Source organism: Cervus canadensis, chromosome X (genome assembly GCF_019320065.1).
Source record: "Cervus canadensis isolate Bull #8, Minnesota chromosome X, ASM1932006v1, whole genome shotgun sequence".
Lineage (NCBI taxonomy): Eukaryota > Metazoa > Chordata > Mammalia > Artiodactyla > Cervidae > Cervus > Cervus canadensis.
In genome coordinates this window covers 49,442,280-49,586,458 of record NC_057419.1, presented here as the reverse complement: position 1 = coordinate 49,586,458, position 144,179 = coordinate 49,442,280, and the positions used below count along the sequence as shown (strand labels likewise).

The window sequence follows — 144,179 nt, the reverse complement described above, 5'->3', positions numbered from 1 at the left end:
TTCACCTCTGATCAGAGATATACTAAAGGCCAAAGAGTAGTCAGACAGGGAAGTTAACATACAAGGGAAAGGATCAGCACTGACTTTGAGGACAACAAAAAGTGAGAAAATGAAACGGCTACAAATTTTTCTCAGGAGAAATGAAAAGTGGCTGGGCCATAGATGCCAACACAGGTTAAACCCTGAGAAAATTATCTGGCCTCCCCAGCAGAGATTCTCAATCCCTATTAAACATTTTCTGGGATTAAAAATCATCTGGGGAGATTGTAAAAATTCCACCGCCCAAACTGCACCCATTACCAATTTTCAAAGAGCCAACTTTTGGATTCATTGTTGTTCTCTGTTGTTTTTGTTTTCAATTATATTAACTATTCTTTATTATTTCCTTCCTCCAGCTTACTCTCGGTTTATTTTGCTCTTCTTTTTTCTATTTTCTCAAGGTGGAAGCTTATTCATTTGTGACTTTTCATCTACTCCTCATATAAGCACTTAGTGCTATGAATTTCCCACTCAGCATTGATTTTGTTACAAGCTACAAGTTTTTATATGCGGCATTTTCATTTTCACTCAGGTCAATGCATTTTATTTCCCTTGGAGACTTCCTCCTCGACCCATGGATTAATAAGTGTGTTGTTTAGTTTCCAAGTGTTTGAAGACTTTCCTGTAGTCTGTTTTTCATTTCTAGTGTGATTCCATTATGGTCAGATAATATACTCTGTATGATTTTAATTCTTTCATATTTGTTGGTTTTCTTTTTTTTTCATGACCTGGGATATAGCCTATCTTGGTGAATATTACATGTGCACTTGAAAAGTAAGTATATAATACTGCTGAAGTTCCCAACTATAACTGTGGATTTATATCTATTAATATTTCTCGTCTAGAGTTTTGCTTCATGTACTTTGAACTTCTGTTGTTTGGTGCATACACATTTAAGATTGTCCTGTCTTCTGGGTGGATTGACCCTCTGAATCATTATGTGGTGCACCTTTTGTTTTTTGTAATTTTTTTTGCTCTGATGTCTAATTTATCTGATATTAGTATAGCCACCCCAGCTTTCTTTTGATTGGCATGTCCATGGTATGTCTTTTTTCACCCATTTACTTTTAAACTACCTGTATTTTTGTATTTAGTTCGAATAGTGTGAAATGTGTCTACTCCATTTTGCTTGGAACAGGAAATTTGTTTTCTACATTATTTCTGCAATTCCTGTCTAAATTTAGACATATTATCTCAAAATCTCTTATTTCAAAATAAAAAATGTGACTGTTAAAAATGTAAGTATACAATTAAAGGGGCATTTTATTCATGTCCCTAATATGATGGGAGAGTATTAAGAAAGCAAAATCAACCTGAGAGATTTTCACTTACTGCACTCTCTCAGAACAAGGAAACAAAGAAAACAGGTAAAACTTATAGGCCTAGAAGTAACTGGGAGGCTGATCCCCTATCTGAGGGCCATAAGAAGGAAAGTCAGTTGGTAACAAGGATGCATCTATTTTTCCTTAAAAGATAAATAGCCACCACATCTGGTGCTCATTCTTGGATCAGGGGAGTTGTTTTTTCCCCCAATACTTGCATTTTCCAGTTTCTCTGTATGGATTTGTTGTTTTACTACATACTAGCATTTTCAAACGGTTAACAGAATTTAAAGTGTTCAACTTGAGAAGGAATAAAACTCTAAGTAATTAGTTATACCACTTGTTAGTTCTGTAAAAGAAGTGAGTGAGAAAGCTGGAAAGTACTGACTAAAATGTGGCTTTCTGAGAATTAGTTGAGTTCAGTAATTTATGCTGTTCATGCTTCAGTACCCCAGGAAGCCAGATTTGGATACAGATAAGTAGTCATTTGAAACTAACAGCAAAATTTACCCCTGAACTGTTTTAAACACGACCCAAAAGAACCACTAAAAAGATCTAAGACGAGGACTAGAGAGCATAGATGGAAACTATCTGCTCTTGGCCCTTAAAAAAAAAAAACAAAAAACCTCTATGTAAACTAAAAGCATTCATATAGGAATCCGAATCACAGAAAGAGAAAAGGAAACAGGTTTTTCTTCTCTATCCATCTCAGTGCAATTTTAATTATTATAAGTAACAGTGTTTTACGAAAACGATGGACAAATAAAAAAACTCTCAAAAATCTGAAATAAAGGCTTTGCTGTTGTGTGTAGAAAATGACTACTTTGTCAAAAATACCTGTGAACTCAGACCATGACTGACTGTCATAGTGATGAAACTTTCCTGGACACTGAGCCTCAATATTTTCTTATCTGAGAATCTGCACTTTAATTTCATCCTTCAAGATCAAAGGTATGTAAGTTAACTTGGTCCATTGATTTGATCAATCTATGGAGAGCTGCCAGGCAACACAAGTCCACAGAATAACTCATCAGTTTATAATGCTTAAAACAACTTTGGGCAAAGTGTCGAGAATTGAACAGAGACTAAAACACCCAAAGACACTCACCAACCAATATATCTTTCTACACATCTAAATCTAACCTCTATTTGACCACGCCAGTGATAGGGAGCAACTATCTAACAAGGCAATCCATTTCATTTTTAGACAGCTCTAAACAAAGAATAACTTTCTATGAATAGAATAAAAAGTCTGCCTTTATACTAAGACTTGTTTCTGTTAACAGATTCCAATCTCTCCCTACCTTTATTCCCAAATTATCTCTTGCCTTACATCATTTTTCTCTGTGTGCTGTGCTCAGTTGCTCAGTCGTGTCTGACTGTTTGCGACCACATAGACTGTAGCCCGCCAGGCTCCTCTATGGGTGTTCTTCAGGCAAGAATACTGGAGTGGGTTACCATGCCCTCCTCCTGGGGATCTTACCAACCCAAGGATCAAACCCAAGTCTCCCGCATTGCAGGCGGATTCTTTACCGTCTGAGCCACCAAGGAAGCCCAAGAATACTGGAGTGGGTAGCCTATCCCTTCTCCAAGGGAACTTCCCAACCCAGGAATTGAACTGGCGTCTCCTGCATTGCAGGTGGATTCTTTACAAGCATTCTTTACCCAGGAAGCACTCATTTTTCTCTATTTAATACCTAATCTCTTTCCCTTCTTTTGGAAACTTCTCAAAATGTAGTCTATGGTCTGTCTTCCCTTCCTTGCTCTCAGTCACTCCTCAATTGGCTTCTATAGAGTTCTTGGAAAAGTCACCAGTTTGTGCAGTCTCAACCCCCATCTCTTAAGTATCTGTATGTTGCATTTGACATATGATCGTTCAGTCCCTCCCTCCCACTTTCCCTCTTGAAACAGATTCCTTGGTTTCCAAAGGCTTTTTTCTGGGTTCCCTGTATTGCTCCCTCATATCCTTTTCTTCCTCTAACCATCTTATAAGTGGTGGTGTCTCCCCAAAGTGCCCTACTACACTAAATCCATGTTATGGCTCCCAGAATAGAAAGAGGCATAGGAGGACAGAGGAAGGAAAGGAAAAGATAAAAAAAAAATTGACCACCACCATCCTCCTATCCACAACCCCCACCAACCAGACACATCAACCTGAAAGATGATCAACACCAACACCATTATCTTTTCTCTACTGGTTTTCTCCTTTCTAGTGGTTTCAGTTGGCACCCTCCATGTAGCTACAAAATCTAGAAAAAATTCCTTAACTCTTCCTCTCTCTCATCCTAGAACATCCTCATCAAACCCTGCTAAGCTAACCTCTGAAATAATATTCTAAATTAATATTCCTATCCCATTTTAGCCTTCATTTTCCTAGCTTGGAACTTAACCATCTCCTGAAACTGCAACAGCAGCTTCCTAACTTGTCTTGGGGCTCCTGATCTTGTTGTCCTCAATTCACCCTCTACCCAAATGCCAGAGACTTACCTGAAACACAAATTGGACCATGTCCCCTCATTGTTGAAACTTTAATGGCTTCCCTTCGCTCCTAGATCTTTATTAATGTCCTCATCAAGGCCAACAAGATCCTCCAAAGTTGAGCTACACCTACTTCTGCAGCTTTATCCCTCAACACACTATGCTCCAGTTTTATGCTCAAACAATGCTGAACCTCTGTAGTTTCCACACTCACGTTGCACAGAAAGAGAAAAGGAAACAGGTTTTTCTCCTCTATCCATCTCAGTGCAATTTTAATTATTATAAGGAATATAATAAAATCATACCAGTTATCTACTGCTATGTAACCATTATAAAACACAGTGGCATAAAGAACCATCATTTTATCATCTTACAAATTCTGTTGCTGTATAAAATCATACTATTCCTTCTGCCTGGAAGGCTCTCTTCTAACTTCCTCACTTTGCAAACACTCATTCTCATAAGGCTTAGCAAACATGTCACCTCTTCTAAAAAGCCTCCCTTGTCTGACTCACCCCCTTGACAAGTGCCGCCAAAGCAGTATGCTCTCAGAGTGGGCTGTGTACAGCACCATCACTTACATAAGCTATTTTGTAGTCACCGATACATGTTTAAAAATCTCCAACTAGAATATGAGTTCCTACCAAGTATGGCTAGATTTCTTAAGAAATTTATAGCGGAAGTTACTGTTTCTTTAGCTCTTTTAAAATAAACTTTAAAATCACTCTAAAATGATTCTCATTGGGAGTAAATGTATTTGCTGGTGGCTACTTTGGACAACTGTTCTCACTTTGAAGTTTTAGTCTGTAAGCTAACTTTGGAGAAAGTTCATTTCCCTCCTTCTTCATTGACCTTTCCATTGAGAGTGGCTTCCTCCCAGCATTCTCAGTCCCATCCCACCAATAGGGATAAAAGTACAGCTGCAGACAGTAAACTTTACACACGGACACACACACGGACACACACACACACACACACCAGAGTTTCTCTCTGCTTGTCTGTCTGCCATTACAAACGTAAGTAACATCTTTTCCCGTCTCTGTTCATGAGCAACCCTTGACTTTGCACAGCCAGGGATCATTTCCTCCAATCACGGAGTGTTTTGATTTTCCATTATCTACAGAAAAACAATTCCCAGCCATCTCTACCTTCTTCTGGATCTAGAGTCCAGTAGTTCAGTAACTAGAAGCTCATGACTAATAATCTTCACTTACTATTTGATATATTTCTGGTCCAGAGATTTGTCTTTTCTTCATCACAGATTGTGTCTTTATAATTTTTTTATTTTATCTATTATCACTTTATTTAGACAGGAGAAATGAGTGTGAAGCATGAAAGCAGAGCCATCTTGATGAAAGCCCTTAGGTTTAAATGTTACAAGTACAACATAATCTTTTAGAGCAGGGGCCAGTAGACTCTGGCCTGTAGGCCATATCTATCTAGCTCACTGCTGATTTTTGGTATAGCCCATGAGGTAAGAATGGCCCTTACATTTTTTAATTGTTGAAAAAAAGAAGACTATTGTATGACATGAAAAATTCTTATTTCAGTGTTCATGAAACAAGTTTTACTGGAATACAGCCATGGCCATTCACTTCTTCTGTTCCAGTTATCTACTGCTATGTAACCATTATAAAACACAGTGGCATAAAGAACCATCATTTTATCATCTTACAAATTCCGTGAATCAGGAATTCAGGTGACACACAGCAGGGATGCTGCTTTTCTACTCTATGATGTCTGGGACCACAGCTGGAAAGACTCAAAGCAGCTGGAATGATCTAGAGGATTCTTCACTCAGCTAGCCCCTTTGACAGAGATGACTGGGCTTAGCAGAGACTACCTCTGAAGTGTCTACACAAGGCCTCTGCAGCATAGTTGCCTCAGGGTAAACAGACTTCTTACATGGCAGCTCAGAAGTCCCAGCATAAATGTTCTAATGCACAAAGCAGAAGCTACATGCTTTTTATAACTAGCCTCAGAATCACATACTCTATCACACTGGTTGAAGCATTCACAAGCCCACCCAGATTTAACTGGAAGGAGACGTAGGCTCTACCTCCTGATGAGAGTAATGTCAAAGAATCTGTGGCTACTTTTTTAAATTTCCATTTATGCTTGTCACATCACTTAGTAGCAAGGATCCAGAGTTAAAGGAATTCCCTGGTGGCTCAGATGGTAAAAAGTCTGCCTGCAATGCGGGAGACCTGGATTCAATCCCTGGGTCGGGAAGATCCCATGGAGAAGGAAATGGCAACCCACTCCAGTATTCTTGCCTGGAAAATCCCATGGATGGAGGAGCTTTGATTTAAAATGTGAGGCACATTCAGAGCATCCAAGTACCCCCCAGAAGCCAACTTCACAAAAGGACTATAATCACAGCCCTGACTTGTAAAAAACTTAATACTTTCTTATTTGTTTCTGATCAGTCTTTAATCCTGTGAATACAAATGATGTGAATATACAGAACACATGAGTTTTTAAATGTTACAGAAGTAACTGAAGCCTTTAAGAAGAGTAATCTGCATTTGTCTGATAGCACAAATGGTCTCAATTCTCCACCTTCTTCTTTATCTATGTTCTTTCAAGGTGATTTTGAAGCTCCCTCCCATTCCTTGAATCTGGACTGGCTTTGTGACTCGTCTAGGCCAGCAAAATGCAGCAGAGGTGATGCTATGCCAATTCTAAGCCTCAAGAGGCCTTGCTGCTTCTATTCAGTCTTAGAAACCTGCCCAGCTATTATGAAAACAAGCCTGGGTAGACTGCTGTAGGTTGAGAGATGTATAGCCCAATACTCTTACCCTCTTACCATTGTCCCAGTTGATAGTCACAGCCAACCTGAGAAGCAGAGCTCCCTGCTGACCTATAGTTGACCACAGGCATAAAGGAGACCGGCTAATAACAGAACTGGTCAGCTGAACCCAGCCCAAATGGCCAACTCACAGAATAAATAATTATTACTACTTTGAGCCACTAACTTTTTTTTTTTTTATTAGTTGGAGGCTAATTACTTCACATCATTTCAGTGGGTTTTGTCATACATTGATATGAATCAGCCATAGATTTACACGTATTCCCCATCCCGATCCCCGCTCCCCCCTCCCTCTCCACCCGATTCCTCTGGGTCTTCCCAGTGCACCAGGCCGGAGCACTTGTCTCATGCATCCCACCTGGGCTGGTGATCTGTTTCACCATAGATAGTATACATGCTGTTCTTTTGAAATATCCCACCCTCACATTCTCCCACAAAGTTCAAAAGTCTGTTCTGTACATCTGTGTCTCTTTTTCTGTTTTGCATATAGGGTTATCGTTACCATCTTTCTAAATTCCATATATATGTGTTAGTATGCTGTAATGTTCTTTATCTTTCTGGCTTACTTCACTCTGTATAAGGGGCTCCAGCTTCATCCACCTCATTAGGACTGATTCAAATGAATTCTTTTTAATGGCTGAGTAATATTCCATAGTGTATATGTACCACAGCTTCCTTATACATTCATCTGCTGATGGGCATCTAGGTTGCTTCCATGTCCCTGGCTATTATAAACAGTGCTGCGATGAACATTGGGGTGCACGTGTCTCTTTCAGATCTGGTTTCCTCAGTGTGTATGCCCAGAAGTGGGATTGCTGGGTCATATGGCAGTTCTATTTCCAGTTTTTTAAGAAATCTCCACACTGTTTTCCATAGCAAGCCACTAACTTTTGAAGTGGCAAGGTATACAGCACGAGTTAACTGACAGAATTTAGAAGTCAGTTTTTAATGATTAAATATAGAATGGAAATTTCATTACATACCACAACCCTACTATACTGACACTTTAGACAGTAAATACTTCTCCAAAGCAGGCACTACTGCTGGGCTCCACTAGAGAAGAGTACTCTAGAGGGGTACTCTAGCTAATGCCAAGATCACAGAGGGAGTCAACCATCTGACCCCAAAGAAGAAATTTGTAATAATGGCCCCACAAATAGCAAATGTCACTCTATATGTAAGTCTCTTATCCTACCTGATGCCAAGGCAGGTACCTCTTCAGACCAGAGGCAGTGGTATCTACAATAAGTACTTAAGTAGTTAACATGGCCCACACCCCTAATATCTCACCTGAAGAGAACTCAGCATTGCCATTAGAACCCCTATTCTTTTTTATTTATAATCCCCATCCTCTATCTGCACACTGTTACCCTTCAGGGTACTCCAATAAAGACACGGCAGATACTAACTCAAAAGGTTAATTATACAGATGTATGTAACTACGAAGTAATTAAAAACCCAAATATACAACAATTCACACATTCAATTATAGGCTGACTTCCAAAAGACCCTCTGAAGCAAACACAATTCTTCAAAACACTTAGGACATTTTTTATTTGAATTTGCTTTCTATCCCTTTGGTGTATCATATTTCTTTGAATAAGGTCAATGGAAGCAATTTTTCTTCCTTTGAGAGTGAATTTCACTTTTGGAAACAATCAAATATTATTCAAAATCTATTCAAATGGACATGCAATGGAGGTATGTAAAACCAGTAACAAGCTGGGAAAATGAATTGCAAGACTGATTTACAATTCCAATTCTACTGTCATTAGCAGCAGTTAAAAACTCTAAAAGCACAAAACCTTCAATGGCTCCCTACTGCTCACAGCACAAATTTCAGACTCCCAGGCTTAGTATCCAAGGTACTCCACAATGTGGCCGTGGGTCACCTTTCCAGTGTTATTTTCCTTGCACAGTCTCTTCTCTAGGGAAGATGCACCACTCATTGCTCCCCACTCACATGTCCTGGTGCTTTCCTGCACACATGCATCTGTTCACACTCCTTCCCTGGACCACCTTCTATGTCCATGTCATCTGCCTCTGTATCTGATATAGTGCCCAACCTTGTAAATGGGAGAGGGGAGGAGAGGTTGAGATGTATGGAAAGAATAACATGGAAACTTACATTACTATATGTAAAATAGATAGCCAATGGGAATTTGCTGTATGGCTCAGGAAACTCAAACAGGGGTTCTATATCAACCTAGAGGGGTGGGATGGGGTGGGAGATGGGAGGGAGGTTCAAAAGGGAGAGGATATATGTATACCTATGGCTGATTCATGTTGAGGTTTGACGGAAAACAAAATTCTGTAAAGCAATTATCCTTCAATAAAAAATAAACTTGAAAAAACTCAAATAAACACTTATTGAATGAATGAAGTGAATAATCAATTCCACATGTGACTTATCAAATGACTCCAAAGGTAATTCCGAAAAGGAGAGCCCCAAAAACATTATGAACGAGGGAGTGTCTCCAACATGCATTTTGAGAACAAAGTTATGAAATGTCAGAATAACAACTGATTTATAGTCAGGCCTAATGACTGCCTAAGAAAGCCTAGCGAATCAGGTACTGAGCCAGAAATGAACTAAAAATTCCAGGCTACCCCAGTCTATTTAGACCACTGATCACAATGCCATTGTATTTAAGACAGCAGGCCTTGGGGCTCTGGATTTCTTTGGGATTCTCTCTCAAGAATATCCAAGTTAAAAACAAACATTATCTTTGGAAGTGAGATTTATGGATCACATGGTAGCTGTTATTCTTAATTTTTGAAGAATCTGCATACTGTTTTTCATAGTAGCTGCACAATTTTACATTCCCACCAATAGTGTGGGAGTAAAGAGTTCTAATTTCTCTACATCTTCATCAACACTTAGCTTTTTTATATATAATAGCTATCCTAATAGGTGTGAGGTGATATTGTGGTTTTGATTTGCATTTCTCTGATGATTAGTGATGTTGAGCACCTTTACACACACACACACACACACACACACACACACACACACATACCTGTTAGCCACATATATCCAAAATAACTGAAGTCAGAATCTCAAAGAGATATTGGCTCTCCCATATTCAATGCAGCATTATTCACAGTAGTCAAGATATAGAAAAAATCCAAATGTCCATTTGACAGATGAATGGATAAGAAAATGTGGTATATACACACAATGGAATGTTACTTGGCCTTTAAAAAAGAATGGAATCCTTTCATTTATGACAACATGAATGAACCTGGAGGACATTATGCTAAGTGAAATAAGCCAGGAAAAATACTGTATGATTTCATTTATATGAGGTATCTAAAATAGTCAAACTCACAGAATCAGACAGTAGAATGATGGTTGCCAAGGACTGTGAGAAAGGGAAAATGGGGAATTATTGTTCTATCAGTGTAAAATTTCAAAACTGCAAGATGAATTCAGTTTCAGAGATCTACTAGGGTAAATCTCATGTTAAGTGTTCATGAATTATCACAAAAAAGAGGCATAGCACAAAAAAGAGGCATAAGGAAACTTCTGAAGGTTATGGATATGTCTATTACCTTGATTATAGTGATGGTTTTACAGGTATATGCAGAGTCTAAACTCATCAAATTGTATACAATGGAATGTGTGGTTTTTATATATCAGTTGTACTTCAATAGAACTGCTAAAAACACATTTGATAAGTGATGATTATGTCATAAAGTATTATAAATGACTTTGTAAGAATTTATGATCTCCTTCCCCCTCTGATGAAGTTATGCCCAATAAAATAAGCTGAGAATATTTTCAAAGCATTTGTGTGGTGAAATTAGTTTAGACATATCAAGTTAAATCATATAAAATTGCCACTGTTGAAGGTAAAAATGTTTGAGTATAAGCAATTTCATATCATTCAATCTAATACTGCAGGATTTTGCTCACGAACAACAACAAAAAAAGAAAAGGCCCTATCCTTTGCTTCTCCTTCCTTTGTCTCCAAAGCTCTCACACTGTGAAAAACCTTAATTTCTATGAACTTTTGAGGACTTATAATAAACAAAGAAAGAATGCAAGAAGCCTCACCTATACATATATTATTTCTTAGTTCAAAACACCTAGTTTCCTTTAGGAGTTGTATTCCAGTCACCAGACTCAAGGTAATTGGCCTGTGAGTCCCCAGTGGGGTGTTAGGTCTCTCCACCTACATCTCAAATTTCTAGGTCAGATCTGAGCATCCTCTTCCCATGTTCTATTTACACACTGCAAATAGGCCATCACACCCAGGATTCCTAAATGTTGTTTAACGTAAGATGAGGTTGTCAACAAAAAGGTGTCTAATCATTATTATCAGCATGGGCTTGGGGGTGGGGGGGAGATGATTTTATTCTCATTTTTGCTGCTCTTCCTGCCCCAGCATTGCAGCCAGCTGGCTAGACTATTGTTTATGGATCTCCTGTCAGTCAGAGCAGGAGAAGAAGCCTCACAGACAGGATTTCTAGCCTTGCATCTGTGGCTGGAATGCTGAGGCAGTTTTCCTCCATCTTCCTGGACAGCAGCAACAAGACCCTGTGAGGAGGCGCAGGTGCTGCGACTAACTGGCACATTCCCAAGCCACAGTCAACACCACGTGCTCAGAACAGAGGCTCAATTTTAATCCTTCTGAGACACTATTTCAGGAATCAGCCAATACATGGGACATGTAATCAATGTGATGCTTTTGTGTACTATTGTGGGTCTTGAACTTATGAATTTCCTGCATAGAAATTTACCCAAGACAAATATCAATGCAATCTCTTTTTAATGGTAAATGTTATTTCATGAGAAACAGTGAATACATAATTTCAGCTTCAATGGTCAGAAGATCCTGTGCTTTCAAGTTTACTGATAGAAATGCAAAACAGGGACAGCAGAACTCCATCATCCCACCTCTGTTCCCTCAGTACAGGATGTTTTATTCTTTCAAAGGTTTTTGAAGAAAGTAAGATCTTTCATCTAGTGTTTTAAATAACCAACTTTCTCTATTTCCCCAAGAAGATTATCGCATGGTCTAATTAAGTTTCCCCCAGGAAACATCAGCCCTGACATGCAAAGAAAGATAAAACAATGGTGGCAGATTGTAGAAATAGGAATATTTTTTACCAACTGAAAAACTATAAAACTCAAAAGTGCCAAAATTACTCCTAAGCTATTAGCACGAAGTGATGTGAAATATTAGCAATTTACAGGAGGGAGTAAAAGTTCAATATTTACTTATTATTTTCCCCATGTTCTGAATTTAGAACCCCACATTCCTACTTTGACAGTTGACAGCATCCCAACCACCTAAAAAGAAGTTCAGAGGGTTCCACTGCAGACAGTATAAATGATGTTTGCTTTTGCATAATCTGTCTCAGAAGTAAACCAGAGAAGGAACAGCGTTTCACATGTTCACTCTTAGAGAGTTCATCAAAGAACTCAATAAAGATTTGATGAAGGAACTTGGGCTGGAATTCAGGAAATCTAGCTGTTACATCAAATTTTTAGTCCATTATAACACTACTTTTATGACACTGGCTTTGTAATAAGTTTTATTCTGGTAAAGCAAACTCTCCTTACAATTCTCCTGACAATTCTTGGGCATTTGTTCTTCCCCAAATGTATATCTGATCATGACTCCTTAGTGTAAAACCTTTCCATTGACCCCCAGTCACAGGTTCCCTTGCAGGCCTCCACAGGCCTAAAGTTCAGTAGAGTGGAAAGTACAAGTTTAGGACCAACAAAAGGAGAGTAGAGTCAGTGCCACCACCAGAGAGCCTCTTTCTCTGCCCTAGTTCCTCACCAGACTCATTGACTCCTTCGAAAATAAGTGTTGAAAAATGCTTAACTATGGTTTTGTAGGGGTGCTGTGTCAGGAGTTCCCAAGACCACCCCAAGTTCTGTGATGCACTAGGAAGATTCACAGAGCTCAGCATATAACCACTCATCACCTATGATTTATTACAGTGAAGAGATACAAAGCAAAATCAGTGGAGGGGAAAGACATATGGACTGAAACACAGGGAGACCAGGCACAAACTTTCAAGAGTCCTCTCCCAGTGTAGTCATACAGGATACATTTAATTTCCCTAGCAACAAGCTGTGACAACACAGATGAAATGTTGTCCACTAAGGAAGCTCATTAGGGACTCAGTGCCCATAATTTTGATTGGCGGTTGACCACATAGGCACCCTCTGATTGGCAAATATAAAAATTCTAGACCTCAAGAAGGAAAGCAGGTGTTCAGCAGAAACCACATTGTTTGTATACACAGTTCAGGCACACTGGGCCACCCTTCTCAGTTCTGGGAATGGTACTGGTGCGAATCCCCCTGAAGATCAAGTTCCAGATGCCAGCAAAGGGACCTTTCTAAGTCAGGCCTGTTATGACAACACTTTTTCACAAAAGTGCCAATCATTAGCCTGGGTTGGCATCAACATGTCCTGTCCAGGAGTAGATGGGGTATAAAACCGTGAGAGTCTTCTGAGCAGTATGAATGGAGGAACACCTACCCTTTCCCACTGGCAGGAAGGACAGATTCCTGGGAGAGGCAATGCCTGAGCCAGGTCTAGACACGTGACAGATACTGTGGTGTGCCTAGATTTAAGTCCCAACCATGTGGGTAATCCTGGCTAGTTAATTATCTAGACTCAGCTGAAGGAAGTGAGTTACCCACATGAACTAGAGCTATTTGTATGGTTTCCAAATCTCTTGCCAAGCCCCGACGCCTTGTGAGAAGTGGCACCAACCTACTTCTCCAGCCCCACATGTGCCTCTCTGCCCCTCAGTCTCTATGATCCAAACATCCTGCCCTTCTTTCAGTGCCTGGAATGTTCTCCTTTCCACCTCCAAAGCCCTTTACATACTACCTTCCTCTACCAATTGCTTGCCATCAATCTTCCTACCTACTTCACACAGCTAACTCCTACTCATGTCAGATTTCAATCCATGAAGCACTTCCTCAGGGTCGCCTTCCCTTACCTGCCCCAGAGTAGGTCAGAACCCCTGTCATTTGCTTTCCAGCACCAGTAACTCCTCCTTTATTAGTGTGAGCAGATTAAAGTCCATTTTAAAAAACACTTATACACTTCAAGAAGGCAGAGATGGAGCTTCCCTGGTGGCCCAGTGGCTTGATCCCTGGTCAGGGAATTAGATCCTACATGCCACCAAAGTTCACCTACCACAACTAAAGATCCTGCCTGCCACAGCTAAGACCCAGCACAACCAAATAAATCAGAAAATATCTTTTGAAAAAATGAAGGCAGAGACTTTGTCTATGTTGTTCACTATAATAACCCCTGAGCCTAATATGACATCTATCACATAGTGGGCACTCAGCAAATGTACGAAAATGAAAGAGGAATGAATGAGGGCTCACTCTCAGTTCATGCAGTCTGGGTAAGAGCAATCTCTGCCTTGCTTCCCAACACATACATATCTCTTGGGTCTAAAGCACATGAACCAGGCTAGATCAACAAGTCATTCAAGGGTTTTGACAAAAGTATTGGAAAAGAAGTAATGCATCTTCTGCAGAGAGCCTGCCTGAGAGTGAGTGAAACTAGAGGAAAGCAAAGGTGAGAGAAGGAGGATCAGGGATGTGATGAGTGAGAGAATGCAGCCATTCCTAAAGGCAGCCAGCCATCCATGGGGTTATTCATAAACCAGTAAACTTTCTTTTCCTTTGTTAGGCTAATCTGAATTGGGATGCTGACACATGTAACTAAGAAACCTAATATAAAAATAGGAACAAGAATTAGACATGCAGTTGGTCCCAAAGAACAAGAGAAAGACCATCAACAAGCCTAACGTCAGCTACTGGCCGAGGGAATCCTTTTAGTTCCTGAACCATGAAAAGGTTTGGTTCTGGTGCTGGAAGAAAGACACTGGCTGGGGAAGAGAGCACAGGCATTCCGGCTGCTCATAATCCTAAAAACCTCCCTGTTCCTCTCCCCAGGGATAAAAAACTATTTGCAGCTATGACAGCAGAATCACTTCCTTTCATCTATGAAAACTCACAGAAACCAGACCTCTGAACAGACTGGAGAGAGGCAAAAATCTCCCTTATTTTCAAAGGGTATAATTATTACTAATAAAAAACTTGAATCTCACTCCAAATTAAATTCTATACCAGATTAATAAAGCACTAGTTGGATAAGTACTTGAAAAAGAAAAAATAATCACTAACACCCAGCACAGACTCTCTAAAATCATGACACACCCAATTTACCCCAGACTTCTTTCTGTTTCAGTCACTCAATTCATTTATTGGGATAATTCTTTTTAGGTAGAGTATATGTGGTGCAGCTGACAAAGGCCATCAGAATTTTCCAGTTGATAAGATGGAGAATCCTGAAGACAGGCAAAACTGAAAAGTGTCTCATGGTGGGACACAGAGCTATGCCCTTGGCCCTGGTTGATCCAAACTTTGATCAGTAATGTAGATGAACCTAGGATTACTGACGTAGGAGGGGTAACATCAGAGCAAAGGGGAAAAGTCAAAAGCTAATACAATAAACAAAAACTGGATGAAACTGAACTAGAACATATGTAAAGCCACTGAAAGTTTTAAAACTCTTAAATACAGGATATATTCTAAATACAGGATGATAGATGTTCAGTTTTCTATGTCAGCAAATACCCCGGGGTGATGCAGCTACTCAACTTGGGCTAGATTCAAAAATATATCATCTACCTCAGTTGGACAACAACAGGACAAGCAAGTTCCAGTATGAGTATCACAAAGAAACAAACAACAAAAGTGAATCCAGAGAGGGGAACCAAGATTAGGAAAAAGGTTTGGGAATCATGTCACACAAATGACAGTTGAAAAGGTGACAATGTAAATTGATATAGCCACTTTAGATAGCAAAGAGAAAATCCTGTAAAACTGAAAATATCCATACCCTGTGACCCAGCTACTCCTATTTCTAGATGATATATTCTGGAGAAACTCTCACAAATTTATACAATTACCAATACAAAATTGTTTATAACAGCAAAATTCAGTGAGTCTTTAGGCTTCTTCTGTCAATAGGAGAACGGCTAGATAGAATAAGGCCTATTCAAACTGCGAAGTATCCTTTGCAGCTGCTAAAAACAGTGATGTAGGTGTAATTATAAATCAGGATGGGATAAGTTTGCCAAATTAATGAAAGGAACCTAAAATCTCAGTGGCTTAATACAAGCAAGTCTATTTATTCCTTACACTACATGTTTAAAAAGTGAATTGGCAGGAAAATCCAAGACTTTCTCAGACCCAGGCTGACAGGGAGACCCCATCTCTATTTGCCAGGGTAATGAAATATGGTAATCTCATACTGGTTCTTAAAACTTCCATTTGGAAATGCACCCGTTACTTTTACTGACATTTTGCTGATGAAAGAAAGTCACACAGCCACATCATCTAATTTCAAAAGAGGCAGGACTACCGACCATATGCCCAGATGGCAGACAGCCAAATATTTTATGTTTTGTATATATAATGACTAATACAATACACAGTATGGGAAGATTAATACAAAACATATGAAAAGATCTAAGACATTTGCTGTATGGACAAAATATATAGACACATCCATAATAACACTATTTGTGTAAATTAAAACAAGTCTATATGTTGTTTATATATATATATATATATATATGTATGCATGAAACTGAGAGGGAGGATGAAGACACTAGAAGGGGTGATCAAAGGGGAAATAACCATTTCTGTAATGCTTCAATTCTTTTACTTAAGAAAAATATGATAAAATCGTGAAGTGAAGTCAAAGTTGCTCAGTCGTGTCCGACTCTTTGCAACCCCATGGATTATACAGTCCATGGAATTTTCCAGGCCAGAATAATGGAGTGGGTAGCCTTCTCCAGGGGATCTTCCCAACCCACATCTCCCGCATTGTGGGTGGATTCTTTACCAGCTGAATCACCAGGGAAACCCAACAATACTGGAGTGGGTAGCCTATCCCTTCTCCAGCGGATCTTCCCAACCCAGGAATCAAACTGGGGTCTCCTGCATTGCAGGCAGATTCTTTACCAACTGAGCTATCAGGGAAGCCCAATAAAATCTTAATTGTTGATAATTTTGGTTGGTTCATTATATTATTCTTTAAATTTTCCATTGCGTTAAAAATCCTTGGCATAAGCTGTTGAAAGAATCACTAACTTTTTTAGCCTGGGGTCACAGATGGGAGAAAGGGAAAGTAGGAAAATAGATGGCTTTAACTATGTTGGGTGAAGGAGATTTGATTTGTGCAGTAATGGAGAAGCTAGGAATAATGGTGAGAAACCCTAGAAGGCAGATATTGGCTTGGGAATAAAAAAATGACCTATCATGGAAAGATAAGCGAACAGCATCAAAAATGTATGGAGGAAAAATATATATATTCTTTGGGGAGGAAAGTGGTAAAGAGTCAAACAACTCCACAACAGAATATTGTGGAGAGGATTCTTGCACTTGGAAGGTACCTCGATTTGATGATCCCCAAAGCACTTCTAGTTTTCAGGTTCCATCAAGGTTAGGTAAGAATCTCACAGTTTAGAGCTCACAGACTCTGGAAAATTCAACAGTTATACCAAGACAACCTTCAAAAAATAATGCAACAATCCAAAATCAATATAGCCTTTAATGGTTTTACCTGGGAATATTTCACAATCAATGAGGAATAATTCACTTAATTGGGCCTGAAAATTATTACATGTCTGGGAGGGCAGGGGATGTTCAGGAACTATACTGGCCTTAAATAAAGCTCACTTTAATTCTCATGCCTTGGTTGACTTTATGTACATAATTAACTATTGCCTATTTAATCACTGTTTCTGCGACTTACTGTTTTTCTAGTACCAAAGTCAAATTGCTCCGATAGCGAAAGAGATCTCCACAGAAACATGCCACTGAAATGAGCATTACTGTGTAACATGAAAGAGTCAGAATAATGAGTGTGTTTTCTTTTTAACTAGTTGCTTTGGCTACTACCAAAAGAAAAAAAATAAAAATCTTAGCAGTGAAAAAGAGTTATCATTGACCTGAAAACATAAAAATTTAATCAGTGGAAAAGAGTATCATTGACCTGTCCTTGTGTAAGGAGGGCCAGTCTGGCATAAAAACAGTGGATCAGAACTCAGGCAGCTCCCTGCTGCTGCCCTGTTCTCAGACAAGAAGATAATGAATTTCAGTGGGAGTAAATGAGACAACATGCCGTATCTGATGATTTTCTTTCCAAAAGGTACCAGATCTTTTGTGTACCTACAAGTTTTATCCACACATAGTTAATATACATAGTTAATACAGGCCCTGAAGATTATGAGTTGAGCAGTCTTTGCATGCCTGGAACCTGATGGATCTGAAGAGACATCTGGGAAGCCCACTGTGGTTTTTAAGGAATGTTATGTTTCCACCATAAAAATATTGAAAGTGTGCTGCAACATAAAAACTTGTGCTTTGCCCATGTGTTTTTGCCCTTTTAGGATTTCCTTCCTGCAGTAATTCTGTACTACCATAACACACAATAGGAAATGCTTGCATAAAAGTAACTTATTTAATAGTTTCTTCCTATTAAATCTCACAATTAACAGCAAAACAAAATAGCTCAGAAGGCTCTGATTTATTCCCAAGTTAATGAGGTTAGTGTGGCTTGAGCACTACCTTCTTTTTGGACCATTATTTCTGGCTGTGTTGGAGCTCCACCTGACCTAGACCCACTCTCATCAGAAATACTGTATGAGAGGAAAAGCCTTAATATGCTGAAAGAGCAGCTGGCTAGACGACCACAATGCCTTGCAGGGATTCAGATCTGGCCCTAATCTATAAGCGAAAGCTGCTTACTTATTCTCCATCTCCCCAGCCTAGCTTCTCCACCCTTCAAGTGCAAGCACTTACATCCCAAAAGCAGTATATTTATCCTTGGAAGACAGGGTCTGGTGATAAAATGGAAGAATGTAATGTTCGGAATAAGAGAGTGTGGGGAAACTAGAGACAAATGGGGGAGGGAGTAGGAGGAGAAAGGAGTTGATGAATGAAGTCCTGAGGGGCAAAGGTTACTGAAAAACAGCAGGTCAGAAGTAAGAGAATGTGACAAAGAGGCAAGGCCAAGGAAAACAAGGAGGTCAATGATATGCTACATGAGGACAAAGAACTGTGCTTCCGGATGAGATTACCATATATGCCTTGCAGAAAAGTGGCTTTTTCAGGAGGTGATGGTTCTGCCAATAGTGCAGCTTCTCTGCTTACACTTAGAAACTTTGTCCATTTAACTACACCAAACACTGCATGTTTGAAACTATTATTTCAGAGAGATAAATACTTTGGGGAGTTGAGGAAGCCAAGTGAAAACATCATTTAAAATATCAGTTAAGACTTTTGGTTGCAAGTAAGATGGAATCACCATATTCATATTTTTGTCCACTGAAAGCAACTATAAAATCTGCACAGAATGCTTGGGCAGCTGTTACAGAATTCCTTAAAGTATATTATCAGCAGGTGAATCAGGAAAGAGTATCAGAGTGCCCAGTACAACTGAACTTCACTCCTTTTTTCCCTCCAGTATACCCTGGCCTGAAAACATACCAAAACCTGAAAGTGAGCACTATGTTTAGAACACATATTCTGGCTCAAGGAGCTGTTTTTGGAAAAGGGAACTTTTAAAACTCAGAGAGACTGGGGGGAAATCCCCTGGGGTTTTCTCTCCTTTTCCTCCTTTCTCTCGTGTCCAGAAAATCTCATGGTGGAGGTTGTGCCAATAGCAACAAAATTGACTGGCATAGTGAGACTGTAGGAGTTAAAACTCTTGAGGGAAAGAACGTTCCATTCCATTTGGTGGAGCTTATAGCTTAGCTCCAAAAGGGCAAAACCAAGTCCCACTGTTTTTTCTTACTTTCTTTCTGTCTGCCTGTCCCTTATGCCCTGGGGGCAGTACACTGTGAAAGCGGGTGGTTCCTGACTATAGAGGACTGAAAAGGAAACCTCTAAAAAACCAGAAAGTACCATGGTAAGGTAATAATGAATAGGGAAGACCTCAGGAAAGCTAACCCATAAAGCTGCTTATGAACAACTGTGATCACCACCCCATCTGTGTATGTGTGGATTTGATCCTAATTAATGTGTCAAAGACTTTGAGAACTCAGCTAAGAGACACTCAGGTCTCAGACTGACCAGTGAGCATCACACATGGGACAGATCTAAATAGCACTGCAAAGGCACTGAATACTGAACTCATATTGGAACTACAGCCCATTACAGAAAGTGAGCTGAAAATTGCAGTCTGAACCTGCTGCTGCTGCTGCTAAGTCACTTCAGTCATGTCCGACTCTGTGCAACCCCATAGACAGCAGCCCACCAGGCTCCCCAGTCCCTGCGATTCTCCAGGCAAGAATACTGGAGTGGGTTGCCATTTCCTTCTCCAATGCATGAAAGTGAAAAGTGAAAGTGAAGTTGCTCAGTCGTGTCCGACTCTTAGCGACCCCATGGACTGCAGCCTACCAGGCTCCTCCATCCATGGGATTTTCCAGGCAAGAGTACTGGAGTGGGGTGCCATTGCCTTCTCCGTAGTCTGAACCTAACCAGGTCAACTGACGGGTAAACAAACAATCAACATTCTCCATTAGACTGAAACAAGATCCAGAGTCTAATAATATTCAGAATGTCCAGGATAAAACCCCCAAAAACAAAAATGCCAACTAACATGGGAAAAGACAGTCAACAGATGCCAACAGTGAGATGGCCCAAACGCTGAAATTATCTAACAAGTAGGTAAAAGCAGCTATTATAAAAATGCTCAAATGAGCAATCACCAAACTTGAACACTCATGAAATAAAGGTAAACAGAAAGTTATTGGCAAAGTACAGAGAAGATATAAAGGATAACCAAATTAAAACTTTAGAATTGGAAAATAAAATAATTGAAATAAAAAACTGACTGGAAGAATGCAATAGCAGAATGCAAGAGGCAGTGCAACTGAAAACAGACTAACCAGTCAATTTAAATAACAAAGAAAAAAGACTGTTGGGGGGAGAATCAAAGTGTCAGAGACCTGTAGTATAGCAATAAACGATCTAACATTTGTGTTACTGGAATCCAATACAGAGAAGAAAGAGAGTGTGTTGTCGAAAAATATCTGAAGAAAAAAATGGCTGAAAACTTGCCAACAAGCTGAGAGAATATCAAACATAATAAATACAAAGAAATCTACACCCAGACACATCATAATTAAACTGCTGAAAACTAAAGACAAAGAACAGAAGAAACAGAGAATTCACACTAACAGAGAGTTCAACATCCCACTTTTGCTAACAGAACAACTAGATAAGGCAACAGAACTGGAAAGAAAATCAAGCAAGAATATAGAAAACTTACACAACACTACCACAAAATTGACCTAGTTGGCACTTACAAAACACACCTCTCATTTACAAAATACACATGCTTTTCAAGTGAATATGGAACATTCTCCGGGGATTGGTGGGTCTATAACTTGGTTCAGCCACCTTGGAAAACAGTTGGGCAGTTTCTTTAAGAAGTTAAGCATAGCCATTTGCATGTCTGCTTTGGAGAAATGTCTGTTACACACCAGTCAGGATGGCTGCTATCCAAAACTCTACAATCAATAAATGCTGGAGAGGGTGTGGAGAAAAGGGAACCCTCTTACACTGTTGGTGGGAATGCAAACTAGTACAGCCACTATGGAGAACAGTGTGGAGATTCCTTAAAAAACTGGAAATAGAACTGCCATGTGACCCAGCAATCCCACTCCTGGGCATACACACCAAGGAAACTAGATCTGAAAGAGACACGTGCACCCCATGTTCATCGCAGCACTGTTTATAATTGCCAGGACGTGGAAGCAACCTAGATGCCCATCAGCAGACGAATGGATAAGGAAGCTATGGTACACATACACAATGGAATATTACTCAGCCATTAAAAAGAATTCATTTGAATCAGTCCTAATGAGATGGATAAAACTGGAGCCCATTATACAGAGTGAAGTAAGCCAGAAAGATAAAGACCAATACAGTATGCTAACACATATATATGGAATTTAAAAAGATGGTAACGATAACCCAATATGCAAAACAGAAAAAGAGACACAGATGTACAGAACAGACTTTTAGACTCTGTGGGAGAAGGCGAGGGTGGGATGTTCTGAGAGAACAGCATTGAAACAAGTATACTATCAAGGGTGAAACAGACCACCAGCCCAGGTTGGATGCATGAGACAAGTGCTCAGGGCTGGTGCACTGGGAAGATCCAGAGGGATGGGGAACACATGTAAATCCATGGCTGATTCATGTCAATGTATGGCAAAAACCACTACAATACTGTAAAGTAATTAGCCTCCAACTAATAAAAATAAATGAAAAAAAAAGAAGTTAAGCATAAATTTACCACACAACCCAGCAATTCTACTCCTAGGAATCTGCTCAAGAGAAATGAAAACATATGCCCACATGAGGACATGGACATAAATGTTCACAGGAGCATTACTCATGAGAATCCCAAACTGGAAACACCCAAAATGTCCATCCACAGAGAATAATCATAATGTGGTATATCCATATAATGTAATACCATCCAACAATAAAAAGGAATGAATTACTGATACATAGCATATTCACAGATGAATCTCAAAAGCATTGTGACACATGAAAGAAGCCAGACACAAAAGAGCATATAGTGTATGAACCTATTTATACAAAATGCCCACAAAAGGCAAACCTGTAGAGACAGAAAGTAGGTTAGTGGTTGCTTAGGGCTTTCCCTGGTGGCCCAGGGGTAAAGAACCCGCCTGCCAATGCAGGAGATGCAGGTTCAATCTCTGGTTGGGAAGATTTCCTAGAGAAGGAAATGGCAACCCACTTCAGTATTCTTGCCTGGGGGGGCCTGGTGCATTACAGTCCATGGGATTTCAAAAGAGTTGGACATGACTTAGCAACTAAACAAGAACAACAACAAGGGCTCAGGGGAGGGAAACTGAGTGGTGGGTAAATGGGCACAAAGAATTGTATTGGAGTGATGGAAATATCCTAAAATTGAATTATGTAGATAGTTACATAACTTGGTAAATTTATCAAAAAGCATTAAATTGTACGTTTAAAATATGTGAATTTTGTTGTATGAAAATTATACCTCAATATAGTCATTTTAAGACTATTATATAAAAGAAATTATTCAGTATATAAACTTTCGAAATTGACTTTTTCCACTCAGCCTAATGCTCCTGAGATCCATCCAAGCTGTTCCATGTATCAATAGTTCATTCTTTTTATTCCATTACCTGGATATACCAGTTTAACTATTCACCTACTGAAGGACATTTGGATTGTTTTCAGTTTTTGGTTACTGCAAATAAAGCTGCTATGAACATTCCTGTATAAATGTATAAAAAGGATACTCTTCAGTCAGCTCAGTTACTCAGTCGTGTCCAACTCTGCGACTCCACGGACTGCAGCATGCCAGGCTTCCCTGTCCATCACCAATTCCCGGAGCTTACTCAAATTCACATCCATCCAGTCGGTGAAGCCATCCAACCATCTCATCCTCTGTTATCCCCTTCCCCTCCTCCCTTTAATCTTTCCCAGCATCAGGGTCTTTTCCAATGAGTCAGTTCTTTGCATCAGGTGGCCAAAGTATTGGAGCTTCAGTTTCAGCATCAATCCTTCCAATGAAGATTCAGGATTGATTTCCTTTAGGATCGACTGGTTTGACCACCTTACAGTCCAAGGGACTCTCAAGAGTCTTCTCCAACACCACAGTTCAAAAGCATCAATTCTCTCAAGAATGTGAAAAGACTCTCTCAGATTAGAATAGACTCATATCCAGGCTACATAATGAACTCCAATAAAGTAATAAGACAAATAACTCAAAAGAAAAATGACAACAGTCTTGAATAGGCTTTTCACAAGAGACTATCAAATGACAATAAATTATGAAAAGATTTTCAACAGTATTAGGCATCAGGGAAATACAAATCAAAACCACAGTAAGACCTTAAAAAAGAAGGCTGAGTGCCAAAGAATTGATTATTTTGAATGGTGGTGAAGAAAACTCTTGAGAGTCCCTTGAACTGCAAGAAGGTCAAACTAGTCAATCCTAAAGGAAATCAACCCTTAATATTCATTGGAAGGACTGAAGTTCCAATTCTTTGGCCACCTGATGCCAAGAGTCGACTCACTGGAAAAGACCCTGATGATGGGAAAGATTGAAGGCAGAAGGAGAAGGGGGCGGCAGAGGATGAGGTAGTTAGATAGCATCACCAACTCAATGGACATGAGTCTGACCAAACTCCAGGAGACTGTGAAGGATCAGCAAAGCCTGGTGTGCTGAAGTCCATGGAGTCACAAAGAGTCGAATACGACTTAGTGGCTGAACAAACAGCAACAAAAGACTTAAAAAAAAACCAAAAAAACCCAAAACGTCCATCAATAGGAGAACAGATAAACAAATTTTGGTACATTCATACAATGAAAACAGGATGTATTACTGATACATACAACATCATGGATATAATCTCAAAAACATTATATTGAACAAAATATTAATAAGCCAAATGTGAGCTTACATGCTGTATGATTTTATTTACATAAAGTTCAATAATAGGCAAAACTAATCTATGGTGACAGAAATTGGCATCATGGCTGCTGGCTGGAGAGGGTCAAATGAAAAGGTTCTTTCTGGGTGACAGAAAATCATCTATACCTTGACTGGGGTGTGAGTTACATGAGTATATATATTTGTTAAGAATCAAACTTTACACTTACAATCTTTGCAGTTTATTGTATGTAAATTATATCTCAATTAAAAAAGAAACAGTATATGTATGGCTGAGTCCCTTCGCTGTTCATCTGAAACTATCACAACATTGTTAATCAGCTATATCCCAATACAAAGTAAAAAGTTTAAAAATAAAATAAAAAATGGATTCATTTGAAGTATATTAAAAAAAGTAATAAAGCCACAATGAGATACCGCTACTGTCCATTAGAATGGCTACAATTCAAAAAATTAATAATACAAGTGTTATCGAAGATGTGAACAAATGGTACCTTTTGTATGCTGCTGGCAAGAGTGGAAATTAGTATAAATGCTTTGAAAAGCTGTCTGACAACTTCTACTAAAGCTTATCATAAGCACATCCTATGACTTCAACTCTTAAGTTATATATCCAACAGAAATGCACACATCTGTTCCTCAAAAGACGTTTGAGAATGTTCAGATGAGACATGTTCATCACAGTATAGATTTTTAAAAACCATATATTATATATACATATATATATTTTTTTCCATCTATACAAAGTGAAAAGATGGCATTAATCTATATTGATGGAATTCAAGATAGTGCTAACTTGGTAACCTTCAGGGTAGAGGGAAGGGATAAGTCAGTCAGGAAGAGGCCCTCTGAGGTGCTGGTGATGTTCTTTTTCTTGACCTGGGCACTGGTTAAATGGATGTGTTCACTTTGAGATTATGATAGAGTTGTGCACTTATGACCTATTCACTTTCTCTTCAGGTACATTCTACTTTCACTTATATTTTAGACTGTTGCTTATGCTATATGAACGTATAATTAAGGCTTTCTCTCTTTGCTCCCTACGGCCCCACTACTCCGTTTGCCCCCTTTATCCTTCTTTAGCATGTAAACTTCCCTTCCTTTGAATTCTTGTCTGCCTATCAATAACACTTGGTACTTAACCTGAATCTTCATTGGCAGTGACTAGGAACACGCAAAGTCAAAACTGCAGTGAGTAAAGTGAGCCCACAAAATAACTGCAGGGAGAACACAGGCATCCTTTAAACAGGCAGAATTTCATGAATCAGCATCAAAGAAGTCAGCCCTTGTGTATCCACAGAGAGGAAACCATCCTTTAAATAGTAGGATTAGTTTATTTGCCCACATAATTCTAGGACAAAGCTGCAGACCCAAGAGTGACATTCTTTTACATGTTACTTCCTGTATAGGGAATTTTCCCAAAGGCGATTTCACATACTTTAGCAATTATCAGAGTTGAAAAATATTATAAAGGAGGCAAAAAGGCTGTCTGGAATTGATTCTTAACCCACAATGTAAAATTTGGACTTAAGGAATCTTAATTTTAAAAACTCCCACAGGCTAACTTAACTTCCACAGTCCCTAATTTCAAAGAATGTTATTTGTTAATTTACCCACAATCCAAATTTACATACAAGATCCCACAGGCCTGACACCGTGCTCAATACTGCAGATACAGGGACAGATAAAACTGCAAGGCCTGTAATTTCAAGGAGCTCAGGGCTCTGGTGGAGTGATAAGGAGAGGAAAACAAATTACCAGGGTGATAGGGTTTCTAACAGAAAAAGAGGGGAAGGCTCTGAATTTCCTAGGAGCATGCAAGGATAGTGACTAAATCTACCCAGAGACAGCATGGAGATTCACTGTTGGAAGTGACCCATTATCAAGATGTGGACCAACCAAACAGCATGGGATCTCTCAGCATGAGACATCTCAAGAACCTAGAATTGCAAAATGCAGGTGTTTACTCTGATAAATGACTAGTAAAACCCACATTTGGATGTGACTGAACACCTATGGGGGCAAACCCTCATACTACCTATACAGGTGACCAAAAAGCTCAACACCTAAAATTCCCAACAAATTAATTTGGGAGTGGCCTGGATGCAAAAGAAAAAAGAGTTTGACTTCATTAGAGGGAAGCAGGACTGAAATATGACTGATTAGGAGCAAAAATAAAATTACATTTTATGTTCTACTTAGGATGGAAAAAGACAGAATAAAAAGTAGATCAGGACAGCAAACAGGAAAGTCACACAGTCAGAAGTTCCCATCAAAGCATGGCTCAGAGAAGACAGGGCTCATGTCCAAGTACCCACCCCTCTGGGCTGAAGAACTGGAACACCAGTTTCAGAAAAGGACTGAGAAAAGCTCTCATGCTGATAACATCAAATATGAGAATCACTGAAGTCCCTGGTCCAAGTCCACACTTACGTGTAAAAATCTTGTGAAGATGGTTTGGCTTCCCACACAACCTGCCCAAAGAGACAGATAGTATCAGTGGTATGCTGATAAATGTTTAACAGGCTCTCCAAGGGGGGTGGGGGAAAGCTCTGATTTGTAGTTCACTGATTTCTAAAATGTAGACACTCTCACCATGGTCAATTTCAAGCTATTAAGATGATGTTACTCATCATGGAGTTTGAAAGTGATGTACACAACTGGCTCTTGCAATCTGGTGTGAGGTGACTACCATACCAACATACAATCAGTTAAATTTCCACTATATGTCAATAAATTGGCATCTTGGCTTATAAAGATCAGATCTCAAGAGCTAAGTGACCTTAAGTCAATCCCTAAGTAGGGGTCCATCCTTATTGGAGTTCAGAGTCCACCAAGTGGAAGGCCAGCCCCGGACCAAGGTAAATTCTCCAAGGTGAAGAGCATAACACACATGATGGCATGGAAAGGCACATCATGCTGAAAACAAAATAAAATTAACAAGCTAACAGAAAAAGAAAGAAGTAATTCTGCATAGACTAGAATATTCACTCTTCATATTATAGAGTGGTATAAGAGATGGATGAGCAATGAATTTGGGGAGCCAAGCTAGGGACAGAATATAAAGAGGGGGGTTGAGGTATCATACTTATGGGGGTACCCTTTGCTGTGGTAAATACTTCATACACTTTAATTCTTTTAATCATACCTGTCACATGAGATTATCCATTTATACAAAAGAGCCTCAGTGAAGGGTTAGGGACCTGAGGTTTTTACCCATAGACTGATTCCCAAAACCGTATCTCCCCATTAGTTCATGCTACTTCTATGGGAAGGCTGGGTGATGATGTAAGAATGCCCCTTCCTAATCCTGCCCCACTGCCTCTTAAGTTCTCTACATTTACCTGAACTCCTAAAAGGGAGACTGAAATTTTTCTCTCAGGCCCAGATAGGAAATTCTAAGATATACTTTTGGAATCCATCTCAACAGTTGTTAGAAATACTTCCTTCTTTTCCTAAACCCATCATATCAATAAAGTTCCTATATTATTTTTAGCACTCATATTATAATTGGCCACTACCAAATTTTGTTTAAAATGTCCCCAAGTACTGAAGTAGTACCCTCAACCTTCTCTTTTGCAGAGTCAATAATCATAACGCTTACCAGCTACTCTAAAGTCTTGCTTTCCAACTCTTTATTATTCTCCATGTTTTCCCAAGCCAGATACTCTTCTAAAAGGCATGACCACTGGTGAACACCATAAGGAGGTTACCCCGTAGTTCCTGTATTTTGTATTACCATATATTCATCAATTATTAGAAAAACCATGGGAATTCTCAAAAAGGGAGTTAAGAATGATTAAGCTAGTTAAAGAACTTCTAAAAAATTTTATTAAATCCTTACTAATAAATACAAACATCATTTAGGAAGAGGGAAACAAATATTATAAAACTTACTTTTATACAAAGACACCATTAGGGTGAATATAGGAATTAGAAATGTGAAAAATATCAAACGTAAATTAACAGTCCTTTAAAGACTATGATTCCTCCCTTTCCCTACCATCTATCCTAAGCATCTACTGTACACATATTTTGCATAGAAGAAGACTGACTTTAGTTGATATTGACTTATGAAGACATGTAAGATACCCCACGAACACTTTGCTGGAGACTGAAAGTCCAGCAGGAGCCAGCAGAACCAAGAAGCACGCAATTTGGGTACAAACAGAGCCACAGGACGCCAAGGCCTGAGGATATCAAGATTACACGATATTAAATGTGTTTTCAGGGGGTGAGGAGCTGAATTTTTTTTTTTATTGGACTGCCAATCTCCTTGAACACAAGAAAATAAAAACTCAGAAATGTTCTAAATTTTCTTCCTCTGCTCCATTTTACCTCGTCAGTCTCTACCAGTCATTTAAAATTCAGCACAGTCATCACCTCTGTTGGAAGCCTTACCTAATCTCCCCTCCCACTACCAAGCTTTAAAATGCCCATGCTAAACTTTACCATAATATTCATCCCCTGTGATTTGATCATTTGTACATGTCTCCCAGTGGACTCTAAATTCCAGGAAGGTGGAGTGTGTCATGTCTTATCTTTATGTTTCTAGTACATAACCCAGTATTTAGCATCCCACAGATACTCAGTGAGCATTTTTAGATGGATCTGCTTAATATCATTTGTTCAAGGTCACAGAATTGCTGTATGGCAAAGGAAGGCCTATGTCCCAAGACATTTGGCTCCTCATCTAGTGAGCTTTTCATTATAATATATATTTAAGAGTAACTCATGAAGAAGTTAGACACAAATCTAGAAAATACATTCTACAGATAAGACATTTTATTGGTCTCTGAATGACCGGCAAATATAATGGTCCAAATAAGCCAATTAGAAGACAGAGAGAGACTGGCAAAGTGGGTTAAAAAACATGATCTATCTATATGTTGTCTGCCACAACTCACTTCAAATATAAGGATATAAGTAGGTTGAAAGTGAAAAAAAATGGAGGATATAAAATATAAATATTACACAAAAGAAAGCAGACGTGGCTATATTAATATCAATAAAAAGAAAATCTCCACAGATGGAGAAGAACATTAAATAATGATAGAAGGGTCAATCTACTAAGACGTAGCAATCCTAAATGTGTATGCTCTAAAAAAAACAGAACTGCAAAATATGTTAAACAAAAACTGATTGACTTGAAAGGAGAAACATAAATTCAGTCACAGTTGGAGATTTCAACATTTTTCTCTCAACAATTGACAGAACCAGTAGACAGAAAATCAGCAAGGATATACTGACAGAAGAACTCAACAAACACAGTCAGCCAACAGGATTTAACTCACATCTGTAGAACACTGCATCCAAAACAATAGATTACATTCTTTTCAAGCACCCACGGTTAATACACCAAGATAGATCATATCTTGGGCCATGAAACAAGCTTAAACAAATTTAATACGATTGATATCATGTGGAGTGCATTTGTGACTACAATGGAATCAAATCAGAAATCAATAGCAGAAGGACAACAGGAAAATCTCAGTAAATAACATAATTCTAAATAAGCCATGGGTCAAGGAGGAAATATCAAGGGACATTTAAAAAAAAGTTACACTTAACTGAATAAAAATGAAAATAGAACATATCAAAATTTGTGCAGCACAGCTAAAGTGGTGTTAGAAGGGAAGTTTATAGCACTAAATACATTAGGAAAGAAGAGTCTCAAGTCAATAATCAAAGCACCTGCCTCAGGAAACTAGAAAAAAAGAGGATAACAATTCTTGGAATAGGATACAAAAGTAGATGAAGATTTGGGAAGAATGACAGTCAACTTCTATGAAACAGCAACACTGGATAGGTAGGTCAATGACTCAGGCCTGAAATGGGCACCAGGTGGTACATGGCAGAATGTTTGGGCAGGGAGAAGGCCAAACTAATGCTAACATCTCAGATGAATGCAAGAGATGGCCTAGTTTAGGTAAAAACAGAAATTAAGCTCTGGGCTTCCTATAGTAGCTGTCCAGTTTTAAAATTTCTTCAAGGATATGTACCACAGGGCGTATATTATCAGTACCTACACATAGACTTACAGAGGGGCCTAACTTGAGTAGAAGATGATTAACACACCAGTGGATTCTCGCCTGTCAGGTGTGCAGTCTGTCTTACTAAGAATCTAGTTTCTTGAGGGTCCAAGAATTCCTTAGTAAAGAAGGGGTTCCCAAGGAAGATGGTAGCTCATCAACTGGATCTAGAGGCAATACCCCAAGGTATGAGAGAGGAATGACTCAGAAAATGGGAGGGAAGTGTGTTATGTAAAAGGTTTATGTGTTACAGGTTTATGTAAAAGCTTAGCTTTCAAGGACTTGGTTCAGAATCCAGTAAGAGATGGACTTACCACAGAAATCTAAACAAGCTGACACGCAGCCCCCACAGTCCCAGAAACTCCAATTACAGCAGGAGGATGAGAGTCAAGAGTCATAGCACAGACACCAGTACCCTTAACTGGGTACTGTATGACTGGGTCACCCACAAGGACAGAATTAGGCATGTCAGTGGTGTTTGCAGCACTGGAGGCTGTACAAACACAGGAGAACTTATAGTGGCTGAAAACACTAGAAGCCCATCAAGGACCCTGCCCCAGAGGTCACCAAAGGTGCTAAGAGGAAAGAGGAGAGGAGGGAGATAACACTTGGAGCTCTAGAATACCTATTCAGGAAAATACCAGATACCTCCAGGGTAAACTTGGAGAAGGAAATGGCAACCCACTCCAGTACTCTTGCCTGGAAAATCCCATGGACAGAGGAGCCTAGTAGGCTACAGTCCATGGGATCGCAGAGTCGGACACGACTGAGCAACTTCACTTCACTCAACAGGGTAAACTGGGTATGTTTGAAGAGTTCCCTGGAAGCTGTAGAACTATAACAGAGATAGCAAAAGTCTAAGGGACTGTTATTCAAACCCTGCTTTCACCTCCAGAATGGTGTGGCCAAGGACATTCAGAACAGCTATATTTCATGATAGTAATACATCCAAGAGTGGATATATAATTATGGAACACATATACATAGAAAATACATATGCATGCATAGTACAGAGAGATTTGTTTTCCTGTCACCTAAAAGGTAAGCTTCCAAATCAAGATAACATTCTTACCCTAAAAATTAATGTGTACTGTGCATTTAAAATTGACTGTTGCTAGGAACTCTATGATGGGCAACCCACCTGAGATGTTTAAATTTTAATGGGCAACAGAAGTTCACTCAGACTTTAAAAAGTCCTTAAATGTGTGCATAATTCAGATGTGGTTCATTTGGTCCTTGAGATGGAGGGTAGAGGTTACAGCAGAAACAGGCCATGGACATCTCACTGGACTTCCGATGCCAGCTGGCAAGGCAGGTCAGTAAGCCCAGAGGAAAGGCCCACCTATAGGGGTTGGGTTGAGTGGCAATGATTCCTGGTCTGAGCTGGGCTTTCCTCTTCATCTAAAAGTGATCAACCATTTCCTCTCATTAGTCCTAAAGAAAAAGACTCACAAAAGCCCAAACAGAGAAGCAGGAAAACAAAATTTCAATAATGACCTTTATCTCGTCCAGTTAAGAAAACCTCCCAAAGTCCCCCGCACTTGGGCCTCAAATACCTCCAACTGACAATCATCTTCAACCAGGTAGAAACAATTCTGGCTTTCCTTCTAATCAATTTCTCCTGATTTGAAAGGCTAATTTTACTTTTTTGCCCTTTATTTATTTAATTTCTCCCTCAGTTTTACTGAGGTATAATTGACAAATAAAATTATAATATATTTAAAGTATATGATGTGATGATTTGATTTGATATACCTATACATTGTGAAAGGATTCCCACCACCAAGTTAACACTTCACAGTTACCTTTTTATCTTTTTGTGGTGAGAACATTTAAGATCTACTCTCTTGTTGTTTAGTCACTAAGTGGCCTTCAACTCTTTTGCGACTCCATGGATTGTAGCCCTCCAGGCTCCTCTGTCAATGGGATTTCCCAGGCAAGGATACTTGAGTGGGTTGCCATTTCCTCCTCCAGGGGATCGTCCCGACCCAGGGATTGAACCAGTGTCTTTTACATCTCCTGAACTGCAGGCTAATTCTTTACCACTGAGAACATAGTAGCTAGCATTCTCTTAACAACTTTCGAGTATAAAATAGAGTATTGATAACTATAGTGACCACGCTGTACATTACATCCCCAGAACTTATTCATCTTATAACTGAAAATGTGTACCCTTTTATCAACCTCTCCCCATCTCCCCCACCTCTTAGTCCCTGGCAACCACCAGTCTAATCTGTTTCTATGAGTTTGACCCCCTGCCTTTTTAATTCCACATGTAAGTAATACCATGCAGTATTTGTCTTTCTCTGTCTGGCTTATTTTGCTGAGCATAATACCTTCCAGGTTTGTTCATGGTGCGCAAATGGCAAGATTTCCTGAAGGGCTACTTTTAAAAGAACAGAATATTGCAGAACTGAAAATATTTAATACATGTTAATAGACTAGTACTGCAATCGGTTAATAACTTATCTTCTACTTTTCTTATACCTAAGACACGTATTCAAAGAGCAAAGTTTGAATTCCAGCTACCCTTTTCACACAGTTCAGATCAATGACATCCTAACTCAATTCATTGGACATTGTTCTAAATAAGAAGTTAGCAAACTTTTTCTATGACGGACCTGACAGTATATATTTTTGGCTTTGCAGGCTACTCAGCCTCTGTCTTAACTATTCAACTCTGCCATTACAGTATAAGAGAAACCACAGACATTTATTTATGTAAATAAATGAACATGGCTTTGTTCCAATAAAACTTCACTTACAGACACTGAAATCTGAATTTCATATAATTGTCACATGTCATCAAATATTCTTCTTTTGATTTTTTCAACCGCTTAAAAACAGAAAAACCCATTCTTAGCTTATGGGTTATACAAAAACAGGTAGTGGGCCAGATTTAGCTGGCACACTAGTGTACCAGTCTTTGCTCAAACCAAGACTTGATGCCTCCCTGAAGGAATTTAAAATTTCAGACCTAAAATAAAATAAAATTTCAGACCTTCCCTGATTTTTTTTTAAAGTAGACATTTCAAACCAGCATCTCATCATAAACTTATGTTAAAATTTCAGCTTTGGAGGAGGGATAAATTCTGTAAGTGCATAAGAACATATTATAGTAACGTAAGCAGAACTTGAACACTAAATTAGAGACCTGCAAACTTACTAGGTGTGTGAAAGTACAAAACTCATTCCCTCTGAAGCTCAATTCTTTCCATTCTAGTCCATTTGCAATAATCTTCCACATCACTGAAAGGGAGTAGGAGTTACAACTATAATTCACTAATGTTAAATTCTATCTGGGATATACAGAAAAAATTCTTTTCTACTGTGTCAAGGTCCCTATGAAGCAAATATACTTTCATAAGAAGTATTCTGTCATTATTATTCCAACCTATTCTGGATCCACAGCCTGCTCATAGGACGACTTTGAATAGCCTGAGCAGTGAAAAATCCCAAACAGAATAAACCCAAAGAAACCTGTTTTCAGACATATCCAAATCACACTGCTGAACACAAAAACAAAGAAAAAAATCTTGAAAGCAGCTGGAGGAAAAACACATTATCTTATCAGGGTATAAAAATTTGAATTACAGTGGATTTCTTTTACCAGAAACCATGGAAGTCAGAAGGAAATGACACAACATGTTTGAAGTGTGGAGAAAAAAGAACTGTCAACATACAATTCTATATCTAGCAAAAATATCCTTCAGGAATGAGAATTTATAGCAGCAATCTACTCTAAAAGAATTGTTAGAGGAAGCTCTTCAGTCAGTTGGGAAATTACAACAGAAAGAAATTTAGCACATTAGGAATGAAGAAATGGCAATATAAATAGTAAAATTTGGGTAGATATAACAGACTGTTCTTCTCTTGAATTATTTAAAATGTGTTTGGCAGCTGATAGCAAAAATAATAAGAATGTGTGAAGGGATTTTCAAATGTGTAGATGCAATATGTAAGACAAATATAAAGGGGAGAGGATAAAGGAACCTACAGGGTGTAAGGTTTCTGCATTCCTCTTGAAGTGGTAAAGTATAGATTCTAAGTAGACTGTGCAAAGCTGTATATTATGATCCCTAGAGCAACCACAAAAGATATGCCAAGCGATAAACTAAAAAATCACAGTAGATGAATTAAAATAGAGCACTAAAAATGTTCAAATAACCCCAAAGGCAGGAAAGTAGAAGAGAGGAAATAATAATAAAGGTAACACAAATAAATAATAAAATGGTAGGTTTAAACCAAGCATATCAATAACATTAAGTGTAATAGTCTAAACATACAATTAGAAGACAGACTGTCAGAACAAATTAAAAAAAAAACACAACCTCACTACACAGATTATAAGAAGATAATTTTAAATATAATGATATGGGTAGATGACAGGTAAAAGATGAAAAAAAGATATGATGCAAATGCTAATCAAAAGAAAGAATTCAGAGGAAAGAAAATTACAGGGGTAAAGGTACAATACTCTCAAGTTCTACCATTACCATTAATGTAAGTAATGTTTGAATTTTTACCTAATAAATGTCTGCATAAAAGTGCTTTTTTAATTTGTCTGTTAAAACTAGTTTTCTGCAGATTGTTTCACTGAATGCAGTGTCAAATTATGAAAATTAAAGTGCAGTAATGTTTGAAGACTTTAAGTGATGGTGTATCTTGTTTCTAATATGGGAAATGCCTCTGTTTTTGCTTTATGAGAGAGTTGATATGTCTGTGTTTAAAATGCTCTTTGGTACAATTGGTGTAAAACAGATTCTGTAAAAGAAGAGTGCAGAAACTAGCCATGCAGATTTATTGGTGTATGTGATGAAACCTACAGCTTTTTGGGGGTGATGCAATGCTCCTGCTGGTTTACTCTAAAGTGGCTATTTTATGGAGTTTGGCAAGGACAAACTTTTTAAATTGGATTTTCCTTGGCAATGTGAAGGATGTCTTAATCCTTTATCATGATCATATACAGAAAAACAATGAAAGTTGATAGGGCCCACATTTTTGGACTTAATCTAATATTCAATTTATGTAATTGCTGCTTCTGAAAGGTGAAAGAAGGAATGCCACATTTTAAAGAGAATTGAATAAACCTGTTGCAAGAGGGTTTTACAAATGAAACATCCTGGCTAACCTAAATTAAAATGCTTTGGCCTTCATGGTACCACCAAAATTCACATAAAAGGTGGGAGTTCCTGGTTTAGTCACAAAACTGGGATCTGTAGAATACTGAACTTCATGCAAAATAATCATGCTATTTACACTGGTTACTGAAACGGATGGAAACTGCACACTAGGTAAATGAGAAGGGAGTTAATTAGCCCTAAGATTTGTAAACTAGTGATGCTGCTGCTAAGTCGCTTCAGTCGTGTCTGACTCTGTGCAACCCACCAGCCCATGGCAGCCCACCAGGCTCCTCTGTCCCTGGGATTCTTCAGGCAAGAATACTGCAGTGGGTTGCCATTGCCTTCTCCCTAGTGATGCTACGATTGGGAAATTGGTGTTCATCAAATACCTTTCAAGTGCGGGAGGACAGAAAAAGCTTGGACCAAAACTTTAATGTTTTATCCGCAGTATTACTTGGTGACCATTATGAAATCTCTAAGCCACCTTAGGGGGGAAATAGGGTTGGTTTTATTTAAAAATAACATTGCAAAGTCTAATCAGTGTTATTATGGGTCAAGTCACTTTATCCATTCCCATAAGGCTACTGAGAAAAGTCATGTAGTTGGTGTCAACACAATTTTATGTGTTGCCTACAGCTATCTTTCTCATCCCTGCTCAGACTATCCTCAAGAGTCTCATCATTCCACAAACTTGCCAGGCCACCAGTTGTGGCTGGGCATACCACCATATTCTGCTTGCATCATGTCTTCCCATTAGACTAGGCTTCTGTTTCCCAGGCTGTATTTGGGTATATAGGAAATATGGAAGAGGAACTGCCCCAGTTCTTTCCAATTCTTGATTTACTATCTTAACAGATAGTTTAATTTTGAAATCTAATTGCTGGTTTTCTTGAACCAATTTTTATCATATTTTATTCAAGGGGCTTTTAAACAACCCATTTAACTGACTGCCAGAAAACATGTAGCAGGCTCACAAAAACTTCTGAGACCCAAGTTCCTCCCCACTCAAAAAAAAAAAAAAAAAAACAAACTTAAACCATACAATTTTGTGTGTAGTGGCTGTTCAACTATATCTAATAATAGAATAAATGTATATTAAACTAAAGGATAAAGTGGGATACAAAGGGAGTATAATAATGCTAAAAGGGTTATTTAATTCACCTCAAAGACTTAACAATCCTACATGTGTAAACACCTAACAACAGTGCTTCAAAATAGGTGAAGCAAAAACTCTTAGATCTAAAAGCAGAAAAATCCACAATTATAGTTGGATGTTTCAATATTCCTCTCTAATTAATATACAGAACTAGTAGACAGAAAATCAGAAGAATATGTAAGAACTGAACACCATTATCAACCAAGTGGAATTAGCCAATATGTATAGAACACTCTATCCAACAATAGCAGAATATATATTCTTTCAACAAGAGATACCACATCCTGGGTCACAAAACAAACCTCAAATATAAAAGAATTGAAATCATAAAGAATATGTTCCCTGACTATAAAGGAAATAAAATAGAAATCAACAACAGAGAGATAAGAGGAAAAGCTCAAAATACTTGGCTATTGGATAGCATGCACCTAAATAATTCATTAATCAAAGATAAACTTTTAAGGGAAATTAGAAAATATTTTTAATCAAAGAAAAATGAAAATATAACATAACTCAATTTGTTGACTTGGAAACTCATAGCAATAAATAATCATTTAGATAAAAAAAAAAAGCTCTCATATAAATACAGTTGACCCTTGAACAATGCAGTGGCTAGGGATGGCACATCTAACTTATTGTCAGCCCTCCCTATCCATAACGTCAGTTCCTCTGTATTGGCAGTTCCACATCTGTGGATTTAACCAATTATGTAGTACTGTAGTATTTACTACTGAAAAAAAAATGCACATATAAGTGGGCCTATGCAGTTCAAATCCTTATTGTTCAAGGGTCAACTATAATCTACACTTCCACCTTAGGAAACTATAAAAAAAAATCAAAATAAACTCAAAGCAAGCAGAAAAAGGAAATAATCAAGATAAAGCAGAAATCAACGAAGCTGAAAACAGAAAAACAACAGAGAAAGATAAATGAAAACAAAAGCTGGTACTTTCAAAAGAGCAATAAAATTGATAAACCTCTAGTTTATCTGAGAAAGAAAAAACAGAACAAATTACCCAGTATGCAGAACAAAAGAGATTATCACTATAGACCCCACAGACATAAAATGATAATAAGGGGATACTATGATGAATACCTCTATGCATGTAAGTTAGCCAACTTAAATGAAATACACTGCTCAAAAATCCACAAACTACTAAAACTCATTGAAGATGAAATAGGTAACCTGAATAATGCTCCATCTATTAAGGAAATTAAATTCATAGCTAAAAATCTTTTTAGAAAGAAACGCCCAGGCGCAGATAGTTTTGCTGGCAAATCTGAACTAACATTTAAAGAAAAGATAACACCAATTTTATAAGATCTCTTCTAGAAAACAGGAGAGGATAGAATTTCTCCCAACTCACTTTATAAAGCCCTGATACTAAACCCAGACAAACATAATACGAAAAAGAAAACTATAGACCAATATTCCTCAGGAAAATACCCTCAACAAAATATTACCAAATCTAACAGCAAAAAAAAAAAAAAACAAAAAAAAAAAAAAAAAAAAAACTAACACCTTGCTTCACAGGTGGCACTAGTGTTAAAGAATCTGCCTGTGAATGCAGGAGCTGCAAAGAGATGCAGGTCGATCCCTGGGTTGGGAAGATCCCCTGGAAGAAGAAATGGCAACCCACTACAGTATTTTTGCCTGAAAAATTCCATGGACAGAGGAGCCTGGTGGGCTATACTCCATGGGGTCACAAAGAGTTGGACACAACTGAGCAACTGAACACACATATACAACCAAATGGGGTTTCTCCCAGGAATGCAAGGCAGGTTCAATATTTGAAAGTCGATCAGTGTAATCAACATATTGAGTCTAAGAAAGAAAAACCAAATGATCCTATCAGTTGATGAGGACAAAAGCATCTGACAAAATTCAAAATGCATTTGTAATAGAAACTCTTAGCATACTAGGAAAAGAAGGGAACTTCCTCAACTTGATAAAGAACTTAAAGGTGAAACAAGAAAAAGATGTGCTCTTTCATCACTCCTATTAAAGCTCATACTAGAAGTCTTGGCCTGTGCAATAAGACAAAAAATATATAAAAGGTATACAGATTGAAAGAAAATGAAAGTATCCCTACTCCTAAACAACATAATTGCTTGCTTAGAATATATCAGAGAATTTACTTTTTTAAGTCCTATAACTAACAGCTTAGCAAGGAAGCAGAATATAAGGTCAATACAGAAATCAATCATATTTCTATATGGTGGCAATAAACTAGAAACTGAATCTTTAAAAAATATATCATTTACAACAGCTTCAAAGAAATGAAACATTCAGGTGTAAATCTAACAAAACATGAGCATGACTTCCCTGGCATCCAACGGTTAAGACTCTACATTTCCAATGCAGGGGGTGTGGGTTTGATCCCTGATCAGGGAACTAAGATCCCACATGCTGCATAGTGCAGCCAAACAAAACAAAACAGAACAACAAACCCCCTGAAACTTTCAAAACACAACAGTAAGAAAACTACTAAATTTAAAAATGAGCAGAAATACTTGAACAAATATTCTTTTCAACAAATCCTTGAGTAAAATACTACTCTCTGATGGACTCGAAAAAGGTCATGAATTTTAATTTAGTTTGGCTAAATTGTAAGGGTAAGAGCAACACTACTTCCAGCTCCCTACATCCCAAGGCAAAAGCTGGCCCAAAATGATTATTTTCAAAAGCATTTTATTGTGAACTATTACAGAATTTTGTTTTAATAAAACAAAACAGAGAAAAAGTAGGTTGAAAAAATTTCTTCTACTCCTGTTCCATAGCCTCAACCCACTTCATCCCCTCCTCTCTGGTGTTTTAGAATTTTGATTCAGACTTCCTTTGCAGAGGATTCCCTACACTGCATGGAAACTTGGCACTTTGGTCTTTGTAAGAAAGGGCACATTTGGATTATTTGTGAGTTTGAGTATTTATTGGAAGATATTTGTTTCATACCTCTTTCAATAAAGTTGTCAAGCTGATTTCAGAATATTTATAAATACCAGTTTGTTTGTGAACCATGTTTTAACCCACCCTTCCTGTTTCTCAGGATGTTTCAAATCTGTATGCATTTAATATTCAATGGTGTTGCAGATCATTAAATTGTTTTAAAGTGAAAAAGATTCATTCTTTTGCTTGACTCCATTTTAAATCTTTTGGGTGACGACAGAGCAGACTGCAACCCTATATTTGGGTTCTAGTCTCTATTTTCATCCTGGACAAGTGAAAATCAATGATTGATACTGAGCACTAACTGAGCCTGCTTAGGGAAGCGGGTGAGGGCAGTCAGGGCTGAATAGTGCCTAGTACCTGGAACTCACTGAGCATTTGCTGAATTTGTTAATTTGATTATGCTATTCAGTGGTGTGAAAAAGAAAGTGTTAAAATAAAACCTGTTAGGGAAAAGGAGGCTCTATCACAACAAGCTGCAGTATATTTTGCCAAAGCTATTAGATTTTTCAGGCAGCTGCTAGTTTATCAATTTTTAGTGCCCCAATATAGTTATTTTATGGCCATTACTAGCAAAAGCAGATTATAGGATTAGTGTTTAACAGGAAAGAAGGACCCAGTGTGAGTCTGTTTGCTCTGGATCTCTAAAACAAAGGTTCTTAATGCCATCCTCTTGGTTTATAGATAGAGAACAGTAACATAATAGGAAAGAACATCAGTTTCGAATTTTGTGGGAGTAGTTCCAGGAAGTCTTTCTGCAGTTTTCTTGAGCACTTGCAGAGGTATTTAGTTTTTGTTGTTTTTTTTTTTCCCTGAGAAGACCTCTTTAGGTACCAGCATGATCAAAAATGTATCTCAAGGTGCTCACACAGCATTTAAACCAGCAATCAGTAGTAGATTTCAGTGACTTTGTATAGGATGGGGCATGGTCCACAGACAACATCGTAGGATGTTTGGAGTGTCAAAATGTTATTTTCAAAATTAAAAACATGACTCACATACAAATACAGAATGAACATGTCAAAGATTAATTTATTAGTGAGGGACCCAGAATTATGCAAGGCTGATTCAAAGAATGTTTGAGACTCAGTATATATAGATACTGAAAGTAAAAATACTAAAATAAGATAGCTAAATTAGATAGAAAGGTGGTTAATGCACTATAGGACAGTTAATCCATAGCCTTTGGGATTATTTCTTCTACCGAACAGAATTTTTTTTTCATCTCTACCAGACAAAAATCTCTAAGTTAACATGTCTCTTCAAAAGGTCTAGATCCTAATCATTAGTGAATAATAAGCCAAGCAAAGATGTAATTCCCTAGAGAACTAAATAATCCCAGGGTGGGCCTCTCAGACAATGCTCCAGGATGACAATGAAAGGACATTTGATGATTCTTTTGTATTACTTTTAAGTTTTAAAATAATCTCCATTAACAGAGGGTTAATAGTTTTATACATGAGTCTAAATCTTTGGAAATAAAATTAAGGTTCTAGGCGGCTCACCTTTAGAATAGTGTGGTAGCACTTCTGTATTTTACTTTACACCTGCATTCTAAAATAATAATTTATTTACCTTTCAAACCAATCACAGGATCTCAGAAGTCATCTGAGATCCAGGCATCTCCTAGGACAGGAATGCTTTCTTTCACAGTCTTGACAGGTAATCATGAAGCATTTGTGTACAGGAAGGAAACTAACATTACTGAGTGCCTATTATGTACAAGTTTATTTTCTCACAGTAATAATTACCTATACATTTAGCCACTTTCATCAAATAAATAGATCTCTTCAGCATAATTGCTTTGAATTATACCTTAATTGAAAAATTTACACACAGTATAATTTACCCTTTTTAATATACAGTTCAAGTTTTGACAAATACCTATGGTTGCAATTACCACCAGAAACAAAATACAAAACAGTTCCAAGCATAATTTCCTCTTAAATGTCAATTAATCAACAAGTATTTATTGACTACTGATGTGTCCAGTAGTTACTGGTTAGTCTTTGGGGATAGCAGGAGAGTATAAAAAAAGCAGAAGTTAGAGATATGATGTCTGTCTCCAAAGAACTTCCACAGTCTAAATCACAGGGCACAGCTGCACACATAGGAACCAAGAATAAATAAGCAATCTACTAGGTGATAATCTACATGACATGTGGGTTCTGGTATTGAGACTACTACCATGTGACCCTGAATAAGCCATTTGTTATTATTATTTCTTATCTGAGACCTTCTTTCCTCATTCATAACTAGAAGGGGTTGTCCTAGACAATCTCTTCGGTCTCTCCTAACTATAAGCACGTGAATCAGGTAGTGAGGGTTCAGAGTGATGATGGAAGGCTGGGAAGTTGAGAACAGCTTTATGGCACTGAGGCAATCCACGGGTTGGCCCCTCAGAGTTAGTGAATGGGGTAAGTAGTGAGGGATGCGGGGTAGAGCTGAGAGATACAACCTGTCACAGGGGTGTGAAGGGAGCAAGTGAATGGATGTTGGTCCAGTGGAGCAAAAAAGAACTACATGGTGTCATTCTGGAAGACAGTATTGAGCTCAAGCTTTGAATTGTTTGAGAGCCAGGGAGAGACATGAGGACTGGGAAGTTTGGTTGCTTACTGATTAAAGAGAGGCAAGACACCATGATGACAGTGATCCACAATCTCTTACTGAAAACCTATCATAGACATGCTCTCTAGAAGCCAGGAATACAGCAGAACAAAATTTGCCCTTTCAGTTATTTCTTGCTGCGTGAAACAATTCACCCCGAAACTTAGTGGCTTAAAATAACAACCATTTTATTTGCTCATAATTCTCTGTGTCAGCAATTTGGGCAAGAATCAGCTGAGTGGTTCTTCTGCTAGTCCTTCCTAGAGTCCCTTACGAGGTTAGTCATCTGGCAATATGATTAGGGCTGAATAAAGATGGCCTCACTCACATGTCTAATGGTTGGCTGTTGACTGGCCTTTCCACACCATCTCTCTTCCTTCATCAGACTAGTTGGGATTTCTTCACATGGCTGCTTCAGAGTTCCCAGGGAAAAGAGGAAAGCTACACAACTTCTTGAGATCTAGGCTCAGAAGTCACCCAGAGTTACTCATGCTGCATATATTGGCCAAAGCAAGTTACAAGAACAGCCCAGATTCAAGGAGTAGAGATTCCACCTCCTGATGGGAGGAGCTGGAAAGTCACACTGTAAAGTGGTATATATACAGAGATTTAAGATTGGGTGGGCACTATCCCATTTGGGAATATAAGTGTTGAGCACATAGTCCTTGGGCCTTGAGAGATGGTAGGAACCACTGAGGTGAAAAAAACATGAGCTTCTGAGTGGATCCTGAGAAACATGCAGATAGAATAAACACGGAGGAATGCGCAGAACTTCAGGCAGAGTCAGTACAGATGGAGTGGCAGGATGACTCATGGTATGTTTAGACTCTAGTGAATGTACACTTGGGTACAATGGGTAGAGGAGAGGATTTGAGACATTAAGTGGTAAGGATGATGGGAAAGGTTATACTTGGCTGTGGAGGACTTTAACTGCTAGGCTCTCAGGAGTACATACATACCTACTATGCAGTGAGCAGTGAGGGGTGCATGGTGGCCTAGTGGCACAAGTGGGTATACGGAAGAGGCCTTTAGAACCTGCATCTTTATGAACAGTCATTTGGAAGGAAGTTGAGTTGGACCTGGAGTGGTACAGAGATCATGGCAAGAAATCACCCTAGAGATGGCTTCCCTAAAGACAAGTGCTTACATGGATTCTGCTCAAGGGGTTAAAGGGCATAATTGGAGTTTTTACAGGTAGGCTTATTTAGAAGTATAAAAAATGTTTATTCTGGATTTAATTGGTTATCCTCAGTTAGTCAGTTCAGTTGCTCAGTCATGTCCGACTCTTTACAACCCCATGGACTGCAGCATGCCAGGCCTCCCTGTCCATCACCAACTCCCGGAGTTTACCCAAACTCATGTCCATTGAGTTGGTGATGCCACCAAACCATCTCATCCTCTGTCATCCCCTTCTCCTCCCACCTTCAATCTTTCTTTCCCAGCATCAGGGTCTTTTCCAATGAGTCAGCTCTTTGCATACAAAGTATTGGAGTTTCAGCTTTAACATCAGTCCTTCCAATGAATATTCAGGGCTGATTTCCTTTAGGATGGACTGGTTGGATCTCCTTGCTGTCCACGGGTCTCTCAAGAGTCTTCTCAAACACCACAGTTCAAAAGCATCAATTCTTCAGCGCTCAGCTTTCTTTATAGTCCAACTCTCACATCCATACATGACTACTGGAAAAACCACAGCCTTGACTAGATGGACATTTGTTGGCAAAGTAATGTCTCTGATTTTTAATATGCTGTCTAGGTTGGTCATAAGTTTCCTTCCAAGGAGTAAGTGTCTTAATTTCATGGCTGCATTCACCTTCTGCAGTGATTTTGGAGCCCCCAAAAATAAAGCGGCCACTGCTTCCACTTTTTCTCCATCTATTTGCCATGAATTGATGGGACTGAATGCTATGATTTTGTTTTCTGTATGTTGATTTTTAAGCCAACTTTTTCACTCTCCTCTTTCACTTTCATTAAGAGGCTCTTTAGGGTGGTATCATCTGGATATCTGAGGTTATTGATATTTCTCCCGGCAATCCTGATTCCAGCTTGCGCTTCATCCAGCCCAGCATTTCTCATGATGTACTCTGCATATAAGGTTATCCTAGAGCTAAATTTAGACTCATCACACACACACACACATATCCCTCTCTCTTGTGTAAGATGCAAGTTTCATGTGTGACAAGTAGGATACAACTGTTTACAGTCAAAGTTTTGTCTATATTTGAAAAGAAAAAATCCTAGTGCTCCTTAATATTATAAGTGGGCAAGGGGTCGTGGATAAGGCTGGAAACCATGATGGAGCTAGGTGAAAGCTGCCTGCAGTTTTGACTGTAATCTACACTGTGAAGCCATGCTCTGCCCAGGCAGACTATATAGCTACACTTTTCACATTGGGAGCATAGGAAAATACCAGTTTTCTTTTGACAGTCTGCAAAATGTGTATTTCTTTCCCCAAAATTACTGCTTTCCACGGGACTTATGTGGCCATTAGAATATGCTATGTGTAATTTTTTAACACAAAATGAGAAGTGATATTTGGTTTGTTAATTAAACAGCAGGCAGAAAATAACCAACAAGGACCTACTGTATAGCACAGAGAACTATATTAAATATTTTGTAATAATTTATAAGGGAAAATAATCTGAAAAAGAATATGTGTGTGTGTGTGTCTGTTAGTCACTCAGTTGTGTCTGACTCTTTGTGACCCCGTGGACTGTAGCCCATCAGGCTCCTCTGTCCATGGAATTCTCCAGGCAACAATACTGCAGGGGGTTGTCATTCCCTTCTCCAGGGGATCTTCCCAACTCAGGGATCCAACCCGGGTCTCCTGCATTGCAGGCAGATTCTGAGCCACCAGGGACTGAACCCACGTCTCTTATGTCTTCTGCATTGGTAGGCGGTTTCTTTACCATTAGTGCCACTTATATACATACATATATATGTATCTGAATAACTCTGCTGTACACCTAAAACTAACACTGGCTGATTCATGTCAATGTATGGCAAAAACCACTACAATATTGTAAAGTAATTAGCCTCCAACTAATAAAAATAACTGGGGGGAAAAAACACAACATTGTAAATCAACTATACTTCAATAGAAAATAAAAACATCAGCAGGCAACAATTCTGTTTCAGGTATTTCTGAGAGAGAAAATGTAGAGAATTTGAAGGCTTCCTAGCACCATGGGAGTGGCAGTCTAGTTGTAACCTTCAGGTCATGTGTATATGAAATAAGTCACAGAGTAAGGAAGCATGGCATTAGGTGCCAAAGTGAATATAAAAGACAGGACTTAAAATGAGACAATATGGTGTAGAGGATTACATCCAAATGAGCGGCCTTTGGGGAAGTGGGGAATCTCTTGCTAAGCTAGAATTTCCAAGAATCTGAATTGGCCCAGGGAGGACTGACTGGCAGGGCGAAGAGGACAGGATGATCCAGTTGTGAGAAAAGGCTCCAGGTAAACTGGATTGCTGGAGTGTTGGTGGTATTGGTAGAAGGGAGGCAGTGAGGAAACAATTCAGAAATAATTTCCCAAACTGTTCCACCTAGTTGCTCTGAAGTTCCAGGTGAAGAACAGTCCTCAGTTGATGGATTGTATCATGTGAAAACATTACAAACAACCCAACTAACAGACAGGAAAAGAAAGGATATTTAGGTTCCTTTTTGCATATACAGGGCTTCATCTACTATCTGGTAGGTGAATGGGTGAATACATCACAGGATAGGAAAAAGTTCTTCAAGGGAAAACACATCTCCTCTGCCCTTGGTGCTTGCTCAGACTGAGCCAGACCACAGTATACAGCAGTTATGCAAGAGAGGGACCTCCACTGCATTTTCCAATGACATAGTGTTCTAGGGAGAGAACTGAGTGGGCATGCTGAGTTTTTGCCAATTCTCTCCTCAATGTGCTCTTCAAAACTGGGGAGACTTCCTTTTAAAAGATGTGTTTTATTTTGGGATCTGAGAAATCATAAATGGTTCATATCATGGAGGTTCCAAGAAACCATGCCTCATTAGTGTCCTTAACAGTTAGCTTTTTTAAAAAGTATAAAAATAACATTTAGTGATTATCCAAATTATTTCATGGGGAAGATACTCAGGTTTATATATTTGAGGAGTGTCTGGACATGGGCATGGTATAGAGCAAGCACTCAAAGAGTTGATTCTGAACTACCTGATTCTGAGCTTTTTGCAGCTTCTTTATAAAATATATCAATACACTAAATTTTTGGTGAACTGATTCTTTAACATTGGGAGGACAAGGAAAACCATTAACAGTGGGCATCTGGGTTGTCCAAAAGTGAGTCCAAGCTTCAGATTATTATATAGGACTCCCATACATCTATATGTTCCTAAACTTTTTCACCACTAAGGACAACTTTTAAGATTTCACTCATAGACAACATGCTTTGAAGACATGCCTACCAAACATGCCACCCCTATGGATTATTTAATTTCTCCATTTTAACTAACTAAAGGTAAATGTTTCTGACAAGTAAAGGTTCTATTAAACATGAGATGATGATAATAATGTATTTGTTTGCCAGACATTGATCAACATTTTATTCTTAATATGCCATTAATTCCACACAATAATCCCGTGCATGCTAAATCACGTCAGTTTTGTCCGACTCTGTGACCCCATGGACTGTAGCCTGTCAGGCTTCTCTGTCCATGGGATTCTCTCAACAAGAATACTGGAGTGGGTTGCCATGTCCTCCTCCAGGGGATCTTCCCAACCCAGGGATCGAACCAGTGTCTCTTGTGTCTCCTGCATTGGCAGGTGTGTTCTTTGCCACCAGTGCCACCTGGGAAGCCGATACTAACTTCATTTTACAAACAAGGAAACTGGGGAGTTCCCCATCAGCCCAGTTGTTAAGACTCCACCTTCCAATGCAGAGGGTGTGAGTTCGATCCCTGGTCGAGGAACTAAGATCCCACAAGCCATGTGGTGTGGCCAGAAAAAACAAAACAAAACTCAATTAAAACTATAAAGAAACTGTGGCACAATGAGGTTAAACCCACTTGAGGTTGCATAGCTAGAAAAAGGCAAAAGCAAGATTTAAACAACTTGGCTCTTTGCTATTCTATCCATTCTAGCATTCAGACTTTAGCTAACTAGTTTTACCATGAATGGCAGTGTAATCTCACCCTCAGGTATTCACCCTAGAAAAAAATGCAAATTTATGTGCACACAAACACTTGCATGTGAACTTTTATAGCAGCTCTACTTATAATCACCCAGAACTGGAAACAACCAAAATGTGGTACATTCATATAATAGAAGATTACTCAATAATAAAAAGGAACAAGCCATTTGAAACACACAACTTGGATGACTCTCAAAAGCATTATGCTGAGTAAAAAAAAAAGACTCAAAGATTACATACAGTCTGACTCCATTTATGTGACATCAGAGTGATAAAACTAGCGTATGATAGAGCACAGATCAGTAGCTGCCAGGAGTTGGGGTGGGAACAGAATGTGACTGAAATAGGTAGCACAAAGGAATTTCCTGAAGTGATGGAATTGTTTTGTACCTTGATTTTGGCAGTGGTTACACTGATCTATATACATGTGTCAAAATCCACACAACTATACACATCCCCCCAAAAGTCATATATGCCATATGATAAAGAAAAAGGCAACAGGTCATCATCTTTTTGGTCAGTACTAATTTCTGTATTTCTCATTTATTCACAATAACCTTCTACAGTTCAACCTATCACCAACACTAGTTTTCAGGTTTAAAAATTAGAAGAGTTAAATTATAATGTGAAGCAAAGAACCATGATTAGGCCACACATCCAATCAGAATGATGACAGTTACCTCTAATAAACATTCCTTAAAAGTTAAATGAATTTGGGTGTTTATTTCCTTAAAAATAAAAGTATTTCACAGGACTTCCCTGAAGGAAGTCCAAGTTAAGATTCTGTGCTCCCACTGCAGGGGGCATGGGTTCAATCCCTGGTTGGGGAACTAAGATCCCACATGCTATGTGGTGCGGACAAAAAATATTAAAAGTATTTCAGTAAACTTATTAGATGTTATATTTCATATAGCAATTTGCAGACTAAAACAAAAGTATGTAATCAAAATTAACTCTGGGAAGGAGAACGTGATGGAATGAGAGTGTCATAAGGATGTCATGGACAATCACGGCTCTTTCTACCACTTTTCAGTTTTTACTAGAATGCATTCATGCATCACTAGTATAATTAAATACAAAAATAAAAAAAAATTAAAAAATCCTTCTCAATTAAAATGGACATGATTCCCAAGTTGCAATATACTTCCATCCATGGGGCTTCCATTGCCTTCAGGCACCCCTTGGTTACTCTATTTACCAGGTTAGGTTTGTATTCTACTTAACACTTAGTGCCTCACTCATAACACAGTGGGCATTCAAATATTAGCTGAACTGAAATGCACCTGGAAATGTGGAGAATAAAAATGACAAACACATGGTCACCAACAAACCCTATAATCTAGAAAGGCTAAATCATGCTCTAATCTTGAATGAAGCAAATTATTATTGAGTGCTAACAACATAGTCAATAATTACAAAGGCACACACAGAATTTTGGAAGAGAGCAAGACAAACATTTAACATACTGCCAGTGGTATAGAGGTTTTTGAAGTCTAAAATAGGCAGAAACCAAACCAGAATCAATTATTCCTGGCTCCCTAACCATACAACTATAAAATTCAAGGGTATGAGAAAAATAAAAATAAGGGGAAAAAACTAACCTGCACTAAGTTCTATGGGCTGCACACTAGACATTTATGTAGAGTAAAACTTACTTTGAGGACTTAAGTGTCAGTTTGGTCATGTAAAGTATTGGGAGGTCATCATTTCCACCTTTACAACAAGAAAGAAGCTAGATCCACTGAAAATCAATGACTCCTCTTGATATGTCCAATGGCCCTATCAGAGAAATGAAGTCACAGGGCAAACCACCATCCTACTATCTGAAGAGATTGGTGCCTGCAGGATCTGAACGTGTAAGCTGGTGGGAAGATTAAACTAGATATTCTGACAAATTACTGGAGACCAGAGTATGGAAACATCATGATAGTATGAAGTTCCTGGGCTCCACATTGTGGGGGTGGGATTTCCCATCCTCAAGTTTTACCAAAAGGAATCCCACAAGGTTCCTACAGGGAGGATTAGGAAAAATGTCAAAGCTTCCACCAAGGTGCTGGTTGGCTGAGGAAAACTGCACTCACTGTGAAATCCACTCAGATCCCTTTCCTTTATCACATAGAACAAAAGGCTTAATGTGCAGGGGCTTGAGGGGTGGACTTAAGATCTCTGGCTTGAGGATACTGGTGGATACTCAGTGCAGCTGGGAGAAGGAACAGAGGTAAAAGAAAAGGAAGCTCCACCCCTGGAAGAGGGGCAGGGAATCTTGTGAAAGACACACTCAAGACACACTAAAGGCAGTTCCAGCACCTGCCTGAGAGTTAATCAAATCATCAGAGAACTCCTCCTCCCACACCAACCAACAACTGGCAAACCAGCTACTGGGTTAGCAATGGCGGAATATAACTGGGAGGGCTATACGAAATAGCTCTTGGGAAACAGCACAAAGGAAAAACCCAAAGCTAAGCAGAAGTCAAAAAGAAGGTATCATTAGAAGAATCAGAAATCTCTGGTGCCCATAGCAAAAACAAACATGGAACACAGGCCAACTCCTGACTAGATTAATTTAAATCCCCACACTAAAAGCCTAGCAGAAGGAAACTTGTGTTCTCCTGCCCATGTTCAGTTTTCAGCTTATTTATGAGGTATAATAAAACACAGGAAGATATTTCAAATGCCAAAACAATCATCAGATCCAGACTCAGTATGACACAGAAGTTGGGGCTATCAGAAATGAAATATAAAAGAATTATGATTATCATGCTAAAGACTAACGGAAAAGGTAGACAATATGCAAGAGCAGATGGATAATTTCACCAAAGAGGTGTTAACTGTGATAAAGAATCAAATGGAAATGCTCAATAAAAAAACAGTAAAAACACACCATGCTCAACAGCAGAACTGACACAGACAAAGAAAGAATAAGTGAACATAAAGATCAAGTTTACTGATCAGGTCAATAAAAATAAAAACGAAAAGAAACAAAAGAGAAAAAAATAGAACACAGCATTCAAGAACTGGGGGGCAATATCAAACAGAATAACATACTTGTAATTGGAACCCCAGAAGGAAGAAAAAAAAGAGAACTGGGCACAATAATTATTTGAAGAAATAATGGCCGAGAACTTTCAAAATTAGTGACAGACAACAAACCACAGATACAAGAAGCTCAGAGAATATCAAGCAGCATAAATATGAAAAAAGAAAGCCACACCTAAGTAAATACAAAGTGACTGAAGGGAACCAGAGGCAAAAAGGCAAATTACTATGGAGGAACAAGATAAGAATTACAGCAGACTTATCAGAAACCATACAAGCAAGGCAACAGTGGAGAGAAGAAAAAAGTGTCAACATTCCATGAAAATTTCACATTCCATGAAAATGTCCTTCAAAAGTGAGGGAAAAAGAGACATTCTCAAACAGAAACAAAATATTTACTGACAGTATATCTGGCATAAAAGTTAATGTTAAAGGAAAATTCTTCAGGCAGAAAAATTATGAATGAGGTAGGAACTTGGATTAGCATAAAGAAATGAAAAGCACTGGGAAAGGAATAAATGAATGGAGAATATATTTTCTTTTCAAAATGTTTCAAAAATGAGGGACTTCCCTGGTGGTCCAGTGGCTCAGACTCCACACTGCCAACACAGGGGGCCTGGGTTTGATCCCTGGTCAGGGAACTAGATCCCACATGCTGCAACTAAAGAATTCACACACTGCAATGAAGATCAAAGACTGTGCTTGCAGCAACCAAGACCTGGTACAACCAAATAAATTTTTAAAAATGTTATTAAAAAATGTTTGAAAAGCCAATTTCCCAGATACCAGCCAAAGGTCAATCTTTCAAGCAGGCCTTCTAAAGATAGCAGCCTTAGGCCTGCTATATTAAATCTTTTCAGTGTGTGTGCATACTAAGTCTCTTCAGTCATGTCCAACTCTTTGTGACCCCAAGGACTATAGCCTGCCAGGCTCCTCTGTCCATGTGATTCTCCAGACAAGAACACTGGAGTGGGTTGCCATGCCTTCCTCCTGGGGATCTTCCCGACCTAGGGACTGAACCCACATCTCTTCCATCTCTGCATTGGCAGGTGGGTTCTTTACCACTAGTACCACCTGGGAAGTCCTTTTCAGCACAAGAGGGTTAAAAAAAAACCCTGAAGCTAACATCATACTTAATAGTGAGAGATGAAATACTTTCCAAGATTGGATCAAATTAAGGTTGTCCTCTCTCACCACTACAATTCTGATAAAGAAGAAAAAATAACAGTATTCATATTACCTGATTTCAAGAATCCTATGAAGCTATTGTAGTCAAGACAGTGTGGTAATGGCAAAGTGATAGACATACCGATCAATTCATCAGAATAGAGATCTCAGAAACAGACCCACAGAAGCACTGTCATATTTTTGACAGAAGTACAAAAGCAATTCAATGGAGAAACACAGTCGTTTCAACAAATGGTTCTGGAACTACTGGACATCCATACACAGGAAGATGAGCTTTGACATACACTCATTTTCATGGCTGGTGGGAATGCAAAATGATAAAGAACCATTTTGGAAGATAGTCTGGCAGCTTCTTATAAAAACTCTGCAATCCCACTCCTAGGTATTTACCCAAGTGAACTGAAAACTTATGTCCACACAACATGTTTATTCAGATTTACTCATAACTGCCTGGAAGCAACGAAATTGTGTCCTCAAACAGGTGAATGAACAAATTGTGGTACATCCATACAATGGAATGCAATTCAATGATAAAAAGGAAAAAGTATTATTAGATGAATCAAGTAAAAGAAGATCAAAAAAGGCTACATATTGCATCTATTCCATTCATATGACATTCTGGAAAAGGTAGGGCTATAGTTAAAAATTCAGAAGTATGCTATTCTGAGGCATTTCTAGGAAACAAAACTGGCTGGATATATTTTTTAACAAGGATAGTTCTGACCAGGTCAATGGAAGTTCATATCACCATAACCATATACCACTTCTTTTTAGATAAACGTCCTTAATTTTTAAAATAGGGTAATATATTCACATGGCTTAAAATTCCAAAAGTATACATAAAAGTTTATGCAATGAAGTCTCCTTCCCTCCCTCTACCCCGGCCATGTGTGCCCCAAAGCTCAGTGTCTTGAATATCCTTCCAGAAATGTTATGCTTATATAAGCAAAAATGCATGTATTACTGCCCCACTATTATACACAAATGGTAGTATACAATATACAGTGCTCTATTTCTTGCTTTATTTTTCATTTTGTACATCTTGAAGATCATGCAATATCAATGTAATATTCTACTGTATAAATCAAGCCTTGATTGATCCTTAGGCTATAACCACTCTTTTGCTATTATAAGCAATACTCCAAGTTATATGCAAGTATTTGTTGAATTCATTTCTACAAGTGTTTGCAGGGTCAAATGATATGTGCATTTATAATTTTGATGGCTATTTCCAAGTCACTGACTTTTAAAATATCAGGGATTTTTAATTTTTATCCTAAGAGGGAAAAAAAGAAACTGAGATTCTATCACCAGGCAATTTTCTGGAGCTCTAAGATGTACAAAACACAGTCTTCTACTCAGTTTTCCCCATGTGCTTACTAGGATCCAGTTGAATTTTCATGTAATATATTTCAGGCCACAAACTGGTTGCAAAGCCTATTTCAGGTATGTAAAAGGTGTTACTTCTAAAATCGTCACAAGCAAAGGCCAAAGGCTGATGCCCCAAATTACTAATCACTGGCTACTAACTCTATAGTACAACAGTGGATTCTTTTTTTTTTTTTTTTACAACGGTGGATTCTTCACTGCAACCACACAGAGATTTTAAAATTTTGACCAAATAAAACATACCTAACAGAATTCTCTGTCCTTACTATAATGCCCAAATAAGGATTTCTTCTCTTAGGTAAAACTGTAACTCACATAAAGGTTATGAAGAAAGGCTGCAAATGTTTCTCTCATCTTTCAGGTAGTGATGGATTCCCAATTAACTATCTTTTTGCGTGACCTCAAAACCTAGTGCAGTCTAGCACATTACAGTTTTTGTGCTAAAGCCTGAACTGGAGGTTGAGGAAACCCAGGGGCTCCTTTGACAATAGCCATATAAGATCAGTGAGCAACCAAGCCACTCATGAGAATATATCTTGAGCCACACTGTCACCCTTTGGCTTCCTTCCACAAAAACCATCACTCAGCTTCAAACTCGATAAAAGAGAGATGGCACAATCATATTATTTAGTCTCAAGAATACACCACATTGTGACTTCCCTCATGGTTCAGTGGTTAAGATTCTGTGCTTCTAATGCCAGGGGCACAGGTATGATCCCTGGTTGGGGAACTAAGATCCCACAATGTTGTGTGGTGTGGCAAAAAAAAAATACACTACATTTATAAGTAAGTGTTTAAAATGATTTATCAAAGGAAAAGAGATTATATTCATTAATAATTATTATGCATTACTGCAGTAATGGTCCTCAATTTTCTCACATCTCCTTGTGTCCACGCCTTGAAGGGTCCCCTCCCACAATGACTCTGGGCTTGGCCAAGGAACTTCTGTGGTTTGACTGATGGGACAATATCAAATGTGACACAGACAGACACTTGAGAAGTGCTTTTGCTTTGGTGCTTGCTCTCATCTGCTACTCTTTGTGCCTTTGAGACTATGATGTTAACAAGTCCAAACTAGCCAGCTGGATGAGGGACCACTTGGAGTGAGGATGAGCCATCCCAGCTTAGGGCTTCCTAGACCAACCAGCCTGGCAACTACCAGATGTATGAGCAAGGCCATCCTAAATCATGCAATTGCCAGCTAACCACCCTCCCTCCCCTTCTCCAAAAAAAGTTAACTGACACAGGCTACTCCAAAGTAAATATGTCTATGGTCCAATACATATGGAAAGGGGAAGAGAACACTGATCTTCCCCCATGAAGTTTACTCTGCACATAATAGTTCCAAACAGAAAAACCTGCAGTAGCTGGATGAGAGTAAATATATAAGTATCGAAAAAATTCCTGAGTCCTCCATGATTCTCACAAATTCGCTGTCTGCCATCACAGATGGCACACACTAACACACACACACAACACAAAAAATTTCCATTTAGTCAATGAAGCATCTTTATCATGATATATTTAAACCAAAGCCTTATAGTCAACAGTTCCACTTCTAACACGAACTCAGGTTTCCAGGAATTACTTTTTCTTTCAATTCTACTTGTTTCCCCATTTGACAGGGCTTGGTAAAAGCTGAAAGAGCACCCTCAATGCAGCAGCCTAAAAAGCATCAGGTAATACGAGCCCAATTAAACCTCCTTCTAGAAGCATTCCACAGGACCAGCTTCTTCCAGCATCACAGCAACTCTTTTTAGCCATGTTAATGGTGGGCAGTAAAAACTGTTTAAGATCTACACATTTGGGCCAGAAACATTGCCTCTATTGGATCACTAAGTGAGACACTAAAAGGGAAATGACTCTCTTAAGCCACTTTTGTTTAGGCCTCAGGAGATGACTTTCTGGATTCACACACACACACACACACACACACACACACACATACACGACTCTCTTAAGCCACTTTTGTAGGCCTCAGGAGATGACTTTCTGGATTCACACACACACACACACACACACACACACACGACTCTCTTAAGCCACTTTTGTAGGCCTCAGGAGATGACTTTCTGGATTCACACACACACACAAACACACACACACACGACTCTCAAGCCACTTTTGTTTAGGCCTCAGGAGATGACTTTCTGGATTCACACACACACACACACACACACACACACACACACACACACACACACACACACACACACAGAGAAACACCTTCTAGCAGCCTCCTACAGCCCTTGGAGTAAAACACAAGCTCCTTAACAAGGTCCCCTAAGACTCTGTCAATCTTCCCCAGCCTATCTCATCTCTTTCCCCAGGTCCAAGCCAAACCTCTTTGGATTCTTTCCACCTCTCTCCCACCTCAGTGCCCTTACAACACCTGCTGTTCCCTCTGCCTGGCAATCCCTTTTCTCTTTAACCCTGCTTTTTCCTGCTAAGCCTTCAGGATCCAAGGCACCATGCTGGTCTCCATCTCCCTCTCTGAAGCATTCTACCTCTTACTTGCTGTTTGACCTTAGGCAAGTTACCTTTGCTTCACCTCTTTGAGCCTTATATCTCAGAAGACACCCTGTGATAAGCACTTAGCACAATGCTTAGCACACAAGAAATGGTTAACAAATCATCACTGCTGTTATTGCTATTATCTCATAGTAATCTTCATTGCAATTTAGTACAATTAGTAATTAGATATTTATTTGTAGAAAAATAGAAACACCTCCTTGGATTTCACCTTAATACCTAATCCCTTTCATGCTATTACCCCCATAATGCAATTCTGGAAGGGAAGATGAATGTTTATAGAGCAATTATTACCTCAAAACTGTGTTTTGGCAGAGGAAGAAACTGAGGCACAGTGAAGTTAAGTAACTGGTCAAAATCAAGTGATGGATTAAAATCCAAGTTGGCATGACCCTACAGCCTGTGCTGTATATGACACCAAAGGTTTCTTTAACTCATGAACATGAGTTAAAGAGCAGCAAGCTAAGAAAGAAGAGCAGCAAGCATCAGAAAAAATGAATCTTCACATTTACATACTTCCCAAACGACTCCCAGGTATTTAACTCTTCAAATCCTTAACCAGCCTGATGTTCCAATCAGCCATGTAAATTCCTTCAGCAGAATACTCTTCCCCTTGATTGAGATGGTAGATTTCCTTACCTTTCCACTGGATGTTGAGCTTTCAAGGGGATGAATATCTTTCACCTCTTATACCCCTAGCAAACAGGTTTGCTAAATAAATTAAAATGTTGGAGAATATATAATAAGTACAAAGTTGGGGAGTGGTGGAATGAATTTTCATAAAAATATTCAAGTTTGGCACAGCTAAAAACAAACTAGACAAAATGACAACAAAAAGGGAGTTTATCTTAACCACTCTTACAATTGATAATGATTTCTATATCTAGCACCAGAGATTTCACGTTAGTTACAAATATGTATTTTACAACTTTAGGTAGACCACTCACCAATATTCTGCTATACCCAGCAGCTGCAGTCGAGCCACCCTCATGAGCAGATGCCTTTGACAAATATCTCAATGGTTACTTTCAAATGGGTCATAAAAAAAAACAGAGCAAATGATAAAGCAAATGGGAACGAACTGTTAGTAAATGGTAAGTTTGAGTAAAAGGAATACAGGAGTTCTTTGTACTATTTTTGCAACTTTTCTGTAATTATAATATTATATCAAGATAAAAAGTTCTATTATATCAAAAAATGTTCTGAAATTTTGAAATAAAAGATTTTTCCCAGGAGATTGAACACACAAGGTACTGGTCATGCTGGTACCATATTACCTTGTCACCTGTTCCAAAAAAACACACTTTTAGAGTTGTGTTTCCTGGCCTATCAGTCAATATCAAAGGACAAAAAACCCCATGGGCAACAGGGCTCAGCCACTGCTTCTGGGTTGGGACAGAGATTAAATTATTTATTGCTTGAAAAGTACTAATGAACGCACAGCTATCTCCTATTGGACAAAGCTCCAGTCCTATTTCCCACACCAGGCACCCTACTTTCTTCGGTCAGCTGCCCTCTGAGTCCTTACTTTCCTTTCCCCAAGCTCAGTTATGGGGCCAGGCAGATTCTCCTCAGGACACCTTCTTGCTCACTGTTCCACCCACACAAGAGAAGCACAGAGACAGATCTGATGGTAAGAGCTTTGCTGCTATTGTCTATGGAGAGACTTACAGGGAGGAAGAAAAAATAACCCTGGGGGAGTCACAAAGATTCCAGAAAACAGAAAACTCAAAGCAGTAGTTACTTGGTCTGTAACGACCACTTGCTAGCACCCTTTTATTCATTCATCACTTCTACCTACTCGTCCTAGACCTTCCCCACTCCCCAAACCAGAATGCTTCAGCTTTCCTAGCCACTGTAAGTGGGACAACAGGTAGAAATTTGTAATTCATTCAAGTGTCCCCATATTAGCCATTTCAGAAGAGTGCCACATGGGTGTCACCCAACACTCAACCCTCACCTATAAGGTGAGACAAATAAAGGTCATAGTAAGTTATCCTCTGATGAGATTTTCTTAATGTAAACCAGCATATGATCTCTACCTTCCTCAGCTCCTGTTTTGTGTTAAGCTCTATGAGAAGGTAGATGCATTATGTCCCACACAATGTTCAACCTCTGTATCCCTGATCAAGGCTTATTAGAGCCCTCTGTTTTGCCATGTCTTCAAAAACACCCAATGCCTTCTGCCTCTTGCCTCCCCCCAATATTTGCTTAGTTTCAGCCATACCTCAAAGTAGTATGCAGAAAGAAGAAATGGCTTTGTGTAGCTTAGGGGAGAAATGGGTTATTAAGAGTTGGTGGAACACAAAGGAGAAAAAAGACAAGCATTACCAAAGGAGATCATATTCAACCTATAACCTTCAACATCCTTTGTTCTTAAATATTTTAACTTTCACTAACCCATACAACTCAACTATGAGAGCCATGCACCATCATCTGTCCTGCTCCTGGGAACCTTCTCTACAGGCCAAAAGGTGGGTCACAGGTGCCCCTCAGGCTGCTTCCAAGTCACTCCTGGCGGCCAGCTGATCACAAACACTTCAGGAAGGACAAAGGACACTTCAGGGGAGGCCCTTCTTCACTCTCCCCTACCTGTGACCAAGATTCACCTACTCACAGCAACATGACTCAGAAAAGTGGGAGAACGCAAGTGTAGGTTCTAGAACCAGACAAGGACCCCTGAATATTTCAGAAATGACTCGACGAAGAATGCAAGAAACTCTGTCAAGGCACCAAGACTAGGTTACAAGCACTTCTCTAGCAAACAAAACTGTAGAGAAGAGCATAGTTGAAGAAAAGGTGTCAATGATGGTAGCTAACACTGAGAAGATCTCATGTAATTCTTTCACCCTTGGAGAGAGTTTTTACCCTCTTATAGTTCAAGTATTTAAATTCAGAGCTCACTTTAGATGAAAAAGAAAATGACGTGTTATAAAGGTAGATAGAATGCCTGCCTGCTAAGTCAAGTAGGACTCTGCGACCCTATGGATTATAGCCCGCCAGGCTCCTCTTGTCCATGGGATTCTCCAGGCAAGAATACTGGAATGGGTTGCCGTGCCCTCCTCCAGGGGATCTTCCCGACCCAAGGATCAAACCCAAGTCTCCTGCATTAGCAGGTGGGATCCTTACTCCTAGGCTAAACAGAAGAGGGGGAAAAAAAAACTACATCTATTTTCACTTATCCACGTGATGCTATAAAAGCATGAGAACTACACTATTCAAAGGGTACGGAGGCCTAGGATCCACATTCCCATTGTTTACAGATGTTATGAAAGTAGTAAATAAAAATGCAATGCTTTGTTCAGGCCGACTCCTTTCTCACCCCCACCCCCACCCCCCAGGCTGACAAGAAATGGCTGCAGGGAAGGTATTTAAGAGAACTACTCTGGGAAAGTGGATTCTGGGTTGCTTAAACTAAGCCAAGATATTGTGCAACCAGTCTTTACCTAAATTATTTTCCATTACTTTGCCAGTTTAGAGAGAAGCAGACAGTTATCTTTATCAGAGAATGAGGTCGCCTTTCCCTCCAGGCCACTGGAATCACCATCAACACGGTTTTGATTTCTTACACAATCAGGCGCGCGGGGGGTGGGGTGGGGGGCGAGGAGACCCGCGGGTGGGGGGGGGGCGGACACGGAGCGTCTCATCCTCAGTTTCACAGATCAACGGATCTCACATCGAAAACAACCCCATGAACATCTGAGAGCATGGATTTCCCTGCATCTCAGAAAGTCAGAGAAGCGGCCAAACAAGTTTCTTGCCAAATACTTAGGAGCTGCATATGTCCCAGGGCTACACAATAATACCAACTTTTAAACATGCCTTCACATACCACCATTATGGTCCCACACTCGAGGTCCCTCCCCCGCTTTCCCCCCTCACAAATAATAAACGCAGGTTGGTTACCGCGTGCAATTTAAAGCCGGACTTCACCGAAGCAGTAGCTCCGAAAAGCGAGAGGAAAAGATTGGAGGCAGACTTTTTTGTTTTTTAATCGATATCCCCACGAAGTGGGGAATAAAACCAACTCAATCGCTGGAGAAAAGTTAACTTTGCCGTGCCCAGCGGTGGGAAATTTTTCCCTTAAGATTCGGAAAGCCCTCCCGTTTTTCCCACCCCCGCCCCCCGGACCGCCCGGCACTCGCCGGTTGCGGCGGCCCAGGACCGGCAGCTCTGAAACAATAACGCGAGGGGGAGGGAAAGTTCGTCAGCCCGCGGGACGCCGGGGCTCACCAACGGCAGGACCACGCCGCCGCCCGCACCGCCCGGCCCCCAGTCTCTGGGTCTCGGTTCTTCCCGCCCCTCAACAGCGAAACAGTCAGGGTGCGCCCCCGCTCCCTGGAGCATCCGGCCCCAGGCAGCCCGCAGAGCGGGTCCTCCCGCCGCGGGTCGGACCCCGGGAGCCCCGAGAGCAGGCAGTGAACCGGGAGGGAGGGGGCGCCAGGAGGGGGCACCGGAGGAAACGGCCCCAACAGTTATGGCGCTCAATTTCTGCCCGAGTGTAGCCGCAGCCGAACACGGCCGGCCGCCCCCACCACCCACGCCCCCGGGCCGGCCACCCAGCGCTGCCCGGAGCCAGCCGAGGAGCCACTGGGCACTTTACCTCAGCCCACACACGCTCTCGGCCCCAAGGCTCTGGGGACGCCGGAGGCCACCGCCGTGTGGAGCCGGACGGACCCGGAGCGCGGCGAGGTTGGTCTGGGACGTTGCGCTCTGTGGCGCCCGTTTCCACCCCCTGAGGCCGCCACTCCCGCTACCCACCCGACGCGACGCCCCCCAAACCCGCTCGCCCCGCGTCCAGCGTCAGCGGCGCCTACCTTGGCGCAGCGCGACCGCTGCTCCTTCCCGGCTCCACACTAGGGCCCGGCAACGTGCCGGGCGAGTCCGGTAGAGGTGGTAACCGCCCCCTGAACCGCTCGCTTTCTTCTCTCCCCTCCCTCGCACCTGCCCCCTAATCTCCTCCCTTACCCCCCGCCCTCCGCCCCGCCGCCGGATCCGCCGGGGCCGCCCCCCGCGCCTCAGCTCCCGCCCTCGGCCCTCGCCCGCCCGCCCGGCCCGTCAGGCCTCAGCGCTGGGCAGGCGGTTGGGCGGCGGCGGCAGCGAAGGAGGCGGCAGCGGCAGCGGCTGAAGCGGCGCGGAACACTATTGTATTCCTGACACTGTGCGCTCCCACGCTCCGCCTCTTCCCCTTCCTTCCTTCTCCACCGTCTCCCCAACCTCCGCGTTCCACTCCAACCGCCCCCCCACCCGCAGCCAACCGCCGGCCGCGCTCGCCCTACCCGTCTCTGGCTCCCTGCTGTCCGACCGCCCTGACCGCCGCGCGCTCTTCTGGCGGGCCAGGCGCAGTTTGCCACCGCCGCGCGCCTTGAGGCTCCGCCCACTTAGTGCTCCCGCACGCGCCGCGCGGGGCTCCAGGTGGGTTCCTCTCAGCTCCTGCTGGGTGCGCTGCAGCCTGGAGGCGCCTCACCACCTCTGAGGGCTGGAGACGCCGACGACGGGGAGGTGCCTGGGTTGTGTTGAAATACTACCTAAGCTTTTCATGGCCCCTTTCAACTCTGAAGTTCTATAAGTGGACCCTCCTGTATGCAACTCGTTGTCGGTCACTATTGATTTAAGCCGTTTGCGCTTGAATTACACCTATAATAATATTCAAGCTGAAGTGGCTATTCACAGAATAAATTTATTCAGTTGCAGGCACAAGTGGTTTATGAGATGTGGCTTTTTGATGAGTCAGCTTGGTTAGGGAACAGCCCCCAGTTATTCAGTCAAACACTAACGAAGGTGTTGCTGTGAAGGTATTTTCGTGTAATTAAAGCTCCTGATCAGTTGACATAAAGTGAGGGAGATTATCCTGGATAATCTCGATGGGCCTGGTCATTCTTTTCGACTGCGTGCCCTATAGATTTTGGACTTGCTTAGCCGGCCCCACATTTGTAAGCCAATGTCTTCTAATCAATGAATGAATGAAAGTGTGACTGTGTGTGAGTCTTTGTGTGACTATCTCTGGTGGAAAACTGACTCATACAGATGTTTAAGCAGCAAACTCTTTACCATGAACTCATAATTGTCATTTTCATTCACATTTCTAGGCTAAACAAAAATGTGGGCTCTTTTTGTATTTTGTCTGTTTGCAATATTAAAGATGTAGTTCTATTTCGTAATGTGCAAATATGTGAATTCTAAAATATTTGTGGTCCTTCAGACTTACCTCATTTACTTATTATCCTCCTTTTATTTACCTCAATATTGCTGGACTGTGCTGTGCTTAGTCGCTCAGTCGTGCCCGACTTTTTGCGACCCCATGGACCCCATGGACCCCCACCAAGCTCCTTTGTCCATGGGGATTCTCCAGGCAGGAATACTGGAGTGGTTTGCCATGCCCTCCTCCCAGGATCTTCCCAACTCATGGATGGAACCCAGGTCTCCTGCATTGTTGGCAGATTCTTTACCAGCTGAGCTGCCAGGGAAGCCCTACATCAATATTATACTTAACTTATTTTGAAATAATTATAGATTCACAGGATCTGTAAAAAAGAAAAAAAGTATTACAGAACAGTTTCAAGTACTCTTCACCCGATTTTCCCCAATGGTAATATCTTACATAACCAAGATATTGACATTGGTACAAGCCACAGTCCTTACTCAGATTTCACCAGTTTTAAATGCACTCATTTCTGTGTTTGTGTGTATAGAACTGTGCAATTTTATCACATGTGAATGGAATCATACCTTTTGAAACTGACTTTTCCTCTTCACTCAGCATCATTTCCTTGTGATTCATCCAAGTAGTTGCACATATCAATAGATCATTCCTTTTTATTGCTGACTGGTAGTATTGCTATGGATGTACTACAGTTTAACTATTCACCCGTGCATGGGTATTAGGATTGTTTTCAATTTTTGTGTATAAGAATAAAACTTTGATGAATATTCATGTAGAGTTTCTTGTGTAAACATTAACTTCTCTGTGACAAATGCCCAGAAGTGCAATTGCTGGGTTGGATGGTATATTTAGTGTTATAAGAAACTGCCAAAAATTTCCAGACTGTCTATACCATTTTACATTCCCACCAGCAATGTAGAGATCCAGTTTCTCTACATCTTTGCCTGCATTTGATATTGTGACTATGTTTTTATTTTCATCGTTCTAATAGATGTGTCATGATACCTCTTTGTTTTAAATTGCATTTCCCCAATAGCTGATATTGTTAAACATCTTTTTATATGCTTATTTGCCATTTGTATATCCTCTTTAGTGAAATGTCTGCTCATGTATTTTGCCCATAACATTAATTTTTTTTTTTTTTGGCTCTGCTGGGTCTTTGTTGCTATGCAGTCTTTCCTCTAGTGGTGGCAAGCAGGGGCTTCTCATTGCCGCGACTTCTCTTGTTGTGGAGCACAGGCTCCAGGGCAGGCAGACTTCAGGAGTTGTGACACGTGGGCTCAGTAGTTGTGGCTCCTAGGCTCTAGAGCACAGGCTCAATAGTTGTGGCACAGGGGCTTAGTTGCTCCCTGGCATGTGGGATCTTCCTGGACCAGGGATTGAACCCGTGTTTCCTGCATTGGCAAGCGAATTCCTCACTACTGAGCCATCAGGGAAGCCCTACCCATTACATTTTGAGAATTCCTTATATACTCTAGATACAAGTTCTCTGTCAGATAAGTGATCTGCAAATATTTTTCCCAATCTGTAACTGGTCTTTTCATCCTCTTAAGAGATTTTGAAGGTCAAAAATTTTAATTTTGATGAAGTCCAACTTTTCAATGTTTGCATTTATATATCATGTATTGCTGTCATGTCTGAGAAAAATTTCACCTAGCCCTAGGTCCCACAAAATTTTCTCTTGTATTTCCTTGTAAAAGTATTATAGTTTTATATTTTACATATAAGGCCATGATTCATTTGAATTAATTTTTGTATAAAATGTGAACTTGAGGTCGAGGTTCATATTTTTGCCTATGAATGTCTGATGGCTGAAACAGTTTGTTAAAATAACTATTTTTTTCCTCCATTGAATTGCTTTTGCACCTGTGTCAAAATCAATTGGGCATATTGTATTTGGCTGTTTGGGGGCTATTTCTAGGTTCACCATTCTGTTTTACTCTTATACCTGTCTATCCCTCTGTGAATACCAAACAGTCTTTCTTAAAATTTATTTTTAATTGGAAGATAATCACTTTACAATGTTGAATTGGTTTCTGCTGTACAACACCAGTCTTGATTACTGTAGGTATATATTTCTTTATTCTTCTTCAAAATTGTTTTAACCATTCAAGGTTTTTGCCTTGCTATATAAATTTTGGAATGAGCCTGTCTCTATCTACAAGAAACTTGCTGGGATTTTGATAGGAATTGTGTTGAAACTATAGATCAATTTGGGGTGAATTGAAATCTATACTATACTGAGTCTTCTAACCCATAAACACAATATATATATCTCCATTTATTTAGATATTCTTTGATTTCTTTCATCGCGTTTTGGAAACTTCAGCATGCAGTTCGTGTACATGTTTTGTTAAGTGTATACCATATTTCATTTTCTTTGGAGTGACTGTAAATAATATTGTGTTTAGAATTTCAGCTTCTTTATTAATTATTAATATATAGAAATGCAGTTAATTTGGGGTGCTGATCTTGTATTCTTTTTTTTTTTTTTTTTTTGCAGCAAAGAGCTCAGCTTTTTATTGAATGTGTTACTAAAAAGGTTTAGTCAAAAAGACCAAAGCCCATGTCATCATTAGACTCTTCAGATTCTTCTTTCCTTGCTTTTACTTTCTTCTTAGCTGAGGCAGCAGTGGTGGAGGGGACAGGACCTCCTGCGGGATCAGCACCAGCTGCTGGGGCAAGTCCTCCAGCCCCCACATTGCAGATGAGGCTCCCGATGTTGACATTGGCCAAAGCCTTTCCAAACAAGCCTGATCAGAAAGGTTCAACATTTACACCGGCTGCTTTAATGAGGGCATTGATCTTACACTCTGTGTCCTGCAGGATGAGGGCCGAGTAGATGCAGGCGAGCTACGAGAAGGAGGCTATGGTGCTGGCGAGTGCCAGGTGAGGGCTGCCGGGCACGCTGCTAGTCGCCTGGATGAAGTGAGGGTCTCACCCCAATGGGGCCTTAGCTTCCTTGGAAGGACCGTGTACCTTAGCGGCAACTGAGGAAAGCCTTTGACTTTCTTGAATCCACTTATTAATTAGTCTCAGCAGTTTTTTGGGTAGATTCTTTGGGATTTTCTGCATAGACAATCATGTTGTCCATGAGTATGGACAGTTTTATTTCTTCCTTTCCAATCAGTATGCCTTTTATTTCCTTTTCTTGCCTTATTGTGCAGATGAGAACTTTCAGAGTGGCCTGAGCAGACATCCTTCCCTTGTTCCCTATATTAGGGGAGAACATTCCATCTTTCACCATTAAGAAAACTGTTAGTTGCTGTGTGTTTGTTTTTGTAGATGCTTTTTTTGTCAAGTTGAGCAGGTACCCTTCTATTCCTAATTTGCTGAGAGTTTTTATCATGAATGAATGGTGAATTTTGTCAGATGCTTTTTCTACATTACTTGATATGAACATATGATTTTTCTTCTATAGCCTGTGGATATCATAGTTTATATTGATTGAATATTGATTTTTTAACTAATCTTGCATAACTGGAATAAACCCTACCTGGTGATGGTATAATTATTTTTATACCTTTCTGGAGTCTATATCACTAATAATTTGTTGCAGATTTCTGTGTCAAAGTCCCTAAAAGAAGTCTGGAGAGTTTTTTTCATAGTGTGTTTGTCTGGTTTTTGTATTAGGTGAATACTGGCCTCATAATATGAGTTGAGAAGTTGTGCAGAAAAGAGTTAACATAGCAGGCCCTTGGTGGGCCTCTGGGAACTGGGATTTCAGGAGGATTTCCACCATCCCCAGAACTGATAAGAGTGACTCACTACGCCTAAACTGTTTGTACAAATGTGATTTATGCTGGGACTAAAATTCAAGTCTCCTGATTTCCAAGCTGTGTGGAAGAGTTAACATAGCAAGCTGACTGTTATCCTTTGAAAGGCCTGTTTGCAGAGTTGGTTCTTTGATGGCATCTGGAAACTTGGATTTGGGGTGAGTTCCTCCCATTCCAAGGACTGATAAGAGTATCCCACTCTGCCTAAACTGTACAAACAGTATGGTTTATGTTGATCATCTGCTTTCCTTCTGGGAGTCTGGAATTTTGGTGAGTGCTAAGCAGCGAGTGCCTATATGATCAACTCTCAATAAATGCCCTAGGAACTAAGTTTCTAATGAGCTTCCCTGAGAGACAGCATTTCACATGTGTTGTCACAACTCTGCTGGAGGATGTAAGTACATCCTGTGTGACTCCACTGGAAGAGGACTCTTAGAACCTTGTACCTGGTTTTCTCTGGATTTTGCCTGTGTGCCTTTTTCCTTTGAAGATTTTGTTCTGTTCTCTTTCACTGTAATAAATAATAGCCTTGAGTCTGACTGTATGCTGAGATCCTAGTGAATCATTGTGCATGAGCACAGGGATGGTCTTGGAAACCCCTTACACAGATATGCTCCCTTCTCTTTGATATTCTGGAAAAGACTATGAAAAATTGGTGTTAATTCTTTAAATGTTTGGTAGAATTTTCCAATGAAACCATGTGAACCTGGAACTTTTCTTCCCAAGACCTTTTAAATTACAAATCTAATTTCTTTAATAGTTATTGGACCATTCAGATTATAAATTTCATATTTTCTGAGTTGTGATAGTTTGTGTTTTTCAAGGAATCAGTCCATTTTATCTAAGCTGTTGAATTTATACACATAGGGTTTTTCATAGTATTCCTTTTTTAAAAAAATATTTATTTATTTTTACACCACATGGCATTCAGGATCTTAGTTTCCTGACCAGGGATTGAACCATGTCCCCTGCAGTTGAAGTTCAGAGTCCTAGTTACTGGACTACCAGGGAATTCCCCATAGTATTCCTTTTTTAAAAAAAAAACACACATCCATCATCTCACATATTTACTCTCCCTTTCTTTTTCTTTGGTGAGAACGTTTAAGTTCTACCTTCTTAGCAATTTCAGTTATACAATATAGCATTATCAACTATACTCATGATGTTATACATTAGATTCTCAGACCTTCTTCATTTTATAGCTGAAAGTTTGTATTTTTTTTTTTTTTTTTGCCCACGTGGCATGTGGGATCTTAGTTCCCAGACCAAGGATCAAACCTGTGCCCCCTGTTGTAGAGGCATGGAGTCCTAACCACTGGACCACCCGAGAATTCCCTGGAAGTTTGTACCATTAAACCAACATCTCTCGGTTTTCTCTACCCCATCAGTCCCTGGCAACCACTATTCTATTCTCTATTTCTATCAGTTTAACTTTTTAAAAAAAATTTTACATGTGATACCATGCAGTATTTGTCTTTCTCTGACTTATTTCACTTAACATAATGCCCTCCAGATTCACCAATGCTGTCACAAATAATAGGATTTCCTTCTCTTTTTTTAAGGCTGAATGATATTCTTGAATATATGGTGTATAAATAAATGAATATATATATATACATATATCATATTTACTTGATCCATTACTTGATCTGTTGACACATACTTAGGTTGCCTCCATACCTTGGTTCTTGTGACTATTGCTGCCTTGAACATGGGAGTGCAGATATCTCACAAGATCCTGATTTCCATTCCTTTGGATATATTCCCAGAAATGGAATTGCTGGATCATATGGTAGCTCTTTTTTTTGCAGGGGGGTGTTGCTAATGTCAAAGAAATACAATAATTTGCAAGTTTCTTTTCCAAATAGTGACATTTTGGGGGTGTTCTCTGGTGGCCTAGTGGTTAGGATTCTGGGCTTTCACTGCTGTGGCCTGGGTTCAATCCCTGTTTAGGGAACTGAGATCTCACAAACCACACAATTGTAGCCAAAAAAAAGGAGAGACAGAGGAAAAAAAAGCAAATAGTGACATTTTTAAATCAATATTTTGGACACGGATTGACTGTATGTTTGCTATAGGCAAACATTTCCATACCATCTTTCTTCCAAAGACTTTGGGTACTGGGTTGAGAACTTTATTCTCCTTTCAATTGGCTGCAGGATCTGTGGAAAGATTTCTCTGGCTCATTTGTGATATTAGTGACTTATGTCTTCTCTCTTTTTTATCGTAGTCAATTAGCTCTATAGGTTTGTAAATTTTATTGACCTTTTCAGAGAAACAGCTTTTTGTTTGATTTCCTCTATTGTTTTCCTGTTTTCAAATTTCATTGATTTCTGTTCTTATCTTTGTTATTTCCTTCCTTCTGCTTGCTCACTTTGGGTTCATTTTCTTTTGTCCGTCTTTTTCTCGTCTCCTGTGATGGGAGCTTATATGATTGATTTGAGACCTTTCTTCTTTTCTAATGTAAGCATTTAGTTCTAAATTCCCATGCCAGCACTATTTTAGCTACATTCCACAAATTTTGATATGTTGTATTTTCAGTTTTATTCAGTTCAGTATATTTTTTAAAATTTCCCTCGAGATTTCCTTTCGACCTATGGATTAATGAAAAATGTGTTATTTAGTTTCCTAGTATTTGGGGATTTTCCTGTTGACTTTGTTATTGATTTCTAATTTGATTCCATTATGGTCTGAGAACATACCCCGTATGATATCAGTTCTTTTACATTTTGTTGAAGTTTGTTTTATGACTCAGAATATGAGCTATCTTGGTGAATGGTATTTGAAAAGAATGTGAGTTATGATGTTTTTGGGTGGAGTGTCCTATAAATTAGATCCTGTTGTTTTATGATGTTGTTGAGCTGTATAATCTTGCTGATTTTGTGTCTAGTAGTTCTATTGCTGAGAATGAGTATTAAGTTTCCAACTATAGTTATAGATTTGTCTGTTTCTCCTTCCAGTTCTATTAGAGTTTACTTCATGTGTTTTGAAGCCCTGTTGTTTGGTGCATACACATTTAGGATTGCTATGTCTTCGTGATGAATTGACTCTTTTATCACTATGTAATATTCCTCTTTGTCCCTGTAATTTTGTTTGCTCTGAAGTCTACTTTATCTTATATTAATATAGCCACTCCTAGTTTTATAAATTAATGTTTGAATAGTATATCCTTTTCTATCATTTTGCTTTCTACCTACCCATGTTATATTTGAAGTGAGTTTCTTGTTGACAACATATAGTAGGGTATTTTTAAAAGCCATTCTGTTAAATGCCATTAAAATACAGAGATATTTTTAATTCATGTATTTATACTATTTACCTTTAGCATAGACATTGATACCTTAGGGCTAAAGTCTAATGTTTTCTTATTTGCTTTTTGTTTTCCCCTCAATTTCTCACTTTTCTGTTTTCCTTTTCTTGCCTAACTGTAGGTTACTTGAATATATTTTTAGAATTCCATTTTGATTTACATTTTTTTTGAGTATATCCTTTTATATAGTTTTTTTTTTTTGCCCTGCCTTATGGCATGAAGGATCCTAGTTCCTGGACTAGGGATTGAACCCAGGCCCCCAGCAGTGGAAGCACAGAGGCCTAACCACAGGACCATCAGGGAATTCCCTGTATAGTTTTCTTAGTGTTTGCTCTAGGTATTAAAATACACACATGTAATATCACAGTGTACTATGACCATAATTTTACCAATTCTAGTAAAGTGTAGAAATCATATTTTCATTTATGTCCCTTTACCCTCCCACTTTTTAAATACAGTTTTCTTATCTATTTCTCTATATACATGAAACCCAACATCAGATGGTGTTATAATTTTGTTTCAACAATCCATCATGATTGAAAAAATTAATGAGAAGGATAATCTACTATATTTATCCTTATTTTGACACATTTAATTATTTCCCTTTGTTTATTTTTTAAATTAATTTATTTTAATTGGAGGATAATTACTTTACAATATTGTGATGGTTTCTTGTTTCCCTTCCTTTCTAAAGTTCCAAGCTTCCTTCTGTTATCATTTCCATCCTGTTTGGAGAGTTTCCCTTTACCATTCATTAATAGTAAGTCTGCTAATAAAAAATGTTATAAGTTTTCTCTTATCTAAGAATGTCTTTATTTCCCCTTTATTCCTGAAGGATATTTTGCTGATCATGGAATTCATTTTTTTTTTTTTTTTTTTTGCTGTACTGTACGGCTTGCAGATCTTAGTTCCCAACAAGGAATTGAACCCATTCCCTCAACAGTTAAAGCATGGAGTCTTAACCACTGGACCACTAGAGAATTCCCAGATATGACTATTCTTTTCTCCCATCATTTGAAAAATCTGTCACTTCCTTCTAGCCTTTATAATTTTTGATGAGAAATTCGCCATCATCTAAATCAGTGTTATTCTGCAGATAATGCATTTTTTTTCTCTTTAGCTTCTTTCAAGATTTTTTTTCTTTATCTTTAGTTTTCAGAAGTTATTTATGATGTGTCTTAGTGTGGATATTTTTTAGTTTTCTTATCTGGGTTTCACTGAGCTTCTTGAATTTGTAAATTTATGTCTTTCACCAAATTTGGGACATTTTCAGCCATTTCTTTGAATTCATTTTCACCTCTTTTTCAGTGACTTCAGTTTTATGAATATTAGCACTTTTGTTGTTACTGTCAAACAACAGGGGAAGTTTTACCCCTCTTTTCTCTCTTTTGTTCATATTGGAGAAGTATTATTGTTCTGTCCTCAATCACTGATTCTATTCTGTCATCTTCATGCTACTATTGAACTCCTCCAATGAGTTTTTATTTTGATTATTGTATTTTTTACTTCTATACTTTGTTTGGTTCTCTTTTTGAAACTTCTGTCTCTTTGCTGAAATTTTATGTATTTCTCCATCTGTCTCTTTTCTTTGTCTTTTTTTTTGGCTGCGCCACATGGCTTGCAGGAATCTTAGTTCCCTGACCAGGGATTGAACCCAGGTCCTTGGTAGTGAGACCAGGGAGTCCTAACCACTGGACTGCCAGGGAATTCCCTCTCCATTTGTTTCAAGAGAATTTGTAATTGCTCATTGAAACATTTTTTTATGATAGCTGAGCTAAAGTTCGTTCAAGATAAATATAACCTCTGATTCATCTCAGTGGTATATCCATTAATTCTCTTTTCCCAATCAAGGTGTGATTTTACTAGATCCTGGTATGATGAGTGTTTTTCCATTGTCTCTTGGACATTTTGCACATTAGGAGACTCTGGATACTACTTAAATCTTCTATTTCACCAGGCAGTAATCCTATTTAGGTTTAGTGCACAGGTGCTAGCCTTCTTTTGTGGGCTGTGGTTCCAATGACAATTTTGTTTTTAGAACTTTTGTAGTACTATCCCTGTCTGCTTTGTTTGTGTACTATTTGAAACCACCTTGACAAGTGAAGAGGTATTCCACACTGTAGTTCAGTTCTCAGACCTTCATACATGTTGATTTAGTCGTTCTTTCCTTGCGGTCAGTCAGGTATCTTTCCAGGACTTCCTATACAGATTTAAAGAATCCCTCCCCAGCTCCCTCCTCTTTGAGATCCTCTCTTCACTTTCTTATTGAGAGAATGAGGGCAATAGTTGCCACTGGCAGACAAGGGTAAAAGTCTAGACCTCTCACTTGGTCTCCACTGACACAGCAGGCAGAGGGAGGGACTCTCTGGATCCTCTCTTTGTGCTTTGTGGGAGAGGAGTGACAGAGATCCAAACTCCCCCATGTGCTCTCAGCCAACACCCGTGGTGGGAGAGGAAAGTGACTCCCCACCACCTGCCACTTGATGGGGTCAGGAGATTCTGTGCCTCCCTGGCCTTCCCATGTCACCAGGTTGAGGGGAGGGGGTTGGGAGATGCCAGGCCTGCTGGGGCTGAAAGTGCTAACCCTGGCTACCTGGTGTTACAGGGTGGGCCACAGTGGTGTGGATTTCTTGCTGGCAGAGCATAGAACCAACCCCACCCCCACCTTACCCTCCCCCCTACTCCCACCCGTGCCACTGTGGCTCCAGCTTGATCTCCATGAGGGGTGGAGTGGGGGTATGGAGGGCTTCCCAGGCTGTCTGGTGCTACGGGGACTCCCACTCACATGGTATGTGCTCTTTGAGGAAGAAGAAAGCAAAGGAAAGCATTTTCCCTAGCTGACTACAGCTATAGAGTGGAGCACCAAAGTCTAGTGCGGGTCCTCAGTTGCTGTCAAAAAGGTTTCTCTCCTGCTGGACTAGGTTTCTCTCCTTTCCAGGACCTTTGGCCAGAAAGAACAGGTTTTTCTTTGACTTTGTTTGTTTTTGTTTGCTTCGGTCTACTCTGATTGGAGATTCTAGGTTGCAGGCTTCTCCAGCACCCAATCTGGAATATTGAAAAACCAGGGACCTCACCTCTATGTTTCCTCAAGTCCTGTGGTATCTGGCCAGCCCACATTCCTCTTTCCAGCACCACATTCTCTTTATGATGGATTTTTATATTATTTTGAGGGATTTTAGTTGTACTTAGCAGGGAGGAGTGAGGAGAAATGAGCCTATGCCATCTTGTCTGGAACATGAAGTTACCTCATCATTTAAAAGAAATTAATGAAATGATTAACAAAGAGATTTTTGTTTCACTTGGAAAACAGAAAGAATTTGCCATCATGATGACTTCAGCTTGCACTTTATTTTTTTTTTTTTTTGAAAAACTATTTGGCGTTATTTATTGAGGGTTCCTCCACACCCTCTCCAGCACTTGTTTGTGGATTTTTTTATGAAGGCCATTCTGACTGGTCAGCTTGCACTTTAAAGCCTAAACTATTTTTCTTTTTCTTTCTTTCTTTTTTTAATTTGTAAATTAGAAGTACTAATGCTTGGACTTCAGTGAAGAGAGACTTTCAGAAGGCCTAGGGGACTTGTGTATCTGTCTTTGTTGAGCCACTCCTTGATGAAACTGGATGCAAGATCTTTATACTGCCTATGCTATCGTGCAGACATTATGATGATGTGTAGCTTGCCAGAAATGGGCTCGGGGGACTGAAAGTGAAAAGGCCAAAGAAATACAGTGAACTAAATTATCACTCTTGGCAAGACCGTCCATCCTTCTCTTTTCTTTCCAGTCTCTCTTACCCATCACACTAATTTTATATGATAAAAATCAATAATAGGCCCCATTTTCCTTAGACAAGCAAAACAGCTACTTTCCATATAATTTCATCTCTCTGTGTACTGTAATATATGTATAAATCCATAGACAAATGGTCTGGAAGAATATAGACCAAATTGACGATGGTAGTTATCAATGGGGAGTAGGAATCAAAGAGGATTTTAGATTTATTTCCATTTTTCTCAGGGAAAATAAAATGGTATTATTTGTGTGAAAGTAAAGGTCTCTCAGTCGTGTCTGACCCTTTGCAACCCCATGGACTATATAGTCCATGGAATTCTCCAAGTCAGAATACTAGAGTGGGTAGCCTTTCCCTTCTCCAGGGGATCTTCCCAACCCATGGGTCGAACCCAGGTCTCCTGCATTGCAGGTGGATTCTTTACCAGCTGAACCACAATTAACAATAATAAAACAAAACAACCTGTTCATCTGCCAGGCCACATGAGAAAGACTGATACGGAAAAGAATTTAAGATATGCTCCCTTTTCCTCAGCCAAAAATTATTTCAGACTTGTGAAATCTGATGACACCTAACCTTTGTTCAGAACTTCGCTACTATGACTCACAGGAACATTTTCAGATAAAATTTGAAAAATTGTTGATTTTTCAAACAAAAAAGCAATTGTAAACACAAGGAGAATTTTATCTGCACTTGTGGTTGAAATGATAACATGTAAACATGCACGTAAGTAAATACAAAAGAAACTACAGTGAAAGAGCACAGTCAGTGTGATAAATTCACAAGCGCTGGTAACCTCGGTTGATTCTTCGCTATATATTGATATCCAAAATAATGCTATCAAATAGAAACAATCTGCAAAGAACATTGGAGAGAACTTTTAGTTCACAAGATTTCACTTGTGAAGGCTATCTTGGAAGGAGACAGAAAATCAATGTACGGAGAATTTACTGTGTTTCAAGTGTTTCAACTTACATTTTCTCATCTAATCCTTTCCCAAACCCTCCAGATAGTAATCATTATTCCCACTTCACAGGTACATAGACTGAGATTGAGAGAGAAAATAACTTTCCCCACACCATTAACAGAGAGTAGATATGCTTCAAACAAAATGCTTTTTACTTTTGTGTAGGTTTCATTATTTAAAACATCCACCATTTTTATTTCAAGGGAGAGTATAAATTGTCAATTAATCTAGCCCAATATTCATTAATCATTTGTTGCATGATGGGAATTCCCTGGCGGTGCAGTGGTTATGACTCATCACTTTCACTGCTGGGACCTGGGTTCAATCCCTTATCAGGAAACTAAGATCCTAAAAGCTGTGCAATGCAGCCAAATAAATAGGTGCATGATTTACAGATGAAGAAATACACACCTATCCCTTGAAATACTTTCTTCTTTTTTAGGTGTTAACTGCAATTGAGTTGGAGAACTAGTTTTCTTACCGATAGAAAGTGGAAGTCGCTCAGTTGTGTCTGACTCTTTGAGACCCCATGGATAGTCCATGGAATTCTCCAGGCCAGAATACTGGAGTGGGTAGCCTTCCCTTCTCCAAGGGATTTTCCTAACCCAGGGATCAAACCCAGGTCTTCTGCATTGCAGGCAGATTCTTTATCAACTGAGCTATCAGGTAAGCACAATAAGCTGAAAACAATTTAGTGGAATCAAGCAATAGCATACACCCAATGGGTGAGTTATAATCAATGAAGTTTCCTTTTACCAGATGGCTAATGACCTTTATAGACCAAATATGTATTAATGCTGATGCCACAGATTGATAATATTGGCTCTCTCTCTTCTCATCCAGGTTTGTGATTTATTATCACAAAGAACAAAGTGTTCTGATGGAATTTGAACACAAAATAAACACCAACCAACACCATTAGTGTTACAGGGCTAGGCTACAGTTCCTAACTGTTCATTCAACACTAATCAAGATAGAGGTGTGAAGGCAATTAGTAGATATGATTCAAGTCTACAAACAGTTGACTTAAAGTAAGGAAGATTATCCTAGATAATCTGGGTGGACCTAGTTCAATCAGTTGAAGGTCTTAGGAGCTAGGGCTTCCTTGAAGAAGAAATCCTACCCATAAACAGCAGCATCAGCTTGTGCCTCAGAGCTTCAGCCTGCCCATCCTGATAGCCCTCTCTACAGACTTCAGATTTTGGACTTACCTAGCCAGCCCCCAATCACCTAAGCCAATTCCTTGATTCTGTTTCTCTGGTGGAATCCTGAATGATACAATCACTGTCTTTATTTTTATGTATAAATCCAGAATCTATATGGACTTAAGACAAAAATTAATTTCCCCCAAACTTTGTCTTCTCTCCTTAGATAGGATTTTTCTAGATTGGAAATTTCAAAAGGGATGAACTGTCTGATTCCAGAGGATGCTCAACTTTAGAGACTAACCATCATTTTCCATATTAGAAGTAAACTGCACCATGTGTGGCTTAGGAGAGAGTGGTTCCTCTTGGAAACCATCATCTAAGTGAGTTCTCAGTCTGTATCTGACTTTCTGAAGATATAAGCACCAGGATCTTGTGGGATAGGCAGAAGGCCATGAAAACTGTTCCAGGCTTTCTGTACTCTAGTCAAGGCCATCCATAAATTATGCATCTCTAATGGGATACATGTTTTTGTTTGTTTCTTTGAATTAGAACAGCAATAATTTGGTTCCTGAAGTTCTTCAGATGTTTCTTGGGAACTTTTTTACTCCTCTGAGAGATTTTACCCAAATGATCTCATTCCATTCTTTATTCCTCTGAAAAAACTTTTGGGCTATTTGGGGAAATGTTCTTAAACTTTCCCCCTCCCATTTGTTTATGGTGTATTCTAAACTATACAGATTATAAGTTTCATGTTGCAAATACTGATAGTTGCTTACTGAATAGCCATTATTTTGATCTTTTGATCTTACTGTCAGAACCTCAATTTTTCAGGGAGACAATATGCCCAGTAAGAATAGGGCATACTTCCTAAAAGGTAGGATGGCCATTTGATTGAGCTCTGGCAAATGAGATATAAGTAGAAGTCCACTGAGTGAGACTTCTGGGAAAGTTACTATTTTCCCAATGGAAAAGTGCAGACTTAGCTGGTATTTTGGCATTCCCCTTCTGCATTATTTCTACCTATAAAGCAGTCACCATACTTAGAGGTATGAAAGCCATGTTACTGGCATAATGAAAAAGTTAATATGTTTAGGATGGCAGAGCAAGAAGATACAACCTAGGATCTTAAAGACGTTTTGGAGTTGTTGGGCTGCCTAGCTGCCTAGCTTACGACTTTGTTACATATGACTCATCATATCAGCTCATAAAAGTACAATGTTCTTAGGTATTCAGTCAGAGTTACTGATTGAGTGGCATTAGAGTACTAGAGCCCCCTATACAGGTTTATATTTGTATTCATCCAACCAGTATTCTCTCTTCTTGGAAGCTTGTCCAGGCTTGTGATTTATTTTCACAAAGAACAAAGTGTTCTGATGGAATTTAAAAACAAAATGAAACACCAACCAACACCGTTAGTGTTACAGGGCTAGGTTATAGTTCCCAGCTATTCATTCAAACACTAATCAAGATGGATATGTGAAGGTGTTTTGTAGATATGGTTCAAGTCTACAATCGTTGGTATTCAAATCTACAATCAGGCAGTATTTGGCTGCCTGAGGCTAACAGGCAGCAGGTACAGAAGTCTTGGTGTCTGTCCACAGTGAATTTTGTGCCACTTTAGAAAAATAAGACACAAGAAAAGTAAAACGTCAGGGTTCTGCATGATTAAGAAGAGTTAACACTAGTCTAGAAATTTTACTTGATTTCACTGAGTACTCAAAATAACGGAAAAGCAGGCATAATTCTCATTTTACAGAGGATAAAACTAAAGACATATATGGCTTTTGGAGATCTACACAGGTAGTATATATAGCAGAATTTAAGTCAAATCCAGATCTGATGGTTCTCAAATCCATACTTGTTCTTTGCAACTCTGATATAACTTGTTCAAATGATCAGAGGCTAGTGGCTTACTGGAGGAGATAGAAATCAGGCCAGTCCTGAAAGAAGGGCAGAATTTGAGGCTTTGGGGGTAAGGGGGAGCAGTAAGAATGATCAAAGGTTCCAGGCATGGAGAGGAACGTAAGCAAAGATCAGTTTTCATTGATCATGACTATTCAACAGTCAGGAGATCAAACGGCTAAAGTGGAGGACTGAGCTCTTTAAACAAATAAGTAACTGTTGACTTTTGTCAGCATCCTGTGATAGCTGCTGTGGGCTATACCAAAGTTAATTTTGTGGAAGTACCTGGCATGTAGTTGTTGCTCAGTTTTTTAAAAATGTATTTTATTGAATTATAGTTGATTTATAATGTGTTAATTTCTCTTGTATAGCAAAGTGATTCAGTTATATATATATATATATATATATATATATACACACACACACACACACTCTTTTTCATATTCTTTTCCATTATAGTTTATTACAGGTTATTTAATATAGTTCCCTGTCCTGTACAGCAGGACCTTTATCCATAGTAGTTGTTTATCCATTCTACATATAATAGTTTGCATCTGCTAATCCCAAACTCCCAATCCATCCCTCCACTACTCCCCTCCACTTGGTTTTTGATGTTGTTTTTGTTCTTTAAGAAAGTGGTCCTAGACTTGAAGATAAAAGTGTTCATCATTTGGATTACTCCAAAAGTTGATGATCTAGCTTGGGAGAGAATGAAATTATTTAAGAGTTCCATAATAGAAAGTGTCACAAGATGCTGTGAGATTAATGTTAACAAAACCACCCCCAAAGGGAGATTGAGGTTGATATATACACACTAATGAGAAACTACTGTATAGCACAGGAAACTCTACTCATTGCTCTATGGTGACCAAAATGGGAAGGAAATCTAAAAAAGAGTGGATATATGTATATGTATGGCTGATTCACTTTGCTGCACAGCAAAAACTAACACATTGTAAAGCAACGATACTCCAATAAAAATTAATTTAGAAAACTGCCCCCAAAGGCTATGCTCTTAACTACTATGTAGGGCAAAACCCTGCAGTGTATGGGATGCATGGGAGGGAGTGAGCAAAGATCTTAAATAGGATTTCTAGTGAGAAGACTGATATAACAACCATGCAGCTACATTAAGCTGATCAGTATGGGCATGAAAAGGAGAGGATGGAGAACAGAAACATTTCAACGTCAGAGCTAGTTAAGAGCTGTCTAGCAAAAAACCAAAAAAACCAAAAGCAGAGCTGCCTAGCAAGGGGTGGGTTTGGCAGGGGAAGAACATTCTACTATGACCCCAAAATGTCAATGGTATAACTGAGATAATTGTGTGTCATCAATGAAAACAAAGATGCCAGGACAGGGAGACCATCTAGGAAGGAGAAATGCGATGAGTTCAGTGTAGTATGTGGGAGACCAGGAGAACAATTAAAATTTAACTACTGGAGTGGACATATTTGGTAGAGTTGAAGATTGAGCAATAGCAGTCAGATAAACAGCTGTCCTTAGTGGTTCTGGTTGAAGGTGTGAGAAAGGTTCATGGAGCCAAAGGAGAGGACATGGTGATCAAAGCAGAGGATTCATGACTGACCCTTGTACTGTGATGACAGCTGAGAGGGAAGAGGGAAAATGGTCAGATAATAAAAAAGAAATGAGGAGCTATCCAAAGAAACTAAGTCTCAAAGAAGCAGGAAAAATTGAATCTAACACAGTGCCTGGCCCAAGAAGCAGCATTCAGTGAATTCATGGATGGTGGATAACTGCATCATTATCACAGGAACCAAGGTGGGAGAAAGTTTAAAGAACAAGGCAATGATTATCAGAGAAAAATGCTACAGCGAACAAAGTGTGATTTTAAAAAATAAAAGACAACAACTATCTATGGATCTTCACGAGAAGATTTAGAGGCACTCTTCTGAAATATGAGTGGCATTGACACTCACAGCAAAAAGTGGGAGGGGCTCCCCCGGTGGTCCAGTGGTTAAGACCCCATGCTTCCACTGCAGGGGGAACACATGCCAAGGAGGGCAAAGTAATGCACAGGAATAGCAACAGAAGATGTGCCACTGACTTGATAGTTATTCGGTTCCTATCCCTTCATCAAGTTGGATTCTTCCTCAACTCTCTCAGTCACTCAGGAAACATCTTTTCTATCTGGACCCCAGATTCAGTCTAAGATATCAAGCCAAAGGTCATCTCTTTCTAGTCATCTCTATGTACTAACTTTTTGCTTTCCCTAAATTCCCTCCAATTACTTTACCAACAAAGGCCCGTCTAGTCAAAGCTATGGTTTTTCCAGTAGGCATGTATGGATGTGAGAGTTGGACTGTAAAGAAAGCTGAGCACCGAAGAATTGATGCTTTTGAACTGTGGTGTTGGAGAAGACTCTTGGGAGTCCCTCGGACTGCAGGGAGATCCAACCAGTCAATCCTAAAGGAAATCAGTCCTGAATATTCATTGGAAGGACTGATGCTGAAGCTGAAAATCCAATAAATAATAAAATAAAATAAATTCACATCGACCACTTGATGCGAAGAACTGACTCATTGAAAAAGACCCTCATGCTGGGAAAGATAGAAAGTGGGAGGAAAAGGGGATGACAGAGGATGAGATGGTTGGATGGCATCACCGATGTGATGGACATGAGTTTGAGTAGGCTCCAGGAGTTGGTGATGGACAGGTAAGCCTGGCGTGCTGCAGTCCATGGGGTCCCAAAGTCCATGGGGACACGACTGAGCGACTGAACTGAACTGAACCGAATTCCCTCCCAAGTTAAAAAAATAACTAGTCTTTGGCAAAAGTATTCCCGTGAATTTTTCTACCTGTTCTTATTCTTTTTCTCTTTTACTCTCTAACTACTTTCTTTCTGCTTTTTACCCCTAACTCAGATCTAAAAACAGGTAATATAGTTACGAAGTTCAAAAGTCAAAGCTGTAAGGAGTCTCATTCCCACTTCTGACCCCATCCTCCTTGGTTCCTCTTGCCTCCTGTGGGCAACTTTTGGTTTATTTGCCCTTTCAGTAATCCTTTTTGCAAAATTAAGAATATGTGTGTGTGTGTGTACTTATTATCCCCCCTGTTCTCATACATAAGGTAGCATAGTGGTTATACTGTTGTAGACCTTAGTTTTGTAACCTACAAGTAACATTACTCCTTAGCAGTACTGCCCACTGAAGAAAAGCACACAACATAAAAGTTGTGAATTATGTTTTATTTCAGAACCTTACCGAGAGAGGCCTATAGCCGAGGAGCCAGCCACTCAGATAGCTCTAAGGAACTGTTCTGAAGAGGTGGGGGAGGGGCCAGGATATATAGGAGCTTTTGCAAAAAAAAGTAGTTGAACATTGAAAGATTACTGCTAATCACAAAAAATCCAGTTATCTCCAGTTAACAATTTTAGCACTTTTCTGTGTATGGGAAGATGCATTGATCATTGAATTTGTTCCTTTGATAGGCATCTTAACTATCTAGGGCCAGTATCCTGTTTTTCTCCATCTGAATTTCTCTGAGGGTCACCTTGGGGTGGGGGTTGGGGGCTGCAGTGCCTGATGGCTTAATGGTGGGCAACATTGTTGTTTACTGAGATGGCAATCCACATTTTTTGTCCACAGTACGTCAATATGGATCTTTGGTTTTTGCTATGTGAATGCTGTTTCTCTGCCCATCTTTGATCTTCTTTCCCCACCTTTAATGCTTTACACAGTCACCTTGTTTAGACTTTATAACTGCTTGAAGGGCCATATGTATTTTGAAAAATACCCACAAGTAATTTTGATAGGCCCCTCTCTTTGTAATAATGGTTAAGACACAGCCATTTAAACCTCAGCTCTACCACTTACTTGCTATGATAATGCTGGTCTTTAGGGAAAGGAAGCTCAGAGTTACTCTTCTCCTCCCCGACTTCCCTGGACAATCCTGCACGCGTTCTGTTGATGATGATGCCACTCTCATCCCTAAGCTCTCTCGAGGTGGGAAGATGTAAAGAGATAAAGAGGGAGAATAACATCTGAGAGGGACTAGGTGACTTTCCCCACAAGCCCAAAGCAACTAGCTGACTGCCGTTTAACTCAGCCCCGGCATCAACAGTGCACCACTCGGGTTTATGCAACACGTTTCCTCATTAAATAAGCTTCCCTGGTGGCTCAGCTGGTAAAGAATCCACCTGCAATGCAGGAGACCTGGGTTCGATCCCTGGGTTGTGAAGATCCCCTGGAGAAGGAAAAGGCTACCCACTCCAGTATTCTGGCCTGGAGAATTCCATGGACTGTAAGTCCATGGGACAGCAAAGAGTCAGACACGACTAAGTGACTTTGACTTGACTTCCCTCATTAAATAAAACCTGAATATGAACATCAGATGAAAAGTTAAGTCAGAAACTGCTGTGCTCTTATCTGTTTACAATGCATACCACTGATGTTCTTAAAGCTCCCTAGGAGCCTTAGTGGGCAGAGACCCTGGTTACTATTTCAACACAAAACATGGGGGCAGGGACTAAATATTGTAGAATGTTTTTATTCCAAAGCCAATCAAGGAGAGTATGTGAAGAGAGGAATTATAGGAAAGACTAAGATCTGATAAAGAGTATTAATAGAATGAAGCACTGGATTATTTCATTCAGTCAGAAACATTTATTAAATGTAATGATCACATTACTGGACCCTATGGGCTTCCCTTGTGGCTCAGCTGGTAAAGGATCTGCCTGCAATGTGGGAGACCTGGGTTTGATCCCTGGGTTGGGAAGATCCCCTGGAGAAGGGAAAGGTTACCCACTCCAGTATTCTGGCCTGGAGAATGCCATGGACTGTATAGTCCATGGGGTCGCAAAGAGTCAGACACAATTGAGCGATTTTCACTTTCACTGGACCCTAAGCTACTCTCTATGAATACAAAGGTTTCTAAGCCTTGATTTTAGTGCTTGAGGAGCTAATAGTCTAGGACAAAGCTTCTCCAACTTTAAGGTGTGTATGAAATATGTTAGTCGCTTAGTTGTGTTCGACTCTGTGACTCCCTAGATAGTAGCCCACCAGGCTCCTCTGTCCATGGAATTCTCCAGGCAAGAATACTGAAGTGGGTAGTCATTCCCTTCTCCAGGGTGTCATCTCGACCCAGGGATTGAACCCGGGTCTCCTGCATTGTTGGCAGATTCTTTACCATCTGAGTCACAGAGAAGCCTAAATCCCCTGAGTATCTTGTTAAAAGGTATTAATAGAAGCTTGCAGATAAAAAAAAATGTTGCCTGCCACTTCAGTAAACAAAGAATATTGCTCATCTTCAAGCCAGCAGTCACTGCAGCTGCCCTCCCACCCCCAGCACGAAGGTGTGCCCTGGGGGAATTCAGGATGGAGGAAAACAGGACACTGATCCTAGATACTTGAGATGTTTATCTAAGGACTGATTTCAATGAGCCCAGACTTTTGCATCTTTCCATACGTAGAAAAGTGCTATCAATAAAATCATTAACCTGGGATATCTACTTTTAGTGATTAGCAGTAATCTTTTGATGTTTGACTACATGTTTGTTTTTTGAACAAAAACTCCTATCTATATGTCCTGACTCCTCCCTGACCTCTTTGGAGCAGTTCCTCAGAGCTGAGAGGCTGTCTCCCAGGCTATAGTCCTCGGTAAGTTCTCTGAATAACACACACACACACACACATATTCTTTTTAAAATATTCTTTTCCACTATGATTTATCATAGGATACTGAATATAGTTCCCTGTGCTATAATAGGACCTTGTTGTTTATCCATTCCATATATAATAGGTTACATCTACTAACCCAACCTCCCACTCCATTCCTCCCTCAACCCCCTCCTCCTTGGCAACCACAAGTCTCTTCTCTATGAGTCTGTTTCTGTTCCATAGATAGGTTCATTTGTGTAATATTTTAGATTTCACATGTAAGTGATACCATATAGTATTTGCCTTTCTCTGACTTCACTTAGTATGATAATCTCCAGCTGCATCCATGTTGCTGCAAATGGCAGTATTTCATTCTTTTTTATGGCTGAGTAATAAATAGCCCATTGTATATATGTACCACATCCTGTTTATCCATCCATCAGTGGACATTTAGGTTGTTTCTATGTCTTGACTATTGTGAATAGTGCTGTTATGAACATAGCGGGTGCATGTATCTTTTTGAATTCAAGTCTGAATAAAACATGACTTGGAACTTTTAGGTTGTACCTTTTTTTTTCAATTGACCAGATTATTCAACAGATCTGGAGTGGGGCCTGATATTCTAACAAGCTCTAGGTGATACTGATGCTGATGATTCACAGGCCACACTTTTGAGTAGGAAGGGAGGCATGGATAAAGAAACAGAATAACGTGTTATAGGAAATCTATACAGAGTACTGTGTGAGCACCAAAGAGCAACTATGCTTTTGTGAGTTTGAAAAGGCTTCGTATAGAAAGAGCCTGATGAGCTGAGCCCTGTTCTCTGAGTGATTGCAAGGGGAAAGTCAAGAGGTCTACATTGTAGTTCAGTGATTATGGTTTGAGTTGAACAGTCCATCTAAACTTTCTGAGCCTCAATTTTCTCATCTGTAAAATGAGAGACTGAAAATGCCCAGACACTTCACAGTCCTAAATGAGATAATTATTTATTATTTTTGACCACACCACATGGCACATGGGATCTTAGTTCCCTCACCAGGGATGGAACCCGTGTCCCCTGCAGTGGAAGCATGGAGTCTTAACCACTGGACTGCCAGGGAAGTCCCAAGATCAATTTTAAAAACACTTAATATTTACTCAGTTTAGAAGTTACAGTGAAATAGTATAAGAGGTTCTATTAACAAGCCTAACAAATTGACCTACAATTGACAAATGAAACTACATCAATCAATAAGAAAATGGCACTTAAGTCCTAACAGCCTCTTACATGTGTTTTCTCTTATTCAGCTGTCTATTTGTAGGTGGGTATATACCTTCACAACTGAACTACTTTAAAAGAGCACCATATTCACTTAGTTCAGCACAGTAATACTTAACATCCATAAAGCACCATTTCAAGGCACTTAACAAACATCAATTACTTGTCACACCACTTGCAAGTTACTTTTCATTAGTCCAGTTACTAGTGGACAGATTCAGCTGAAATGGAGAAGGGAGGCCCCAGAGGGAGGAGCAGAGCAGAGAGGAGGATGCTGGGGGCTATCTGCTACCTGTGTGCCTGCTCCTTCAGCATTTATTCATAAGTGAGAACCTGCCCTGATCAGGAAAACACCAAAACACTAGAAAAGGAAAAAAAAACCCATTGCTTCTGAACATCTTGCTGGAGTTTGCCACTAAAAGCCAAAATGTCAAGGGAGAGAAATGAAGTAAAGGTTTACTGCCTCCCCAGCTGAGTGGGACTGATTGACCCCCTCCTCAAACACTCTACCAAAAAAGAAACCCAAAACCATTTTCACAAAAAAAGTTTTCATTACTAAAATTAAAATGAAATTTGATTTTTTAAGATTATACTTTTAAAGGATGAAATATTTTCTAGAATGGATTTTGAAGGAGAATCATACCCTAATTACAATATCTTCTCTTCCTATGGAAAACAGAGTTAAAAATGAGAAAAAAAATTTTAAACTCAGCACAGCAAGAATTATTCAATAAGCAGGAAGTAATTTTTGCTGCTGTCTTGTGCAGTTCTGTTTTTTCCCCCAAATGCTCTAAATGTACATGTAGAGGTTTTATACATAGAAATAATAATACTAAATGTTATTTTAAAAACTTACTAATCTGAAGTTTCTCTGATTTATGGGCTGGGAGAGGGAGAAGCTAGATGGAAAGGCTGGTAAATTTGGTAGTAATTTAAAAATAAGGTCTACTTGAATAAATCTGAAAGTATGTCACAATTTGCTATTTTCTCAAATATGGAAGAAAAACATGCCTAATCTTAGTAAGTATTCAATCATAACAAAATGTATCTTTTAACAAAGGGAACATGATACTGGAAATTCCTCAGATTAAAATAGGTTTTATACTTCCTCTGCATTTCTCCAGAGAGCTTTGTACACACAACATGGCATACAGTTCATTTCTCATTAATATAAGACAGATTAGACCACTGTATTTTACTTTTATCATTAAAAAAAGTTGTGTCATGATCATATTTTGGTACACATATGAATAAATTTATACTATAGAAGTGCTCTTCAAAAATTAGTGTTAAATCATTTTCATTTTGACAATATTTATTACAAATCACATTTTATAAACACTAGATAAATTACATACAAAAGCTAGACATAAATATATAGAAGTAAAAAGCAGTACTATTGACACAAGAGAAATAAGCTAATATAATGTCTAAACATCTATAACTTAATAAAATTACTAAGTTTTCAATGCTAATACATTTGCATGACTTCAAAAGCTATTCAGAAATAAAATGTATAATACTAATTATAATCAAGGTTTAAAGTGATAGAAACAACAACCATAGCATTACTTATTTTTAAAAATCTTTTCAAACATTCAGAAGCAAGAACTGTCCTAAAAGACAAATTAAATTTGGGTAAAAGCTCTTACCTAACTGAAGAGTATAAAATTTTAGGCTTTGGTTAATAGACACTAAATTTAGTGGAAAATTTTAAATTAACATCTCCCTTATACATAATATTCCTGAGTTTTTGCTAAAATACCATAGATAAAGAACTCAGTCTACAGCATTGCATAACATTGTACTATATTTTTGGAAGACAAAAAGTATTATGATTTTTAAAACTGTGAATAATGAGATTTAATAGTATAATTAAGATCAGAAAGAATATGCTTAATTTAACTTACCTATGAGAAAAATTAATGCCCTCTGACCACTATTTGGCAAAGCTCATTTGTAAATTATGATCGAAATTATATTAAACCCATCACTGATTTTTATTTGCATCTTATAAAATCATTTTGATTTTAATGAGAGGTTATGTAGTATAGAATGCTCTTGTAAAAAGACTGAAATGATATGATGCTAATATAAGGTGAGGTACAGGGTAGGTGGTCAACATTATTTATTAGTTTAAAGTGAAAAGTCTTTTAATGTATTATTTCTGAATATTGGACATATAATACAGTAGTTGTAAATGAATCTGAAAATATCTGCAAAGAGTTTAAACATGAAAATAAATTGTTAGTAACAATAGTAAGAGGAATTTTTACAAGTGATTTTTTTTCAGTCTTAGTTTTATCAAAATAGAATTAAATTTAAAAATAGACCTATGAAAGCTAACTTCCAATTAGCTACTCTGTATGGAGAAGGAAATGGCAACCCACTCGAGTATCCTTGCTTGGGAAATCCCACGGACGGAGGAACCTGGCAGGCTATAGTCTATGGGGTTGCAAGAGTCGGACACGACCAAGTGACTAAGCACACAGCACGTGATGTAGATGGCAGGTTCAGTCCCTTCTCACAAGATCAACCTATCAAAATCTTCTGATTACTTTCCGTTACAACAACCCTCTTAAATTAGTTTTCCCTGGGCACTGAATCAATGCACCCAAGGACTGGTCCAAGAATGTGGATTTTTAAACAAGTAGCTCCCTCCTGCCCCCTGGTAAATTATTATGTTCAAGTTGATTTGGAAAATAATGCTTTAAACCAACCAAAATAATTTTTATCAGACCTGAACATTGATTGATAGGGATTTATCTAGCTTCTTAACAATCCGCATAGCTTATCAAGATGCTTAAGTATTTCTTACCTAAAAATGCTGCAAGGTTTTGTTTTAATTCTAATAGCTCATAAGAGTTGATAAAACAGTAATCACCTTTGTGAACTGCTGGTGATTGGGCTTCTATAGTTTAAGTATTCCATATACCTTTTCCTACCAGGAAGCAGGAGAGTCATCTAGTCTTTAAACAGTTATACCAACATGAGTTACTTGCAAAACTGGTTATCAAGTACCTCATTAATTAAAAAATTCAATTTACAAAGTATTAAGTCAACTCTGTATATAAAATCTCATTTTCCATATTGTGGAACTAGGAAGCAAATATTTAACTGGATATGTATACATGAAAAATGTATACAGGTTCATTTTAACTGGTCAGCTAATAAGGAATCCTTCTAAATTAAAAAAGAAAATGGAAAATATTCTCAAATAAGTATTATAGAGTACTGAGTAAAGTGTAAATTAGAGATTTGAAAGAACATTTAATTAGGATTAAAATAATGAACTGCTAGTCACTTCTGTTTTCTAATAACAGTATCATGTGCAGAGAAAACCTACAAGCTCACTGAACTGGGTTAAATGGTTTTTAAGCTGATTAAAACTACTTCATTTAAAACGAACTCTTTCCAAACCTCACATAAACGATGCAGTATTCAATGATTTATTTTAAAAATGACTTTAACAATTTTAGCATCAGTTTTTAAAAAAAGCCATTGCTAACACACAAATTGAAAAGGGCTTAATACAAAGTCCTTGGTTCCGCATTGCACTTCATATTCCCATCTGTATATCAGCAAAATTGTAGAAGCTGTCTACATCTCCAGGTGCCGTCTCCTTGCTTTCTGATACAAATATCTACGTTAAATGTAATAGAAAAAATAACATATTAGTAATCCCCAAATTCCAAAGCCCACATCCTCCACAAAACAGTCAAAAGCTTGCTATTTAAAAGAAATTCAAGTACATCATTTAATATTTAATCTGGATTTTCTGTAGAATTCATGCAGTATAGTTTCAATTAGCTATGATGTAAATGGAGCTCTTTTAAAAGCATTTATGATATAAAGTCTTTGCTTTATAATACTTTGGTTGGATTTTACTGCTCTTGGAATTTCAGCTTTTAAAATATGTAAACCAATATTATGAAAGCTACTGAATAAAGAGATTTAGGTAAAGAACTCTTAATTTCTTCTATTTTCTGATAAGAATCTCAATAGACCAAGAAGCAAAACTTGAGATTATTTTTTTCAAAGCTGCTAAAGATACTTTACTAATTTTATTTTATTTTATTTTATTTATTTATTTTTTTACTTTACTAATTTTAAATTAACTATTTTCCAAACATCAACAAAGCAGTACTCAATAGAACCCTTCAAAAACAGCTTTTATAAATGTCTGCCAGAAATCAGAGGAGACTTGAGTTCCATTTATCTTTTTCATAACTAGCTGAATGATGCTGACAATTTAATCAACCTCTCTGGGCTCCATTTCCACATCTGTAAAATGAGAAAGTTGGATTAGATAATCTTTAACTCATTCAGATCTAAATGCTCCAAATCATATAAACATTTTCTGTTTCCTTTTCTATTCAATCTGATTATATTTGCCCTCTCCCTTAGTACTTGTTGCAATGATCAAATGAGACAAAAGACAAAGTACTTTAAATTATGCAAATTCAAAGGTCCATAAGCTAAATCAGACTATAAAACCAAACGTTTCCTCTCAGATATTTATTTAAAAAAATTATATATACTCATTTAATCCTCTTATATGTTTGGTTTCTAAGCTATATTAAGTTAAAATTTGAAATTCTTAGACTCATCAATCACATCTAGAAAACACCTACATGTAATGATTTCTAGATAAAGCTCAAGTTTTGATGAAGTATTACTGAAGCAAATAAAAGTGAACACTGGGCAATAGGCTTGTCCATTTAAAGTATACAATCTGAGAAATGTAACATTTTCAGCATATCACTATTTTTATTTATTTGCCACACTGTGCAGCTTGTGAGGTCTTAGTTCCCTGACCAGGGATGAAACCTATGCTGCCTACACTGGGAGCACAGATTCTTAACCATTGGACAACCAGGGAAGTCCCAACATATCACTATTTTTAAAAAAGGAAGAACTTGAAGAGACATTTGGTGAGACATTTGACTTTAGAAACACGTATGATTGAGATTTTTAACATGTAGACACTTATTTTGTAAATTTTTAAGCTATTAAAATTTCAGTCTGGTAAGGAAAAACCAAAGCTTAGTTCCCAATTGTTTACCAAAAGTTCTAAAAATCATGATGTGCTAAAAGTACTATTTAATTGTAATGAAAAGAGAAGGAAATGAAAGGTTCGATTGAAATATAGTCAATAGTATTTTGTACCTTGGTCCCCCTGAATGTCTCGTTGACAATAAGTTGACATCCTTCTACAGCGCCATCTCCATTGAACTCCAAGGCAATAACAGGACCTATAAGCAAACCCAGGAAATGTCTTATCATGAACACAAATCTATTCTCAAATTAATCTTTTTATTCTTCCTTGAAGAATCTACAGCCTTTTCTTTGGGGGTAAGAGAAAAGAAAGAAGAGAGTAAACAGATAGGACACGTCACTTCAGCTACTTCTTACTCTAATCATAAAACAAATTATCATAGAGTCTCATCACATGACAAGTAGCTTCAGTGCCACAACAGGTCTTGTGTCACATTTTTAAGTGTTGTAAATAGTCTGGCTTTTCTGGTTTTCATTCTTCTATGAAAACCATAAAAAGTCCACTCATTTAGCAGTACAAAAAATAGCTGATAAAATGACAAATAAGATCAAAAGCTATTCAAGTCATTTTGCCAGGCAGCCAGTCTTTCTTCCAACTCTCCTACTTACAGCCAAGTTTTGGGCCACTGATGATGAAGCTAAGCCAAGTAGGAATTGAGGCCAGGTACCAAAAGTCATGATCATCTGAAAGTGTTTTCTTGAATGTACCATAAAACTATATTCTAGAACCAAAGAACAAGTTTTTACTTTTTAATTCTCTGGATAGAACATTTGTGCCTCCTTTTCCATACTTAATTTGATTACTTTTAAACCACCTGTACTTGAAATTCTGGTGTAAAGATTAGTGATTCAGTTTGGGCTTGGATTTAAATGTAGCACTGGCACTACTGGTGTCAAGTTGTTGGCAAACATGGCTGTAAGTGAGCCAAACAAAACAAGCCTTTCAATTCAATTAAATTTTTTTCAGTTATATTCCTAATAGATTTGCTCTTTATCTCCCAGTAATGTAGAAGTTCTGACCTCCAGGAAATTACAAATTTCTTGAAAAAAAGACATAAATCTATTAAATAATATGGAACAAGGGAGAATAATGAAGTATTAAGGAATGAAATACTAAGATGAATGTAGACATGTGCCTCAGAACAAGGCACAAGAAGGAGAGAAAAGGGCTTGTGATTTAATACAGACAACAAATACAGAAAAGGCAGGCTATGTCACAGTCAACTATACAATTAGATAGAGTGAACAAGTTTAAGGGTGAGTTTTGGCAGCATCACAGTATGTAGATCAAGATAGATGCTGAGTAACGAAGATAACTGAGGAATATTTTCTCAGAAAAAAAAATGGATGAGTCTATGTCTGAGGCAAGAAATGAGTAAGATCAACCTGGAATATCTTGTTGAGCCAAAAAACAATCAGGCTATCAAAGACCAATAGGGTTTTATCAAAAGGATATAGGAGTCAGCTTGAAGAGGCTACTAATGGCCAAAGATGATACATAGTGAGATCATAAGGAATAATGATGGCAATTTACTAAAACATACTGAATACATAAAGTCATGAGCTCATAATAACATTCAAAAAAGACACAAACAAAATTCATTGGACGCCATTGAAGGTTGCTAGGGCACCAACTTTTTACTCTGAAAATTGATGTTTAATGATTTTTCCTTTATTTACTCTGCATTTCTGATATGAAGCATATTTCAAGTTAGTCAAATAGCTCAGTGTACGAGAAGTTCTGTTCATATCCATTAATAAATGCAGAGGTAGTGACACAATTAGAAAATGATCATTCTGAAACTGTTAATAAAATACCTGGATCAGGCAACAATCATCACTGGCTTTAGCATCCCACAGGGAAGACTGACAGGAAACTACAATAAAAAGATTGTCACCACCTGAGCCTAAGAATCTTAGCATCACTAGAAGTACAACAATCAAACATTATGTGCCTTCTCACTACAGAAGAGAGTACAACCTGTGAAATATTCTTGCCCTCCACCCCCCCAAAAAATACTCCTTAAACCTGAGTGTAAACAAGGCTTTGATTTAACTTCTAATCCACAAGAACTACAGAAGGACAAATTAAACAAACCCATTCATACTATGGGACAACTGACCAGGTTTCTTTTACAAGACAAAGGCATGAAACAAACAGGGGACGGGGAACACCTGTTTCTGATTAAGAGTGATATAAGATACAAAACAACCACATCCAGTGAGTGAGGAGGCAAATTTTAGATCTGGATCAAATTAATTGTAAAAATACATAAAGAATGTTTTTAGACAATTAGGGAAATTTGAATATGGACTAGTCAGTAGATATTAAGAAATTGTTAATCATGTTGGATGTGATAATACAGACCATTTAGGAGAACATTTGTGTAGTATATAAATTATATATTTATTTTAAAATAAAACATTCATTTTTAACTTCATTTTGTTTAAGACAAATACTGAAATACTTAGGGATGAAATGACAAGACATATCAAAACTTGATTAAAATACTTCAGCAGAAAAGAATACAGATTATTTTTAAAAGTATGGCAAGAAGTTGATAAAACTGGGGTATGGGTACACATGGAGTCATTGGAAGATACTTTAGAGTAGAGATAGTACATATAGAAATTTGCAAAAAAGAGTTTAAAAAAGCATTTTAAACTGAATAAATATTGAACTAAAAAGAAAAAGTTGATAATGTAGGGTTTCCAGTTTTGCAGAGAATGGAAAGTTTTAATTAAGGTAGAATGGAATATGCTTTTATTCAGGATCACTAAAAGATATATATATACATACACACACACACACATATATAAAAAGTCAGACAGTTATTACTAAAAGTTTCTGCATTCTACAAAGACAATAACATCTAGAATTCAGAAATACAGTTTTGGTAGAATTACCCAAGTATGTAACTTGGTTGCTATCCTTTGAATAGAACATTAAGAACCTCTGATAAGTGACTTAATCTGCCAACAAAGAAACATCAACCAAAAAGGTGGACAAGTGTATCAATTTTGATTAACATGTGTGCATTACCCTAGATTTTAAAAAAAACTACACCACCAACAATGTCGTTTTTAAGCAGTTCTAGTCATCTCTAGTCATCTAATGACGAGGACTACAATGACTTCAAAGTGATTACTTCAAGTGATTATTTCAAACTGAATTATGAGGTCAAGTAGATCACTGGTCATGTTTTTAGTGTTTTAATGTGACTTATCAAATAGCTTGCAGTAGCTTTAAATCTAAATATTTGAACTGTCATGAAAAAAATGTGAGACTCTGAAGTAAACAAAAATGATTTCTGGATATCCTATCTAATGAACTCTGTGTTATTTAACATGACCTTGGAACAAGCCATTATCACGTTTCAGTTAGATTACAGCAACAGCCTCCCAGCTGGTCTCTCCGTTTTTCTCTTAGAGTAACCAGAATGATAAAAGCTACATTTTAAAGGGACCGTGGCATTCCTATGCTCTAAAACCTCCAGTAAAATATGTCTATATTTTTCTTATTTTTAATTGTTCTAAAAATAATGGGCAGTTTAGGGAGCAGTTGTCTCAGGATTACCTGAGATGCTGTCTCCCAGGCTTGAAGTCCTAAAACTTTCCACCCAAATAAAACACAACTCTTAACATTTAGGTTGTGGATATATTTTTCTAGTTAACACTTAAAATTTTTATTTATTTACTTGGCTGCTCTGGGTCTTACTTGCAGCATGTGAACTCTAAATTGTGGCATGTAGATCTCATTCCCTGCCCAGGGATCAAACCCAGGCCCCCTACATTGGGAGTGTGGAATCTTGGCCACTGGGCCACCAGGGAAGTCCCTTATTGACACTTAAGGTTCCAATTCTCACAAATATGGATCAATTTGTACCACAGAAGGACAGTGAATGTGAAAAAGAAGAACTGCAGAAAGAACCTGAGGACAATGAACATGAAAAAGAACTGCAGAAAAACTTGAGGACAGTGAACATGAAAAAGAAGAACTGCAGAAGAAACTTGACTTTACCATACACATGCATAGCTTAATACTCAACCACAGAATCAAGACAGAACTCTAAGCAGAAACTTAGAGTTATTTATTTGTAAAGCTGCTCCTCACTGTTATTTCCTATAAAACCCATTTGCCTACAACCAGAGAAACTGATCTTATTCCTTTCAATTGAAGGATACCATCAGGTTTTCCTGGTATCACTTTTCTTGAAACTTAAGTCTGCAATTGTCTCAAGGCAGAATGCCAAGATCATCAGGGGACTCAATTTGTCTCTCTCTACTTAGAGAAACACATTCTAAAAAGGATTCTGAAAATGGCATTTTACATTTATTTCAATAATTTGAAAATTACTTCAGAAAAGATGTACAGAGAGCTTACTATAAATTGTTAATTTCATTTTTTATAAAGAAAGATTATAGTTAGGAGTGCACAATAACTGTTAAAGAATTTTTTCCAAAGTTAAAAAAGAATATTTGACTAACAGTCTTTGAGAAAAATAGTTCATATATCACACTGATTCCCTCTTTTATTGAGAAGCTCTCTTGAAGTCATGTAAGAATCTTTGAAAGAGAAATAATGCATAATTCAGGGAGAAGGGAGGGAAGAGAAGGGCAGTAAAAAAGAAAGAAGAGGAACAAAATAGAGAAAACCAGTAGGAAATGCTGGCAACTGTGGAGAAGGAGGAACAGTAAGGGGGAAAAGGAGAAAAGAAGAGAAGAGGAGTAAAAAGAAGAAGAAATGGAGGAAACAATGAAGATTGTGAATAAGGCTTGTCCAGAACTCTCATTATACTTGTGTTGAAGCTTGTATTATCAAAAAAGGAGAAAATAAACCCAGCATAAATGACATGAGAAACAAACAAATGGTAAATGAAAATATTTAGAAATAACGATGGTAAAAAGTTTAAAACAGTAGGATGAATATAAAAAAGAAAAATAAAAACTAACTTTTTCTTCCATTAGTGAAGTCACGTCCGACTCTTTGTGACCCCATGGACTGTAGCCTACCAGGCTCTTCTGTCCATGGGATTCTCCAGACAAGAATACTGGAGTGGGTTGCCATTTCCTTCATCCAGGGGATGTTCCCGACCCAGGGTTTGAACCCAGGTCTCCGGCATTGCAGGCAGACGCTTTAACCTCTGAGCCAGCAGGGAAGCCCGATAAGCTTTCTTTAAAACTTAACTAAATGGCTTCCCTGGTGGTTCAGTGGTTAAGAATCTGCCTTGCAACCATGCAAAGGACACCGGTTTGATCCCTGGTCCAGGAAGATTCCACATGTTGCAAGGCAGCTGAGCCCACATATGCCTAGCATATGTGCTCTGCAACAAGAGAAACCCCTGCAATGAGAAGTCCTGACACTGCAACTAGAGAGTAGCCCTCACTCGCCAAAACTGGAGAAAGCCCTTGTGTAGCAACAAAGACTTAGTGCAGCCAAAAATAAATAAATATTTTAAAAAACTTAAAAAAATGAAATAAAGAGTATAGTTATTCAACACTGAGATCACACTCTCAAGTACCTCCATTTTTTCCACTGAAGGATATTTTACATATTCCTTTTATTTTACATTTCTCTAATAATGAAGGGTGTTGAGTTCCTCACTTACTTATTTGTACTGTGAATACTTCGTATCCATTGCTTCTTTTTATTGGACTTTTGGATTCTCTTTGCTGATTAGTAGTGTATATAAGTCACAGAAATAAGGCCTTTATATGTGATATTATGTACAAATGATCAAAGCATATCTAGAATTTGTTCCCTTCTCTCCACCTCTTCCCATGACAATGGTCTTACTGGACAATATTTCTCTCCTGAATGACTACAATAATCTTGCAACCTTATTTCTTGTTTCTGCTGAAAAGATATTAGATGCCCAGAAGCGTTTCTGTGGTTAGGGGATTAACAGCAGACAACTCTTGTAGAGGGATAACTTCTGATAAATTAAATGTGTTCTTGAATGTCTATTAAAATCCTTGAGAACAAGAAAAAAATAACTGACAGTTTAATAATGTGAACAATGCATTAGGTATTTGTAGCATACATAATAGTAAAACATATAGCAATGACACAAGGATAGGAAGGAAGATTTGAGAATATGATGTTATTAGGTCCTTATAAACTACAAGCAATGTGGTATAATACTATTATAAAGTGAAAGTGAAAGTCATTCAGTTGTGTCCGACCCTTTGCGACCCCATGGACTATACAGTCCATGGAATTCTCCAGGCCAGAATACTGGGGTGGGTAGCCTTTCCCTTCTCCAAGGGATCTTCTCAACCCAGGGATCAAACCCAGGTCTCCCTTATTGCAGGTGGATTCTTTCAACTGAGCCACAAGGGAAGCCCAAGAATACTGGAGAAATTATTTAAATATGTACACTGTAAAACCAAAGGTGACCATTAAAGAAGAGTTAGGAATAGAAGTATAAATAAATCAGTCAATAGGGGAGGTAAAATTAAAATTTATTTTATTAAAAAATACCCAATTAAACAGAAAAAGAGTTAACAAAAAACAAAGAACAAATGGAATAGAAAGCAGCTAGCAAGATGGTAGATGTTGATCCAACTATAACAATCTCTTTCAATATGAATGGTGCCAACGCAGCAGTTAAAAGACAGAGACTGTCAGATTGGATTGAAAAGCAAGAACAAACTATACACTGTCTACAAAAAATTAATTTTAGACACACAGATTTTGATAAGTTAAAAGAAAATGGATAAAAATATATGATGAAACACTAATAACCAAACAAAACTGCAGTAGTTATAATTCAGATGAAGCAGATTCAGGACAAGGAAGATTATCAGAGGCAAAGAGGGACATTACATAATGATAAATTACATCTTTAAGAAGATGTAATTCTAGATGTGTATGTACCTAAAAAGAGTTTCAAAATTCATAAGGCAAAATCTGATAGGATTTGAAAAAAGAAATAGACAAGTGCACAATTATAGTTGAAGATTTTGACACTCTTCTCTCTTTAATTTATAGAACAAATAAGCAGAAATCAGTAAGGATACAGATGACCTGAATAGCACCATCAACCAAACCAATCTAGTGGACATTTACAGAACATTTCATGAAACGAAAGCAGATTATACATTCTTCTCACATGCACACAGACTAGGAAGAACCTTAACTTTTTAAAGAAAATAGAAACCATATAATGTGCATTTTCAGACCATAAGAGCATTAATCTAGAAATCAATAATAGAAACATATCTGGACAATCTCTCAAATGTTTAGAAAATAAACATTATACTTCTAAATAATCCATGGATCAAATGGAAAGTCTCAAGGGAAACTACTACATCAGGGATCAGCACACATTTTCTGTAAAAGGCCAGATGGGAAACATTTTAGGCTTAGTGTCTAAATACAATGTTTGCCACAACTAATCATTTCTGCAGCAGAGATATAGCAGCAAAACATAATAAATAAACAAGTGTGGTTGTGCTCTGATAAAACTTCATTTACGAAATATACAGTAGGCCATACTTTGCCAAACCCTGAGTTAAATGAAAATAAATCATATCAAAATTGGCAGGATGCAGCTACAGTAGCACTTAAAGGAAAATTTCTAACACAAAATACATATACAGTCAATCTTCATTATTTGCAGCTTCCTTATTTGCTAATTGCTTACTTGGTAAAATTTATTTTACCAAACAGGTAAAATATTTTACCTAATATCAATACTTGCACTTTTTTCATGGTCACTCATGGATGTATACAAAGTGGCAAAAAATATGAGCTGCCTCACATCCATGCTCCAAGGTAAATTAGAACAAAGTGATGTTCTGCCTTCTTGTTTAAGCATTCATTCTGTAAACAAGTGGCTTTTTCACAGTAGTCCATTTAGTACTGCATTTTTATATGTTTTGTTGGTAATATTGGTATTTAAAGTGGCCTTTAAATGTAGTGCCCAAGTAATGTTCTTAAGCTTAGGAAATCTGTGATGTGCCTTACAGAGAAAATATCTGTTATTAGTAGAGAAGCTTCATTCAGGTACAAGTTATAGTGCTGTTGGCTGTGAGTTCAATGTTAATGAATCAAAAAAATATACTAAATGAGGGCTTTAAACAGAAATACACATACAACAAGGTTATACTGATTGTTTGAAAGAAATGCTGTGACCAGAGACTTGCAGGAACCTAGCCCTACATTTCTCCTAGGAGTAGCAGTTCAGTACTCACTGATTTCAATGTTCACAGCAACTTTATAGAACATATTTACTGTGAATAATGAGAATTACTCTATTAGAAGAGACAAAACCAGTAATGCAAACTAAAACCTTAAGAAACTAGAGAAAGAAGAGCAAATAAAACCTAAAGCAAATAAAAAGTAAATAAGTATTAGAGCAGGAACCAATGAAACTTAAAAGAGAAATAGAGAAAATCAATAAAGCAAAGAGTTCTTTCTTTGAAATTATCAATGAAAGTGATAAACTCTATCAAGGCCAATGCGAGAGGGAGAAGCCTCAAATCACCAATAGGAGTATAAGAAGGACATCACTACTGATTCTGCATACATTAATAAGAATAAGGAAATACTATAAATTCTACACCTATAAATTTGATAACTCAGATGAAATGAAATAATTCTCCAAAAGACAAAAACTATCAAAAATCACCCAAGATGAAAAATATATCTTGAAGATCTCTATATGTAATATATAAATAAATTAAATCACCGACTCGATGGACATGAGTTTCAGTAAACTCCAGGAGTTTGTGATGGACAGGGAGGCCTGGAGTGCTGTGATTCGTGGGGTTGCAAAGAGTCAGACACAACTGAGCGACTGAACTGAACTGAACTGATAGCTAGAAATCTTCCCAAGTCTTCAGGCCCAGATGGCTTTGCTGGCAAATTCAACCAGACATTTAAGGAAAAAAATGATACTAATTCTCTATAATCTCTCCAAGATAACAGAAGAGGAAGGATACTGCTCAACTCATTTTATGAGGCCAGCATTACCCTAATATCAAAGCCAGACAAGAAAAAAAAAAAAAAAAAAAGCCAGACAAAGATACTACAAGAAAAGAAAACCACAGACACAGTATGCTTCATGAACAAAGATGTAAAAATTCTCAATTAGCAAATTGGATCCAGCAACATATGAAAGGGATAAAACATCATGATTAAGGGCATACATCTCAGGAATATAAGGCTGGTATGACATTAAAAATTAACAAAAGTCACTGACCAGATTAAATGACTCAATAATTTAAAAAAACATGGTCATCTCAATAAATGCAGAAAAAGAATTTAACAAAATTCAACATCCATGTGTGATAAAAACTTAACAAACCAGGAATATAATGAAACTCCCTCAGTCTAATAAAAGGTATATTTGAAAAAAATCTGTAACTAACATCATTCTTAATGGTGAGACTGAACACTTTTATCCTGAGATCAGAAACATGGCAGAGATGTCCTCTTCTCACTAGTTTATACAACAAGACCTAGCCAACACAATAATGCCAGAAATAGGAAATAAAAGGCATGTCAAAGAGACAGAGGAATTAACCTAAAAGAGCTCCCAAAGAGTAAAATTGGAACAATTTAATAGTATTGGACTATAACCCAAAGAATAAAATACGTATCTATGAGTCCCTACTGACAGACATATATGACTGAATAAATAAATGGGAGAGAAGGGACAAATCTTTTGTACAGAATTCCAAATAATGTATGTAGATACTCCTCTCTCTAGGAGGTGATGCTTAATTCCTTCTTCTTGAGTGTAGACTTGTCTTAGAGATCCAACTTCCAAAAAACACAGAAAGAACTTCCAAAGAGTATAGAAAGGGGAAAAAAGGAACTTTACAGTGTTTAAGAAACCTGGCCGATACCACCTGAACCAAGTCACTAAGGGCATCACCAGCATTAAGTTATGCTGCTATCACGTGCCCTATGGTGTGGTGTGATGTGATGTGATGTGATGTGATGTGATGAGAAAGGCACTTCACCTCTCCTCCAAAACTCAAAACCCCAGTATAACCAGAGAAAACACCAAGACACACACAAATTGAGGGACATTCTACAAAATAATTTACCAGTACTGTTCAAATATTTCAAAGTTATGAAAAACAAGGAAAGACTAAGGAACTGTTATAGATTAGAAGAGATTAGGAGATATGATGACTAAATGCAATGTGGGATCTTGAATTAAATTCTGGAACAGAAAAAGGACATAAGTGAAAAAAAAAATCCGGTGAAATTTGAATAAGGTTTATAGCTTGAATAAAGAGTATTTTACCAATGTAAAGTTTTGACAAATGTACCATGCTTATGTTAACATAAGTAAGTAGTAAAACTCTCTGTACTACCTTTGTAACTTTTCTGAAAGTCTAAAATTATTCCAATATAGAGTTTATTAGAAAAAAAATAGAAATGTCTAGTAGATTCTCATCTCAGTCAAACTAGAAACCAAAGTCTCTACAGTGGCTCACATGGCCCTATATTATCTGATTCTTCCTTTACTACTTCTCATATCTCATCTATGTTTGCTGAATAAATGAATGAATGATCCTTTAAAACAAAGGAACCCAAATCTGACTAAGCATCAGAACCATACAGGGAACTTTGTAAAATGCAGATGCCAAGGGAATATCTCAGAGATATTTGAATCAGTCCTGAAGTGGGAGTTGGAAGTTTAAGTCTTTAATAGTACCCCATGCAGTTCTGAGAATCAGTCAGATTCGAAAGATTCTCAGGATGAAAAACACAATGAATTCTCTCATTAAGCTGTCAAATAGCTTCATTAATTGAAAGGAAATAATTGTGACTACTTTAACTGATGACGAAAATTTAGAGACTCTAAAATAAAAACTATTTGAAATAAAAGCAAAATTTCCAAAGGGTAAGTCCACTCCCCTCCCCTCTCAGAACAGTGGTTTGCAACTGGGGGCAATTTAGCCCCTGAAGGGGCATTTGGCAATGTCTGGAAACACTTTTGGTTGCCATGATTGGGGTAGTGTGCTACTGGCATCTAGTCAGCAGCGGCCAAGGATGTTGCTAAACATCCTATAATGTACAGGACAACCCATCACAGCAAAGAATTATCTAAAATATCAAATAGTGGTGAGGTTGAGAAACTCTCCTTAGAATGACTGATGGCCACTTTTACATAAAGACCCAATACCTCCAACACCTACAGGAATATCTCCACAGACAGCCTGTTCATTATTCCATATGAATCAATGCACTACCAGGCAGCTTAAAATTTTTGCCCAAATTTTATTTTGAAAAATTTCAGATATTATAGAAAAGTTGGAAGAATGACAAACATCCATTTGCTCTTCACTTGCATGCATGTTAAGTCGCTTCAGTCATGTCCAACTCTTTGCAACCCTATAGACTATAGCCTACCAGGCTCCTCTGTCCACGGGATTCTCAAGGCAAGAATACTAGAGTGGGTTGCCATGCCCTCCTCCAGGGCATCTTCCTGACACAGGGGTAGAACTCACGTCTGTTACATCTCCTGCACTGGCAGGCAGGTTCTTTATCACTAGCACCACCTGGGAAGCCCTTGCTCTTCACCTATACCCATCAAATGCTAACATTTAGCCACATTTGCTTTGCCACACACTATACACATACACACACATGCACACAGACATGCACAAACACACACTTTGCATTGCTGAGCCATTTGAAAATAGTAGATATCATAACACTTCAGCATGCATCTCCTATATAAATGACCACAATACTATTATCATCCTTAAGGCTACAACAATAATTCCATAATATCATCTTCAAAATTCCCCAGTTGTCCCCAAAATGACTTTTACAACTTTAGAGTTCACCCCACCCTAATCCAAAATCCAATTAAGGTTCATTCCTTTCATTAGTTGTTAGGTTTTGTTTAATCCAGAACAGTTCCCCCATTGTTTTTTTCCAAGGATGTTGTCTGCAGAGTCCTCGCCAGTTACCTTGTAAAATGTCTTCCATTTTTGATTTGTCTCATTGTTCCCTCATGGTGTCATTTAACATGTCTCCAGATTTCCTTTATTCCTTATAAACTAGAAGGTAAGTCTGGGCTCAATTAGATTCAGGTAAAATATTTTTGGCAAGAATACTTCACAGACGATGTTGTATATTATTGCCATCACATCAGGGGAAATACAATGCCAGGTTGCTCTGCCATCACTGATGCTAAGTACCCTGATGTAAAGGTACAGTTCCCATTTGAATTAGAATGTGTGTATCCTACTTCTCATCAACTTTTACCCCAATAATTTTAGCATTCATTGATAACCTTTGAATTAATTATTACATCAGGGTTTGGAAAATAGTGATTTCTGAAGTCTATCATTCTATGTTTATTAGCCCACAGTATTCTGTAAAGAGCAGAAGAGCTTTCCCTATTCCCTCTCTCCCTGCCCACCCTTTTGTTTGATGCTTGTGTGTGTGTATGTGTTATTCGCTCAGTCGTGTCTGACCCTTTGCGACCCCATGGGCGACCTGCCAGGCTCCTCTGTCCATGAAATTTTCCAGGCAAGAATACTGGAGTTGCCATTCTCTTCTCCAGGTGCTTAATACACATTTATTAACTGAATATATTAAATACTATTGATTTTTCAAATTAGATAAAAAGCATGGGCTGATGAATTTTATAGAGATATTCCTCAGATTATAAAAACAAATTTTAAACAGATGATTTGTTTGTGATTACCTAGATGAGAAACTGATTATTACTGTGAGACCATTTCGGGTCCTGGAGAACTGGTCATTTCAAGCTAATGGAAGAGTGCGTCCCTGGTGGCTCAGATGGTAAAGAATCTGCCCGCAATGCAGGAGACCCAGGTTCAATCCCTGACTTGGAAAGATCCCCTGGAGAAGGGAATGGCAACCCACTCCAGTGTTCTTGCCTGGAGAATTCCATGGACAGAGGAGCCTGGTGGGTTACAGTCCATGGGGTCACAAAGAGTCGTACACGACTGAGTGACTAACACATACATAAGAAGCTTCTGGATCATGGGAATATCTAGCAGTCATTCATGATATTCATGTAGACCATACAGTTAGGTAGATTCCAAGCTGACTGGGTATGCTGGTCCATGGTTCCAGTGCCAATTTCCTCTCTCCTCTTTTTTATTACCACTATGGATGCATGGATTTCTGTTGTTGTTAAATCAATTTCTTTCATTATTGTGGGCGTTTTTTTTGGGGGGGGGGCCATACCATGTGACATGTGGGATCTTAGTTTCCTAAACAGGGATTGAACCCACACTCCCTGCTTCATTATGCTTTTGATGCTCAAATTGTCCCAAATTTGACCAGTGGAAATTCCTTGAGATTCCTTTAAACCGACACCTGTGACCTTTTGACATGGCCTTATTAGTCTCTGACTATTTCCTATGGACATCTCTGATTTTAAAAGCTGTTTATATATTTATTTGCTGGAATTCTTAAAACATCTGTCCATTAGTTTGAGTTCTACTTTTTGCAGGAACAGAACACTTCTTCCATGTGGAATGTTATGTGACTTAAAAACACACACTATGGTTGGGTTAGAGCAATTCTATGAAACCACTTCACTAACATTACATGAGCATATAAATCATTAATTTAGGTCTATTCATATGCCCACTTCATTCCTAATCCTCACACTTTCAGATGTCTATTACACTTATTATTTGATTCAATTTTCTCAAAGCTGCTAAGGGTTTAAAGATTTATTTTCAAGGTTCCATCAGAATGCTCCTGTATCTATAAGGCTGCATCAAAGGAGCCAGGTCATAATTTCCTATATATAATCTGGGATAGATTCATACACTGGTTAGAGACAGTCTATGGTGCTACCAGAGGAATCACAAAAGTATATAAAATATACTGTATTAATACTTCAGGGCTGAATCACACCCAGCATTAGTTATTAAGATTACCCTAACAATCCTCCAATATTTTCCTATAGCTTTTTGCAGTTTATTACAACTTATTTATACATAAAGAGCATATGAATACAGATGTGCCCCCTTTCCAGGGTATATCCAATCATCATTATGTATTATTATATATTTTGCTCAGGCCGGTCAAGAAAAGCCTGATGAGCCTTCAGCAAACAACATCCCTGCTCTGACTGATGAACTCTGTTTTCTAGAATCAGGACACCTTCAAATACATGGAGACAAACAGCAACACTTCAGGAGTACATATGAACTCTAGTTCCTCTGTTTGTAGACATATTTCCAGCATCTGAAATTTACTGGTGGCATTTGCCCACTGGGGAAAACAATTCTAATTATGCATAGAAACTTAATCAATCATGTTAAGTACACAGAATGGTATTCCCTTTGATTTATATTTCTTATTTCTTTTCCAGTATGGTCAAAGCACACTCACTGAAGGCAGAAAGAATCCTTATCAAGTGGTTTATAACTGGCAGGGAGAAGGAAATGATCACTCACTATAGTATAATAATACAACAATAATAAAATAATAATTAAACATGATAAAATACATAATAATAAAATGTGACTTTCAAGAACTAAGATGATAGAACAGGGGAAGGAAAAAACCTAATGCCTAATGTCTAGTTGCAGGGTGGGTTGCAGATCAGTGGTAAAGCATGTGCTTCACACGTATGAGGTCCCTTCCATCTGTCTTTGGGGCTTCCCTGGTGGCTTAGACGGTAAAGAATCTGTCTGTAATGTGGAAGACCCAGGTTTGATCCTTGGGTAGGGAAGACCGCTGGAGAAGGGAATGGCAACCCATTCCAGTATTCTTGCCTGGAGAATTCCATGGACAGAGGAGCCTGGCAGGCTACAGTCCATGGGGTCAAAAAGAGACATGACTGAGAGACTAACACTTTCACTTTTCACTTTACTGATGTCTAGTTAATTATATATGGCATTTTGAATGGTGTGAAATTTTGACATTTCTGAATGGTAACAGGAAAAACATAAAACAAATGACAAAGAGAAGACAATTTAAGAGAAATACTAAAGGCAAGAGTAAGTCAAAACAGCAGTTTAAGAGAATAACCACAAAAAATATACCAATCATCCAGAAGGTACCTTTGTTCAAAAGAGGAAGGAAGTCAGGTGCTTTTTCACGAAAAACCCTTTGAGCATCTTCGGCTTTCATTGACACCTCCTTTGTCTGAACTAGGAAAAAGCCTTTAGCAACCATCTGTGGGAAATAAAATTTCATTCAGATTTTAAAATGACCTGAGGCTAAAACAATGTTTTCCTATTCTACAATTTTTCTATATAAAATGCAACACAGCACTCTGATTTTTATTTTATTTAGAACTGTAATTCAGGGTGTTTACTGTAACAAGGAGAAGGCAATGGCACCCCACTCCAGTACTCTTGCCTAGAAAATACCATGGACAGAGGAGCCTGGTAGGCTGCAGTCCAAGGGGTCGCTAAGAGTCGGACACGACTGAGTGACTTCACTTTCACTTTTCACTTTCATGTATTGGAGAAGGCAATGGCAACCCACTCCAGTGTTCTTGCCTGGAGAATCCCAGGGATGGGGGAGCCTGGTGGGCTGCCATCTATGGGGTCACGTAGAGTCGGACACGACTGAAACGACTTAGCAGCAGCAGCACTGTAACAAGTTTTCACATACACAAGATTCTTCCTTCCAGATGCATGGTTCTGGTTAAGAATTAGTACTGCAATGCTTACTGTTACAATTAAGAGCCAAAGAAACATAAATTAGCCCTCAAAATTTTAAGTACTATTTAAAATTTTTTTGACTGAAACTAACAAATAAAAGCTTTAGTTTGGTGATAGTGCAAATGTCCAATGAAAGGAGAATGGTTAAGTAAATTATGGTACGTTCACGTGATAAAATACCATAGTTCATTAAATATAACAATAACGGGGAAGCTTATATAATAATGTTAATTTTAAAAACCATGATTCAAACTTACATAGTATAGCACAACAATGATAGATTATGTTTATGGAACACTTACTATGTGCCAGGCAGTTTTATGTATTCTATATGTATAACATGTTTAACCCTCTTACAAGACAGATACTATTATTACTCTCATTTTACAGATGAGAAATTAAAGCACAGACTGGGTAAGACATCTGCCCATGATCACACAACTATTAAGTGACAGAGCTGTGATTTGAATCCAATTAATCTGACTGTTGTTGAGTTGCTAAGTCATGTCTGACTCTTTGCAAGCTCATGGACTGCAGCACACCAGGCTTCCTTGTCCTTAACTATCTCTCTGGGTTTGCTCAAATGTGATTACAGACTAAATAAATTAAAAATTATTCCTACAAAGATAATTCAAGGTACAGCATAAAAAGCTTATTTCTACTCTATTTCTATAGTTCTTTACAATGAGTACACATTTTTTTAAAACATGCAAATACAATTTATTGTGTGATAATAATTTTCATCCATCTTGGGCAAATATTTAGGAATAGGACTGTTCAGTCATATATACAATGAGTACATATTAATTTTAAGATAAGATAAAACTATGAAAATAGTTTTTAAAAATGCAAAATTATGGAGAGTGTAACATGGAAACTTACATTACCATATGTAAAATAGATAGCCAACGGGAATTTGCTGTATATCTCAGGAAACTCAAACAGGGGTTCTGTATCAACTTAGTGGGGTGGAATGGGGAGGGAGACGGGAGGAAGGTTCAAAAGGGAGGGGATATACATATACCTATGGCTGATTCTCGTTGAGGTTTGACAGAAAACAAAATTCTGTAAAGCAATTATCCTTCAATTAAAAATAAATAGATTTTTAAAAAAATGCAAAGTTGACTCAACCAATTAAAGCCTATTGAGTTTTTAATCATAAAAGTAACAAATAAGCTCAATATAGAATATTAAGAAAAAAAACAAAACAAAGAAATATCGACCAAACTGCCACTACTCAAAGATGCCACTGCTACAATAGGTACACCTTCTTTTTTGGGCCATGCCACATGGCTTGTGGGATCTTAAAAGTTCCCTAACCAGAGATCAAACCCATGCACCCTGTAGTGGAAGCTCAGAGTCTTAACCACTGGACCACTCCACCAGGGAGGTACTGGTATACTTTCTTTTACCCTTCCAGTTTTTGTTCCCCCATTACAGAAATAATACAGGTTTTATGTAAAATCCATAGAACTAAAAACAAGAAAACTTCTTAATCCACTTCCTAAGAAGAACTACAACTATTAACATTTTAGTATATATAACTTTCCAGACTTATCTACTTAAAAAATTAGATACATAATATTCTACAAATTTTCACTTACTTAGTTGTGAATATTTTCCAACTATTCTACTATAAGATCAGTTTTAATGTTTGATAGTATTTCATTCTATGACTACATTATTCTCTACCATTTCATCAAATTGGATTCAAACTCAAATCCTTTTTCAGAGCCCTCAATGTTGCCTCAGAAAAAAAAAAAGAAACACCCATTAAAAAAGTAGAAGAAAATTACATAAACATCACTGCCAGATGATGACTGCAAAGTTACTTAAAATATCAGAAACAATCCTACATCTGTTTCTAATTCCCTAGACTGCTCATTACCTCTCATTTTATAGTCAGACACATAAACTGACAAAAATAAGATGATTAATTCAAAATACCATTACCTAAAATCAAGTAATGAACTATGAAACTAGTATATCTAGTTTGATATTTCACTGCAGACATGTGAAGAAACTGTTTCATGAAAATTCTACTTTTAAAGACTTGAAAGTAGCAGTAACTACCCAACTTAAATTATCCAATACTTTACTTCCCAGATGGTGCAGTCGTAAAGAACTAGCCTGCCAATGCAGAAGTAGGAGACGTGGGTTCAATCCCTGGGTCGGGAAGATCCCCTAGAGGAATAAATGGCAACCCACTCCAGTGTTCTTGCCTGGATAATTTCATGGACAGAGGAGTCTGGTGGGCTACAGTCTATGGGGTCACAAAGAGTCGGACATGACTGAGCATGTATGCTTGTGGTTACTTCCAAACAACTCAAACTACTTTTACTTTATCCTATGCATATCTGTGATGCAGTAAAGAGCCAGCAGGAAATCTGATTTTTAGATGAGAAAACTGAGGCTCCCGTGATCTCATCCAACCATCTTGGATGACAGAGGACGAGATGGTTGGATGGCATCACTGACTCAATGGACATGAATTTGAGCAAACTCTGGGAGATGGTGAAGGACAGGGAAGCCTGGTGTGCTGTAGTCCATGGGGTCCCAAAGAGGTGGACATGACCAAGCGACTGAACAATGAGAATTTCTCTTGACTCCTATGGAATGTGTTTTCTGGTTTACCCAGTTTTTCTAGACTTTCTACTCTCTCAAGTTTTATAATTTCTATTTCAAAAAACTATTACAATAGCTTTAATTTATAAAAACAGTATGAAAAAAATTCTGTGCTACTCCTAGGGTTTAACAAAACCAGGGCTAGCAATCACAGTTTTAGTCTAAGCTGTTTTAAGACATTTGTGTTATGATATGGAAAGACTCAAGTTTTATTTTTTCCATCTCAGCACTAACTAGCTTCTACACATATTTTCCAGGGAACTCTACCTTCATTTTTTAAAAAAACTATGTAATCTCTCTCTTAATATGTAAGTCACTGGTCTTTCAGCATGTTGTGATACCCTGTTCACATGTACTTGGCATTTTCTTCTTTTTCTTCTCTTTATTCTGTGATTTCAGAATTAGGTTAGGATACTCTAGCCAAAAAGTTCCATGGTTTTTCCTTCTAGGCTGGAGGGTAGTATCTGCTTTGCCTTCACACACTCTTGGTCACATTTCTACTCCACCAGGCATTTATCAACTTCCCTTTACCTCTGAGGCAGCATAACAGTATCATGCTTAAGGGTTAAGACTATGGTCTACAATGCCAAACTCCCTGGATTTAAATCATGGCTCTGCTACTTACCAGGGAGTGACCTCTTGCTGGTTACTTACTTTCTCTGTGACTCAATTTCTTATCAGTATAAAGAGGAACAATGGAACCTATTTCATAGGTTATTCTGAATTAAGTGAGTTAATTCACTTAAATACTATACAATAAACACTATATAAATGTTAGCTATCATTATTACTGTCATCATTTTTATTCTTGTTATTGTTGCACTTTTATTTCAGTTATTCTGTAATCCAGAAGGCTATATAAAGAACACAAATCTTCCTGGTCAGGTTACTTTCAAGTGCACACAACCTGTCATTTCACATATCAGATACCAAGTTAAAAGGTTAAGAATGTCTGATGACTCATGAAGAATGACAGTGTTTGCTTCAATGGCTTTTTTCTTTAAACATATTATACATTCTTTATGTCCTCTTTGAACTATCAACCAAAAAGGAGTTTAACCGGAATAACTACTTCTTTTGAAAACTGTATGTAGATTTTTTTAAAAAAATCACCATACAGTATAATGAAAATGTTTATTTACCTCAGATGTTGGATTAACATGTGATTAGACAGCTTAAAGGCCAGAGCACTTTTTCTACATCTCACCAGATCCATAGCACATGTTTATCAGATTGGCATAATCAAAAAAGAAAATATCAAATTCTTAAGATTATACTTGGCTTCAGTTGTTTGGAAAACTGGACCTCAGATATACTTTGTAGATTTCAGACATGGGCTTTCTACATTGTGGAATGTATAAGCTACAGAGAAGCAGTCACTTGTAGTTGTTTTTTTTTTTTTCTAAAACCATTCTTTTTGACAGAAGTGTTACAACATAAAAAAAAAAAATCCATTCAAAAAGAGTTTTCTATTCACCTCTCCATTTCTGGAAGTTTGGTTTTCAAATTCAAAGAGACTTCCTGAAGAAAGCTTGATTAATGGATAATCAATACATCCTACTGCTGCCTCCTCATTGGAGCACCCACCAACCAGGAACTACTACTTCTGGAACCCCTAACCTCCAGATCCCCACTATTTCTCAAGTGAATTTTGCTACCCAAAGAACCCTTCTCTACTCCTGAATGCACTAAAAGCCCCGATCATGAGCCTACAACCTCTGGTGTCCCAGCTGCCACCTCATTCTATCACACTAACTTCCTCTTCATGGCAATAGGGCAAAGTGAAGTAAGGAAAGTAATGTGGAGGTTGCTCTCACAGTCCAAACAAGCTCCAAAAGTTGAATTCCTAAATGTCTTTCCCACACACTAAACAATTAAAAACTCTAGATAAATTTCCCCAGTAAGTAATTCTAAAAGGTCATGCTTCACTTTGTAGTACTACTTTTGTGATAAAGAATGGAAATTCTTTGAAGGCAGATAATTTTGTCTGTGTATCTCTCCTCCCAGCATATATTACATTTCATCAGCTCTAAACTTCCAACAGTTGTAAGACACATTTCAGAGAAGCAAAACTGGAAAACAAAGGTATATTCTATAATCAATGAAATATGGTAACAGTAACTTCCACATAATGAGTGCTTAATGGATGCTTCATGAATTGAATTATGTTTTTAAAGTTTCTTTGGGAAAGTATTTGAGGCCTAGCTTCAGATAAATCCATAGTGGGCAGAGGACTAGAATTTAAGGATTGCCTGTATTTCTAATAGCCAATTTGAAAAGAATGGATGTTCTCCAGGAAGTGGTTTGTTCCTATATAGGTGTATGTCTGTTTCGGTTCTCTCTCTTCTCCTTACCTCATCAATTAATTTTCTGGCATTTGCTATAGTATAATCACCAGCAAATAATACCACTAAGCATGACTCATCACTGCTCTTCTGTCTCTGACCCCGGGACACTGGAACGATGCTTCTACTGGCTTCTGTGGAAATGCGGACAGCTTTGAGCTCTTCGGTAGTAGGTAGAGGAACATGGTCCTGAACGACAGCATCTTCTGGAAGAAGGCTCCAGTTGCGTTCTCCTGACACAGGTGTAAAGTCGTGAATGCTACTCCAGGTATTATTGAAGATACTGAGCCCCGCATCTTTGAACTGGAAAGCTAATTCAGGGTAGTACCATTGAAAACAGCTAAACTTGATATTCGTGGAAGACTCAATAATGGGCTGAGTGGCGCAGCACAAGAAGACCTCCAGCTTTCTACAGTCCCGCACACGAAACTGTTGGCAGGCTAATGCGCACTTACAATCTCTGCAATTCCGGAAAAACACGCTGCCTTTCACGGGTCCCAGAAAAATGACACAGTTAGTACAGTCATCAATAGTAACGGTAGCAGAGTGATCAAAAATATAGATGTTACAGTTCTCACAGTCTTGAATGAGAAATTGTTGTCCTGCCACTTTCCCAGGTAAGCGACCTACTGTTACATCCTTCAGTCCACTGAACATGTAGTCTTTCAGATCAACCTGTAGGAATAAAACACAGACCTTCAGTATTATTAACATTATTCAGCAAACATTGTCTATTAGGTGTCAGGAACAATTTTTTTAATGCCAGAACAGAGACTCAAGCCAGGTTTTAATGACCACTGTCTAGTGTTCAGAGCCCGGAGGCTCCAAGGTTTGCCAGCCTGGGAATATACAAGTGGGAAGCCTAGGACCGTAAACACGGGGAGGCCTGCTCACCTTGCCAGCAGCGATACAAGCAAGTACAGAGCTAAGGACACACAGAAAACTGGAATCAGTCACCTTTACTCTCCCCAGCTGGGGTCTACACGCTCCTGGCTCCTTCCTAGGAGCCTCATAAATATAGGGAAAGAAAAAAGATCACAAATAACCACACAGAAGATTGTAGAGCCCTGACATACTCTGTCTCCAGGACACCTGCTTCCTGGGAAACATGTGGGTGGGGGTGATGGCACAAAATTTTCTTATAACCAGACCTGGCAGTTTCCTACACAGGGTTCCAGTGAACTTACATATGCTGAGTACCCAGTCCCCAAAGTAGAAAGCTACCTTTGGGTTCTAGTCATTGAAACCATGGGAGGAGGCCCATCAGTCCAGTCTCTTGGTGGGGCAGCCAGGCACATCTACCCGTCTCTCAAACTGGTAGGTTCTGGCTAACCTAGTGGATACAGTGGGGAGACTAAGAGCCGCAGGGCCTTTTATGATGCCCTAAACTGGGTAGGACTTATGAAGAAAATGGCCTTCCTAGCCCTTGGGAACTCAACTAGGATTCCCAGACCTACTTCATTTGACATTCACTTGAAAGATTTTCAGAGCCCTAGATAGTGCCTAGAAGGGAAGGAACAATTTTTAATGATAAAATAATACATTCCAACTCTTACTGACTTTGCAACATAGTGAGAAAATAAACATGACAATTTTTTTTAATAAATAAATAAAAGGCATGGGAGGGAAAAGGGAGAGGAAACTGTTATAGATAAAGAAAGGCTCAAGGACATACCAACCAAACAATGTGTGGACACTGCTGGATCCTGTTTCAATATATCAACTGTAAAAGTAATTTTTAGAAACAACTGGGGAAACTCTCACAAATACACAAAACATATTGGATGATATTAAGGAATATTTCAGCTTTGACCCATTTCTTTTTCTGATGCTTCACTTAAAAAAAAAAAAAACCAAACCTGTTTCTTTAAAACTTCTGAATTTGGAAATATACCCAGATTGGAATATGCTTCTCTTTTCTTCTATAAACTGATGTCTGGGGTCTTACTTTCTAAATTCCAACTGATTTCTGCAATGTGCTACAGAAAATGGAAGAACGTGAAGGCATAAGAGTCATTGTATGTTAGAATTTGTATCTACAAATTTGATTCAAACATTTATTAAGCTATTCCTACAATGTAATTTTTTTTCCAAATTTCACTATTTCTAGCTTTAGGTATTTTAAACTAAAACCCACAGAATCTTTTAAACAGTATACCTGAAATCTGTCACATTATCTTTTAAATTTTACCTGACTTCTCAAAATATAGTCATTAAAAGACCATTTTGATTTCTCCAAATTACTTTGAAATCTACTTGCACTGTCTTACCTCTTTGTGAATATTAAATTTCAAGCAAAGCTATTCATATACCAGAAAGAGGCTCCCATAGGTATAGTACGTCAAAAACTTCATTATTTACAAAGGAATAATTTAATCATCTTAATTATACGCAAAGTAGCTTAAAGTGACTTATTCAGTATTACACAATAAATGTTGTACTCATCCGGTTTTACACAATGTACTAGAAGAAATATTGGTCTGTAGCATGAGGCAACAAAAGAGGCACCTCTTTTCTAGTCTCAATTTGGTCACCTACAAGCAACATGAACGAAAAAGTCACTTTAACTTTCTAGATCTTCAGTCACTCACCCATTCAGTCATCTGAACACCCAATAAGAGCCAGACATTGTTTTAAGCACAAAAATGAATATGGTCAGTTTTTTCCATAAAAGAATTGAACACTAACTAAACAAATAATTTAAAACAACCTGGTTAATGTTAGGGGCGTCTGGGGGAGAAAGGATACATATATATGTATGGCTGAGTCCCTTCACTGTTCACCTGAAACCATCACAGCATCATTAATTGGTTATACTCCAATACAAAAGAAAAAGTTAAAAATAAATAAATTGGACATCTGAATTGGGGGAAAAAAACAATAAAATAACGTCGCTGGCTAATGAGAGATGCCCAGAATATTCTGGAAATACAGAGAAGCAATACCAGGGGCAGGGAAGGTAGGGGTATAAGACTTTTTGTTCAAAGTGAGAATGAATAAGCTGAAGTTCACCAGGTAAAAGGGATGGGAGTAAAGGCTCTCCCTTCCCTTATCAGGCAAAAACGAAAGAAATGAAACAAAATAAAACTCTTCAGGGAGTGTGAGGAAAACGGAAAGTGGTGTGGTGTTACCAGTGATACTGCAATGGCAGCAAATAAAGCTAGAGAGACAGGCAGGGGCCATATTATGAAACTTGGAAGTGCTCTATGGGCAATAGGATACCACAGGAGTTAAATAAGCAAAAATTTACATTTTAGGACGATTATTCTGGTAAGAATAAAGACAAGTGGCATGGGGATTGAAGCTTAGTTCAGTTCAGTTGCTCAGTCGTGTCCAACTCTGCGACCCCATGAACCGAAGCATGCCAGGCCTCCCTGTCCATCACCAACTCCTGGAGTTTACCCAAACTCATGTCCATTGAGTCAGTGATGCCATCCAACCATCTCATCCTCTGTCGTCCACTTCTCCTCCTGCCTTCAATACTTCCCAGCATCAGGGACTTTCCCAATGAACACCCAGGACTGATCTCCTTTAGGATGGACTTGTTGGAACTCCTTGCAGTCCAAGGGACTCTCAAGAGTCTTCTCCAACACCACAGTTCAAAAGCATCAATTCTTTGGTGCTCAGCTTTCTTTATAGTCCAACCCTCACAGCCATACATGACTACTGGAAAAACCATAGCCTTGACTAGATGGACCTTTGTTCACAAAGTAATGTCTCTGCTTTTTAATATGCTGTCTAGGTTGGTCATAACTTTCCCTCCAAGAAGTAAGCATCTTTTAATTTCATGGCTACAATCATCATCTGCAGTTATTTTGGAGCCCCCCAAAATAAAGTCAGCCTCTGTTCCCACTGTTTCACCATCTATTTGCCATGAAGTGATGGGAACGAATGCCATGATCTTAGTTTTCTGAATGTTGAGCTTTAAGCCAACTTTTTCACTCTCTTCTTTCACTTTCATCAAGAGGTGCTTTAGTTCTTCTTCACTTTTTGCTATAAGGGTGGTGTCATCTGCATATCTGAGGTTATTGATATTTCTTCCGGCAATCTTGAGTCCAGCTTGTGCTTCATCCAGCCCAGTGTTTCTCATGATGTACTCTGCATATAAGTTAAATAAGCAGGGTGACAATATACAGCCTTGATGTACTCCTTTTCCGATTTGGAACCAGTTTGTTGGTCCATGTCCAGTTCTAACTGTTGCTTCCTGACCTGCATACAGATTTCTCAAGAGGTAGGTCAGGTGGTCTGTTATTCCCATCTCTTTCAGAATTTTCCACAGTTTATTGTGATCCACACAGTCAAAGGCTTTGGTATAGTCAATAAAGCAGAAACAGATGTTTTTCTGGAACTCTCTTGCTTTTTCCATGATCCAGCGGATGTTGGCAATTTGATCTCTGGTTCCTCTGCCTCTTCTAAATCCAGATTGAACATCTGGAAGTTCACGGTTCACATATTGCTGAAGCCTGGCTTGGAGAATTTTGAGCATTACTTTGCTAGCGTGTGAGATGAGTGCAATTGAGCAGTAGTTTGAGCATTCTTTGGCATTGCCTTTCCTTGTAACAGGAATGAAAACTGACCATTTCCAGTCCTGTGGCCACTGCTGAGTTTTCCAAATTTGCTGACATATTGAGTGCAGCACTTTCATAGCATCATCTTTTAGGATCTGAAATAGCTCAAGTGGAATTCCATCACCTCCACTAGCTTTGTTCGTAGTGATACTTCCTAAGGCTCACTTGACTTCACATTCCAGGATGTCTGGCTCCAGGTGAGTGATCACACCATCATGATTATCTGGGTCATGAAGATCTTTTTTGTACAGTTCTTCTGTGTATTCTTGCCACCTCTTCTTAATATCTTCTGCTTCTGTTAGGTCCATACCATGTCTGTCCTTTATTGAGCCCATCTTTGCATGAAATGTGCCCTTGGTATCTCTAATTTTCTTGAAGAGATCTCCAGTCTTTCCCATTCTATTGTTTTCCTCTATTTCTTTGCATTGATTGCTGAGGAAGTCTTTCTTATCTCTCCTTGCTATTCTTTGGAACTCTGCATTCAAATGGGTATATCTTTCCTTTTCTCCTTTGCTTTTTGCTTCTCTTCTTTTCACAGCTATTTGTAAGGCCTCCTCAGACAGCCATTTTGCTTTTTTTGCATTTCTTTTTCTTAGGGATGATCTTGATCCCTGTCTCCTGTACAATGTCAGAAACCTCAGTCCATAGTTCATCAGGGACTCTGTCTATCAGACCTAGTCCCTTAAATCTATTTCTCACTTCCACTGTATAATCATAAGAGATTGGAGAGACGGTTGCAGTCATCCAGAAAGGACTGGAACTAGATCAGTGGTTAGCAGGGAAGAGGAAGATAGGATGCATTTGAGAAATTGAGGAAGTAGAATCAGCAGATTTAGTAATTCAGTGGCTGTAGGAGATAAGGCAGAAGGATGAGTCAAACATGATTCCTAGCTCTCTAGTCTGGTATTTTTCAATCTTTTTGACTACAATCCACATTAGAACATTATCCAGCACAGCCCAGTACATGTATATATGAATATTTGTATACACATACCAATGAAATGAAAGTTTCAAAAAGTAACACTTATGCTTATTTTGTGTTAAATCCCTATTATTTCCTATTATCCCACCCACAGGTTTGAAAAAACACTGCTCTGGTTTATGAGATTGGATGTTGGTGGTGCACTGTAGTGCTAGTCATAAAGAATATGCCTGCAATGCAGGAGACATAAGAGACATGGGTTTGATCCCTGGGTGGGGAAGATCCCTGGAGAAGGGAATGGCAAACCACTCCAGTATTCTTGCCTAGAGAATCCCATGGACAAAGGATGCTGGTGGGCTACAGCCCACGGAATCACGAAGAGTTGGACATGACTGAAGTGACTTAGCATAGCACAGCACAGTGTCACACACCAAAAAGAAAAAAAAAAGAAGAAAATACAAGAGGCAAAACAGGTTTAAAGTGGGAAGGGGTGTTCAAACAATTCCATTTCTAGGATTTTACAGGTGAGGCATATATATAAAGGTACAGTGCTCCAGTTTGGTCTCTACCAAGATACTGAACTAGCATAGTTGCTGGCTCCCAACTGCCCAAGATCAATCTCAAATAGACCAAGTAAGAAAAACACTAAGAAAAGGTGAAACAGATCACCAACCCAGGTTGGATGCATGAGACAAGTGCTCAGGGCTGGTGCACTGGGAAGACCCAGAGGGATCGGGTGGAGAGGGAGGTGGGAGGGGGGATCGGGATGGGGAACACATGTAAATCCATGGCTGATTCATGTCAATGTATGGCAAAAACCACTACAATATTGTAAAGTAATTAGCCTCCAACTAATAAAAATAAATGGAAAAAAAAGGGGAAATGATGAAAAACCCCTGTGGTGGGTGTGAAAGATAAAACGGAAAAGAAACCTCAGATTTCTGCTCTTGCTTCTCCCCCTCCCAAATCTTGAGACAACAATGCTTCCCCTACACCTGCTGGGACTCAGACCGCTGGTCTAGATTTCCTTGGGAGCAAATTTGGGACAGAGTAAAAACCCTGTGCTGGTGAAGAGCTAAGAAAAATGGGTGGTGATTAACTTTGATAGTGGTTTAGGATCTCTCCAAATCCTCAGAACTAGCATATTAAAATCTAAGGAGTATTTTCTAATGCTGCTTCTCAAATATTGATTGGTCTATCAGACCACCCCCCCACCAAAAACATCTCCCCCCAAATCCCACAATTCTAGGAGATCCAGAATACACAATGAATAAGTTTGAGTTCTGCATCCAACTACTATACTCATGTTTTCCTCTCAAGCACACATGGGAGATTTTTTAAAAATATTATGTACTAGTACTAGATCATAAAGAAAGTCTCTATTTTAAATAAAAGATAACCTAAAATATGTAGGATTAAATGTTAAAAAACCGTCTATGGAATGCACCAAAAATGGTGCTTATATAGCCACAATAAAAACTCTCAAATTAATGCATTAAATGTCCATCTTAAGAAATTAGACAATAAAAAGTAGAATAAACTGACTTTCTGTAGTAGAAGGAAATGAGATAAAAATAATATGAGACTACTGATTTAGAAATCAAATATACAGTAGAAAACAGCAGCAAAGCCCCAAATAGGTGTGTGTTTGTTTGTTTCTTTTTTGGCGGGGGGAGTGGAATCTAAAAATCAGGCAACTTTCTGGCAAGAATGATGAAGAAAAAAGAACAAAAACACAAACAGTGGAAAGGGATGGGAATGTGGTCATGGAGCAGGATAATAGCATATTGATCTAGTCAGGAACATGCAAGAGTGGTTGAAGTTGGTTCTGCTTTAGGCCTTAAGCAGGATAAAAAACACTCTCTAGTCTTCAGCTTGTCTCTTGGCACCAGTCCACCTCCCACAGTAGGAATGAGAAGATCTAGAGTGCCACCAATAGGCTTGTTTGTTTTTTAAAATAAGAGCCCAGGAGTTGGCCTGTCTCTACCAAGGCCTCAAACTCTATGAGCAAGGGGAAATCTTCAAGCTTCAGTATGGTTACTCTTACTGTACCAGAAACTCCTTAAAATTTTTATGCAAAAGTTTGTGTGTATTCTCCTGGGGAATTGATTTGGGCTTCAAGATTTTGGACAAATTATCTTTGTGTAAGACATAGATAGCAAGTTCAAAAGTCTGCAAGCATATTTATCTCAGAATTAAGTAGGAAACAAACCACTGTTTGGATAAAGATAAAAATAAAACAGTTAATACTTCCTAAAGGAATTCAGCTATTTTTTTGGCATGGGAAATGATTCATGATATATTATAAACATACAGTATTTAACATGCAGAAATTTCAACTATATTAATTATAATATATTATAACTAGTACTATATCACTAGTATAGTTAAGACTTGTTGCAAATGCAGAAAGAAAGTCTATTCTTAACTTCAAAAATACTGAGCTGCTGTTTTAGGCTTGGGCTGTATTATGGACTGAATGTGTTGTCTCAAAATTCATGCCTTGAAGCTCTAATCCCTCAATGTGATGGTATTTGGAGGTGGTGACTTTGGAGGTAATTAGGTTTGTTTGGTGGTTTAGTCACTAAGTAGTGTCCGACTCTTGCAACCCCATGGACTGTAGCCTGCCAGGCTCCTCTGTCCATGGGATTTTCCAGGCAGGAATACTGGATTGGATTGCCATTTCCTTCTCCAGGGGATCTTCCTGGCCCAGGAATCGAACCCAGGTCTCCTGCATTGCAAGCAGATTCTTTACCGGCTGAGCTATGAGGGAACCCCAATTAGGTTTAGAGGAGGTCATGAAGGAGGAGCCCTCAGGATGGGATTAATGCCCTTATAAGAACAGATGCAGGCAGGCACTGAAGAAAAGAAGGGCATGTGAGTATACAGGAAGATGGCAGCTGACTACAAGCAGGAAGAGGGCTTCACCAGTGAGAAATACAGAGCTCTTGGCACACTGCAAGCCCATTCAAATCCTTGCACTAAGAAACTTGACCACACTCTAGCAAGGCTTCTAGTAGCACAAGGCTATAAAAATGCCTGCCTGAGAAAGCTCAACCCTGCATGAACATTTACTATTTGTTCTAGCCAATATCTGATGATAGGCCCCTGAACTCCCTTTCTTAGAACATTTACTGAAAAGGGCTTACAATTGTGACTGTATTCCTTACTAGAAGTGTCTTTCTCAAGGACCTGAGAGCCATTGCTATGAAATGTAATTATTAGGAAGGATAGGGCCTGTGTTTACCAGTCTCTGTGGGAAGATAAGATCTTAACTTCTAAACTGCCAGCTAACAAACATGGCTGGCCTATTCTCATTTACAAGGACCAACTTCGTAAGTTTTCACTTCTCTGACTCTACTGAGGCCCTGCTCTTCCCCCATCCCTCATTCTCTCTTGCTAAGTCACTTCAGTCGTGTCCGACTCTGTGTGACCCCATAGACGGCAGCCCACCAGGCTCCGCCGTCCCTGGGATTCTCCAGGCAAGAACAGTGGAGTGGGTTGCCATTTCCTTCTCTAATGCATGAAAGTGAAAAGTGAAAGTGAAGTCACTCAGTCGTGTCTGACTCTTTGTGACCCCATGGACTGCAGCCTACCAGGCTCCTCCGTCCATGGGATTTTCCAGGCAAGAGTACTGGAGTGGGGTGCCATTGCCTTCTCCGTCATTCTCTCTTAAATAGCTTAAATCACCTCTGCACAAATTGAAATGGAACTCAGCTGTTTCCCCTGTCAGGAGTTACTGAACAAGATCTGTTTTCACTGCTTTAATTAATGTCCAGCAGTATTTATCTCTGACACCAGACACTGGATCTGCTGGCACCTTGATCTTGTACCTCCCAGCCTCCAAAACTGTGCAAAATAAATCTCTGTTGTTTAAGCCACCCAGTCTATGGTATCTTGTTATAATGGCCCGAGTAGACTAAGGCTGGCTGCCATAAGAAAATAATACAGACTGGTTAAGTTAAACAACAGAAATTTATTTTTCACAATTCTGGAGGCTGAGAAGTACAAAATCAAGGTGCCACTGGGGTTGGTTTCTGGAGAGACCTCTCTTTTTGTCTTTTGGATGGTTCCTTTTTTGAACATGGTCTTTCCTGAGTGAGTGCAGGGTAAGCTTTCTGATGTCTCTTCTTATAAGAGTACTAATCCTGTCAGATCAGGGCCCCACCCTTATGACCTCATTTAACTTTATTTCCTTAGAGGCCCCATCTTCAAATAAAATCAACCATACTGGGAGTTAGGGTTTTAACATATGAATTTGGAGGTGGGGGGGGGGGAACCACAATCAGTCTATAACAGCTGCCAATACTGAGGAATTAAATGGAATTTACTATTCTAAGTATTTCACCTGGACACTTCAGTTCTCACATTTCATTGAGAAATTAATCCTATAGCTAAAGAGTTCTATAGTATAAAATTATCTGGACTATCAATATGATCTACAAAAAAAGAAATTTAGGATTTATAATGCTGTACTTACTTTCTCAACAATTCCTGAAAGCTCTTCCAAACAAAAAGTGATAAACAACTTGAAGTTTAGTACTGTAATACTTATACAAAAGTTACTAGTCCTCAAAGTGCCCCAAATCACAAACACAAAAGTTCAAGTTTTTAAACTACTATTTCACAAGAATTACTTATGAAATAAGCTTAGTTTAGTCCATATTTCTAACTACAATCTTTGAAACATAGTGGATATACTCTCAAAATCAAAGAAACATTTTAGGAATTGGAATTCCCAGATACAGCTACTAAACAAAGTTAAGTATTATTTTCCTGACTGAAAACAAAAGTGAACATCTTATTTTTTACTGAGCAGTTATGGAAATTTATCATTATTATTCATCTCCACAGTTAAATTTCCATAGCAGTCTGAGATGAAATAATGGAATTTGTTAGTTTCAATGGAAATCTGGTCTTGGTAGAAGCTCAAAATAAGACTCAGGAGTATAAGAAGCACTACAAAGGTACCAGGCACCATTCTAAGTGCTTTATAATCATTCACTCAATCCTCATAAAAACCCCTATGAGGGTTGTGTACTATTGAGGCAGGCCTGGGACATGGGACCCTTTGCTGCAGTGCTGCAATGCTTGCACCTGGACACACTTCTCCAGCAACAAAATACAAAGACACTACATGGGACTAAAAATAACAGCATGCAAGCTCAGTTGGGGCAAATTCTGGACCCAAAAGACACAGAGACCAAAAAACCCAACTGCCACTTTTGAAGAGCCTGCAGCAAAAACGGTATGTCAAGAGCAAAAACAGGGTACTGAAGCATGCCATCTGCACATGACAGCACCTCATGGCGGGGGGGGCAAAACACCTAAGCTACCCCTCCAGCCTGACCCCTAGACACACTCCTACACTCATCCCATATAAGGAACAAGCTTGCACCCACCCCCAGCAGGGAGCAAACAAGCAAGGGAATCTACTGTTCTTGCACCACCCCGTTGCTGCAGCAGGGGACCCAGTAAAGCCTTGCCTGAATTTCTTGTCTGTTGTTGTTCAGTTGCTCAGTCATGTCTGACTCTGTGAGTTCATGGATGCAACATGCCAGGCTTCCCTGTCCTTCACTATCTCCCAGAGTTTGCTCAAAATCATGTCCATTGAATTGGTGATACTATATAACTAACTCATCTTCTATCAGCCCCCTCTTCTGCCCTCAATCTTTCCTAGCATCAGGGTCTTTTCCAATGAGTCGACTCTTTGCATCAGGTGGCCAAAATATTGGAGCTTCAGATTTAGCATCAGTCCTTCAAATGAGTATTCAGTGTTGATTTCCTTTAGGATTGACTGGTTTGATCTCCTTGCTGTCCAAGGGACTCTCAAGAGTCTTCTCCAGTAGCACAGTTGAAAAGCATCAATTCTTCAGGGCTCAGCCTTCTTTATGGTCCATCTCTCAAATCTGTTCTTGTCTGGACTCTAGTCAATTGCTATTGATTGGGGTAGGCCAAGAACCCCAGTCTATAACACTATTAATATAATTATCTCTATTTTACAGATGAGAAAATTGAAGTACCCAGAGGCTAAATAACTTGGCCAAGGTCACACAGTAAGTGCTTGCTTAAATTGAGACTCAGACTTAGGCAGTATGGCCCCTAAGTACATTTTCTTGGCTGCATCTTCAATTCAACCATATTCAAATAGAAACCAATGTTTACTATGTGAATAGATCAATGCAACAGAATAGAATTCAACAACAGACTTATGTATATATTGACAAAAGTGCAAAACCAATTCACTAGAGAAAAGACAGTCTTTACAACAAATAGTGCTGGAACAATTAGACATCTATATGTAAAAAAATAAAAAGTATATCTGGGACTTCCCTGGTTCTCCAGTGGTTAGGACTCTATGCTTCCACTGCAGGAGGCATGGGTTTGATCCCTGGTTGGGACCTGAATGCTGCAAGGTGTGGCCAAAAAATAAAAAGCATCTCCCATATCTTGTATCATATTTAATAAATAACCAAAATGGATCAGAGAACCTAAATATAAAATCAAACTATAAACTTCTAAAAGAAAACAGATGAGAAAATCTTTATAATTTGATTAGGCAAAGATTTCCTAGATGTGAAACTAAACATGATTCATAAAAGAAAAAAGGGACTTCCCTAGTGGTATAGTGGCTGGGACTTCCCTCCCAGTGCAGGGGGCCTGAGTTTGATCCCTGGTCAGGGAACTGGATACCATGTGCCATACTAAGATCTGGAGCAGTCAAGTAAATCAAATAAATATTAAAAACAGAAAAAATTGAAAATCGGACTTTTATCAAAATTGAAACTTTTGTTCTTCAAAATACATCAAGAGAAGACACCTCATTATTTGAGGGGAAAATATTTTCAAGACACACATGATAAGGGACTTGTATCCAGGATATGTTAAAAAAAATTCTCAAAACTCAAAAATAAAACAATCCAGTAAAAAATAAATGGGCAAAATATTTTAATAGACACTGCACCAAAGAAAATATAGAGATGGCAGATAAATAAGTGGAAAAATGCTCAACATAATTAGTCATTTGTTGTTATTCAGTCACTCAGCTGTGTCCGACTCTTTGCAACCCCATGGACTGCAGCATTCCAGGCTTCCCTTTCCATCACCAACTCCCAGAGCTTGCTCAAACTCATGTCCATTGAGTCGGTGATGCCATCCAACCATCTCATCCTCTGTTGACCCGTTTTCCTCCTGCTTTCAATCCTTCCCAGCATTAGGGTCTTTTTCAATGAATCAGCTCTTTGCATCCGGTGGCCAAAATACTGGAACTTCAACTTCAGCATCAGTCCTTCCAAGGACTATTCAGGACTGATTTCCTTTAGGATTGACTGGTTTGATCTCCTTGCAGTCGGAGGAAATCTCAAGAGTCTTCTCCAACACCACAGTTCAAAAGCATCAATTCCTTGGACAGCCTTCTTTACTGTCCAACTTTCACATGCATACATGACTACTAGAAAATCCATAGCTTTGACTAGACGGACCACTGTCGGCAAAGTAATGTCTCCGCTTTTTACTATGCTATCTAGGTTGGTCATAGCTTTTCTTCCAAGGAGCATCTGTCTTTTAATATCATGGCTGCAGTCACCATGTGCAGTGATTTGGGAGTCCAAGAAAATAAAGCCTGTCACTGTTTTCGTTGTTTCCCAATCTATTTGCCAAGAAGTGATGGGACTGAATGCCATGAACTTAGTTTTTTGAATGCTGACTTTCAAGCCAGCTTCACTCTACTCTTTGACCTTCATCAACAGGCTCTTAAGTTCCTCGTCACTTTCTGCCATAGGGGGGTGTCATCTGCATATCTGAGGTTATTGATATTTCTCCAGGCAATCTTGACTCCAGCTTGTGCTTCATCCAGCCTGGCATTTCCCATGATGTAATCTGTATACAAGTTAAATAAACAGGGTGACAATATACAGCCTTGATGTACTTCTTTCCCAATTTGGAACTAGTCCATTTTTCCCAGTCTTGTTCTAACTGCTGCTTCTTGACCTGCATGCAGGTTTCTCAGGAAGCAGGTAAGGTGGTCTGGTATTCCCATCTCTTTAAGAATTTCCCAGAGTTTGTAGTGATCAACACAGTCAAAGGATTTAGCACAGTCAATGAAGCAGAAGTAGATGTTTTTCTGGAATTCTCTTGCTTTTTCTATGATCCAAAGGATGTTGGAAATTTGATCTCTGGTTTCTCTGTCTTTTCTAAATCCAGCTTGAACATCTGGAAGTTTTCAGTTCATGTACTGTTGAAGCCTGGTTTGGAGAATTTTGAGCATTACTTTGCTAGTGTGTGAAATGAGTGCAATTGTGTGGTAGTTTGAACAATCTTTGGCACTGCCTTTCCTTGTAACAGGAATGAAAACTGACCTTTTCCAGTCCTGTGGCCACTGCTGAGTTTTCCAAATTTGCTGGCATAATAAATGCAGCACTTTCACAGCATCTTTCAGGATTTGAATAGCTCAGCTGGAATTCCATCACTTTCACTAGCTTTGTTCATTCTGATGCTTCCTAAGGTCCATTTGACTTCACATTCCAGGATGTCTGGCACTAGGTTGGTGATAACACCATCATGGTTATCTGGGTCATGAAGATTTTTTTGGTATAGTTCTTCTGTGTATTCTTGCCACCTCTTCTGAATATCCTCTGCTTCTGTTAGGTCCATATCATTTCTGTCTTTTATTGTGCCCATCTTTGCATGAAATGTGCCCTTGGTATCTCTAATTTTCTTGAAGAGATCGCTAGTCTTCCCCATTCTATTGTTTTCCTCTATTTCTTTGCATTGATCATAGAGGAAGGCTTTCTTATCTCTCCTTGCTATTCTTTGGAACTCTGCAGAATGGATATATCTTCCCTTCCCTTTCTCCTTTGCCTTTTACTTCTCTTCTTTTCTCAGCTATTTGTAAGGCCTTCTCAGACAACCATTTTGCCTTTTTCCACTTATTTTTCTTGGGGATGGTTTTGATCACCACCTCTTGTATAATGTTACAAATCTCCACTCATAGTTCTTCAGAAATTCTGTCTATCTGATCTAATTACTTGAATTATTTGTCACTTTAACTGTATAATTGAAAGGGATTTGATTTAGGTCGTACCTGAATGGCCTAGTGGTGTTCCCTACTTTCTTCCATTTAAGTCTGAATTCTTCACTAAGGAGTTCATGATCTGAGCCACAGTCAGCTCCCAGTCTTGTTTTTGATGACTGTATAGAGCTTCTCCATCTTTGGCTGCAAAGAAAATAATCAATCTGATTTCAGTATTGACCATCTAGTGATGGCCATGTGTAGAGTCATCTCTTGTGTTGGAAAAGGGTGTTTGCTATGATCAGTGCATTCTCTTGGCAAAATTGTTAGCCTTTGCCATACTTCATTTTGTATTTCAGGGCCAAACTTGCCTGTTACTCCAGATATCTCTTGACTTCCTACTTTTGTATTCCAGTCCCCTATGATGAAAAAGACATCTTATTTTGGTGTTAGTTCTAGAAGGTCTCGTAGGTCTTCATAGAATCATTCAACTTCAGCTTCTTCGGCATTAGTGGCTGGGGCATAGACTTGGATTACTGTGATATTGAATGGTTTGCCTTAGAGATGAATAAAGATCATTCTGTCATTTTTGAGACTGCATCCAAGTACTGAATTTTGGGTTCCAGAAAAACAACTACTTCTGCTTCATTGACTATGCTAAAGCCTTCGACTGTGTGGATCACAACAAACTGTGGGAAATTCTTCATGAGATGGGAATACCAGACCACCTCACCTGCCTCCTGAGAAATCTGTATGCAAGTCAAGAAGCAACAGTTAGAACATGGACATGGAAAAATGGACTAGTTCCAAATCAGGAAAGGAGTATGTCAAGTCTGTATATTGTCACCCTGGTTATTTAACTTGTATGTAGAATACCTCTACAGAAATGCCAGGCTGGATGAAGCATAAGCTGGAATCAGGATTGCAGGGAGAAATATCAATAACTTCTCAGGTATGTAGATAACACCACCCTTATGGCAGAAGAGGAACTAAAGAGCTTCTTGATGAAAGTGAAAGAGGAGAATGAAAAAGCTGACTTAAAACTCAACATTCAAAAAATGAAGGTCATGGCATACAGTCCCATCACTTCATGGCAAATAGATGGGGAAACAATGGAAACAGTGACAGACTTTATGTTCTTGGGTCCCAAATCACTGCAGATGGTGACTGAAGCCATGAAATTAAAAGACACTTGCTCTTTGGAAGAAAACGCATGACCAACCTAGACAGGATAGTAAAAAGCAGAAAGATTACTTTGCCAACAAAGGTCCATCTAGTAAAAGCTATGTTTTTTCCAGTAGCCATATACGGATGTGAGTTGGACCATAAAGAAAGCTGAGCGCCAAAGAATTGATGCTTTTGAATTGTGGTGTTGGAGAAGACTCTTGAGATTTCCTTGGACTGCAAGGAGATCAAACCAGTCAATCCTAAAGGAAATCAGTCCTGAATATTCCTTGTAAGGACTGATGCTGAAGTTGAAGCTCCAATACTTTGGCCACCTGATGAGAAGCACTGACTCATTGGAAAAGACCCTGATGCTGGGAAAGATCAAAAGCAGGAGGAGAAGGGGACAGAAGAGGATGAGATAGTTGGACGGTATCACTGACTTGATGGACATGAGTTTGAGCAAGTTCTGGGAGTTGGTGATGGACAGGGAAGCCTGGCGTGTTGCAGACTATGGGATCACAAAGAGTTGGACACAACTGAGCAACTGAACTGAACTGAACTGCATTTTGGACTCTTTTGTTGACTATGAAGACTAGTCCATTTCTTCTATGGGATTCTTGCCCAAAGTAGTTCATATAATGGTCATCTGAATTAAATTTGCCCATTCCAATACATTTTTGTTTACTGATTCCTAAGATGTCAATGTTTACTCTTGCCATCTCCTATTCAACCACTTCCAATTTATCTTGATTCATGGATATAATGTTCCAGGTTCCCACGGAATATTGTTCTTTACAGCACTGGAGTTTACTTTCACCACCAGACACATCCACAACTGGGCATTGTTTCTATTTTGGCTCGGGCTCTTCATTCCTTCTGGAGTTATTTCTCCACTCTTTTCCAATAGCACATTGGGCACCTATTAACCTGGGGAGTTCTTTTTTCAGTGTCTTATCTTTTTGCCTTTTCATACTGTTCATGGGGTTCTCAAGGCAAGAATGCTGAAGTCGTTTGCCATTCCCTTCTCCAGTGGGCCACATTTTGTCAGAACTCTCCACCACGAGCCTTCCATCTTGGGTGGCCCTGCATGGCATGGCTCATAGTTTCACTGAGTTAGGGAAATGCAAATTAAGCCACAATGAAATACCACTACACTCTTATTAGAATGGCTATTTTTTTTTTAAACTGACCTTACCAAGTATTGGTGAGGATGCAGAGAAACTAGATTTCTCATACATTACTCACATGAATGTAAAATAATAGAGCCACTTTAGAAAAGGTTTTAGCAGTTTCTTAGAAAGTTTAATATACAATTTCCATACGATCAGAAATCTCATTCCTAGGTATTCACTCAATTGAAATGAAAGCTTACTTCTGTTCAAAAACCTGTATGCAAATATTTCTGGTAACTTTATTTATAATTACCAGAATTTGTAAACAACCCAAATGTCCTTCAAGTGGTGAATGGATGCATGGTACATTCATAACATGGACTATGACTCAGCAATAAAAAGGAACTGATACATGCAATAACATGGATAAATCTTAAATGTATCATGCTAACTGAAAGAAGCCAGATTCAAAGTGTTATCTACTACATGATACCACTTTATAGGACATTCTCAAAAAGATAAAACTACAGGGATAAAAAAACTGATCAGAGAGACTGTGGTGCTGCAAAGGGTATGAAGTCTACTCCTTCATTGAGGAACCTGGAGCAAGGACGTCCTCCAAGGCATGCAGCTGGACTGGAGGCATAAACTATGTGACCCCCAGTACATTCCTGCTTGCAGAATGACAATCTGGAAGTCAATGTTGGAAACAGAAGTCTTACCAGGACTTTCCTGAAATGAGGCTCTAAGGCTCCAACCTGGACAGGTGGAGCTTGCAGGACTGACTCGGGGACCCAGATGGGTGTGGTTGCAGTGCTGTGTGTTGCAAAGCAAGCGGTGGAGATGCACATCTAGATGCAAGTCTGGAGATACCAACTTGGTGGGGCTGTGGGGACACCTTTTTTGAATTCTGGTCCCACCACTGAAGATCCCCCGTTCTTCTTGGAGATTAAGCCCTGAGCTTTTAGAGTGGGACCACTGACTCCAAGACCCTAGACTATCAGAGAACTAACCCTAGGGAGTATCCAATAGTGAGAACTCACACAGAGGAAACCACTTGGAAAACCACTTGAAAAGACCCAGTATCACCCAACCACCAGTAGCACCCTGTGTTTACATCTCATCTAAATAACAAAACAAAACTACAAACCAAATCATCAGCAGACAGGATTACCACCTCACTCAGCCTTGCCCATCAGAGGAAAAACAAACAAACAAACAAAAATTAAGCACAAATCTCACCCTATAAGAAGCTTACACAAACCACTGGACCAAGCTTATGAGGGCAGAAACCAAAAGGAAGAAAGAATTCAGACTTGAAGCCTGGGAAAAGGAGACCTCAAACTCAGTAAGTTAAAAAAAATAATAGTGAAAAGGCAGAGAAATACTACACAAATGAAGGAACAAACTAGAAACACAGAAGTCCAAATAAATGAAGAGGAAACAGGCAAACCACCTGAAAAAGAATTCAGAGTAATGATAGTAAAGATGATCAAAAACCTTCAAAACAAAATGGAGAAAATGCAAGAATCAACTAAGAAAGACATAGAAGAATTAAAGAATAAACATGTGGAGACAAACAACACAATTACTGAAATTAAAAATACTCGAGAAGGAATCAATAGCAGAATATCTGAAGCAGAAGAATGAATCAGTGAGCAGGAAGATAAAATGGTGGAAATAACTTCTGAAGAGCAGAACAAAGTAAAAAGAATGAAAAGAACTGAGGATAGTCTCAGAGACCTCTGGGACAGTTTCAAACGCACCAACATTTCAATAATACGGGTCCCAGAAGAAGAGAAAAGGAAAGGGTATCAGAAAATTTTTGAAGAGATTATAGTTGTAAATTTTCCCAACATGGAAAAGGAAATAGTCAATCAAGTCCAAGAGGCACAAAGAGTCCCATACAGGATAAACCCAAGGAGAAACACACCAAGACACATACTAATCAAACTAGCAAAGACTAAACACAAAGAAAGAATATTAAAAGCAGCAAGGGAGAAGCAACAAGTAACATACAAGTCAAACTCCATAAGCTCAACAGCTGATCTTTCAGCAGAAACTCTGCAGGTCAGAGGGAATGGCAGATATACTTAAAGTACTGAAAGGGAAAAATCTACAACCAAGATTACTGTACCCAGCAAGGATCTCATTCAAAATTGATGGAGAAATAAAAAGCTTTTCAGACAACCAAAAGTTAAGAGAATTCAGTACCACCAAACCAGCTTTGCAACAAATCTTAAAAGGACTTCTACAGTCAAGAAATACAACAGAAGGAAAAAGAGCTACAAAATCCACCCCAAACAATTAAGAAAGTCACAACAGGTACATATATATCAATAATTACTTTAAATGTGAATGGATTGAATGCTCCAACCAAGAGACACAGACTGGCTGAATGGATACAAAAATATCACACACACACACACACACACACACACACACACACACACACATATATGCTGTCTACAAGAAACCCACTTCAGACCTCAAGACACATACAGACTGAAAGTGAGAAGATGGAAAAATATATTCCATGCAAATGGGAAATAAAAGAAAGCTGTGGTAGCAATCTTCATATCAGACCAAATAGACCTTAAAATAAAGATTACAAGAGATAAGGAAGGACACTACCTAATGATCAAGGGATCAATCCAAGAGGAAGACATAACAATTGTAAATATCTATGCACCCAACATAGGAGCTCCTCAATACATAAGACAAACACTAACAGACATAAAAGGAGAAATTGTCAGTAACACAATAATAGTAGGAGATTTAAACACCCCACTCACACCAATGGAAAGATCACCAAAATAGAAAATTAATAAGGAAACACAAGTCTTAAATGATACATGAGATGAGATGGATCTCACTGACATCTTCAGGACATCCCATCCAAATGCAGAAGAATATGCCTTCTTCTCAAGAGCACATGAAACATTCTCCAGGATAGACCACATCTTGGGTCACAAATCAAATTTCAGTAAATTTAAGAAAATTGAAATCATATCAAGCATCTTCTGTGACCACAATGCTATGAGAGTAGATATCAATTACAAGAAAAAAAAAACTAAGAAACACAAGCACATGGAGATTAAACAGCACATTTCTGAATAACCAACAGGTTACTGAAGAAATCAAAAGGGAAATCAAAAAGTTTCTAGAAACAAATCACAATGAAACATGACAACTCAAAACCTATGGGATGCAAAAAAAGCACTTCTAAGAGGGAAATTTATAGCAATACAATTCTACCTCAAAAAACAAGAAAAACATGGAATAGACAACCTAACTTTACACCTAAAAGCAACTGGAAAAAGAAGAACAAAAAACCCCAAAATTAGTAAAAGGAAAGAAATCATAAAGATCCTAGAAGAAATAAGTGAAAAAGATATGAAAGAAACAATAGTAAGGATTAATGAAACTAAAAGCTGGCTCTTTGAGAAGATAAACAAAACTGAAAAACCCTTAGCCAGACTCGTCAAGAAAAAAAGAGAAAAGAATCAAATTAACAAAATTAGAAATGAAAAAGGAGAGGTTACAACAGACAATGCAGAAGTAAAAAGGATTATAAGAGACTATTATGAACAACTATATGGCAATAAAATAGATAACCTGGAAGAAATGGACAGATTTATAGAAAAGTTCAATCTTCCAAGACTGAACCAGGAAGAAATAGAAATTATGAACAACTCAATTACAAGCAATGAATTTGAAGCTGTGATCAAAAATCTCCCAAAAAACAATAGCCCAGGACCAGATGGCGTCACAGGAGAATTCCACCAAACATTTAGAGAAGAGCTAATGCCTATCCTTTTAAAATGCTTTCAAAAAAATTGCAGAGGAAGAAACATTTCCAAACTCATTCTACGAGGCAACCATCACCCTGATACTAAAACCAAAGACAACACAAAAAAGAAAACTACAGGCCAATATCACTGATGAACATGGATGTAAACATCCTCAACAAAATTTTAGCAAACAGAATTCAGCAACACATCAAAAAACACACACACCATAATCAAGCTGGGTTTCTTCCAGGAATACAAGGATTCTTTAATATATGCAAATCAATCAATGTGATACACCATATTAACAAATTGAAAGATAAAAACCATATGATCATTTCAATAGATGCAGAAAAAGCCTTTGAAAAAATTCAGCACCCATTTATGATTAAAACTCTTCAAAAAATGGGCAAAGAAGGAACCTACCTCTACATAGTAAAGGCTATATATGATAAGCCTACAGCAAACATTATTCTCAATGGTGAAAAACTGAAAGCATTCCCCATAAAATCAGGAACAAGACAAGGGTGTCCACTTTCGCCACTATTATTCAACATAGTTCTGGAAGTCTTAGCTACAGCAACCAGAAGAAAAAGAAACAAAAGGGATCCAGATCAGAAAAGAAGAAGTAAAGCTTTCACTGTTTGCAGATGACATAATACTGTACATAGAAAACCCTAAAGATAGTATCAAAATATTACTAGAGCAAATCTGTGAATTTAGCAAAGTTGCAGGATACAAAATCAATACACAGAAATCACTTGCATTTCTATATACTAACAATGAAAAATCAGAAAGAGAAATTAAGGAATCAATCCCATTCACCATTGCAACAAATAGAATTAAAAATCTAGGAATAAACTTACCTAAGCAGACAAAAGGGCTGTACACAGAAAGTTATAAGACACTGATGAAAGAAATCAAAGATGATATAAACAGATGGAGAGATATTCCATGCTCCTGGGTAGTAAGAATCAATATTTATTTGAAATATGAAATCAATATTTCATCTATTTCTGCTTTATTGACTACACCAAAGCCTTCAACTGTGTGGATCACAATAAACTGTGGAAAATTCTGAAGGAGATGGGAATACCAGACCACCTGACCTGCCTCTTGAGAAACCTGTATGCAGGTCAGGAAGCAACAGTTAGAACTGGACATGGAACAACAGACTGGTTCCAAATAGGAAAAGGAGTACGTCAAGGCTGTATATTGTCACCCTGCTTATTTAACTTATATGCAGAGTACATCATGAGAAACGCTGGGCTGGAAGAAGCACAAGCTGGAATCAAGATTGCCGGGAGAAATATCAATAACCTCAGATATGCAGATGACACCACCTTTATGGCAGAGAGTGAAGAGGAACTAAAAAGCCTCTTGATGAAAGTGAAAGAGGAGAGTGAAAAAGTTGACTTAAAGCTTAACATTCAGAAAACTAAGATCATGGCATCTGGTCCTATCACCTCATGGGAAATAGATGGGGAGACAGTGGAAACAGTGTCAGACTTTATTTTTGGGGGCTCCAAAATCACTGTGGATGGTGATTGCAGCCATGAAATTAAAAGACGCTTACTCCTTGGAAGGAAAGTTATGACCAACCTAGATAGCATATTAAAAAGCAGAGACATTACTTTGCCAACAAAGGTCCGTCTGGTCAAGGCTATGGTTTTTCCAGTGGTCATGTATGGATGTGAGAGTTGGACTGTGAAGAAAGCTGAGCGCCGAAAAATTGATGCTTTTGAACTGTGGTGTTGGAGAAGACTCTTGAGAGTCCCTTGGAATGCAAGGAGATCCAACCAGTCCATCCTAAAGGGGATCAGTCCTGGGTGTTCATTGGAAGGACTGATGCTGAAGCTGAAACTCCAATACTTTGGCCACCTCATGGGAAGAGTTGACTCATTGGAAAAGACCCTGATGCTGGGAGGGATTGGGGGCAGGAGGAGGAGGGGTTGACAGAGGATGAGATGGCTGGATGTCATCACCGACTCGATGGGCATGAGTTTGAGTCAACTCCGGGAGTTGGTAATGGACAGGGAGGCCTGGCGTGCTGCAATTCATGGGGTCACAAAGAGTCGGACATGACTGAGTGACTGAACTGAACTGAACTGAAGAATCAATATTATGAAAATGACTATACTACCAAACACAATCTATAGATTCAATGTGATCCCTATGAAATTACCAACAGCATTTTTCACAGAACTAGAACAAAAAATTTCACAATTCATATGGAAACACAAAAGGCCCCGGATAGCCAAAGCAGTCTTGAGAAAGAAGAATGGAGCTAGAGGAATGAATCTTCTTGACTTCAGGTTATTCTACAAAGCTACAGTCATCAAGACAGTATGGTACTGGCACACACAAAAAAGAAATATGTGCCAGTGGAACAAGATAGAAAGAACAAAACAGAAATAAACCCATGCACTTATGGGTACCTTATTTTTGACAAAGGAGGCAAGAATATACAATGGGACAAAGACAGCTTCTTCAATTAATGGTGCTGGGAAATCTAGACAGCTACATGTAAAAGAATGAAATTAGAACACTCCCTAACACCATACACAAAGATAAACTCAAACTGGATTAAAGATCTAAATGTAAGACCAGAAACTATAAACTCTGAGGAAAACAGGCAGAATACTCAATGACATAAATCAAAGCAAGATCCTCTGTGACCCACCTCCTAGAGTAATGGAAATAAAAACAAAAGTAAACAAGTGGGACCTGATTAAACTTAAAAGCTTTTGCACAGCAAAGGGAACTATAAGCAAGGTGAGAGAAAACCCTCAGAATGGGAGAAAATAATAGCAAATGAAACAACTGACAAAGGATTAATTTCCGAAATATACAAGCAGCTCATACAACTCAATACCAGGAAAACAAACAACCCAATCAAAAAGTGGGGAAAAGGCCTAAAAAGACATTTCTCCAATGAAGACATACAGACGGCTAGCACATGAAAAGATGCTCAACATCGCTCATTATTCAGTTCAGTTCAGTTCAGTTCACTTGCTCAGTCGTGTCTGACTCTTTGCCACCCCATGAATCACAGCACACCAGGCCTCCGTGTCCATCACCAACTCCTGGAGTTTACTTAAACTCATGCCCATCGAGTCGGTGATGACATCCAGCCATCTCATCCTCTGTTGCCCCCTTCTCCTCCTGCCCCCAATCTCTTCCAGCATCAGGGTCTTTTCCAATGAGTCAACTCTTCCCATGAGGTGGCCAAAGTATTGGAGTTTCAGCTTCAGCATCAGTCCTTCCAATGCACACCCAGGACTGATCTCCTTTAGGATGGACTGGTTGGATCTCCTTGCATTCCAAGGGACTCTCAAGAGTCTTCTCCAACACCACAGTTCAAAAGCATCAATTTTTCGGCGCTCAGCTTTCTTCACAGTCCAACTCTCACATCCATACATGACCACTGGAAAAACCATAGCCTTGACCAGACGGACCTTTGTTGGCAAAGTAATGTCTCTGCTTTTTTAATATGCTATCTAGGTTGGTCATAACTTTCCTTCCAAGGAGTAAGCGTCTTTTAATTTCATGGCTGCAATCACCATCCACAGTGATTTTGGAGCCCCAAAAAATAAATTCTGACTCTGTTTCCACTGTCTCCCCATCTGTTAGAGTAATCCAAATCAAAACTACAAGATATCACCTCACATCATTCAGAATGGCTATCATCAAAATGTTGACAAACAATAAATGCTGGAGAGGGTATGGAGAAAAGGGAATGCTCTTGCACTGTTGGTGGGATGTAAATTGATACAGCCACTATGGAAGACGGTACAGATATTCCTTAAAACATTAGGAATAAAACCACCATATGACCCAGCAATCCCATTCCTAGGCATATACCCTGAGGAAATAAAAATTGAAAAAGACACATGCATCCCATTGTTCATTGCAGCACTATTTACAACAGCTAGAACATGGAAGGAACCTAGATGCCCATCAACAGATGAATGGATAAAGAAGTTCTGGCACATATACACAATGGAATATTACTCAGCCATAAAAATAAACACATTTGAGTCAGCTCTGACCTAGAACCTATTATACAGAGTGAAGTGAGTCAGAAAGTGAAAGATAAATATCGTATTCTAACACATATATATGGAATCTAGAAAAATGGTACTGAAGAATTTACTTGCAGAGGAGCAATGAAGAAACAGACATAGAGAATAGACTTATGGACATTGGGAGAGGGGAGAAGAGGGTGAGATGTATGGAAAGAGTAACATGGAAACTTACATTACCATATGTAAAATAGATAGCCAATGGGAATTTGCTGTATGGCTCAGGAAACTCAAACAGGGGCTCTGTATCAATCTAGAGGGGTGGGATGGGGTGGGAGATGGAAGGAGGCTCAAAAGGGAGAGTATATATGTATACCTATGGCTGATTCATGTTGAGGTTTGACAGAAAACAACAAAATTCTCTAAAGCAATTATCCTTCAATAAAAAAAAAAACTGATCAGAGACTAGAGGCAGAGTTGACTACAAAAGGGCATGAGGAAATTTGGGGAAATGATCGTACTGTTCTAGTTATTTGGCTTATTTCCACTTTTTGGCCATTACAAACAATGCTGCTATGAATATTTGTGTATAAGCTTCTGTGTGGAAGTTATGTTTTAATTTCTCTTGGATATATACTTAGGAGTGGAATGTAATGGCCAAAAAGTGGAAACAAGCCAAATGTCTAACAAAATGGATAGTAAAATAAATAAAATTTATTTATAAATAAGATGAAATAAAATATCTACTCTATGTTAAGGTTATTCAGCAGTAAAAAGGAATAAATTATTGACATATGCTATAATATGGATGAATCTCAAAAACATGCTAAGTGAAAGTATACAAAAGAACACATACTGCATGATTTCACTGATAAATGTCCCAAATCGATAAAATCTCTAGAGATTGAAAGTAAAATTATAGTTTCCAGGGGCTGGGGGGAGTAGGGAATAACTACTTATGGATCTGGGTTTCTTTTGTAAGGGAGGAAAATGTTAAAAAATTATATCACAGTGATGGAAACAACTCTGTGAACTTGTTGTATGCCTATTAATTATATCTCAATAAAACTATTTTTAAATGTATAAAGAAAGAACTAGTTATTTCCGTTAAGTAACAACTTTATGTAAAGGATTTAAAACAAGTCGACAAGTTTGACATTTATCCCATCAAGAGAACCCCTCCCTTTGGATGTAGGTGACACCTGTGATTGCCTCAATAAACAATATGGCAGAGACTTCCCGGGCAGCCCAGTGGTTAGGACTCTGGGCATGGGGCACAGGTTCCATCTCTGGTCTGGTTGGGGAACTAAGATCCCAAATTGCACATGCTTCGAGGTATGGCAAAAAAAAAAAAAAAAATGGCAGAAGTAATGCTACATCACTTAAGAGAGCAGTTAGAAAAAGCCATGCAGCTTCTGCCAGTCTCGGGACACTCGCCTTTGGAACCCAGCCATCATGCTGTGGGGAAGCCCAGGCTACATGACGAGGCCCCTGGCCCTTAGCCCCAGCTGAGCTTCCAGCCAAAAGCCAGCATCAACTTGCCAGCCAGCTTTGTGATTAAATCATGTTGAAAGCAGATCCTCCATCTCCCAGTCAAGTTGCCGCGATTGATGACACACAGAGCAGACAGCCAACCAGGCTAAGCCCCACACAAATTGCAGAGTTGTGAGCAAAATAAGTACTTGCCATTATTCTGTGACATTAAGTTTTGGGGTAGTTTGGTAGGCAACCATGGATAACAGAATACCTTAGGTACTTAAGAGGTTAAAAACACCATCTACTCAAAAACAGCCCCCTACTCAATGCAGATACTTCTTTCCAGTAAAGCACCAGCCAACCCCTATGTGAATGTTCTGACCAACATGAAGACTGGTTCTTCACAAAGCCACCCCTTCTGGTGGTGAACAACTCTTGAGTTATGATCTGCTTTGTGTTAAGATTGGTTCTGCCTGTCCAAGTTCTGTCCTCAGAGGTAGCCAGTACTGTCTAACCTCTCTTCCTCAGGACAGGTCTTTACCGTACTAAACAGTAGATAAATCTTTACCAGGTTTCATTTTATAGCTGAGAAAACTGAGCGGATATAATATGTATTGTCTATGCTCAAAATCACAACTTTCATACCTATGCCACCATTTCTATCATCTAGGAAGAGAATGGTATAAGTAACTAGAAAATGAAAGCTATTTTTTCTGTACTACTCATCCTTCCTTTGTACTTAAATATTTCCTGTTTTAATCTAAAAATGCCAGTTAGCTCTTCAAGGGCAGGGAAAATAATTCTTGTCATTGTGAGTTTTCCTTGGTGTTTGAGGACATATACTGAATAATTTGCCTAGCTATGAGAAGCAGCATACAGATAACAAGGATGCAAGCATTTCTTTCCAAATGATTTAAACACAGATCTTACAATCCAAAAATACTTTTCATCTTATCAATGTAGTAACTGTACGATAAGTTTTTTTCTTTTTCAAAGTCAGCAACAGAAAATGAGCTTTTTACACTGTTGATTACAGTAAATCAGTTGTCATGACAACACTTAAGTCCCCAAACATTCTTTCTAATTGAGACAATTTCTTCTAGCTTCAGTCCCCTAAGACCGACTCAATTACACAACTCCAAATCCAAACCCCTGAGGGTGCCTCTCAATAAGGATACTGATTACACAACCTAAGGAAAAGTCTAAACACCACTTTTCCAAGTTGCAAGGAAACTTTTCAGGCAATGCACTTTGTTTTTACAGCTAAGTCTTACAAGTTGAATGGTAATTGTCTGATGTAACTTTAAAATTGTTTATATTTCATGATCACATGACAGAGATCTAAACTTTTAATATAAACCATTCTGTTAATATACCTTCAATATATCTCATTCATGTTCTCTGGGCTGCATTTACACCCTGTTTCTTTTAAGATACAATTAAAATCTAGGAGCAAGCAAGACCATGCTAAACTCAATAAAAGTATCACTGGATTAATATAGAACATGCACACTACCCATATCGAGCTCATGAGTTAAGGAGCAGGAAAAAACCTTTAAAATCATATAAAACTTAGCAGGTCATCATAAGTTAGAGGTGCCCAAGAATGAATTCTTAGTAATTCCAAAAGAACAAAAAATTCCAAGTGCTCGGGGCTGGTGCACTGGGAAGACCCAGAGGGATGGGATGGGGAGGGAGGTGGGAGGGGGGATCGGGATGGGGAACACATGTAAATCCATGGCTGATTCATGTCAATGTATGGCAAAAACCACTACAATATTGTAAGGTAATTAGCCTCCAACTAATAAAAGTTAATGAAAAAAAAAAAACAACAACAACAAATTCCAAAAAGAAAAAGCAATGTTGGGGAATGTGGTATCTCCATTCTCTCAAAATGTAAGCTGGTAATTCTCTAACAGTATAAAAGATTTTTAAAAGGGCTTGCTTTCAGACAGAAAGTATAGTACTTTCCACTCCTATGTTATAAAATGCGGCTATTCCAATGGAAATTTGCTGTATGGCTCAGGGAACTCAAACCCGGGCTCTGAAAGGACCTAGATAGGGTGGGAAAGGGTGGGAGGTGGGAGGGAGGTTCAAGAGCGAGGGGACATATGTACACCTATGGCTAGTTCATGTTGATTATCGCAGAGAGCAAACTGATATGGTAAAGCAATAATCAGTCAATTAAAAATAAATAAATATAATTTTAAAAATGCTGCTATCAAGTATGGAAAAAATAGAATAAACCGATTATGCAACCCTGTGAGGCAGGGGCAGAAAGATGGGGCTGAGAAGTCTGTAAAAGGCGTCCAATTTTTAAAATCTGACACTTGGAGAACCAAGTTTATGTGAATAAATTCTGCAGGGGACTGGAAATCATGTAGGATGGTCTATGAAAACAAACCATTAATAAGACATTTACTATAAAGCATTCATTGAAAAAGATATGTTTTATTAAGCAAGGAGTTGTATTAACTGTTCACAACACTCATTTAAAACTTTTTATCATTTTGTTTGGAAGAGAAAAAAATTAATGGATCTATCAAAGTATTTTTCTAAACATAAATGGAGAACTCTGTAGAAAGAGGAAGCATTATGAAATTTATGACTAAGTATGTTTTGTGTAAGACTGTAAAACTGTTCAAAGGTAGTGGACGTGTTCAAAGGTTTTTCGTTTCTGGCTATAAAGAAAAGTAAAAATAAGGGCATGTTCATTCACTCAACAGTAAAATACTGCCTAGCTTATGTTGGTTATTTTCACCTTACAGTCCTAACACACATTCCAAAGACTGATTTGATTTTCATTATTCCTTTTGGGTAATTGGAAGAGGAGGGAAAAGCAGGGCTGTATATGTCAAATGGTCCACTTCGTCATTGAGAAAATTCTGCAGTGGAATATACCAGGAAGCACCAGAGATTTACTGACTAAGGCAGACAAAAGAGAAAACAGCCACTGAAAGAACATAAGCCGCAAAAGAGATGAGATCAGTCCCAAGTGTAACTCGAGGACTGGACAAAACCCTGCTCGGCGCTGCAAGTGAAATGAGCAGACGTGATTTGGGGCAGTCCAGGCTCTCCTTCCTTCTCTGGAGTCCATTCTCGGACCGGAGGGCAGGATGCAGAGAGGAGGGAAAGCCCATAGTGTCCAACTGCCTGGACAATGAGCTCTAGGGCCCCATCCAGAGCTGCACCGCCCTCCTTGAAGCCTTCTCTAGCATTCAATTTCACGGCTCCCCCAAAAGTCATTCACCCCGACTTCAACAACTCTCGGGAGAGAGCACGCGCGCAAGAGCAGCAGCTGCTGGGCCCGCCCCCTTAGCGCTGCTGGCCGCGGGGGACCCTCGCCGAGCTGCTCAGCAGGACTGAGACCAGCCGCTTAGGGACTCTACCTTCTCGCGCTGGTCCCAGCTGTACTGCTTCGGCTGCACTTCCTCGTCCTCTGGCTGTGACTCCTTCTCAGCCTTCCGCCTCTTGGAGAAGAAGCAGCCCATGGTCTTGGCCCGCGGGGTCTCACTGGCCGCTACTCCTCGCCGGCCCGCTGGCTCAGGCACCTCCTGGAGTTGTGATGTGAACCTCGGGCGCCCGGGCTCCGCAGTGGTCCGAACACTGCCCCGCGGAACCGCCCAGTAGCCCGCAGCCCAGGTTCGCCCGCCAGGCCCAACACCCCTTTTCTTTTTCCTCTCAGTTGTCCTGACGACCCACCGCAGCCAATGACAGCTCAGCGCTTGGGGAACCAATCAAAGTCCCGCGAGCAGCCCTGCGCGGCCTATGAAGAGAGGCCGACGCATGCACACAACCAATCTTCGCCGGGCTCCTGCGCCAGCCTCCGGGGGCTGGTCCGGCCGGCTTCGGTGCCCTTACAGCCGACCCAGCTCCCAACCTGTCCCGCCCCTCTTAGAACTCAACTGGACTGTCCCGCTGCTGGTAGTACATCTGCGACAGCCAGGTCTTTTTGCCCTAGGTTCTCAGTTTCCAAGTTCTAGACGCGGAAGGGCCCCCTAGTTGAACGTTAGACTTCAGTTTTGTGATGCTATTGGTGAGGGAACAGGAATTCCTGCTGGTGCAGGAAGGGTCCTGAAATTCACTGGCCTCAATCCTGGACCCCACGTCGTCTGGCTAGTGTCACCACGCCCCCCAGGAAATTCCCCCAACGACTTTTCTGACCCTCCTTGCCCTCTCTAATGTGCTTTCTTAGAGCTTCCACGAATGACTAAAATTGAACAAGAACTTAGAAAAATAAGTATTTTTGTACTGTCTCCTTATTGGAACTGTGAATTTCTCGAGACCAAAAGCCCTTTTTTTAAATCCCCCAAGCCTTGCTCAACTCCACACTAATTGCTCAATAAGACGTTTGTCAAATGAATGCTTGCACACTAGTGGAGGAAACATTTACAACCTTTCCCTATTCTTTCCCAAAGTGGCTAAAGTGGAGGGGTTGGGGGAGAGTAATGGTAAAAGGGTTCTCCTCATGGAGTTTATAGCCTCATGGAGGATGTAAGCATTGCCATATAAACTATCAGATATATTCTCAATAAATGCTGTAGGGTTTGTCTGAAGATATTTTTAAAAATATATATTAAATATTAACATATGCTATACTTGGGTTGACTTTTACTACAATACGCATGTATTGCTTGTGTAATAGAAAAGGTAAGCTGTTGGTTTAATTCTCTGAGCACAGTATTTTGGCATTTGGTAGGACATCAAATGCAGCTTAGTGTAGGCTTAAATTTGGTTAACTTTCTACTTTCCCACACTTATTCACATCTAATGTATATCCTCAATGAGCCTCTGACAACTTGAGCATTAAGAATGTTCCCTTTTTCACTTCCTGCCATTTGTTGCACAATCAGGAAGAAAAGTACATGTGCTCAAGTATTAGAACTTACTGTTAATTTAAGTTCCAGATCTTAGGCAATAGAGTCTTTAACCAGTACACACTTTTCCTTCTTCAGAGTGAGATGAAAAGTCTATGTGACAATGTTTTGAGTAAGACCCTTAGATGTTTTATATTCGTAAAAGGTTAAAATTGTGACTTCCATGTAGTACAGTGGAGGAAACAGAGGTCCACAGAGGTGAAGAAACTAATCTGTAGTCACAGTGAGAGTGGTTAGACAGGGTCTAGAAAGATCCAGAGCCTGCACTGTTCAGGGCTCCCTCCTCCTAAATTTCTTCTCTGATTCATCTGAAAGAAGTAAAGAAGTATCTGCTTAGGCCTTCTGATGCCTTGGGAACTCTGCCCCACAGTGATGCTGTTCCTCTTAATGAACAAACAAAACTAATTTTAGAGAAACGATCTCTAAAGCTCATGGTTTTGAAGTATTCATTAATGAGAAACTTAAACCTAAAACAAAATCTATATCCAATAGTGATGTTTTCAGGGACCCTTTAAAAAAAGTGAAGATAAAATTCCCTTTCTGTTAAATCCCATCCCACCATCACCCCTGACCAAAAATGAAATAGTTTAACAATTATTACTGTTTAATAATTAAATTATTTAAACTAGGGCTTATTCAAAGCCAATTCAAAGCCAGTGAACTCTAGTGCTAGAGTTCACTCATGCTCTTTCTTTTTCTTTCTTTTCTGCCTTCTTCCTGCCCCTGCCAATGAATTTTCATTACCACTTTTTTCCCCCTGCAAACCAGCACTCTTTACTTACTCGCTGGCATACATATGACTGAGAATAGTCATCCCACTCCGATTCCTCATTCCTTTCTCTCCCAGTGCATGCTAGAGTCTCTTTATATCTTAGCTCAGATTCTCAAGGAAGATAACCAGATAAAGTGTTGGCCAGTCAATAATAGATTGGACTTCCCCAGTGGCTCAGTGGTAAAGAATCCGCCTGCAATGCAGGAGCCACAGGAGACTCAGGTTGGATCCCTGGGTTGAGAAGATCCCCTGGAGGAGGGCATGGCAACCCACTCCAGTATTCTTGCCTGGAGACAGACAGAGGACATGGACAGAGGAGCCTGGCAGGCTACAGTCCATGGGGTCACAAAGAGTCAGACTGAAGCCATTTAGCATGCTCACAACCATGCACAATGATGAAATGGTTACTCATCGGTCATGTGCACACCCCTGGTCTAATTGCTTCAGTAATAGGATGAGTTCTATTTTACAAACACGAGTGGGGAGCAGGTCCTAAAAGGGCACATGTGCTGGCAGTCCTAACTCTGTAGAGTCCAGAAAGAGACCGGTCATTCCTTCTGCCTGTAATCCTCCTGCTACTTATACTCTTGTGATATCTTTTCTATAGAAACTTATCATTCATGTTCAGTGAAATAGATGGATGTTCATCTGTATTAATAAGTTGAGTTGTGGGTTTGCACCTGGACACAAGCTGCAGATATGGTCTGGGTCCCCTGAGTGTCTTGACCACAGAAATGATAGAGTTATTTACCTATCAGAAGACAGCATGGATAAACCAGTTACTCCAGCAATGGTGGCTGGAAAAGTCCCTTTTCTCGAGTTGACCTGACCCATGCTTGCTCACTGTATACTCACCCAAGGAAACACTTTACAAGTGAAGGAGAAAGGAGAGGACTGTTTCTATGATCCATTGCTGTGTAACAAACTTAATGGCTTAAAACAACATTTTTTTTTTTACTTTTTAATTTTTATTTAGTTGGAGGCTAATTACTTCACAACATTTAAAACAACAATTATTTATTTTCCTCCTGAATCTGTAATTTAAGCAGGGCCCAGGGGGAACAGCTCAATTCCAGTTTCATGCTGTATCCAGTGCTTCAGCTAAGATAACTCAAATGGCTGAATCATTCTACATAAAATTTCAGAGCCTCTCTGTGTATGATCTCTCCAATAAGGTAGCTTTAAGGTATTCAGATTTTAATATATGATGCTGAAGGCTCCAAGGATAAGATTTCCATGAGACCAAGGCAGAAGCTTCAAGGCCTCTTTAAATGCAACTTCAGAAATGACACATCATTTTCACTGGATTCTATTGATCACTTTGTTCTTGGCATTTCACAAACAATGGAAATTGACCAGAGGCCAGACAAGAAATTGAGACAAGGCTTTACTGGGGCCCCTGCTGCCCCAGGCAGAAAAGAGAACAAACAATAGTTTCCCTTGCTTCCTCACTCTCTGAGTTGGGGGCAAGCTTGTTCCTTACAGGGGATGAGTGTAGGATTGTGTCGAGGAGTCAGGTTGGAGGGGCGGCTTAGGTGTTTTGCCCACCCATTAGGTGGCATTATGTGCAGGGGGGCATGCGCAGTACCTTGCTTTTGCTCTCAACACCCTGCTTTTGCTCTTGACACTCTGTTTTGGCTCTCTACACCCTGCTTGTGCTCTCGACACCCTGTTTCTGCACTAGGTTTTTCAAAAGTGGCAGTTGGAATTTTTGGTCTCTTTGTATCTTTTGGGTCCAGTATTTGCTCCAACTGTGGTGTTGGAGAAGACTCTTGAGAGTCCCTTGGAGTGCAAGGAGATCCAACCAGTCCATCCTAAAGGAGATCAGTCCTGGGTGTGCATTGGAAGGACTGATGCTGAAGCTGAAACTCCAATACTTTGGCCACCTCATGCGAAGAGTTGACTCATTGGAAAAGACCCTGATGCTGGGAGGGATTGGGGGCAGGAGGAGAAGGGGATGACAGAGGATGAGATGGCTGGATGGCATCACCGACTAGATGGGCATGGGTTTGGGTAGACTCCGGGAGTTGGTGATGGACAGGGAGGCCTGGTGTGCTGCGATTCATGGGGTCGCAAAGAGTCAGACACGACTGAGTGAGTGAACTGAACTGAACTGTGCATGCACACAGTTATTTTTGGTTCCATATAGTTTCTTTGTATTTTGTTGCTGGAGGAGAGGTGTGTCCAGGTGCAAAAATTGCAGCACTCCAGCAAATGGTCCCAGGCCTGCCTCATTTCCCCTGAGAGACTCCACACTCATTCTTAAGGTGTAATCAGTGGTAAAAAAAAAATCCAAGTGCCACACAGGGCACGTGGGTTCAATCCCTGAGTCAGGAAGATCCCCTGGAGAAGGAAATGGCCACCTACTCCAGTATTCTTGCCTAGAGAATCCCATAGACAGAGGAGCTTGGCGGGCTTCTGTTCATGAAGTTGCAAATAGCCAAATACGAATGAGCGACTAAACAAACAAGGTGCTGAAGTTCTCTTCTTTTGAAACTTCTTCCTGCTGGACAGCGGCCACAGACCCTAGCCTACCCTAGAGGTGTAGAAGCCCCTCACTGACTGTTCTGAGGAACTGTAGGAACCTGGCCCACTTACTGCTGGAATGGACTGAATTCCTTGAGCCATCATTATGAACCTTATTTCAAACTGTTGGAGCCTAAAAGATGCAAACTAACCAAGAGGTTAAACAAACAAGGGTTAAAAGGAAAGAAGAACAATACCCATGAAAGGGCCTAGTAAGGGAAAGAACCAGGGTTAACTTTGGGCGTCCTTAACTGTTGACCAGACAAGAGAGGCAATATTGCCTCTGCCAAAATCATGAAGCTACTCTGCCTTGTTCTGACAGAAGGCAATCCAGGGTCAGAGAATTGTCAAGAATCACATCAGCCAAGGAAACAAGAGAGGTCCCAAGTCACATTAAGGTTTCATATAGGAACCAACAAACTACATCATTTTGCTTATCTGTTGATGGTGTCCGTCTTTTGAATAGGTACATCAGATCTTCCACTGGCTTATGGGTGTATTGTTCTGCTGTGACCTGCAGGGTTTCTGAAAGTAAACACTTTAGTTTGGATAAATGTACCCAACTGGATATCCCTTGCAATTTGACAACAGTGGAAGTGGTTAAAATTATATTATAGAAGCCCTTGCATTTTGGCAATAGTTTGTATTGGGAGGAACCTCTCTTTCCAGATTTTAAGAACTTGGTCCCTGGGATTTATTTGTGAAGGAACTGCTCCTTCCTCTGTATTTTTAGTGTGAGCGGGCAGTGCCTTGGGGGTACAGTACTGGATTGCTTTCTAACCTTGTCCCAGATTAATAATGTATCTCAGGGCCTGGCTCATATCTTCATCCAGTAGAAAGTCAGTAGTAAGAAAAGGCCTCCATTGGTCATTTCAAATGGGTTAAGCCTCAGTCCACTCCTGGGGGCTACATGGACCCTGAGGAGTACAATAGGAAACAAGTTGGTCCAGGGTTCATGAGCTTCTTGGCAGAGATTCACTATGGTTTTCTTT

At 38.9% G+C, this 144,179-nt stretch overlaps 2 protein-coding genes and 1 pseudogene across 3 annotated transcripts in view; all 3 read right to left on the bottom strand.

The window, feature by feature from the left end:
* JADE3 (jade family PHD finger 3) overlaps positions 1-60,717 on the bottom strand; it is a 138,673-nt gene extending 77,956 nt beyond the window's left edge. Inside the window, exon 1 of one of the 2 annotated variants that reach the window (XM_043458604.1) lies at positions 60,628-60,717. The gene's annotated coding sequence lies outside the window, so the exon portion shown is untranslated. Of the gene's footprint in view, positions 1-60,165; positions 60,308-60,627 lie in introns of those variants that run through there. The other variant, XM_043458603.1, reaches the window with a different exon arrangement.
* A 3,299-nt stretch (positions 60,718-64,016) lies between these two features.
* LOC122435539 lies at positions 64,017-67,000 on the bottom strand (annotated as a pseudogene).
* Positions 67,001-84,568: 17,568 nt separating this feature from the next.
* On the bottom strand, positions 84,569-138,702 carry RP2 (RP2 activator of ARL3 GTPase). The gene is made up of 5 exons (XM_043459246.1): positions 138,402-138,702; positions 108,951-109,616; positions 103,363-103,477; positions 88,444-88,529; positions 84,569-86,917 (listed from the first exon to the last, which is right to left on the bottom strand). Exons 1-5 carry the CDS (start codon positions 138,501-138,503, stop codon positions 86,834-86,836), a joined length of 1,053 nt encoding a protein of 350 aa, XP_043315181.1. The 5' UTR covers positions 138,504-138,702; the 3' UTR covers positions 84,569-86,833.
* Between the last annotated feature and the right edge of the window lie 5,477 nt (positions 138,703-144,179).

Bases quoted from the DNA above. Each gene is read 5' to 3' on its own strand.
- RP2 (XM_043459246.1), bottom strand. From the start codon at position 138,503: ATGGGCTGCTTCTTCTCCAAGAGGCGGAAGGCTGAGAAGGAGTCACAG. The intron at 109,617-138,401 runs GTAGAGTCCCTA...TTATTCCTACAG, and splicing joins GCTGGGACCAGCGCGAGAAG to GTTGATCTGAAAGACTACAT. The intron at 103,478-108,950 runs GTAAGGAGAAGA...TATTTCCCACAG, and splicing joins CCAGAAAATTAATTGATGAG to ATGGTTGCTAAAGGCTTTTT.